This window comes from Suricata suricatta, chromosome 1 (genome assembly GCF_006229205.1).
Source record: "Suricata suricatta isolate VVHF042 chromosome 1, meerkat_22Aug2017_6uvM2_HiC, whole genome shotgun sequence".
NCBI classification, from domain to species: domain Eukaryota; kingdom Metazoa; phylum Chordata; class Mammalia; order Carnivora; family Herpestidae; genus Suricata; species Suricata suricatta.
Window position 1 is genome coordinate 33543483 of NC_043700.1, and position 136341 is coordinate 33679823.

Sequence of the window (136341 nt, forward strand, 5' to 3'; positions counted from 1 at the left end):
GGGGCCGGGGGCTCCGGGGTGGGCCTGGTGGGACGTTCCGCCCCGAGCCTCGGCCTGGGGGGCCCGGGGGTGCCCGGCACGACCCCACCGCGGCAAAATCGCGCCCAGGCGGGGCTGCTGCCCTGCGCCTGTCCACGCTGCGCGGGTAGAAGGGGACCCCGAGTTTTTCCGAACTCGTCCAGGCAGGAAAACACACGTGTCCTAAAGGGCTCTGAAATATTCGCGAGACAGCTATTTGCAGGGAAGTGTAGACATTAGAAAGGGGCTCGAGTCTCCGATAATTTGGCTCGTGTTGGCCTTTGGAGTGCAGGAATTTGGATGCAGTGCTTGCGGCTCATGAGAACTCCCTCTTGTTTGCTCCGAGGGCTTCATGATGATCTCAGAAAAAGGGCTGTATTGTAGCAGCAGCAATTAGGCTTTTGTTCTGGGACAACAACAATTAGGGACACCAAGTAACTGAAATGCAAGCTGCGAAGGAACACTTTTAGAGAACGTGATGAAGAGCAAATTAGTTGCACGGCTTGAAAGGTGGCCATGCTTCTCTCCAGAGAGGATGCATTGATAACTGCTTGAGAACCCAAACAATAGTTAACCTTTTAATTTAAAATTAATTTTGGAGCGTGTGTGTATCTTGGAGGTGAGGTAATGTCGAGGAACTCATACTGTATTTAAATTCAGCCAATGACAAAGCTCTTTCGTTTGAGAAGGATACGCTTGGCCTTGACATACAGCAGCCTGTGCCATGGGAGGGCTTTTGATCATCTTTGCTTTCTTTCTTTTTTTAGTGTTTATTTACTTTTGAGAGAGAGAGCGCGAGAGCGAGAGAGCGCGAGCGAGCAGGGGAGGGGCAGAGAGAGGGAGACGCAATCCGGAATCCAAAGCAGGCTCCAGGCTGGGAGCTGTCAGCACAGAGCCTGACTCCACGCTCAAACCCACAAGTAGTGAGATTATGACCTGGGCTGAAATCAGAGGCTTAAGGACTGAGCCACCCTGGCGCCCCTTGATCATCTTTTCAAGGCAAAGTAGCTTTCTGAATATCTAAGTAATAGGCATATTAGTTGTGGCTCCTGATGTTTATGTTTGAACACTAAATTTAGTTCAGGCAGCTTATTAATCATATGAATAGCGGAGAATTATCCAGCATGTAAAATGTGCAGAAACACTCTTTTAAGTACAAGCACGTAAAATGTGCAAAAAATCTTTTAAGTACTCTTTATTTAACCCCCAAGAACATTGAGTTCGTTTCTGTTATTGCCCTTGTTTTACTGATGAGAAAACTGAAGGACAGAGAGATTAAGTGACTTATCCAAGGTCACACAGCTAGGAGGAGGCGCCTCCCGTTGTCTGACTCCTGAGCTCAGCTGCAGCTGCCTCCCACCAGAGAGTAAGGGATTAGGAAGCAAACATTTGTTTCAGATGGCAGACCACATCCCAGTTTTTTTTTCTTTAATTCTTCTGCATAAGGGAGAAATCTGAATTAGCAATGCTTGGTACCTACTAAAAGGAAATTGCCAAAGTTGATTTAACCTTTTTCAAAAACAAACATGAGGCACGGTGTAACATTGAGATGAAGTTAAGAGTTTTGGAAGCACATAATCCTGGGTTTAATTCTAGGCTCTGCTCCTTAACAGCTGGAGATCTTTTATCTGTTCCTAAACCTCTCTGTGTCTGTTTCCTTATTTGTAAAATGGGAATGAAAACCATGTCCACTTCATAGGCTGTTCTGAAGGTGATATAAAGTCATGTATGTACTATATACAAGCTATAGTTCTTATCTTTGAGCAATGTATTGTTTTACCTAAGGATAAAAATCAACTAATCTTTGTGAACATGTGGCAGGGTTTACAGTAACAATATTTTGAAAGTAAATATTGGGATCATTCACTGGTAGCATGCTGAACTCAGGTCTTACCGTGTAAGGTTCAGTTGTTAGGGTGAGGAATTTGATTCTCAGTTGTTAGATTACCCAGTGGCTTGGCGATAGAGGATCTCTCTCTTCAATGAGGTTCTTACATGTACCTTAGATATTTAGCAAAACTTGACTATGATCAACATAGAAGCCCATCTTTAATCTTCACCTGGGAATATAGCCCAATTTAATACATTAAGAAGCACATAAAGGCACCTGGGTGGCTCAGTTGGTTCAGCCTCTGACTCCTGCTCAGATCATGATCTCACGGTTCATGGGTTCGAGCACTGTGTCTGGTTCTGTGCTGGAGCCTGCTTTGGGTTCTGTGTCTCCCGCTCTCTCTCTCTGCCCCTCTCCCACTTATGTGCGCGCTCTCTCTTTTCTCTCTCTCTCTCTCAAAAATAACATAAAAAGTTAAAAAAAAAAAGCAAATAAACTCATGTAGGCAGTGATAGGATATTTGGTCTCATCAGTGTGCAGTTAAGGAGTCCACTCCACAAACTACTTGGCATGCATCGGGTCAAAGACTAGAAATATGAGATTCCATGCCTGTAATATGAAAAGCTAAAAGTATGCCCTCTGTCCAAGCCCTGCCTTATTTAGATGTACAAGCCACAAATGTCTCCAGGGTCTGAGAAAATGGGGGATCCATTGTTAGTGTCACTCAGCGGCAGATTTCCTGCCGGACACATGGCTGTCGTGGATAAGGCTGACCTCAAGGACATTCTCCTACTCAAGCCTTTTCAGTTGCGTTTTCAAAATCTATTGTTCCTTTTTTTAAAAAAGTAAATGAATACTTGAAATCTCACAAGGAAAGCATTACTGCTGGCATTTGGCTTTTGAGGGAGAAATTATGTTTCAGGATGTTCACAATTTATGTTTCAGAATAACTTAACCAAGCGCTAAAATTAACCAGATAAATTTCTCGTGACCGAGCTGCATTGTGAAATATAAATAAGTATGGATGTACATGAAATGTTTGATTTTAAGATAATACTCATTTTTAATGTTTATTTATTTATTTTGAGAGAAAGAGTGAGTGGAGGAGAAGCAGAGAGAGAGAGAGGGAGAGAGAGTACCCCAGCCAGGCTCCATTCTCAGTGTGGAACCCCACTCAGGGCTTGATCCCATAACTGTGAGATCATGATCTGAGCTGAAATTAAGAATCGGATGCTCCCTTTTGCCTCGTTGCGTCCGAGAGAGCAAGATGGGTCACCAGCAGCTCTACTGGAGCCATCCGAGGAAATTTGGCCAGGGTTCTCGTTCTTGCCGTCTGCTCAAACCGGCCCGGCCTGATCCGGAAATATGGCCTCAACGTGTGCCACCAGTGTTTCCGTCAGTACGCGAAGGATATAGGTTTCATTAAGTTGGATTAAGTGAACTTCCTTGAATGGGTCATCCAAGATACCTACCCTAACTGCAGATATCCAAGAAAACCTATCTTAATGCCAATTCATTGTACATAAAATAAAAATACTTCAGTTAAAAAAAAAAAGAATCGGTTGCTCAACTGACAAAGCCACCCAGGCGCCCCAAGATAATACTCTTTATTATTTTTTTTTTAATGATTAAGAACATTTTGGGGGTGGCACCTGGGTGGCTCAGTCGGTTGAACTTGTGACTTCAGTTCTGGTCATGATCTCCTGGTTCATGAGTTCAAGCCCCACATCAGGCTCGCTGCTGTCCGCACCAGAGCCTGCTTCAGATCCTCTGTCCCTCTCTCTCTTGCCCCTCTTCTGCTTGCGCTCTCTCAAAAATAAATAAAAAATTAAAGTACATTTTTTAAAGCTTATTTATTTTGAGAGAGACAGAGATGGCCTGAGTGGGGGAGAGGCAGAGAGAGAGGGAGAGAGAGAGAATCTCAAGCAGGCTCTGAGCTGCTGGAGTGAGGAGCTTGAACCCATGAAGCTGAGAGATCATGACCTGAGTGGAAACCAAAAGTCAGACACTTAACTGAGCCCCCCAGGTGCCCTAATACTCATTATTATTGAAATTGTAGCTGTCTACCTTCCCCAAACCCAAGGAAACAAAATTGCTGGCTTTGGTAAAAGGTAGGGGAAATGTCACTTCATTTCTTCAGGGAGGCTGCACAATAGGGTGATTAGGAGCAGAAGCTGTGGAGTGAGGCCGACTCGGGTTGGGATTCCAGCTAGATTATTTACTTAGTTCAGGAAGCTAACTGCTTTTTTTTTTTTTTGAGAGGAAGGGGGGAGGGAGAGCGAGAGAAGGAGCGCGCAGGGGAGGGGCAGAGGAAGAAGGAAAGAGAATGTTAAGGCTACACACCCAGCATGGAACCCAGTGCCAGGCTTGATCCTGGAACAGTGAGATCATGACCTGAGCCGAAATCAAGAGTCGGATGCTTAACCAACAGAGCCACCCGGGCTCCCACATAACTACTTTTTGAAGTGGTGTGTATTATTAGTGCAGAGCCTGAGTTATTATAAGTACATTTACATGTACCTATAAACCAGATGCTATGCTAGGTTCTTTGGGATGTATATTTTTGAAAAAAGCAGGGTCTTTTCTGAAGGGAAGATTGACTTATGTCCTAATTCAGCAAGGCAATAACTTTTTCAAGTTAATTTTTTTCCCTCAGTTAAATTCCATTTTCCAGAAAGATGCACTATCAAGCAGATGGACATGTGTTTGGGAATGTGGTAGTTTGGAGGAGTGTTTGAAATCAGTGATTCCTTAGGTGGTTTTCTTTTCTTTTCTTTTCTTTTTTTTTTTTTTTATGTGTCCAGGGTGGGTTTTCTAAGAACAAGACGTAATTTGGTGAGAGACTTGAATGACCTAAACAAAGCCTCTTAGTCATTAGGGAACGTGGTGTGTAACGAACTCATCTGCTGCTTGTTGAGCTTGTCTGCCTGGAATGTAAGAAATGCACCTGCTGTCAATTTTTATTAGATTTCTAGACCAGTCTTCGTCCTCATTTGGAATATATTGTAATGGAATAGGACAGTGGCAAAGTCAGGACGAGTTTGAGGTTTTGAGTGTTTTTCCCATGCACCTTTCTGATCATGGGAATTAGATGCGGTTTCTACAGGTTCTAATGAACTGTGAAATCAGCGACAATTAAACTGAAGTGCCTCTTGACGGCCGAGTCACTGTGGGATGGATGCCCCTGACATGAAAAGGGAAGCACTGGCGCTGAAGCTTTAGACACCGGAAAACAGGACTCAAAATAAGTGGACCTTGAGAATTGTGTATCTGAAACCCAGTACAGTTTATATGGTCCCTAAAGACACTTAAGTTCCCATTTGCTATAGAAATTTTTTTAAATGCCCATGTTTGAATGGCTCCATCTCCAGTGAAGTGAGCACAAAAGGAAATGGTTTGACAGGGTGCCTGGGTGGCTCAGTCGGTTAAGTGTCTGACTTCAGCTCCCGTCCTGATTTCACAGGTTCGTGAGTTCCAGCCCTGTGTTGGGCTCTGTGCCGACAGCTCAGCGCCTGGAGCCTGCTTCAGATTCTATGTTTCCCTCTCTCTCTGCCCCTCTCCTGCTCATGCTTTGGCTTTCTCTGTCTCAAAAATAAACAAACAATAAAAAAATTAAAAAAAAAAGGAAATGGTTTGAATCGCATGACAAGGGGATTTGTACATGTGTGTGTTGAGCTTAGCTATCAACTTCTAGACCATGGGCAGTTCAAATAGTAAAAAGCTAATAAGGGAAGAAAAATCTCTCTCTGAAAGTCATTAAAAGGTAAGATAGTTGGTCTGTTAAGGACTGAAATTCTGAGGGGGCTCAGGTGTAGTTTTGTTCCACCATTTCTTCCCTGTTTTCCATTCCATGATCAACTGTGCCCTACCCCTCCATCCACGCCACAGCTTCTCCCAGCGGGTTCATGCTTCAGTATTAAAAATCAAGAAGAGGGGAACCTGGGTGCCTCAGTCCATTGAGCAGCTGACTCGATTTCAGATCAGGTCATGGTCTCACAGTGGTGAGCGTGTGTGGTGAGTGTGTGAGCGTCAGACTCGCACAGCATGGAGGCTGCTCGAGATTCTGCCTTCTCCCTCTCCCTTGCTTGCGTGCATGTTCTCTCTCACTCTCTAAAAAAACAAAAAATAATAAAAAATAAATTAAAAAAATTAAAAATCAAGAAGAGAAAAAGAAAACAGGGAAGGCTCAGTTACTGGTGTCCTGGGCTTGCAAGCAGATTATCTAATGTCTGAGCTGGCTCATAGGCAGAGTGGGCCACAGGGTGTATGAATTTGTTAGCCCAAGGTCAAGGAAATGAACTGGTTGCATCCCGAATGGCCATGGAACATGGAAGCCCATCTTCTGAGAAAGCTCACTCTGGCTATTGTGAGCTATGTTTCTTGTTTCTTGGTGATTTTTTGTTTGTTTGTGTTGTACATTTTTTAAATGGTAAAATATACATAACATAAAATTCACCATTTGAATCATTTATAAGCATACAACTCAGTGACATTAAGTACCTTCACAATGTTGTGTAACCATCACAACTATCCATTTCCAGGACTTTTTCATCATCCCAAGCAGAAACTCTGCTCCCATTAAACAGTAACTCGTCAACCTCCCCTCCCCTGACCCCTGGTAACCTTTATTCCGCTTTCTGTCTCTGTCTGCCTATTCTAGGTCCCTTCTGTAACTGGAAGCATACCATATTGTCCTTTGTCCTTTGGTGTCTCGCTTCCTTAGCACAATGCCTTCAAGGTTCATCTCTGTCATATGGTGGAGCAGAAGTTCATTCCTTTTTTATGGCTGAATAATATTCCCTGATATGTATACTCACATTCTCTTTATCCATTTGTCTGTTGTTGGGCACTTGGGTCACTTCCATCTTTTGACTGTTGTGAATAATTCTGCCATATATTTGAGGTTTTATTTCTGGGCTTTGATATGTCTGTCCTTATGCAAGGAGCACACTGTTTAGATTACTGTAACTTTGTAGTAAGTTTGAAACAGGAAGTAGGAGTCCTTCAACTTTTTTCTTTTTCAGGATTGTCTTGGCTGCTTGGGGTTTCTTTGAGGTGGTGTGTGTGTGTGTGTGTGTGTGTGTGTGTGTGTGTGTGTGTTTTAATCTCTTAATTTTTGGGGGGGGTTTATTTATTTTTGAGACTGAGACAAAGACAGAGCATGAGTGGGGGAGGGGCAGAGAGAGAGGGAGACAGAATCTGAAGCAGGCTCCAGGCTCTGAGCTCTCAGCACAGAACCCGATGCGGGGCTCAGACCCACAGACTGCGAGATCATGGCCTGAGCCAAAGTCAGACACTTAGCTGGCTCAGACACCCAGGCGCCCAAATCTCTCTTTTTCTCTCTCGCATGCTTTTTCTTCTTGGCTTGTGACAGCCAGCCTTACATGAGAGAATGCTAGACTGCCTTCCAGTGACAGTATGCTGCCCCAGAAATTCTCCTCCCCTACCTTCCCCATCTCCGGCCAGACTTTTCACCCCAAGATGTCTGCTGAGAACCTGCCCTGAGCCAGACACGCAGGCACCGAGTAGCCAAAGAGGACCTAGATGTGGACAGGAGCCCTAGAGAGGCAGGCAGGAAAGTGGAATCACCGTGAGGGTCAGACGTCTTGAGAGCTGAGCATCAGGGAACCCTGTCCTCAGAGAAGAAACTGGAAGGAGTCTTGCAGGACGAATGAGTCGCCAGGTGAGGGGGTCAGGGAGGAGCAGTCCAGGTGCGAGGAGAGCCCGTGTGCAGCATGGCCCGGTGGGGTGGGAGCTGCCGTGTCTGGGGCGTGGTGAGGATTTGGGCCCAAGGCGAATGTGGAATGGACCGGTGGGATTGGGAAGCGGTGAGTCTGGAGAAGTGGATGGAGTCTGGGTGTGGGGTCTTTGTGGCTCTCTGGGAGTTTGGACTTAATTTTAGGAGTCATAGACGGAAGTTTTCAGCTGAGGGCTTGGCCAAAGCACCGTGGCAGTCCTGGATGAAACCGCAGAGGGCCTCAACCCAACGGCGAGGGTTCCAGGAAACCGTAACTTCCTGTGACCCTCTCCTCGGCGCCTCACCGCCCACCCCAGGCAGCACATCCAGGGACCCTTTACCTTCTCTTCATTTTTGTTTACCTGTTCAGTAGCATATAAAAACATATCCATTTTTCTGATCTCTGTGAGCAGCATATATTCTTTTATAATCATAAAGTATATGTTTAAAAATCTGAAAATTTAGATAATACAGAAAACTATAAAGGAAAGAAATCACTCATAATCTCATTACTCAGAGATGACTGTTAATATCTTGGTATATTTTATTACTGTCTCTTTTTCTCCAGTAAATATATTTTCAAAAGTGGGGTTATACTGTGTTTTACGTTCTGTTTTTTTGACGTGATGTTCCTAACATTTCTCTATCGTTATACTGACATGGTACAGTATCTACCTGTACCCATAGTTTACTCAGTTTTTTCCTAAATGGTTGACATTTAGGTTGGTAACTATTCTTACTCATGTAAATAACATAGTTAATAAATATTCTTATAATTCTTTGTACATTTCTTTTTTTTAAATTTTTTTAAATGTTTTATTTATTTTTGATACAGAGAGACACAGAGCGTGAGCAGGGGAGGGGCAGAGAGAGAAGGAGACACAGAACCGGAAGCAGGCTCCAGGCTCTGAGCTAGCTGTCAGCACAGAGCCTGACACGGGGCTTGAACCCATGAACGTGAGATCTGACCTGAGCCGAAGTCGGAGGCTTAACCGACTGAGCCACCCAGGCGCCCCTCTTTGTACATTTCTGATTAATAACTTAGGATACATTCCTAGAAGTTTAACCCTAGGGTCAAAGAATGTGAACATTCTAAATGTTTTGTTATATATTACCACATAATGTCAAATTATTCCCCACAAAGTAGTACCAATTAGGGGCGCCTGGATGGTTCAGTTAGTTAAGCATCAGACTGTTGATTTCCACTCAGATCTTGATTTCACAGTTTGTGGGAGAAAGCTTTGCGTGCTCAAATCATGGAGCCTGCTTGGGATTCTGTCTCTCCCTCTCTCTCTGCCCCTCCCCTGCACATGCCCCCCTCCCTCAAAAATAAAGAAATTTTTAAAAATTAAAACAAACAGGGGCGCCTGGGTGGCTCAGTCTGTTAAGCCTCCGACTTCAGCTCAGGTTAGATCTCATGTTCGTGGGTTTGAGCCCCATGTCAGGCTCTGTGCTGACAGCTAGCTCAGAGCCTGGAGCCTGCTTCCGGTTCTGTGTCTCCTTCTCTCTCTTATCCTCCCCCTCTCATGCTCTGTCTCTCTCTGTATCAAAAATAAATAAGACATTAAAAAAAATTAAAACAAACAAGCCTAGCACTGACTATACTCCCCCCAGCAGTGTAGCATTCTTTCCAGTGCTGGGCACTGTCATTTTGAATCTTTGCCAGTTGGGTAAGAAAAAATATATAATTTTGATTTTTTTTGGGGTCCTTATCATTGAGAGTAAACTTTCCCTCCATATGTTACTAGCCATCTGTAATTTTTTTTATTTATTTCTATTTGCCAATTTTGTAATGAGATACTAATTGTTTTCATATTTATTTGTGAGTTTTCTTTAATTTTTTATGTTTTTTATTTATTTTTGAGAGACGGAGAGAGACAGCGCCAGCAGGGAAGGGTCAGAGAGAGAGGGAGATACAGAATCTGAAGACAGGTTCCAGGTTCTGAGCTGTCAGCACAGAGCCCGACGTGGGGCTTGAACCCACAAACTATGAGATCATGACCTGAGCCCAAGTCAGATGCTTAACCAACTGAGCCACCCAAGTGCCCCTTGTGAGTTTTCTTTATATGATGAGGCCAGCTAACATCTCTTGAGTGCTTGCTATGTGCTAGGAAAATGTTAATGTCTTACATGCGTTAACTTAAATGATTCTCAAAATAACCCTGTTAGGCAGGTATAATTTTAAATTCCTACTTTATACATGAGGAAATGGGTAGAGTGAGATTAAACAACATGCTAAAGGTCTCACAGCTAATGAGTGACAAAATTGTGTCACACAAATCTGATAACCCTTTCACACCATTTTTTTGTTTTGTTTTGGGGGAGAGGTGTGTTTTAAATTACCTTTTTATCTTAGAATAGTTTTAGGTTTACAGAAAAATTCAGCTGACTTACAATTCCTGTAGATGCCACTCTCAGTCTCCCCGATTATTGCCATCTCATATTCGTATGGTACATTTGTTACATTAATGAAACTGTTGCTGGCATATTGACTAAAGTCTATACTTCATTCAGATTTCCTTAGCTTTTATCTGCCATTCTTTTCCTATTACAGAATTCCATCCAGAATACCATATTACATTTCATGATCTTGTTATTGACTTTCTTTTTTAAGTAGGCTCCACATGCAGTGCAGAGCTCGATGTGGGGCTTGAACTCATGACCCTGAGATCAAGACCTGAGCTGAGAACAAGAGTTGGACACTTAACCATTTGAGACATTGACGCTTTATTATAAAATAGGGTTTGTGTTAGAGGATTTTTGCCACACTGTAGACTAGTGTAAGTGCACTTTGCATGTTCAAGGTTGGCTAGGTTAGCTATGGTGTTCAGTAGGTTAAACATATTAAATGAATTGTCTTCATTTTTTAAAATGTTTATTTTGTGAGAGAGAGCAGGGGAGGAGCAGAGAGAGAGGGAAAGAGAGAATCCCAAGCAGGTTCTGCACTTTACTTGGGCTTGATCCTTGATCATGACCTGAGCCAAAATTGAGAGTCCAATGCTTAACCCACTGAGCAGCCCAGGTGCTCCTAAATACATTTTCGACTTATGATATTTTCAATTTATAATGATGTTATCAGGATATAACCACATTGTAAGTTGAGGAGAGCCTGCATTAATCCTTTCTCCTCCTGCAGATTGTAATAGCATTTTAAAAATTGAGTGTTGGGGCGCCTGGGCGGCCCAATCAGTTAAGTATCTAACTTTTGATCTCGGCTCAGGTGTTGATCTCAGGATTGTGAGTTCAAGCCCTGCATTGGGCTCCACGCTGGCTAAATAAACAAATAAAATATTGAGTATTAGAATATAACCTCTCTTTCATTCTATTTAACACTTGATGCTTTTTCTCTTTTCATTTTTTTAATAGACGTTTATTTAAAAGTCCGATCCACCAACTTCGCGTTTTCCACCAACTGAAGGTGCAGAAAGCTTCACAGTCTTTACTCAGATGCTGCCTTCATGGGAGCCTCAGCAGCAGCCAGTGCTGCCTTTTTAGGTGCTTGCTTAGCCTTTTTTTGCTTCCTTGGCAGCCCTGATGGTCTGTTCTCATTGAGCCTTCCTGATTTCAGATTTCTGGTTCCTCTTGGCCATGTACCAGGGATGGCCTTCTGAAATTTGTGCAGTGAGTTCTTTTCTTTTGAGTTTCTCCCAGGTGTCCTTTTTCGTGCTTGTAGAACACAGCCCAGTGTATCTGTTGTGGAAAGGAATGCCGGCTCACATTTTGCATTAAGAAATTGGAAAACCTTCCCCTCAGTCTTGATGTGGTGCCTCCCGTGTCTGGGGTGAATCTTGCTCCTACTGAAACCTCATAGCTTGGTGTCTATGATGGCAGCAGCTGGGAAGAAGGAACAGTGGTCTTTCCATTCTTGTTTTAAATGTTTAAAAGCTGAGTATTCAGAGGGCAGGGCATTTGCCAAAGAATCAAACAGGCGGAGGTGACTTCAGGAATGGAGGGGAATGTGCGGAGGCTGGAAAAAAGAGAACATTCATACTAGAGCTCATCTCACAGATTTCACACTGTCACAGGTCAATCTAGGTCCACTTAAAGGTTTCGTTTTGAACAATTTAGCTTCCTGTATGGAAACTGTGGTGCTTTCAAGTACTCTCAGGTCATCTGCATGCTTTATAACACATACACGTTTCATGGACCGTCTACACCTTTTTTATGGTGCTATGATATAAAGCTCTTGTAGATTTCTATAAGGAGAGCAAGCGATTGACCATTATCCTCTACTTGCCCTTTGTCTGCCTGCTCCTCTATCTGTAGAGGCTTGGAAACTTTGGAGAGTTAAAGAATTCCTTACTCTGACACTTTTTCATTTTCATATTCACACTGTTAAGGATACTGTGGATATATATTTGGGGGGGGGCTGCACATAGTACAGTTTTGACTTGACCAACTTACAGTATGTCTGCTGCCAATGCTATTAATAACAGTGCAGGCAGAAGACATTATATTTGGCTTATTTAGATTTAGGACATGGAAACCTTAGAGTCATAGCTATTTTCTGAAAGCAGGCCAGTTCTGTTTCTAATATAACCCATACACTTGTGTCATACCGCATGTCCCCATAGAAGCCTGACAGCACGGTATGTCACTGGCAACGAAGGGAGCCCCAGGAATCTTATAAAGATGCTTTGCTTTGAGAGCAACAGCACTTAACACTCCTTTGGATCACAGATCCCTTGATTATATATGATCAAATGTTTGTAGACTTTTTCCAAATGAAAATACACACATATATATAATATATTAAACTTAGGAGGGTCAGAGATCCTGAAGCCAATGAAAATTATCTCATTTAGTCCTTTTCGAGGCACCATGAGGTAGATATTATTATCTCCATTTTACAAGTAGATACACTGAGGCCTGGAAAATGTTAAGAAACTAAGGCCACAGAGCTAGTAAATGGCAGAGCTGGGATGCACCTGGCTGACGCGGAAGAAACAAAATGACCGGTCGTTTCCAGAGTGGGTCTGGCCAGGTAGGCAATTCATTAACTAGCAGAGGCTTCTGTTTATCTGCTAGAAAATAAGTTTTATGGCTCTTTCCCTAGTGATAACATGGTTTCAGGAAAGTAAATGTTTGAGGAACATTGTCCAGCCTGTTCTGTAGATGAATACCCATATACTGTATTACATTTACACAGAGCAGATAGAATGCCTCTCCTGGGGTTTCTTAGCTGAATTATTTTTGTCTGTGAGTCTTGCTTTCTTTCCTAACAACTGCAAGATGTTATGTTTCTATGGCTACATCCAAACTGTTCTTAAATAGAGGTTTGAGAAAACAAGACTAGGAAGGCTTGGGCATGAAATAACGGTGGGAAGATGAATGACATTTTACCTTCCAGGCATCAGCTTATAAGCATTTCTCTGAGAACAGTCCCACCCCCCATTGCTTCCTTTGCCTCTGCAAACCTGTGCGTCCTCTGGTTCCCCAGGTGTGAAGCCATGGTGCCTAGTATGAGTCCAGTAGCCCGAAGTGATGACATTTGGGAACACAAGTCAAGTTCTGAAGAATACGGGCCACCTTAACAGTTGATACCTTAAGTGCTTGTTGGAAGTTTCCTTGAGGATAAGATTAGAACGAAGAGATGTGCCCAAATTTGAAAAGTAGCTGACAATAGCGGGGAGGAAAGAGATGGTAGGATGGTATGGAGTGGGCCCCTTTTACATGCTGCCTGCCAAGTAGAAGGTACTGTTTTCCAGTCCTCCCACCAGGGGGCGCCAGCCACTATGTGCTTAGTTCCTGGCTGAGGTTGGTCTGAGGTGAGACAGTGTCTTCTGTGGACTCCGTTGTTGGCTGGGCTAAAAGAGAGTCATCTGATACTAACTTAGAGCGCGTGTAGGAGAAAGGAAACTAGGGAACAAGAGGGAATGAAATTGAGTTTTTTTCTCTTCACTTCAAATCTCATGATTCAGAGCATACTTTTTGTGGCTGCTGAGAAGTTGGAAGTCTCCCGCCTCCTTCGTGTGCTGTTTGTTGGTATGCAATGGTTGAGTTGCAGAATAAACACCTGTGTTGGATGCATGGGGGGCTCGTGATGGCCTTTTGTATTTATAGAAATACAGATCTTGAAGAAATTCTCTTTAAAAATATTTGTTGATTGAATGTGTGACAGAACTTTCTGGTGCCCTCTGGTGGCTGCTGTAGCGCCTGGCTGGCAACTCTGTACAGTAGGTTTTATTCACACAGAGAAAGGGGGACACCGGTGTTTCCCCAACCCAACAGGATGCCATTTCTTCCTTAACAAGAGTGGGTTAGCCCAGCTTTTGAGGAATGCTCTTCAGAGACCAAAACCCAAACAAAACCAGATCCAGACTTGACCGGCTCTTCTAACATCTCTTTTTCTCAGTCTTTGATTCCCTAGGCTTACACATTTTAATTTCTCCTTGCGTTTCTCATTTGGCAGACCTTTCACATTTTTATGGCCTTTTTCTTTTAAGTAGAAGTTGTTTGTATACCCCTGACAATTGTTTGATTGATTCTGTACTCCTGTACGAATGGTCAGTGGGCTGGGGCTTGCGTTGGGACTGAAGTGTTTGAGGGGTGTGTATGACTGTGTGTGTGTGTGTGTGTGTGTGTGTGTGTGTGTGTGTTTGTGTGACTGTGGGGGGACGATGTGTATGTGTGTGACTTGTGTAGTGCACACGTGTGTGAGGTGTGTGTGTGTGGATTCTGTTGTGTATGGTGTGCGTGTGACTGTGTAGAGGTGTGGGCGGGTGTATGTGGGTCTCTGTGTGTGCTCTGCACACATGTGGGTGTGGTGTGTGTATGGGGGTGTGTGTATGTGTGTGAACATGCTCTGTGTTGCCAGCCCTGATTTTCCCACACATCCTTCCTCACAAAGCCATGACAGCTGCACACATAGAGATGTCAGAGGGCTATGCTTTCCCCTGCTGAGCTGAAGAGCTGTATTCAGAGGTGTCTGTGGGTCTTGAACAGAGTATGAATACTGTAGCTGACAGTATCACATCCCAGATTTCTCATGTTCTTTGCAAAGCAGAGAGATTTTTTGAGGCTACATTATTTATCAGCATGAAAATAGCTCTCCAGGAGCAGAACAGTCTCGAGAAGAGCATGGGCTTGGGCTCACATTTCTCTTTTGCAGTCGATAACGTCACCACTCCTGGGTTTCCCTCCCTCCCTCTTTTCTTCCTCTCCCCCATACTTTTTCCCTTTGCGCACTTGAAAACCCTCTGTGGAAGCTGAATCATGTTTCCTTTTTTGGTCATACTTGAGCTTTCCTCCACTTTCATCAGGCAGAGGCTGGGGACGTGTGAAACAAATCAGGTCCTTGCATTATGCTGTCTGTAATGTGCCTGTTTTGTTTTTCAAATTAAGAGAGGCCAAGTTCCCTTGGCTTCCCCTTGCCCGTACTGAGAGCCGCACAATAGATGTTTTTGAATAAGTGAATTAATGTGTGGGTGCTGAAGATAAAACAATTCTGCATATCTTATTTGAGGGCGAAAAAATCAATAACCAAAGGGAGAAAGAAAGACTCCAGCACAAGGACACTTCAATTGAAGTGTCTAAGACTCAGGGAATTTCTTTAAATTTGGCCGTTGGTGGTGTTGGCGAGGGAGAGTGAATTCTGGGAACATCTGAGGCCACTTTTTCCCAAACAGATGTATCAGGAGCCCTGGAATGAGGCTGAAGAATGTTACCACACAAACTCCGCAGACCCATTCCTGGCACCCACCAGCCTGGGAAATGTGTCTACCAGCTGTCATTACTTGAGGCTTACAGAGCTTCTTAAATAAAGGGATTATTGAACCAAGAGGCCAGTGACTAATGAAAATGCCCATCATGTTGGCTAATCCTAGTGCGGAGTCACATTTGTGCACATACTGTCCACTGACACCAGCCCGTGTCCTGGATGCCTGCTGAACACACTCTAGTTACCACGGGAGAGGCTGCTTCTCCTACGGGTGGCTCCTGTGGGCAGCTTTTAGCGTGTCTCACTCGCTTAGGAGCTGGATTTTCTTTGGAATCCTGTGAGAGGCCCAGGTCTGATACAGGGACTAGGGGAGGTGGTGGTGACAAGGTTTAGAGAGGTTGTCAGGAGACATAAGGTGGATGGGCTTGGGTCGGGTACCCTTTGCAGAACCAGGTGGGGGAGGGGTGGGGGCTGGTTGTGGAATGTGGTATTTAGTCAGGCCTGACTCACTCTCCCACCCCTGCATCTGGAGCCAGATACCCAAACCACAGGCCTGGAAGGTAGGAGTGGGTGTCTCCTCAAAAAAAAAAAAAAAAAAAAAAGTGGAGTTTTGCTCAGAGAAGGCGTGGAGAGGCCAGGCAATCACGGACAGGAAAGACTTCTTACAGCTGTCTTGGGGCCACTGTGAGTTAGGTGCTGGTGATACAGTGGGCCCATGAGTCCGGTTGAGGTCATTCAGAATACTTTGAATACAAGAAAATGGTAAATGAAATTCAGCCCACAGATGCCATTTTGAGGAGGAAATATTGAACTTGCTATTGATCAAAAGCTTTTTGTCTCAGGGCATCTGGGTGGCTTAGCCAGTTAAGCATCTGACTTCAGCTCATATCATGATCTTGTGGTTGGTAAGTTCGAGCCCCACATCTGCTGTCAGCACAGAGTCTCTTCAGATCCCCCCTCTCTCTTTCTCTCTCTCCCTCTCTCCCTCCCTCTCTCCTTCCCTCTCTCTCTCCCTCTCTCTCTCTCTCTGCCCCTCGCCTGCTTGCTCTCACTCTCTCTCAAAAATAAACATAAAAAAAAAAAGTTTTTTGTCTCTAGTTAGGAGGTTAGAGACACATTTCCTGTGTAGAGAAGGAGGGTCTCCCGGGTGGCCACTTCTCACTGGAGGGCACACAGATGCAGGGCCTGCCCCCAGAGGGTCTAATTCTGAGGTTCAGGGTGGGGCTTGAGAATTTCACTTCTTATTCTGAGACAATGCTGATGCTACTGGTCCAGGGACCACACAGAACTACTGGTTTAAAGCAAAGGACTTGCACTCTGTTTACCAGAGAAAGAAGGAAAGAAGGGAGGGTGGGAAGAAAAATCAGCCAGTAGTTCAATAAATACGTTCAAATAAATAAACACATTCAGAGGTGTGTGTTCAAATAAAACCACCTATTTGCCATAATTTAGAATAACTGAACTCCTTGTTGATTAAGGTTTAGGGAGAAGGCTGTCTCATATATTGTCACTTAAAAAGGTAAATTAGGGGCACCTGAGTGGTTCAGTCAGTTAAGCATCTGAGTTCAGCTCAGATCATGATCTCGAGGTTCACGAGTTTGATCTTCAGATCGGGCTCTGTGGTCAGAGCCTGGAGCTTGCTCTGGATTCTGTGTGACTTCCCCCCCCTCCGAAATAATAAATGTCTAAAAAATTTTTTTAGGGTGCCTGGGTGGCTCAGTCGGTTAAGCGTCCAACTTTGGCTCAGGTCATGATCTTGCAGTCCGTGAGTTCAAGACTCACATCAGGCTCAGTGCTGACAGCTCAGAGCCTGGAGCCTGCTTCAGATTCTGTGCCTCCCTCTCTCTGTTCCTCCCTTGCTTGTGCTCTCTCTCAAAAATAAATAAACACTTAAAAAAATTTTTTTAAACCTCAAAAAAAATTTTTAAAGACAAATTAGTACAATTTTTCTGGAGGGCAGTTTTGTTATATGCATCCAGATATTAAGATGTGGTTGTTACAATACTACAATCCCATTTCGAGTTTTAACTCTAAGAAATGATTGTATGTGTGTGAAAAGATGCATGCATTGGGTTATTCATTGCAGTTTCATTTATGAGTGACAATGAACCCCTAAATATCCCTCCATGGGGAACAAATCATGTGAATGTTGTAGACACAGAGAGGCTTATTACTGCAGCAAAGAGAGCAAGACACTTGACCTCTGCAAGGTCAGGAAGGGCATTGGTTTCACATCCTGGTTCCCCCGGCCCCGCCCCCACCTCCCGGGAGCAGAGAGCCTGATGAAAACAGGAGAAGCAGGGAAGAAGTCCTCACTTCTGTTACAGGGTACCGTCCAAAAGACCACCAAACGCCGAATAGAAGCGAGGCATGATTTTATTTACAGCTGGGCCAAACCTGATCTCCTGATCTTAAGGAGAAAAGTGCAGAGAATGGCCCCGAACAAAGGCAGCAGTGAGTTTTTATGGACGTTAGCAAAGCAGAATACATCATTATTTAGTTAACCAATTACAATTTATAGCATTTCAAGGTAGCCAACTATACTGTAATACACAGATGTTAGTTTTGGCGGGAACCTATCATTTTAAAGTTCTTTGTCCCTTTAAAATGACCAATCATAGTTAGACACCTAAGATACCTCGGGGCATTGACTAGGTGACTTTCACCTGCTGACCTTGCCTTTGATCAGGTCTTAGTATAAAGGGTGGGGGAGAGTTTTACAACCTAAGTTATCTATCTAGCAGGCACTCGTTACAGAAGCGCGAGATGAGGCAGGTAGTGATTAAGCCGAACTTATATACAGTAAGTTTTTTGATATCTTATAAGTTGACCTATCACACCTCTAGCAGAGGACGGCATGGTATTTAAATCCCATTTTTGTACAGAGTATCTGTCTGTCTGCCTATCTCTCCATGCTCACAAGTACATGCTTATATGTATTTACGAGGAGTGTTTGAAAGTTTTCGTAATATCAGCAGACAGAACAAGACAGACAGGGTGCTTTGTGATCATGGAGTCACTTCTAATTGGGAAAGACAGATAAGTAGAAAAATAGAAATAGTTTGATTTCAGTTGTAAAAAGTGCTTTCAAGAAGATAAAAACCGGGTATATTGGTCACCAACATTTTAACAGCAGCTGCTTATCAAAAGCACTGTAGGTGAATTTTCCTTTCTTTCTTCCTTTTGTGTGTGTGTGTGTGTGTGTGTGTGTGTGTGTGTGTGTGTGATCGAAAATGCTCCTTTTCAAGCACCATGATCCAGCAGGCCCCCTGGACAACCTGTGTGTGCCCTTTGATTCCTCCCTGTAACCTGGACAGCTCCGCCCCTTACTCACTTAGCTTTAGCCATAGTTGCTCCAGAGCTCCTGTTCCCTCTGCCAGGACGCTGTAGCCCCCACGCTTACCACAGTCATTCCTTAGGCCTCGGCATGTCACTTCCCTGATTTATCTCCACGAAGCTTCCCAACGCCCCCCGCCTTTGTCGTGGTCTCTGCGCTTTTCGGATACGGCATGCACAATGGTTTGTAAGTTACATAATTTTTTTTTTTTTGCTTCCTAAACTCACCAATGCGCAAGCTCCATGTGGACAAGATCTAGATCTGTTTTGCCATTTGTAAAATCTGTGGAATGATTGAATGAAAGAGTGAACATCTGTATTATTTTCCCTTAATAAAGGTATTTGAAATACTTTAAAAATAAAGTACAATGTTGTTTGTATTTTTTAAAGTACTTCATAAAATAGTTCAAGTTGCCTTTTAAAATAACGTAAATGTTGGGGGGGTGGGGAGTTGCATCCCTATGACACACATGAAGTGTGCATATGATTTAGGGCTGGGGAGAAAGCTTAGAATTCATACTTCTTGCCCAAAAAGTGTGAGCCCTAGTCATACAAACTTTGGTGCCTGCCTGCCCCTTCAAGGACTCACCTGATCATCCGAAAACAAGGATATTCAGCCCAAGGATCTTTGGCAAAGATTCTTTCCATCTAAAAATTCCTGTGGTTCTGTGAGATCTAGGGCAGATGCTTAGGTTTGGAGTCACTGACTTCTCATTTGTTCAGAAAACGATTTAAAGCAAATACATTTTACTCAGTAGTTATCTTTGTCTTGGTGAGAGGAAATAGAAAATCCATTCAGTATCACCATATCTTACATGATAAGGTACTAAGAACAGTTATGGATAACTTTGCTTATGGTGGTTCTGAAAGGTAACACAACAAAATAATGGACTAAGTCCATAAGAAAAGAGTTTCTAAAAAAATATTTTATGGGTGATTACTGGAAATTATTAACACCAGTTGGTATTAAAGCCAAAGAACAATGATGATTATTTATAGAATATGGGTCAGTTATTTTTAAAAAAAATTTTAAGTGTTTATTTATGTTGAGAGGGAGCAAGAGAGCAATCAGGGGAGGGGCTGAGAGAGGAGAGAGAGAATCTCAAGCAGGTTCCATGATGCCAGCACAGAGCTTGATGTGGGGCTCCCTCCCATGAACTTCAAGATCATGATCTGAGCTGAAACCAAGAGTTGGATGCTTTATGCTTAACCAGGTGTCCAGGGTCAATTATGATTTTAGCCTTTGAATTGGCAAAATACTCATATTTATTATATAGCATTTCTGGATTTGTAAAATCATACGATTTTCAAGAACACCTCCTCAAAGAAGATTATATCCTTCGTACAATATCTAAATCCATTCTGCCTGGAAGATGTGGCCTTTGCAGGAAACTAAGTATGACTCTGTCTTCCCTTCAGCTTTTTCATCTTCACCTGTCATCTTTAAAGATACTGCTGCCTAGGGCGCCTGGGTGGCCCTATTGTTTAAGTGTCTGACTTTGGCTCACGTCATGATCTCATGGTTCCTGAATTCAAGCCCCGCATCAGACTCTGCTGACAGCTCAGAGCCTGGAGCCTACTTCAGATCAGTGTCTCCCTCTTTCTCTCTGCCCCTCTCCCACTCGCTGTCTCTGTCTCTCAAAAAAATGAATAAATGTTAAAATTTTTGAAAAAAAAGATACCACTGCCTAATTTTGCAGAAAGGAAGTATTATGACTCAAGTCAGTAGGGTGAAATTTGGGCTCACGCCTGTTTCCAGGATAGGTAGGCCACCTCATCTACATGGCAGACTTGAGTCTCTCAGCGGGGGAATTTTCTGGCCTTAAGGAAAAGACACCACTGAAGGGGCACTTAGGTGACTCAGTCGGTTAAGCATCTGACTCTTGATCTCTGCTCAGGTCTTGATTCAGGGTCATGGATTCAGGCCCCATGTTCGGCTCTGTGCTGGGTGTGGAGCATACTTAAAAAAAAAAAAAGAAAAGAAAAAGATACAACTCTGATATAAGATGAATTTTTGAAAGAACCAAAATGTAGTCCTTTTCACAATGATGTGGAATGAAATTTAAGGCAGGTTCTTTCCATATAGCCACCTGAGGGAGTTTAAGTTGCTAAGATGCCCCCAAAAGAGGCTGTATTGTGCAGGGGGAGGAGAGGCTGCTAGCGCCAGGAGACTCTGTCCAGTAGCACAAAGAGGGACTTTTATTTCTCTCTTATGTAACAGTCCTCAGGTGTGTTAGTCTAGGGCAGCAGGCGGGCGTGCTTCAGAAGTCAGCCTGGGTGCCTCCTTCCGTCTCGTTCCACCGTCTCCCGAGTGCGGTCTGGTCCACACAGTGGAAGCTGGCTTAGCACCAGCCCACAACACCGGGCAAGGGCAAGCGCTTTTCTCTTTAAAGACATCGCCCCAAAGCTGTATCTGCCACCTGGCTCACATCCCACAGGCCAGAAAGGACTCACAAGACCACGCCTGGCTGCAGAAAAGACAGGGAAAGGTGGCCTCTACTGGGTGGCCGTGTGCCCCATGGAAACACAGGAGATTCTTTTACCAGAAGAAATAAGGAAATAATGGCTGGGAGGGTGGGGTGTTAGACCCTGCTACGGTAGTTGTGGAAGTTCGAAGGATAAGGGTACATGAGGGACACAACAGTAAAGAAGGATTACGTCTTCTTTTTTATTTTAATTAAATTTTTTTAATGTTTATTCATTTTTGAGAGAGAGAGAGAGAGAGAGAGAGAGAGGGAGGGAGGGAGGGAGGGAGGGAGAGGGAGAGAGGGAGCAGGGGAGGGGCAGAGAGAGAAAGGAAGACACAGAGTCCAAAGCAGTCTCCAGCCTCCACTGTCAGCACAGAGCTTGACAACAAGGCTTGAACCCAAAGTTGTGAGATCATGACCTGAGCCAAAGTCAGATGCTTAACCGACTGAGCCACCCAGGCATCCCTGCTTTTTTTACCTTAATTAAAATTATATATGTGTATATGTGTATATTTGTACAGAAGCAATAGAACCATGAGTTCTGTATCACACTTCTTCATATTCGTAGAGAACTTTTAAGAGCTTCCAACAGTTGCATTTCAGAAGATAGAGGAGGTCAGTGAGACCCCTTCCCTCAGTATATCATGTTTTCACTTTACTCAAGAGCCACAAGGATCACTTTTGCCCTCTGGGCAGGGCTGAATTTACCACGAAGCTAATGAAGCTTAAACTTCAGGACCCCTCACTTGGGTAGGCCCCCTCTGAGGTCTCCAGAGGGGCCCTAGCATTGTGTTCACAAGGCCTTTTTGTATTTTTCTTAAAGACAACTCCCCAGATTCTTAAGCTTCCTACTCCCCGTAACTGGACCTTGGAATTCTGCCCCATGCTTCCATCCCCCACTGAGCCCCACCACAGTTCCCAATTTTTCCCAGATGGGAAGAGGCTCCTACCTAGTACAGTTGGCCCCTTTTAATCATGGGGGATACGTTGGGTACCTAAACCACAGATAGTACCAAACCCCTATATACACTGTGTTTTTTCCTCTACATAACCTATAATTTCTTTTATCAGTCAGGTGCAATCAGAGATTAACAACAATAGCTAGCCATAAAATAGAACTATTATAACACCACACTGTAATAAAGTTATGTGAATGCTGTCTTTCTCTCAAATATCATACCACACTCACTGGACTTTTTGATGTGGGATGATAAAATGTCTACGTGAGGAGATGAAGCAAGGTGAATGACGTAGGCATTGAGATCTAGCGTTGGGCTGCTGTTGACCTTCTGACAGTGTGTAAGAAGACGACTCATCTGCTTCCAGACCTTGGTTGATTTTGGGTAACTGAAGTTACAAAAAGGGACATGGCAGATGAGGGAGTCCACTGGAGTCCAGTGTACCCCTGCAACATGGCTCTCGGAAGATACCACTCCACGGGAAGTATCCTGAAAGAGCACCCCAAAGACAGAAATGTTAAAAGTAATTCTTTTGCATCTCCCACAAAAAGTGCCCCTTTGATATCTGATCCAATTTTGTGTGTCCTTGAGGGCGCTGATACGTGTCAGTAGGAAGTCCTTGGGAAAATCCCCTTTTTGATGATGCCTTGGTTCCCCAGGGAAATGCCTCCTTGTAATGAGGGTGTCACTGAGACTGGACCCAGGGGCTGCCCACTGGTACCCACGGCTCCACGCCTCTGCATGTCATCCAAGCTTGCCTCTTGTATTAATCTCTGGCAGGTCTGGGTTCTCTGTGTAAGGGCTCTTTTGGTTTAGAATTTCCCTGTTTCTCTTGGAGGAAGAAAATTTTTGGTTCTACTTTCAGATTCGGAAATTTATTTTTAATCAGCCTAATGCATTGTTCCTGGAGTAGAGCTTGACTGGACACAGGGACGAGACAGGGAGAGATGGGTGTAAATACACACACACACACACACACACACACACACACACAATTTTGCATGTAATTTCAGGGAGATCACAATCTTCTGAAACCCTTCTTGGTAAGCTCAGATACAGAGCCCTTACTCTAGAAGTTAAAAGTATAGTCAACTTGGCCTGTTTTTTTAAAAAAGCCATACTAATATCTTCTTCATAAGAATATCCTCCAATACCGTGAGGCCAGAGGGCAGGGATTAGAGGAGGTAATTCACGTAGAGAGTGCTTAGCATGGTGTCTGACACATAGCAAGCAGTTGTAATTGCTCATTTCTCTGTTGAGGCTTAGATGATCATAATGACTTTCATGAGGTCCTTAGGTAATAACAATACTAGCTTTGGGTTGCTATTATTTTCCCCAGCCTGTCGTTTGCCTTTTAATTCAAAGGCAAACATTTAGAAGCATTATTCTTCTTATGTGGCCAAATCTGCAATCTTTATTTTGCGTGTGGTTTCATTAATTACTTGGAAGATGGGACAGTCATCCTTCCGACAGAGCTTTGACAGATTCTGTTGCTTCTGGGTTGTTTTCTCCCCATGGTTTGATTTTTATTATTTAGACATCTAATCCATCTGGAATTCATCTTGGTATATGCTCTGGGGTAAGGTTTTAACTTGATCTTTTTCCCCATTGCCAACCACTTATTCTCCAGCCACTAATTAAATAATCATTCTCCTCCCCACTGTATTATAATGTCTTCTTTATCACATAATACATCCCCCTGTTTTGTAGTCTCTCTTTCTGGGCTTTCCATTCTGTTTCACAGAAGAAGGATATGCCTGTTATGGCATAAATGTGTCTTACTATCGTGTAGACCTAATCCCCTGCTTGACTCTGGGTTGTTGTGTTTTTTGTTTGTTTTGTTTTTTAGGAACCTAAAATATGTTCACTTGTTTCTAAATAAACTTTTGGAAAACATTGACAAATCCTAAGGGAAAAAACTGTAAGAATTTTTATTGCAATTGCATTAGACCTATACGTTAATTGGGTAATGTTGCCATTTTTAAATAGTTTTACCAACTTGAGACATTATAACATCTTTCCATTTATTCAGGTAGTTGGTTAGCTTATACTTATTAGTGAAGAAAATGAGTGATGTGTTAACATTTGGAGTTTAGAAAATTGTAACATACACAAAAAGGACAGGTCTCCTTGCCACTTTGTGCTGTAACAGGACATATAAAAGGACATATTTTCCTTCAATTTTCACATACATACTGTTTCAGAACCCGGATACAGTAGTTAAAATTTTGCTTTAAAAAGATAAAGGTCAGGGGCACCTGGGTGGCTCAGTTGGTTAAGCAGCTGACTCTTGGTTTTGGCTCAGGTCATGATCTCTTGGTTCATGGGTTTGAGCCCTGCTTAGGGCTCTGTGCTGACAGCGTGGAGCCTGCTTGAGATTCTTTCTCTCCCTCTCTCTCTGCTCCTTCACACTTGTACGCACTCTCTCTCTCTCAAAATAAATAAATAAACAACAACAAAAAAAGATGAAGGTTGGAAGTAACACAAGGCAATATATCGTGTCATGGAGTTTTCCTCTTCCTTTCCTACCTTTTTCCCTTAGAAACACAGGAAGATTATCAGTCGCAAAGTTACTGTCATGAAATCCCCCCAAGTCCCAGAGTGAGGATTTACGTGGAGTGGGTATCCCAATTATTTTGGATACTCCCCCTTTGCCTCCCACCCCCCATGAATCTCTGTGGTCCTTTCCAGTTGTCCTCCTACTCTGTTACCTTTCAACTTCTTAGTGACAGTGTTTCATAAATTGAAAATGGGAACATGTATTTACAAGGAGAGCAGGTAGGATATTTGATATCAGGATGATCTCAGAAAACCCAGGTCATGTGATCAGTGTTCTAGTGTTCCAGGTATTTTATCTGGGAGATTTATTTTGGAGGTTGGGTAGAGGAGAGGGGAGGGAATAAATTGGCTGCAGGGGAAGGAATATTACTCTTTCAATTTCCTAAATTCCTTCAGCCTCTTTAACTCAAGCCTTAGATTTCAACCTCTGCCTAACCAAGGTAAATGAAGTAAAGTAGATCTCTCACATTGGGAGTAATGTTCATGATTAGGAACTTAAATTCATAAACAACTTAGAAAGGGTTTCAGATGGTTTTCTTGTCTGAGGCTTAACGTGTAGAGCTGCCTGACTCAGAGGGCCCACTTTTCTTTATGCCTAATCTGCCGGAAAGGAATAGAAGTTCAACAGAAGAACACAAAAAGTGCTAAATCAGTAACAGTACTTTGACAAGATTGCCTACCTGTTTAACAGACTCTGTAATTGCAGTAATGCTGTTTAGCAGGAAAAACCATCTTCTATCTCCGGGAATGGAAGATAGTTCTAAATGTAAAGATAGTTCACTGCTTTAATTGGATCTTTTGTGTTTATCTTTGGCTTGGTTTCAACTTTGGGTTTGTGGTAGTTGGTGGGAAGAATTTGGGATAATATTGGGGTTATTTTCCTCACTTGGAATGAACAGACTGACCTAATTCTGCCTTTGTGTTTCATACTCAACAACTGTTTCTCTAACACTCTTACATCCCAGGGCGGAGCTAAAGTGAACTTTCTCATAACGTCAATAAACATACGGTCATACTGTCTGATAGGGATGAGAGAGAACCTCATAGAACTGGCTCTTAAATGACACTAGTTCAGTGTAAACACTATAAAGTATATTTGTCCCCCTCCCTCCCTCCCCCCTACTTCCCACTGAGGGCTGTCACAGTATTTAACTCTGCTGTGTCGCAGTTCTGCCATTTGTCTGATTGACCTTGACCTAGGTTGAATGGCATACTTTCTGGGAAAATCAAACTTTACTTTTCTGATATGGAACAAAATAGGTCAGACAAGAGTTATTCACCAGTAGAAAGCCTGGACATGGGTCTCTGAGCAGGCCCTTGGTGGGGACCATGGCCAAGTATATAACAGATATAATTTAGATCCCTTTTAATCTTTGTAGAGCTCTGAAAAAGTATCAACTGTGGTCCTAAATCTGGCTTTTCTCTTAAAAAATTAGAAAGGAGGTTCTCTTGGGCCATCTGGGTGGCTCAGTCAGTTAAACATTGGACTTCAGCTCAGGTCATGATCTCATGGTTTGTGAATTCAAGTCCTGCATCAGGCTCTGTGCTGACAGCTCAGAGCCTAGAGCCTGCTTCAGATTCTGTGTTTCCCTCTCTCTCTGCCCCTGCCTCACTCATGTTATGTGTCTCTCTCTCTCTTTCAAAATGCATTAATAATGTTCAGTGGAAATATATAGTACGAATTCTGAGTTGGGAGTATTTGGATAGTGGAGGGAAGACTAATTCTACAGGTGATTATAGACTATAGGTAGGAAGAACATCTCATCTTGCAGGGTTGAGACTGTAACATTAACGTATGTGAATACGTCAGATGCCCTTATCCGCAACGTTGCCTCGTGCAGACATCAGCATGTTGTTGCCTGGTTAGACTGATGTGGGTCAGGAAAGCAGGCCTCCTGCTGGCAGTGGTACTTCTCTGTGGCAGAGCGAGGTGTTCTTAGCTGTGGCTTTCCTGCCAGGTAAGCAGGAAGCCAGGACTGCGGCCACAGTATATCAAGAGGAGTGTCTAGCTGGCAGAACGGCAAGCTGCCGAGCGGCTGCGAAGACCTCCTGCTTTCTTCCAGTCTGATACAGCGCCAAGAGTACTGACAGCTAGGAGACTGGTGTTCTAGATTCAGTTCTGGCACCAGTTAGCTGCATGACTTCAGGCAGGTGGTTGCCTTTTCTGCTTCAGTTACGTCATCTGCAAACTGAGAATAAGAAAACCTGCCCCGCCACCAGAGAGGATTGCAGGGATCAGATTGATCTAAGGTATCCTTAAGTCATTCTACCGTAGTAGAGGCCTCCTGAGGATGTTGAGCTTGGTGAGCGCGGGGAGAACATCCAGTGGTCGGGTTGGTGGAGCAGCCAGGTGCAGGGGAATTCCCCACCTCGTCTTGGAAACCTCATCCAGTGAACAGACAGCTCTTAAGAAGCAGGGCTGGGGAGTGGGAGACGTTCTCTGGAGGTTCCACCGAGGCATGTCAGCCTAGCTGCTGTTTGCCATTTCAGTTCCACCCAGGCTGGTGCTTTTCCTCAGTGCTTCAGAGCTGTCCGGCCACTTTGGTTACATCATCAGCCTGGCATCTAATCTTAGTTGCATGGGATGTGTCTCTTGCTCACTAGATTCCTAAATTGTGAGAAAATACAGATACGTTGATGGGTTTGTCTGCCTGTCTGCGCCTCCTTCATCCTGATTCCCTTGTGCCATCCTGGCCCTCCTGCCTTGCCTCCTCCACTCCCTCAACATCATCTCAGAACAGATGCTTTCTCATTTCACTGGCTGTCACAAGCTTGGTTTCCTTAGCAGTAGTTTCCTGGTCCTTCCACTGTAAAAGTGTTCACATCATGCTTGAGCTGCCTACAGCTCTGACGCTTCCTCAACAAGTGCAGTGACAGCTAAAGACACGAATTCCAGTTCTGCTTCTTTACCCTCTGGGGGAGAGGCTGCCCACCTTCTCTAGGTAGTTTGGGGCTGGGAAATGCAATTCTACGGTCTCCCAGTCTTGGCTCCTTCCCTCCCATCCCCCAGGTTGTTACCAGAATGATCTTCCTATAATTTTTTTTAAACATTTATTTATTTTTGAGAGACTGAACATGAGCAGGGGAGGGGTAGAGAGAGAGGGAGACACAGAATTGGAAGCAGGCTCCAGGCTCTGAGCTGTCAGCACAGAGCCTGATGCGGGGCTTGAACTCACGGACCATGAGATCATGACCTGAGCTGAAGTTGGACGCTTGACCAACTGAGCCACTCAGGCTCCCCCAGAATGATCTTTCTAAATGGAAATGTTATTTATTTGCTCAGAGCCTGGTGACTCCCCTCTGCCCATCTAGGCTCGGTGGGCTGCCTGGACACACAGATGGCTTTTTGTCCAGCACCATGTTGGCCTCCACAAGGTTTAAGACGATTTAAATTAGTAAGAACATTAAAGATCAGAAGGTGGGTTATAAATCCCATGATTTGGGTTTTTCTTGGAAGACTGGTAGATAGCAATGCTGGGCACCAGGAACTTGGTGACACTGCCCCTGAGCAACAGCAATGTTCTCCAGGTGACACAGCTGCCTCTCTGGCCTCATCACTCCCTTATGTTACCTAAGGAGGTTTTGGTGTTTGCTCCCCCTGCTGCAGGATCAAGTTCAACTTGAGTTAAGATCAACTCTTTACGAAGCATACAGGATCCATACCAATTACCTCCGGCCCCAACAACATCTGCCCCCACCTCCTGCCCCATCCCAGGCTTTTCCAGAATAGTTCTGCTGTGAAATGTGTGAAATGATTAGTTGTTTGCCTGTTTGAGTTTGCTTACTCATACATTTTATGTTATTATTTTTTTAAATGAAGAGGCCTATCTTGCAGATCCCTCTGGAGCATCCATTACAGGCAAGGGGTGTGCCTGGCTTGGCCACACCACAATTGTGGGGTGTTTCAAGGAAGTTACATTTTAGATTTTCATGGCCTATTGATCCAAAGCTTCACTGAAGGGCAAGAAGCAGAGGAAGGAACAGATGGGGCACTTTCTGTGGTTTTGGTCATTCCCAAAACAAATCTGTTGCATTAGGTTACTTGGTCATGTATTTGCAGACAGTTTGCTCTCTGAAGTTCAGGACATAGCAGCAAAATGGCTTACCTTGGTTGGGATACCTGTTTTCAAACATTGCCCACTCTTTCCAAGAATTACAGGAAAATTGATATGTCAGCCTCAATACTTGAACTTCTAGACAATAAGTTCACGCTATAGAGTAATTACTCAGTTACTCGCTGTTCCCATTAAGTCCAGGAGCTTGCAGCGGAGTGATGTTCAGAAAGCTGGGCATTTTCTTCTCCAGTTTCAAGAAATGGCTGTATGGGTTGGGCTTTATCTTACTGGGGCCATGACTTGCTCCAAGATCCATTCTGTGCTGGTTTCAAAACTTGATTTCCCCAGAGGAGTCAGGCTTTAAGAATTTATGTCATCCTAGTCAAACTCATAAGATCTATTTATAAATGACAATATTCCTTTTCTGTTTATTTACTGAACACCTACTGAGTGGAGGGCCCTGTCCCAATCTCTGGAGAAACAAAAATAAATCACAAATATGATGCGATCCCTGCCGTTTAGAAGCTTATGGTCTAGAAGTGGGACAGATAGGTAAACAAATACATTATATATCATATGCTATGTGTAGGGTGACCTTACATCCTGGGGACATCCTGGTTTGTGCTTGTTGTGTGGTGTAACTATTAACAGTGTCCCCTTTCAAAACCATCTAAAGGCCACAGTAAAAGTTTCTGCGAAAGGATGGGGTATAGAGATGGTAGAAGCAGGAGAAACCAGCCTGCTTTCTCAGAGTAAACTCTTGAGTTGGGTGATGAGGGAAGTTTGAGAAGTCAAGGTCTGGGAGCTCGAGGTGGTACGGGTAAGAGGGGAAATGTGCAGAACTTACAGGAAAAAGGGAAATTGTTCTAGGATCAGCGGTTAGTCCAAGCTAGTCATTATTTCCCAAATTTATCCTGTGAAGAAAATTCTGCAAGATACTTGGTAAAAATACAGATTTCCAGGCCCTGCTAGTGATTTGGGGTAGTATTTTTAAGGAAGCACCCCAGGATCCTAAAACATTGAAAGTTCAGAACCAGTTCTCTACTGATTATGGCTAGGTGTCCAGTGGGCTGGGAGTAAAGAGGAGCAGGTGCAGCAGGACTAGAGCACAAGTCATGTATCAGCCAGGTGGGATGACCCCAGGTGAGAAAACCCTAAGGCAGAACCAGTCGGAAGACATTTGCAGTAACGATATAAGAAATGGACAGTGTGGGAAGTATGCCTATGACAATGGGGATGCAGAATGATGATTCGAGAACTACTCAGGAGAAAGAATGAACAGGACCTAGGTGCCAGTTACTAATTTACATGGGGGGGGGGATAATATTATTTCCAGGAAACAAAACACTTGTGTCAAATCCAGGAAACTGGGAGACTTTATAACCTGAAGGTTTATATGGTGAGCCATACACCTAAAAATACAAAGAACTGGATAATGTTGGGGTATATTTCATGTGGATCTAAAAAAAAAAAAAAAATGACTCCTGCTTACTTCCCATCGAGGTAGTCTCCAGAACAGATAGTCCTGACAGTTGTGTTTCTCTCTGGGAAGGAGCTGGATGAATTCTAAAGCATCCTGACACTCTAATAACCCTTTTATCTAGACTTTAGGCAAACCTCTGCCTTTCTGTTATGGTAAGACTAAGTTATCTTATGGTGAGATAACTACCTTGCCTTATCTTACATTATTTTTGCTTTTGTTTTTACTATCGAATGTGTAAGACAGTCATGACTCAACATGGCTGGCTCTTGCAGTTTCAACATGACTTTGTTCCTAAATTCTGAAGCTGCTCTATGAGAGCCTGCAACCACCTCACAGATTCATGGCAACTCTGGGAAATTATAGTAGTACAAGAAATGCCTCATCAAGGCACGGAGATGGTGAAACGTGGTGTTTGTGGTTCGTGGCGCCGGCTTCCTTGGTGCATTGGAGATTCTGAGGCGAGCAGTCCCTGAACGGAAAATGAAGAAAACCGAGAGCTCTGCTATTTCCCTCTGCCTTCAAAGGCTGGTGAAGGCTGCCTTCACCAGGCCTGTTGGCATCCTTCTGAAGCAGTAAACGAAGTCGGAAATCAACGACTTAGACGAAGTTATGAAGAGAAAGCCTCAAAAAGGAGACTGGGAAACCGATCAGTCGGTAATTTCACAGGGTAATTTAGCACCCTTTACCAGAGACCTGGCCCCAGAGTGCGGTTTAGGGAGGTACAAAGCATCTACAATTCCAGTCCTTGGCTCCTCTTGCTTGTAACGTTGCTGAGGAATTTCCAAATCCTGGGAGTGATAGGGTCGGAGGTGAACAGGCTGAAATCTTCCACGCTGTAAATGTCGTGGGGGGTGGGGGGAGGCAGCGGCGAAGAACAGGCAACTGCTGCTTCAAAGTTTTTTTTTTTAATAAGGGGCTTCACTTCTATGCAATCTAATGTCACAACGCCATTAAGTCACAGTAGCAAGATGAAAAAATAAGAAGGGAAAGAGGAAAAGCCCAGCGTGCACGGACCCAGAAAATGGATCGTCCCAGCTCTTGCCGTGCACGGAGCTGTTGGGGGCGCCTGGGTGCTCTGCCGGCCGGAGTCGCAACGGGGCAGCCCCCAGCCCACAGTCCGGGCGCGACCAGCGTGGCACCGCGGCGGGGGGATCGGGCTGGCGCGCCGCGGACTTCAAAGGCTCGGCGCCGCCGACTTCAAAGGCTCGGCGCCGCCGCCGCCCCCGCCCGCGCGCACGAATAGTACAGTCCAAGGGGGCGGCTCCTGGGGCGCGGCTCCCGCGGCAGCTGATGCGCGTCCCGCCGGCCGGGAGGCGGGAGCCCGAGACCCCAAGACCTGAGTCGCCTGGCGCCGCAACCCGGGGCCCTGAGGAGGCCCCAGGAGAGGCATCTTCCCGGCGGGAGTCGCTCGGCTCGTGGGTGGCCGCGGCCGCACCGTTTGGGAAGGAGGACGAGGAGGAAGCGGCGCTGCCTGCCGGCCAAGAGGAAGCGCTCCACCCGGGCCCCCGACGGCCCTCGTTTAACCACATCCGCGCCTCCGCTGGAAACGCATACAGGCGCCTGTCACCCGTTCCCTCCATTTTGAAAGGGAAAAAAGGCTCTCCCCCTTCCCCTACTCTTAGGAGCTGGAGCCGGAGGAGCCGCGCTCATGGCGTTCAGCCCTTGGCAGATCCTGTCCCCAGTGCAGTGGGCGAAATGGACCTGGTCCGCGGTGCGCGGCGGGGGCGCCGGCGAGGACGAGGCCGGAGGGCCCGAGGGCGATCCCGAGGAGGAGGACTCGCAAGCCGAGACCAAATCCTTGAGTTTCAGGCAAGTACACGCATCCCTGCCGAGATGCAGACGTGCTGCCATCCATCCATCTGCGGCTCATTCTGTGTGCCTGTGTGTGGTCGCTCACCCGCGTAACCATTATCATGGCAATGCTGCGTCCCTGCCCGTAACCGAGTCCCCGCTGTGCCTTCGAAAGTTCAGGATGTTCTGTGCGGTATTACCTTTTCCCTGTTGCCGTGTGAGCTTTCAGAACCTAACCCGGAATCTGCAGTCTTCCCGCATCCCGGTCTGCTTCAGTCACTTTCTCTAAGCCTGGATTCGCCAGCCCCCGCCCCTACACACACGAGTGTCACTGATCACACCCGGTAGAACTTGAGGCCCTCCCTGTGGGGGAAGAAGTCGCTCCTAGGCCCTCCTGGTGTCCCCCTGTGGCCCGAAAATGCAGCCTTGGTAAAGAAGGTCGCGTGATGACAGGCCCCTGGCAGCTGGTGAGAAATGGTGGTCCTTGCTGAGCTGCCACCGAGTGATTGAGGAAGGCAGGTGACAGCATTCTCAGCCTCGGGCTGCGCGAGTTCCAAACAGGTAGAGGCCTGACAAATAAAAAGCCATCATGGCGAGAGCCGGCTTAATTTTGGGGGGGGGGGGCAATCTTATTTTTTAAGCCTCTGAGAAAGGATTCTTGTTAGAAAAGGAGTGTGTTGGAAAGTGCTTTCGGGGGAATGTCAGAAGAAACGATGACCTCAGAAATAAATGGTGATGAGAAAAGCTCCGGAGAATGGAGGAGATATTCAGGGAGACAGGATGCCAGACAGAAGGCGGAGGAGGGCCCGCGAGAAAACCCGCAGCAGCTCCCACAGGCCAGTCCCTGCTGAGGACAAGAGGGTTGTAAAGTTAGGCAAAAATGCTGGACTTTAGCCTTTAACGATCTGTAGGTTGTAAAAGGTGTCGGAAATACCGTTGAAAGTGGTAATTCCTCATTTTTCCCCCTTGGCAGCTCGGATTCTGAAGGTAATTTTGAGACCCCTGAAGCTGAAACACCAATCAGATCACCTTTCAAGGAATCCTGTGATTCATCACTAGGGTTGGCAGGACCGGGGGCCAAAACCCAAGGTAAAGAAAGATTTTCATTTTCTGCCTCTTTCGTTTTAAAGTTTTGAAAATGTAAATGAAAGAAAGGAAGAGTGTAAACTTAAGGCCATTTAAAAAGCTTTGGATTGAGTACTTACTAAGAAAGAGTTGTTTGAAGGCCCCTGGCTTATTTGAAATATTTTTGTGTTTTAGGAATGTGGTTTTCTTCCCAAGTGGTTTGTACATTTGCAGTATGAGATTATCATTATCAAACATTCCTGCTGGGCCCTCCCTCAGCCCCTAAATATCAAAAATGTGTGTAGTAATGCAGAGGTGGAGAGATATTTAGATTTGGCTTCAGGTATTTCTCAGTCCAAGTCATTTTCTTCAGGGGTTTGCCTGGCTGGAGACAAAAACTATACGTAAGAGTGGACCCTTTTAGATAAGAAGGAATCTTAAGCTGTTTCAAAATTGTTTACTTCTCCTTCATCTACACAGGAATGGTGGTGAGCCTATCAGTCTACCTAAGGAAACCTCACACAGAGATGGTCTCCTAGCCCCTCAGAGCTCAACCTTGAGCCTGCCCTTCATCTACAAGAGCTTCTGTTCCATTTAATTAGTAAAAACCTTTTTTGTCACACAGCCAGTTTTGAGTAAAATTTCACCTGTCCTGATAGAATCTGTTTATCCGTTCAACAGAGTGTGCTGTGATTCAGCAGTGAAACAGTCTTGCTCTTGCTGAGCTACTGTTATGGAGGGAAATGGGTCTTTTAAAGGTTAAGCAAGATACATATGTCAGCTTGTCTTAAGTATTATGGAAAAAAATAAAGCAGGGAAGGAGGTATAGGGTGTATGGGGCGGGGATAAGAGATGCTGGCGGGTAATTAGGCCCAGCCTTGCCAATAAGGGAACTTGAGCAGAGCCCTGAAAGAAGATTGAGGGAATAGCCTTGCAGATTCTTGGAGAGAGAACCCTTCCAGCAGAGGGAATGGCATCTGCAAAGGCCTGAAACAGGACCAGCCTGGGATGGGGTGAGGCTCCATCATGGGAAGATTTTGAGGACCAATGTAGAGGCCAGTGTGGCTGGAGTGGAGAGACTAGGGAGGGAACAGTAGGAGCTGAAGTTTGCCAGATAAAGGGAAGTCTGCAACATTTTGTAATGATGCTTGGGTTTTCTGAGAAAAGCCATTGGAGGATGTGTTATCTTCCCAGGGCTGCCTTGACAAAGTATAAACCCACAAACTGGGTGGGTTAAAACAACAGAAATGTATTCTCTCACAGATTTGGAGGGTAGAAGTCCGAAATCAAGGGGTCAGCAGAGCCACAGAGCCATACACTCTCCTGAGGTTCTAGGGAAAAATCCTTTCTTGTCTTCTCTAGCTTCTGGTGGTCGCTAATAATTCTCCGTGTTCCTTAGCTTGTGGCAGCATAACTCCAATCTCTGTCTCCATCATTACAAGAAGAGCATCTTCTTCCTGTGTGTCTCTGTGCCTTCACATGACATTCTTTTAAGGACACCAGTCATTAGATATAGGGACCCTCCTAATCCAGTATGACCACATCTTAACTTGATTACATCTGCAAAGGTATTATTTCCAAATAAGGTCACATTTACAGGTATGGAGAGTTAGAGCTTTAATATATCTTTTTGAGGGACACAATTTAACCCACAACAGAGGGCTTTGAGCAGAGAGATCATGTTTTGACATCCTTTTAAAAAAAGACATGGGGCGCCTGGGTAGCTTAGTCGCTTAATCATCCAACTCTTGATTTCAGCTCAGGTCATGATCTCACAGTTTGTGAGATTGAGCCCCATGTCGGGTTCTGCACTGAAAGCTTGGAGCCTGCTTTGGTTTCTCTCTGCTCGCCCCTCCTTGTGCTCTCTATCTCAAAACAAACAAACAAACATTAAAAAAAAAAGGGGGGCCGTTACTTAGCTGCTGTCTGGAGAAAGAGACTCTGGCCTGGATGGATGCAGTTTTTGCATACTTTCTCCTGCCCCGTGTCTGCCAGTGTCATCCTTCGATAGAGCCAGCTTTCAGTCGTTCTGTTAACTAGTTTTTGACCTGATTATGACTTTTTTCTCCTAACAGTTTGCTCCTAACTGTGCTTTATTGCTTGGTAACTTCCTCAGTGGTTGCTTAGGGGAAGTCCGGTTCTCTGTGCTAGACTCCATGATGGGATTATTGGTTCACCAATAATAATAATAATTAATAATAATAATTATTATTATTTTGTGGTTTGATTTTGCTTTGACTTGGGAGCTCTCTAATGCAATTCCTCTACTGAGAATTCAGCCATGCTCTCAACACACCCTGGGTAGCCCTACTTTTTTTTTTCTTTCACCCTGGGCTGTTAGGCCAAGACCACACAGGAACAGGCAAGTTTATATATTGGAGAGCTCATGTGTGGCACTTAGCTTTGCAGCACGGAAGATGCACTAGTTCTTCATAGCTTCCTTTTTCTTCTCTCAAGATTGACAGATCAGAAGGGAGATTTGAAAGCTAGAAAGAACTATTTTGAAGCTTCCCAATCAAATTTAAGTAATGCTCACAAGACAAGTTAAGTACCTATTTGAAAGTCTCTCTGAATGGTCCTCAGCTTGGGCTGCCCCCTTCCTCACCATTCTGTCAGCTTCTAGTCTGATTCATCTTGATATATTCTTTGCTAATTGCATAGAGGCCCTTGTGGCTCAGGCCCCCAGAGCCATAGAGACCCAATTGTTTGGTCCTTCCTGTGCCTCTGACTCTTTTTTACATGTTTTGGTAACTTCTAGCTCACCCTCTTTTTCTCTCTTTAGAAAGATTTGTTTTTAGAGAGTCGTGGACCAGGAACACTGTGTGGAGTAGATCATGATTGGAGACCATATTTGGTGAGGGAATGGGGGTAAGATGTACAATCTAGGAAACTACCACTACATATTATGAGATCTTTCAATATGGGTTTTGTTTTTTAATGTTTATTTGTTTTAGAGAAAGGAAGGTGGGGGATGGGCAGAGAGGGGAACAGAGGATCTAAAGCAGACTGCATGCGGATAGCAGAGAACCTGATGTGGGGCTCGAACTCACAAAATGTAAGATGATTACCTGAGCAGAAGTTAGACACTTAACTGACTGAGCCACCCAGGCGCCCCTGGAGTCTTTAAATAATAGGATGATTGCATATCAGGCTGGTAGTATTCTGCCTTTGAGAGCTCCTTTTGCCCAGTATGTAGAGTCTTGCTGATGATCTAAATAGAAAAATGCAACGAAACACAGGTCTGACCAGGAGAGGTATCAGTGGACCAAAATTCCTGGTGACACATTTCTTGTTGAGGTCTTAATTTCTGAACTTGGGTGGTCGTCTTTCTCCCAAAATTGTTGATTATTTGGCTACTGATAAATTTAGTCTTTCATATATCGGTGGTTCCAAGACATAGTGGGATAGCAGGTAGAAATTATATAGGACTATGTCATCTTGGGGGGTGATTTATGAATTAGTCCAGGGTTAGAGTTAACATAATAAAAGATTCTGGCTTCCTGGTATATTAAGGTCCCCCAGTGTATGGGCTGTATCCCACCCCAACCTCCATCTAATTCTTAGAACGCAGGAAACATCTATACCTGTTTGAAGTTAATTTTGTTCTTATTGGAAGTTTTGGGGGACTTACAGTATCTGAACTCTGTAGAATTGTATGCCATTCTAGGAGTGAAGCAATGGATGAGGTTGGGGGGATTTTTTTAAGCCACAAACAAGAAGCTGGCTTCGGACTAACTGGTAAAATAAAACTTGAGCCAAAGAGGTTCCTTGAAAAAACAGAGTGGTGTCTGTAATATTGGGGCTGGTAGTCCTATGTTTGCTATGTCTGCCTCCCCCAACAAAGAGTGTTTAAACTGCTGCTGTCACTGTTCTTTCTCTTTGCTGGGGGATGTGTCAGTGAGGAGACATCGCCTACTGAGGACTTCTGAAAGAGGTACAATCTCAAGTTCATCCCCCACCCCTTTTTTTTTGGTGCTTGTGGACTATGGTTTTGTCCATTGTTTCAGACTATAAAAGTTTCAGCGAGTGGATGTCCTGCACTACCAGAAGCCCCCCTGCCACACATACACCTTCATTTATAGATTGTTACCTTTCTTTCAAAAGAAAGAAAATCTTAATTCATGCTGAACCTCTCACGTTTGCCCTTGGAACAACTAGTTAAATCTACCCTGTTTGATATGTTAATTAGGTGCCTTTTCAAAGACAAACTGTAGTCCTCCCGGAATGGAAGGAAAGAGATAAACAGGATCAGTCCACAGATGTTTACTGCTGGAGGCCTGGTGGGGAATGCCGGTCATTTGTTGACCGGCTTTTTGATGGTCTGTAGTCTCGATAGGAATCTGCAGACTGTGGCTCATAGACCAAATGTGGCCTTGCACTTGCTCTGGCCGATTATTGTTTTGTCTGGGAGTTAAGAATTGTTTTTATATTTTTAAGTGCTTGAAAAAAAATTGTGATGTGTAAAAATTATATAAAATTCAAATTTTAGGGCCCATAAATAAGGTTTGTGGGAATACAGTCACGTTGTTGACTTAGGTGTTGTCTGTGGCTGCTTTCATACTAACACCGCAAGCTTGATTACTTGGAACAGAGACTGAATGGCGGGCAAAAGCCTACAATGTTTACTGTTTGGCTCTTTACAGAAAAGTTTACTGACCTAGATCCATACTTAGGACAATTTTGCTAAAAATATAAAACTCAAGTAATTTGACATAACCTTAAAGCAGCAAGGCTATATATATGAGGAATTAACAATGAACAGTGGCACCTGGTGCCAAGAGTGCAGGCCTGAATGGTTAGGGAAGACTCTAGGGAAGGCTGGTTTGGGCTATTTGTCTCCCTTACAAAACACAGATGTCATTGGTCTGTCAGGTTGCTTGATATTGACTGTGAGATCCAAGGAGTTATGAGAAATGGAAATTAGGAAAGAATGAAGAGAACTTTGGAATTATTTAATAATATAAGTACAAATATATAAACTTTTGACTTTTGCCCAATAAGTGTTTTTTCATAGTTTTAATTTAATTTAATGATTTTAATTGGGTGTTTTAGAATTTATTTGACAGTTGATATGGTATACTGTTGGTGTATGCTATGTGGTTGAAATGGTGTATTTATTGGATTGTTTTAGACTATGCATATATAAGATCTAGAATGCAGATATTGTTAAAATGTAAGCCTTAGGTTTTCAATTTTGAGGCTTTGGGTTACATGTACAAGAAAATATGCAGGGGCACCCGGTGGCTCAGTTGGTTAAGCATCCAGCTCCCGACTTGGGTGCAGGTCATGATCTCAAGGGTTCCTGGGTTTGAGCCCCATATCCGGCTCTGAGAGCGCTAGCCACGCAGCGCCTGCTTGGGATTCTTTCTGCCCTTCCCCCGCTCATGTGTGCCCACTCTCTCAAAATAAATACACTTAAAAGAAAAAAGAGAAAATGCTACATATTTTCATTAGGTATTTATTGAAGTGTTCCAGTCAAATTCATGAGTATGGTTCTCCTAAGGATTTAGTTTAACATCCTCTCCCTGCCCTTACCATAGGGATTGCTTTATTAGAATTTCCTAGAAATGATGGGGCTAATAAGGACCCTTAATGTTATCTAGCCCAATATCTAGCCCAATAATGACTCCTTTGACAATATCCCAAACCAATACTTTTATTTTTAAGTTTTTGATATAATTGGTTCTTTCATAGTTTAATTAAAATTTTTATGTTATATTATTAGATGTTTAAGGCTTGAAAACCTCAGCAGCATGATACAATTCTGGTTTTTTTCTAAATAATATTTTTAGCTCTCAACTTGGGAGATTCCTACCAGTTAGTAAATGGGATCAGAGCCCTGTTTCTTTGTTGCTTAATTTATAGCAGTGTAAATGAGCCTTATAGAGAGCTTCTGTATGGGGTTCCACTCAAAACAGAAAGTTTTCTTGGGGAAAAAGTATAGTGTTTCCAGCAGACACCTCAAGATCACAATATTTGAATAAAAAACTCAGGAGCAGGGGTAAAGTCTGCCTTCTGAAAGTAAACATTTTAGGGGGGCATCTGGGTGACTCAAGTTGGTTAAACGTCCGATTCTTGATTTTGGCTCAGGTTATAATCTTGCAGTTCATGAGTTTGAACTCCACATCAGGCTCTGTGCTGATGGTACAGAGCCTGATTGGGATCTCTCCCTCTCTCTCTCTGCACCTCCGCTGCTCATGCTTTCTCTCTCTCTCAAAATAAATGAATAAACATTAAAAAAAATTTTTTTAAAGGAAGTAAAGCTTTTTAATAACTGTAAATCAGTAAATACTAGTGGCCAAACTCACTTTAGACTCATTCGTACTTGCCAGTTTGGGGCTTACCTGTGTAGCAAATAAAGCGATACAGCTTACTGTGATAGTTTCTGGTGTGGTGGAGGCATTTGGTGCTGGGGGGTGGGGTGGGGGCAACCCTTCCAAAATTATGTTGCTGCCATTTAATGCTCCACTTAAAAAAAATGTATGTGGTCTAAAGCTATTTAAACATTTAGGTTAAAGGGTACTCGTAGTGTCTTTTTCAAGTGAGCAATAGCACTGTTTATAGGAAGTCCTGGCAGCATAAGCCATTTTGTCACAATCTCCTAAACTCCGGTTAGTGACCTGGAAGTTACTGGTTTATCTACCCAACACAAAACAGCCTGGCGGGGCTGTGATAAATGAGGGTTGCTGAATTGCCTGAAAACTGTTAGCATTGGGCCTACAAAGGGATTGCTGCTAATAAGTTCAAGATCTCACCCTCTCCTTTGCTTGTACACGAACCTTATTTTATGTGTTTCCACAAACATGATTGGATCCCAGGGGTTAGATTGATAATGGCTGAATGGATATTTCATTATCTCACAAACGAAAAACTGTAATTTAACAGTTCTGTTTGACAGATACTGATATTTTCCTAGCCACTCCAGGTACCCTCTTTCCCGTGTCCTTGCTGGAAATATAACAACAAATTCTTGATCTCCAGTTTTCCCACTGGAAGACTGCCACCTAGCAGACCATCGGCTTTCTGTTTCAGCTGAGTTTATATATTTATTTATTTTTAAAGTTTATTTATTTGAGAAGGAGAGAGAGCAAGAGTGGGGGAGGGGCAAAGAGAGAAGGAGAGAGCAAGCATCCCAAGCAGGCTATGCCCTGCCGGTGCAGAGCCCAATATAGAAGTAGAACCCATGAACCATGAGCAAGGTCATGACCTGAGCTGAAACCAAGATTCAGACACTTAACCGACAGAGCCACTCAGGTGTCCCTCAGTTAAGTTTATTAAATTTTTTGGGAGTAAATAGTTTTTTCTCTTCCTCTTTTCAAAACCTTACTATATTTTTAGAACAGTGATGCTAGAGATGGGACACATGTGATCTGCATTCCACAGATTGGGAAATCAAGGCCAGAGTTTTTACTACTACTAGTAGAGTGGGGTCTTAAATTTAACTTTTAAGATTGCACATCCAGAGCTTTTTGGAACCTAGTACATAGCTTCTCTCCCCAGGGAATCTGTGATTCTCTTCACTGATTGAAGAGAAAACTTTTCAGAGGAAATAAAGGTTCTTAAAATGTTTCCAGGACAGAGTGTGTGATGGGGGAAAGCATTCTTTAAGGTATCCTGTTAAGTGATTGAGATTTTAAGAAAAGCATCTATATGGGATATATTCCATATTTATTAACTTCACACATATGTGAAGTATAAAATGGACTTCAGGAATTTTGAATATTAGAAGTTTGCAGCACAATTTAGATAGAGAGCCAGAGGCAGGAAAGAAAAAAAGCTTTACTAGGTATTCAGCGTTGTTGAAAACATTTTACTTCCTTAATGCTTAGCTTCAGCTTATCAGTGAGAAATAAAGAGGGAGGGGACACTGAGTAGTAGGTTTTGCTTTCCCTCTCCACCTGTGAGTCATGTGTGGGGGAGGAGAGGCAGGTGCCTGGAGATGTGTGCAGCCTCCTGGGATTCTACCTATTTGGGGATAGAAAAAAGAGTTTCTAAGAGGCCTGTATTAGTTATCTATTACTGCATAACAAATTACTCCAAAACTTGTTAGCAGCTTAGAACAATAAACTGTTTCACATAGCTTTCATAGGCCTGGAATTTGGCAGGAGCTTAGCTGGTAGTTTGGCTTAGGGTTACTTGTGAGAATGCAGTCACAGTGTTGGCTGGGACTATAGTCATCTGAAAGCTTGACTGGGTCTTGAGGACCTTCTGGAGTAGCTCACTCCTGCCTGGCAAGTGCTGGCTGTTAGTAGGAGACCTCGGTTCTTTACTATCTGGATGGGCCTTTCTCTCTATTGGGTGGCCTGAGTGTTCTTCCAGCATGGCAGCTGAGTGGCCAGAGAGTGAGTGATCCAAGAACAAGATAGGAGTTATAATGTCTTTTGTGACTTAGCTTCAGAAGTTACACTGTTATTTTCATAATATCTTTTTGGTTACATGGATCGGTCCAGGGTCATGAATGCTGGGAGGTGGGATTCATCTCACCTGATAAATGACCCCCTCATTGGGTGCCATCCTGGATGCTGACTAGCACAAGACTGTTTGCTACTTTTTTAAAATAAACTTATACCAAGGGGTATCATTTCAAAGAGTTCAGCCTTTTTTATTACTGTCTTCCTCTGGGACCTCTTTACTGCTTTATCTACCCCTTCCGTTGGCCCCTCTTCTTAGAGTACAGGAGTAGAAGAGACAGGAGAAATAATGTGGTCTTCAGCCAGGTCCCTGTCCTGTTGAGGAAGCATCTCAGGTGCCTGGTGAAACGGTTGCTGTTGCTCTGGCTGGAGGCTCCTCTCTCTCTTCCTTAATCCTGCATCAGCTCCCAGCTCCTGTGTGGGCGGTTGCTACTTTGTGAGAGAGGCAGTTGGTATTTTGAATTCTCCAGTTATTATTTCTGAAGAGATGCACATTATGGTTGTTTGGCAGCAACGGAGTGAAGTTACACAATTTCACATCTCTGCAGAGGAGTCCCATCTGTTAGCACGTGCTCTTTCTCTCTGCGCCTCCTGCTGCAGTCGTTGGGGATGGAGGAAAAGTCCTATAGGGAGAGCCTTCTACAATTTCTGTCTATGGTGGAGGATTCCTAATGCATTGGAAATGTAACCTCAAATAAATCCAGATGGTTCTAAAACTCCGGGACATCTCATGAGTGACAAGACTTACTCATTGTTGGATGGGTTTCTGTGGAGAAGGTTTGGCTGCCTGGTGGGCAGACAGTCTTGATTAGTGGGCCCCTCCATCTTACTATACTGTGATCTTGGCCCTCAGAAGATAGGGCTTGGGTCTCTTTTTTAAATAAAATAGCATAACATGCTGGTTTGGAGATGTGAAATATTTTCTTCATCCTTAGTATAAGCTTTTTTGGCCTATCAAGTGGCTTTCCAGATTATTCTTTATCTGTGGAGCCTTATATTTTAGAGTGAGCCTCTGTCAGGAGTTAGAGGCTTATCTCAGGAGAACATGGCGCCCTGTCTCTTACAAAAAACAATTAAACTTGCCCCAGCCCCTACCAGCTCCTGAGTAGTGTTTTGTTTGTTTTTTTCTTTCTTTCTTTCTTTTTCTTTTGGAGAGCAGTGGGGAGAAGGTCTAGACTGTTTGTTGTTGTCTGGGTTTGGTCAGGGTGGGTATGTGAGGGGTGGTGTTGGGTGTTGATGTTTTTCTGCTTTAAGTAGTGATATCTTGAAATTCTGGCTACCTAAGAGGATGTTCTGCATGTTCCAGCCTTGACTCACCCACTTGGAATCCCTCCTTACTCTCCTGCTTCTGGATGACCTGGGGCCCCCTTGGTTGTCAGGGGAACGTGATCCCGGCAGCCTATTCCCTGAGGTTCTACCCAGCATTCCTGGAAGAGACCTGTTATCCTGCCCCTGGGCACCACTCCACGTCTACACCATTTTAAGGCTTGTGTCCTTGACAAAATGGCCCAGAATGTACATATTTAAAATATATTTCAACTTTGGGGTAATCAGAGGGACTGGGAATTCAGAGACATGAAACTGAAAAAAAAAAAAAAACCCTTGAATTTTGGACACTTGCCTAAATGCTAATCTGTACCTTATTAACAGTCTCCTCAGGTCAGACCACTTTAGCAGGAGGAGGTGGCACGAGTGCCAGAATCACACTTCCCTCCTAAAGCCCTTGATTCCAACACAGGAGGGTAGGGGGTGGGAGGCAAGACCAAGCCAGACATTTAAGGGAGGACAGCTCTTCAAAGGGAAAGGGTCAGATGCAGAACAAATGTTAATCCTTTATAGTTGTTGGTGTAGAGCTGAACAGCTTTCCCACTACTTCTATGCACTTTTTCTGCACATAAACGATAATCTCTTGAAAAAGAAGTCCTTTATGTGTCAGACGTCCGTTCGCTCAGCAGTGGGCGCTGGGTGAGGATCACCTCTGGTTTGGGTGCTCCGCTTCAGCTTTGGTGATACAGGGGGCCAGGGTACAAGGCCCCCACAGAACCCAGTCTGGAGGAAGTCTGCCGGCTTCTGTTACCAGCCTTTTTAGTCTCCTTGTCTTCTCTAGAAATTTTAGCAGCAGACAGTTATGAGGGAGGTCTTGGAAGAAGTCGAATGTTAAAAATCAGAATTGCAAAGAAACAACTCCCCCCCCCCAGCAAAACAACAACAACAACAACAACAACACACAAAAAAACAAAGCCAAAAGACCATTTTGAGCTTAACAATTGTTCCGTCTCTAGGATGGTTTCTATACTTGGCTACATCTGCTGTAGGAGAGAGGAGTGATATCATTTTTTCACCTTTTTCTGTAAATAGAATTTATCTAGCACACTGTAGGCTTCCTCAAGAGAAATTTTAAATCCCAAATTGATGTGCTGGAGAGACTTACTCTCTGAAGTGTGTGTCCCTACAGGTGATACACGTAAGAGACTATTTACAGCATTTTCCGAAATGTAAGTCTGTGGTGTACAGAACATTTTATTAGGAACTGCAGGAAACTCCTCCTGCTCGGCCTTTATGCTGTGTCCTTTTTTTCTTAACAGTTTTATTGAGGGGCGCCTGGGTGGCTCAGCTGGTTAAGTGTCCAACTTTTGATTTTGGCCCTGGTCATGGTCTTTTAGTTTGTGAGCTCAAGCCCCACACCAGGCTCTGTGCTGACAGTGGAGAGCCTGCTTGGGATACTCTTTCTCCCTCTCTCTCTCTCTCTGCCTGTCCCCCCCCCCCCAAAATAAATAAACACTTAAAAATATTTTTTTAAGTTTTATTAGATATAATTCATATACCTTACAGTTCACCTATTTTAAGGGCCTGTGATGCAGCAATTTTTAGTATATTAACAGAGTTGTGCAACTATTGCCTCCATCCAATTTTTAGAACATTTTATTTCCCTCCAAAAGAAACTATACGTATTCGGAGTCACCTCCCATTCCTTTCCCATTTCACCCCCTAGTCCTGGGCACCTGTGAATCTAAATTGTGTCTCGTTAGATTTGATTATTGTGAACATTTTATACAAATAGAGCTATACAGTCTGTAGTCTACGTCTGTTTGCATCCATGTTGTAGCATGTATCAGTACTTCACTCTGTTTTACTATTGATTGGCACTACACTACATGGATATGCTGTGTTTTGTTCAGTTGACGGATGTATGCATTAGTTCCACTTTGGGGCTATTATGGTCAATGCTGCTATGAACACTTCCTGTTCAGGTTTTTATGTGGATATGTTTTTTCATTTCTCTTGAGTGTATACCTAGTAGTAGAATTGCTGAGTGAAAGGTAACTATTTCTAACATTTTGAGGAACTGTCAAAATGTTTTCCAAAGAGGCTGCACCATTTTACATTCCTACGAAGCGTATGAAGGTTTCAGTTTCTCCACATCCTTGCCAGCACTTGCTGTCCATCTCTTTGTAGCCATCTTAGTAGGTATGAAGTGGCGTCTCCTAGTTCTAATTTTCATTTCCCTCATATCTAATGATATTGAGCATCTTTTCATGTACTTGTTGGCCGTTTGTGTATCTTCTTTAGCCAAATGTCTATTCAGATTCTTTGCCTACTTTTTAACTGGGTTATGTATCTTTTCATATTGAGTTGTAAGAGTACTTTGTTTTCTACATATAAGTCCCTTGTTCGAGATGTGATTGTAAATAGTTCTTCCCATTCTGGATGTTGTCTGTTTTTACTTTTTTGATGGCATCATTTGATGTGTAGAAGTTTTTGATTTTGATGAACTTCAGTTTCCTAATTTTTCTCTTGTCCCTTGTGTCATATCTAAGAAGGCTTTGCCCAGCCTACAGTCACAAAGATTTACTCCTAGGTTTTCTTGTAAGAGTTTCATAGTTTGAGCTCTTACCTTTAGGTCTGTGATTAATTTCAAGTTAATTTTTGTGTAGCTTGTGAGGAAGTGGTGCAACTTCTGTCTTGTGCATGTAGCTGTGCAGCTGTCCCAGCACCATTTGTTGAAAAGATTTTCCTTTTCTCTATTGAATTTTGTACCTTTGTCAAAATCAATTGATCCTAGATGTAAGGGTTCATTTCTGAACTTTTGTTTTTTTTAAAGTTTATTTATTTTGAGAGAGATAGGAAGCATGAGTGGGGAGGCACAGAGAGAGAGAGAGAGAGAGAGAGAGAGAGAGAGAGAGAGAGAGAGAGAATTCCAAGCAGGCTCCACACTGTCAGCACAGAGCCCGATGATGGGTTTGAACTCACAAACCATGAGATCATGACCTGAGCCGAAGCTGGATGCTTAGCCAACTGAGCCACTCAGGTGTCTCTAAACTTTTAGTTCTGTTTTATTAATCTGTATGCCTTTCCTTATGTTTGTCCTACACTGCTTGATTGTGGTAGCTTTGTAGTGGGTTTTGAAATCAGGAAATAGGAGTCTTCTGACTTTGTTTTTTTGGTTTAGCTATTCTGGGTTCTTCCTTTTGAACATTAGGATCAGCTTATTAATTTTTGCAAAGAAGCCATCTGGAATTTTGATACATGTTGTGTTCAATCTATGGATAAATTTGGAGAATACTGTCATGTTAACAATATTAAATCTTCCAATCCATGAATATAGGATGTCTTTTCCATTTATGTAGATTTTTAATTTCTTCAAACAGTTTTAGAGTATCTTGCCCTTTTGTTGGTTATTTTTAAGTATTTTTGATACAATGGTAAATGAAATTATTTTTTTAATTTCTTTTTTGGATTTTTCATTGCATGTGTATAGAAATACAATTGATTTTTGCACATTGATTTTATATTCTGCAAATTTACTGAATTCATTTATTAGTTACAATAGTTCTTTGGGTCTATTCCTTAGGACTTTCTATATACAGGATCATTTCATCTGTAAATAGAGGTAGTTTTACTTTTTCCTTTACAATTTAAATGTCTTTTTTTTCCCTTGCCTAATTGACTTGGTTGGGACTTCTAGTACAACCTTCTGAATAGAAGTAACAAAAGCTGATATTCTTGCTCTTGATTTTAGAGTAAAAACATCCGTCTTTTATCATTAAGTATGACATTAGCTGTGGGTTTTCATAGCTGTCCTACATCAAGTTGAAGAAGTTCCCTTCTGTGCCTAGTTTTTTAGTTTTTTGGTCATGAAAGGATGTTGAATTTTGTCAGATTCTTTTTCTGCATATACTGAGATGATCATGTGGGTTTTGTCTTCCGTTCTATTGAAATACACTGATTGATTTTCAGATGTTAAACCAATCTTGCATTCCTCAGATAAATCGCACTGTTCATGATGCATAAATTACCATTTTATGTGTTGGTGGATTCAGTTTGATAGTATTTGGTTGAGGATTTTTACTTCTATTTTCAATAGGAGATATTGGTCTGTAGTTTTTTCTTTCTGGCGATAACTTTAGATTTGTTATTAGGGTGATGTTGGCATGATAGAATGAGTTGGGAACTGTTTTCCTCATATTTTTTGTAAGAGTTTGTGAACAATTGATATTAATTCTTTAAATATTTGGTAGAATTCACCAGTCTGATCCAGGTTTTTTGGGGGGTAAGGGGAGTTTTTAATTTATCAATTCAGTTTCTATTTTTGTCTTAGATCTATTCAGATTTTCCATTTCTTCTTGAGTCAGATTAAACAGTTTGGGTCTTTCTAGGAATTTGTCTACTTTATCTAAGTTATCTAACTTATTAACATATAACGTCTCATTTTTAAATGTAATTAATAAGCCCAGTTTTGCCGTTTTCACAGGTTGATTTGAGGATCAAGTTAGGTAATGCTCCGAGGATCAAATAAGTGAAATATATTACTTGTTCTAAATTCTTAGTTCTAGAAAAGCATAACCATGTTTCACCACTGTCTGCAGTTTATACTATTTACCATTTCTGTGTTTGTCCTTTGTCAGTTACATTTCAGGGATGAGATTGTTGCCCTTGTCCCCAAAGGAATATGAACTAAGATTGGGTTCAGAGGGGAATTGAAGTGATTTTGGAGCCTATTTCTATTTCCCGAAGACTAGCAGAACTTATAGATCCTATGCTGTTAGGGTCAGAGGACATCGGTGCCCAATTAGGAAATCAACTGTGGGCTCGGATTCATTCTGCTCTCAGCTAGCACTGAGAAAAGTTGTTTGCTTTCCTCTCTGAGCAAATGCTGAGCTTGATCCAGTCACTGATTTCTTTCTCTCCTGTAATCCATACCTGAGATGCCCTATATTCATTCATCCCACCTCCACCCAGCTTGCGTCCAAATCAATAATAAAGGTTCTCTTAAAATACAGCTTAGCTGGGCCATCTGGGTGGCTCAGTCAGTTAAGTGTCCAACGCTTGATTTCAGCTCAGGTCATGAACTCATGGTTCATGAGATTGGGCCTCACCTCGGGCTCTGCTGCTGACAGCTCAGAGCTTGCTTGGGATTCTCTTACTCCCTCTCTCTCCCCACTCCTCCCCACCTTGTGCTCTGTCTATCACAATAAAAAAACATTAAAAAAATAATTATTTCACATAATGCTCTAGAAATTCTCTTCATCTACTGACTATGAAGGCAGATTCAAAGAAGGAATCACTCTTTTAGAAAGGGAAGAGAAGTTGGTGACATGAGAAACGTAAAATCAGAAGTCCATTAGCGCTGGTGTTTTCTGTGTAAAAACATGGCACTCATATGATAAGGTGGTAGTTTTTCCCCTCACTGTTGCATTTGGTTGTTCTCTGAAGGGGCTTTGAGTGTGGCTCTTGTTTCCTTAACTGCATTGTAAGTTCCATGCACTTATTTTGTGGTCTCTTCATGCCTTGTACAGTGTATGCTACAGGTAATAAGGGCCTGTGCCTGGCTGGTTAGATGATGATTTTAGAAATTACTTTGTGATTTGATTTTAGGGCTTCCAGTCCTGATGAAGCTAACAGTTTAAATTAATTAGGGAGTGTTGACATATTGCACATCTGGTTTGGATCCTTACTTAGTTCTCTGGCTCATAGTTCATTGCAGTTACACATTTATAAAGCCTCACTGTCGGGGTGCCTGGGTGGCTTGATTGGTTGAGCTTCCAACTTGATTTCAGCTCAGGTCATCATCCCAGAATCATAGACTCAAGCCCCATATCGGCTTCCATGCTCAACAAGGAGCCTGCTTGAGATCTCTTTCTCTCTCTCTCTCTCTCTCCCTGCCCCTCTCCTCCCCTTGCGCTCACTCACTCTTTCTCTCCCTCTTCCTCTCTCTCTCAAGTAAAATAAAAATAAACATAAAACTTCACTGTGTTTACTGGGCCTTCCAAGTTTGTGTTATTCTCTCTGCATATCTTTTATGTGGCCCTGAATAACAAACACCCACAATTTGGGCCTGAGTTCAGAAGTGCAGGCCAGTGTCTTGGTAACTAGGGATCCTATTCTATAGTTGTATAGATTGAGGTTGCCTGATGATAAGATATATCGCAACGTGGGGATTGTACAACTGTAGGGTTATCCCCACCAGTGGGGACAAAGAGAGCAGTAGATAGGAATAATTCCATCTGTTTGAGATGTGTAGCCCATTCATGGTCATATGGTTTATCATCTTACTTCTGAGCATTCAGAAATATGGTACTGGAGTTTTGTACCTAGAGACTGTCCTTCTGCTTCCTGTCTCTCAGAGGCCCACCCCTCAGTGGATGTGACCGTGTAGATCAGAATATTTGTGTCGTACCATAGCACTGAACCCCTACTCCGGACCCCTTCTTCCTTGGCTTGTGATCACACTTGGGGTTTTCCCATGAATGAAGAGAAATTAGATGAATGAAGATAAGTCTGGAATTAACTGGGGGACTGTCTAGCATGGTTGAGCCGTCGCCTGCCTGTGCCCCAAACTAGACTCCCAACTGCCTTTTTACCTCTCTCTCGTCCTCCCCCCATCGTGTGTGTGTCTGTGTTTGTTAACCATTCTGAGCCATGGTTTCTTCATCTGTGAAATGGAGTTAAAAAAAAAAAATACCTGACAGGGTTGTTTTGAGGGTTGAATAAGTGTCTAGAGTGTCAAGCAGTTAGAACAATATTGTAATGAAAAAAAATTTTTCAGGAGACACGTCAAAAATAGCCTTTTACAATGAATCCCACCCCTCTGTCTTGGGAGGAGAAGACAGGTTGGTTAGCTGGGCTGGGGATGGAAATAGGAATCCTGTGGTGGAGTGGAGACAAAAGAGAAATCAGTAAAAGGGAAGTAAGTTTGGGTAAGAAGAGAGGTTTGTGCTTAATAAGGAGGATTTTGGACCTCAGAATATGTTATATGTCTTTATAGGTTTCAATTGATTAACCCTTGCTTTTTCCATGTAACGTGTCTTAGGAGATCCTGCCCTGTTAGCATATAGAGATCTAGGTTATGGCTTACCCTTATAGTGTGATGTTGCACATTCAGTGATCTTTCAGCGCCCTGTGATACTTTCTAATTGCCCAAAATCAGCATGTAAGAACCAGCCCTTCAGTAAACGTCCTCATCATTGTACATAGTGTGTATGGCCCTCTTTATGAGCATAATTAAAATAAGTTCCTAGCAGTGGCATTGATGAATTAAAGAATCTGTTCTTTTTTTTTTTTGCAGTTTATTTATATTGAAAGAGTGAGTGAATGAGCATATGCATGCGTGAGCAGGGGAGGGACAGAGAGAGAGGGAGAGAGAGAATCTCAAGCAGTCTCGAGCCCACAAAGTGTGAGATCATGACCTGAGACAAAATCAAGACTTGGATGTTTAATCAAGTGAGGCACCAGGCATCCCTGGCCATTAAAAACAAAGAAACAAACAAAACCAACTTTCTTGTTTGCTTTTCCCCTTTAACGTATAGAATGTATTCTTAATTTCAGCTGTTCAGTAGAAAGTACCAGGGATGGCTTTGTGTGTGTGTGTGTGTGTGTGTGTGTGTGTGTGTGTGTGTGTGTGTCTATGGGAAATGGGGAAGAGGATTTACGGTCTGGTTGCTCACTAAAATTACTTGCTGCCTCTGATTCTAGGTTCCTTAAAATGGAGTTTCTGTCTGTGTGTTCTCTTTAATCCTCCTTTTGATTGTATGAATTTTTGTTTGTAAAATGCTCAGTCACCTTGCCTGACTCTGTAGTCAGTGCTACTTCCTCCCTCTTCTTCCCTTTCATTGTTCTCTGACTTTACCCCAGGCCTTGTGGGTGGCAGCTTATCTGGCCCGAATTGGGGCCAGCCTAAAGCCAAGGTCACCAGGCAGGCCAGCAGTTTGCAACCCCCTTCAAATCAATGTTCTTTAAATATCCAGCAATTATTAGAGAAAAGCTCCATGTAAGGAGCTTGGGCAGAAAGGCCTGCAGACCCAGGCCAAATTTTGGCTGTCCCTGGACCTTATGCTGTGCTCTGCACAATGAAACCGGAACCACTGTCCAGAAAAGGAAACTATTTACTGTAGTTTGAGTCGCTCCCCAGGGTGGTCTGTCTAGTGTCCCGTCCTGCCATACCCGGGTGCTGGCTCATTTCCCCCACCCACTCCCACTGGGTGTTCAGTGTCCCTTCAGTCCAGTCTGGAGGTCAGCAGGAATGACATAAGGAGACGGACCTGTGTTTAAATGAAACCTGCTTGAATTTATGTTTAGTGAATGCTTCCTCTCAGAGCTTTAGTCCACACTTTAAAAAGTGCTTAGAACTTGCAACACTTTTTTTTTTGAGCATTCTCGGAGGTGATAAGCTTTATTCTTAGATGTTAAGATTTTTTTTTTCCACTGTAGCTAAAGAGTTTTTAAACTTCAGTGAGTGTAGTGATCGAAGGGGGATTGAGGTTATAACTACAAAGTAGTGAAAGGAGCCCTTTTGAGAATACTAAAACGTGGTCCAGAAAGGCAGTCTTCAAGAACAGCGATTCCTAAATGCCAGGCTTATATAAAGAAGGCCTTTGGATTTTCTCTGTTGGGGAAACGTTTTCTTTGAGTTTCAGGGGCTTTGTAGACCCTCTGAAAATTTATCTGCAAGTCCTTCCTGAATTACTATAAAGGTCATTCATTGTCTTTTTTTTTTAATGTTTTATTTATTTTTGATACAGAGAGAGATACAGCATGAGTGGGAAGGGGTAGAGAGAAGGAGACACAGAACCGGAAGCAGACTCCAGGCTCTGAGCTAGCTGTCAGCACAGAGCCTGACGTGGGGCTTGAACCCACAAACCTGAGATCTGACCTGAGCTGAAGTTGGAGGCTTAACCGACTGAGCCACCCAGGTGCCCCAAGGTCATTCATTTTCATGTGTTGGTTCTCAGATTCTGTTTTAAGGCCTTTGAGTCAGACCTGTGTCTTCAACTTGGATCTGAAAGACTGGACTTGAGGTTAGGAAAAGGCCAGTGTGTGTGTGTCTGTGTGATATGGGAGGCCTGTTCAAACTTTGGCAGCTTTCTCACTTTACATGTCAGGTGCTTAGGGACCCATAAAGAAAACTTCTGGAGCTAGAGGAGAGGAGCCGATGGACCGATCTAAAAGGAGCTTCTAGACAGTGTTCCACCAAAAAATTAAAATCTGAGGGGGAGAAGACAAGCATGTTTGTGAGTAATACTAAATCTGAAGTGTTAATATACGCTGTGTTACAAGTGGTTCTGTCTTGTCTCCTCTTAAATGAGAGTGTACATATGAAAGCAGCTAGCCAGGCAGGTTCTCTGTGTGTTTTAGAATATGTTGCTCAGCCTCAAAGATACTGTGTTAATAGCATTCCCCCTCCCCCCTCCCCACCTCCTGTCTGAGGCTTTTAAGCATTTTTATAAACTTGTCTTCCAACTTAATATACCTTCACCGTACTAGAGTGTGTTGAAGGTGTATTACATATACACATACACAATGTTAGGCTGCTTCCCCAGTCTTCAGAATGTTGGTATTCTGTGCTTTTTCTTTTGAAAATATGATATAGTGGAGGGAAAACCCTTTTACATGAGAATAGCCTTTATCCTGAGTAAGCATAAAAAGCATCCATGTTTTAAAGCACCCCTGGGCGATTCACACAACCTTTGAGATTTAGGGGAGGCTGATAACTGAAAGGAAGAGTTTCATTAACAGCAATAAATGTGGCAGAAGTGGAAATGTTGGTCTATTTTTGGATTTCCTCTGTGTTTGCTTTGAATTCATCTACTGATCTAATCTCTTAAAGTGTCTGTGTTCACGAAGCCGCCAGGCAGTGTAGTGCTTGTCAGATTCGTCCAAACTCATCAAACTCCTTTCAGGGAGAAAGCATCTCAGCACAGCGTAGAGGAAGGTTTTTAGAGGAATACAGGAATTTTGTAAAAATAGAAGGATGAATAGAGGTAGGGCAGTTACATGACAGTGTTTGCAGATGAAAAGCAAGCACTGACTGCTGGCCCTAGAACCCTTAACTGATGGAAGATTGAGAAGCAGAGCCCGCCAGGAAGGGCCGGGAGCGTTTGCTCTTTGGTACCTGAGGTCTACGTTCTCCCTTAGGGCCTGGCTATGCGGGCTCAGCGGGCACTGGGAGACTTTGCTGATTCAGAGGGAAAATGCAAATCACATCTTACCCAAACCTCTGTTTTGAGTTTTGTGGTTTGTTTTCTTGTTTCACATTCTGACAACTCCCAGAACTGGTTTAAGTGCAAGAGTAGTTCCTCTCCCACCGCTGGGCCCCACCCGGTAGTAGTCTCCAGTGGTGACTGAAGATACCGGACCGGGTGGGGTCCTGGTGGGGTCCTCAGGACGAGGTGCACCCCTGGGCATGTTGATTTACCTGCACCGGGGTGGGGCTCCTTCAGCTGTCTCTCAGGCTAAAGTCAGTGAGGGGCGGTGGTTTTCCTTCCCCATTCCACCAGTGGGTGGCTGGCTTCAGGATGCAGCTGATAAAAGTCCTTAATCCTTAAGAGCTATGGTGCTGGGATGGGCAGCCTGAGAACTTCTGTGTGAACACTGAGATCCTGCCCCTTTGTTCTTCCCTCCCGGCTTCAGGCTGCCGGCCCGGTTGTGCGCACTGTGAGGTGCTATCCCTCATCCCAGTTCTCAGCTTGGGGAAAGCAGCTAATGGAGATGGGGGGCGGGGTGGTGGGAGGATCTAAAAGGAGTGCACGGTTGTGGGGGAGGGGAGGGAAGGCCCTGCCTGCCCTTTTCTCACAGAGAAGATTAGGGCAGAAACCAAAAGCAAAGAGAGCGGTCAAGGTGACTCTCATAGCTTTCACCTTGGCCTTTGGGAGGTGTGGGGTTGATGGTGAAGGCGGCTGCGAAACAGTGAGAAGAGGTTCCTGTAAGATTTAATAGATGGAGGCAGAGATGAGAGGAAAGAAAGAGACCAAGTTATGGAGCCAAGAAAGCCTTTATTGGGATCTGCGATTCCCGGGCGAGGTTCGGGGACTCCGGGACTGGGGAGTCAGGGAAGTCGCGCCTGGTAGGAAGGGGCGAGGTAATTTATGGGCAAAAGACTTCCAGTCAGGTCCTGGGAGGGCAGACCACCAAATAAGGACACTTTAGGGATGTGGCAGGATGGGATAGGTTGCCTCCTCTGTCAGGGTGATGGGAAGCTGGGGCTTCATGATTGGCTGTTTTCAAACTGGCGCGGAACATTCCAGGTCTGTAAGTGAGGGGTGGGGGTCGTCGGTGCACGGTGTTTTTCCAACCCACAGCAAAATGGCCACCAGTCACCATGCCAAGGTGACTCTTAAAGTTCCAAGAAGTGGGTAGGTGGGGGTCACACTGTACTCTCCTGTATAAGCCTTGCCCTCCCCTCACACTCTCTCAAGTTTGTAGGAAAGGACAGAGGACTGGGGCGTGGGGCCCAGGGATCGCATGAGGGAGACCGGCAGTGGATGTTAAGTCAGCAGAGAGGAGAAGAAATTGGGAAATTAGGTAACACATTTTTACTGTGATCCGCTCCCAAATTCACACAGCAAAGTAGAACTTCCATATGCCTACTTCTGAGATTAAACAGTTATCAAGATTTTCTCAGACTTACTTCCAACATCCTGTTATGCCCAGATTTTAATATCGCCCCCCAAAACCAGAGACCGCTAGGGAGGCCGAAGCACGTATGCAAAAGCAAAGGGCTTTATTAGGGGTTTAGGCTCGCCGGGGCCTAAACTCGGGCTCACAGACTTTACAGGTGTGGTGGATCCGTGCTGAGAGCCCCGAACAAGGGGCGGGGTAGGGCTTTTATGAGTTTTGGGAAGGGGGAGTTACAGGAAATTGTGACATAGGTGCAGTGATCCTATTATACAATATTATTGACAGCAGGTTTATCCAATTACAACATTTAGAGTGTTAACCAATCACAGAGTAGACCCAGGACCCAGGATCCTCACATAGGGTGTAACTAGCCTTAGGCAATAACTGATTACCTATAGCTTCTATTTCTAGGCCTGCCCTTAGGAATGTTAAGGGTATTACAAGGGTGGTCTCTCTTGCCTTGGGCAATGTGTAACTACCTAATAGTTCTGGAGGGACTGACCTTTAGACCTAGTTTAGAGGGGAAACTTAAAGCCTATCATGGCGTCTGTTAGGTTCAGACTCGTGTTCTTACAATCCCCCCCTCTCTTTTTTCCTTTTCCTTTTGTTTTGTTGCTTAAATAAAGCAAATTCCAGGTATCATATAATAAATGTGTCGATATGCATCCCTAATATATTTGGACACATAGATAACTATGATGTCATTATTAATAATATCTCATTTACAAAGATGGTTAAAATTCAAGTTTCTTTTAATTGAGGTATAACTGATACATAAGCTTCAGGTGTATAATGTAATGATTCAGTATTTGTATATTTTGCAAAATGGTCACCACAGTAAGTCCAGTTAACATCTATCACCACACATAGTTTTAAATTTTGATGTTGTTGCTTTTGGGGTGTTTGGGGGGTTTTGTTTGTTTTTGACAGAAAGAGAGAGTGTGTGAGCAGGAGAGAGGAAGAGGGGCAGAGAGAGAATCCCAGGCAGGCTCCACGCTCAGCTCACAGCCTGACGCAGGGCTCAACCCCATGACCCTGGAATCATAAACTGAGCTGAAATCAGGTGTTGGACGCCCAACCAACTGAACCACCCAGGCGCCCCTCAGTTTTTTTTTCTTATGATGAGAACTTTTAAGATCTCTCTCAGCAACTTTCAAATATGCAATACCATATTATTAACCGTCGTCACCATGCTGTTCATTACAACCTCATGAGTTAGTATTTTGTAACTGGAAGCTTGTACCTTTTGACCCATTTCACTCACCCCATCCATTTCTGGCAACCACCTATCTGCTCTATCTACGAGCTTGGTTTTTTCTTTTTCTTGAAGTTTTATTTAAAGTTGGATTAATCATTTTTAGGTATGCTTTTTTTAAGTAAAAGATACCAACTCTAAAAAATTTAGGAGCACTTGGGCACCTCAGTCGATTAAACATCTGGCTCTTGATTTTTGCTCAGGTGGGGAGCTCATGGTTGTGAGATCCAGTTGAGCCCGGTGACAGGCTCAGCTCACGCGCAAGGTGTGGAGCCTCTTAAGATTCTCCCTCTGCCCCTCTGTCTATACCTCCCGCATGCACATGCTCTCTCTCTCAAAAGAAAATTTAGACTTAAAATATGCTGAGCCTCAACGATGAAAGTGTAAAACAGATAACTTATGTAGTATTCATGTGACTTTTTTTTTTTTTTTTTTTTTTTTTTTAGTATTCATGTGACTTTTAAGGGAATCACATTTCCATCTGTGGCTTCAATTACAGCCAATATTATTTGCAACCCAGGTCTCTCTGAGCTTACTGCCTACTCAGCATCTCTACTTGAGAGGCACAAACGGCTCTCAGCATGTCCAAGCCAAAGTCATGGCCCCACTTGGACAGCCCCCAAGCTCTTTTGCTAGTATTTCTGAATGTCAGCGAATGGTAATACATCTTGTCTTTTCATAAGTTAAAAACTTACGAGGAGCACCTGGGTGGCTCAGTCGGTTGAGCATCTGCCTTCGACTCAGGTCATGATCTCACAGTTTGTGGGTTTGAGCCCCGTGTCGGGCTCTCTGCTGACAGCTCAGAGCCTGGAGCCCGTCTTTGGATTCTGTGTCTCCCTCTCTCTCTGACCCTCCCCTGCTCATGCTGTCTCTCTCTGTCTTTCAAAAAATAAATAAAACAACAACAACAAAAAAAACCTTACGAATCATCTTGGATAGCTCCTTTTACTTCAGTCCTATATAGCCTGCCAACACTAAGCCTTATCAATTTTACCTCATTTTCTTTCTCAAATATTCTATATTCCTCCTCCTATTCATTACCCTAGCCAAAGCCTTTACAAGAATATACTAACAATTCTATTTGTTCCATTTTGACGCCCTTGAATTTCTTCTCCATATTGCATTTGCTCATGCCCAGTTATGTATGCCACAGTGGGTTACACTGAGACGAGATAATCTATTATTTGTATCACTTGTTTAATACAAATGCAGCCATTTATTAAACAGTTAACTAGATCATGGGAAGTGATTTATTATAGTTGTAAAGATTTGAAACATTAGTTTTTAAAACAGTGGGATTTATGAAATGGAAACATACAAAATAAATTGGAGTCTAACTCACTGTGTTTCAGTAGTGTCTGAGTTATATGTTATTGAGGAAACTTTGATTTACGCAAGTCAGTAGTGACAAATGATAATTTGGAATACTTAGTACCTGAAAATATACTTTAGTTAAACTGTCACAGAAGCCAGAAAGAGGAGCAGGAGGAAATTTGTGCTTCAAAGTTGAGTTACTAACAACGTCTGTTTGTCTAACTTCTTAATTTTGCAGATGTAAAATTTAGAGAGTATGTGAAGTGGTTCCTTGTGAGTTTAAATTTTCTTGGTGGAAAATATATTGCAGTGTGTAACAATATTTTAAAAACTCTCAGATGCCTTTGTGTCTGTCTCTATTGAATATTCACTGTTTCAAGGCAAATTTCTTGTATCATGTGTTCTCATTCTCTCACACCAACTTGGCATCAGTAATTCAGTTAATTCTGACACTATCCATAGTCTCTGCAGACCCCACAAATTAAGTGCTCATTCCCCTAAGACTGCCCCTCCCCTTCATTCGGATGCCACCTGCAAGTATAGTTTCACTACTGCTAACCACCTGGCTCTAATTTTGGGGGCTCCCACAGCCCTCCTTCAGGCTTGCTAATTTGCCTTAGCAACTCACAGAACTCAGGGTACGAAGGACGAAGTGAAGTGAAGGGGAGGAGAGTCCATGCCCTCTTCTCCCTGAGTATACACCTTTCCAGCACTTTGAGAAGGTCATCAACCTGTACGCTCCCTGAACCCCATAGTTTAGGGGGTTTTTAACCCATATGTTGGCATGATTGATTAAATCACTGGCTATTGGTGATTAGACTTCACTTCCCACTTCCCTCCTCTCCTGATGTGAGGGAGGGGTGGGGCCGAAAATTCCAACTTTGTCCACCACTTGGCCTTTCTGCTGACCAGCCCCCATCCTGAAGCTACGTAGGGGCCACCAGTCAGCTCAGGATCATACAAAAGACACTTACCACTCCCAAGATTCCAAGAGTTTTAGACCTGTGTTAGGAACCAAGGACAAATAACAAATGCTTATTTTTATTGTACCATACATGTTGAATCTAAAAAGCTCATGGTAAGCACCAAAACTTAAGTGATAACTCTCTATACTTAGATATAGTCAAGACTCCATATTCCGTAACTGACTGGATGCTGGGTGTAAGCAGGGGTGCTCAGACCTGGCCTGGCTTCTCCCTGAGCCAGAGCATCTGGGCTCATGTAAATCTCTGCAGCCTGGGTTTCTGGTGGTGTTTTCATTGTTGCTTGTCTACCTCTTTCTTCATCAGCACAGAATTCCTAACAGTTCAGATATATAAATAGAAAAATTTGTACGTGCACACATACGTTACATTTTTGGTACGCTTTAAAACATTCTTGTTAAAATTTTGTGTATAATGCAGTTGAGTTTAAAATATTTTTATTTTGAAACTTTTCACGACTGTACAGCTGAGAACATCGCACAGTGGAAACTCCCTTATACCCATCCCCAGATTCAGCAGCTCTCAAGATTTTGCTACATTTGCTATTTTTTAAAAAAAATTCTTTTGAAGTATGTTAAAACAAATCCCAGATACCATATGTTGAGAGCTTTTTTAAATTACAGTATTAGTAATAGTTAAATGTGTACTTCAAACAAAACTTACATTGGACGTTGGTAGAATATCTGAAGCATCTGGGCACAGTACAGTTTGTAAGCCACTGCCTACCTAATTCTAGTCATAAAAGAGTCGTGGGAAAATATGTGTGAGTGCTTGCTGTTTTGATCCTGGATTAGAATTAGGGTTAGGAAGTAGGATGAGAGGATCACCTCTGAGTTTCCTTTGTTTGTTTTGAGAGAGCAACCTTGAGAGGTCTAGCAGAGGTGGGGCAGAGAGAGGGGGGAGAGAGAATCCCAAGCAGGTTCCACACTGTCAATGGGGAGCCCACGGTGGGGCTTGAACTCACGAACCCATGAAATCATGACCTGCGCGGAGGTTGTTTAACCATCTTATACCAGCTGAACCAACCTGGTGCCCCTCTGAGTTTTCTTTAAAATCACCATGATACCATGATAATACCAATTTATTTGTTTTTTGCTGCTGCTATTTGATTGCTATTTCAGGTAACTAGTCAGGAAAGTACTATCTTAGTTTGTGCTTTAAAGAAATACCCTCACTTTACACCTTCCTAATTGCAGCACTTCTTCAATTAAGACCCAAATGAGAAAGAATCTTTATTTTTCACAGGTAACTTTGAGAGACTACCTGGCCCCGCTTAGAGACAGACCTTCTAAAGAAAAAATACCTTTATTATTGTATGACTTCTGTCTTAGTAAACTAAGGACTGCTTGGTGGTTGTTGCTTTTAAATAACATCGATTTTTTTTAAGTTTTATTAAATCCAGTTGGTTTTTCTTTTTCAAGTAATCTTTATATCCACCGTGGGGCTTGATCTCATGACCCCAAGATCAGTATCTGCATGCTTTACGGATTGAACCAGCCAGGCACCCCAGAGCTGTTTGATTTAAAGCCATTTCCATATCTGCTTGCTTCTTCCCTCCCTTCCTTCCTTCCATTAATGTTTATATATTTTTGAGAGAGATTGAGAGCATGAGCCTGGGAGGTGCAGAGAGAGAGAGACAGACAGAGACAGAGGACCTGAAGCAGGTTCTGAGCTGTCAGCACAGAGCCCGTTATGGGTCTCAAACTCACAGACCGTGAGATCATGACCTGAGCCGTGGTCGGACACTCAATTGACTGAGCCACCTGTACAGGTGCCCAGGTATCTGCTTTGTCAAATTAGGTTTTTAATTTGGTTCTTTCAGTTTTTTAAGTCTACAGAGAAGTTACTCTGAGCAGGCCATGAGGGGATTTTCATTTAATTTTGAACCAGTTCAAGTATTTAAACTGTAATCTGAGGAAGAAAGAATACTTGCTTTTACATCCAAGGATTAAAACCTGCAAACTGTGTAGCATTTGGACCCTCAAGCTGTCGGGCAGGCCCTGGGAACTGTCGGAGCCGGATCTGACCCCACTGTCTGAGCTGGCAGTGTCTCAAGCTTTTTCCAGACCAGTTACTTTAACCTGTGGAATGTTAACATCATATTAATACGCTTTACAATAGTCTCACAATCTATTTAGCCTTTTCCTCAATAGCTCTACTTGGTATAATTATGTGTATAACTTGGACAAAACACATGCACATTTTGGGGTAGGAAGATGGATTTTAGAGTGTAGTACCAACTGTTTCTTTCCAGGCTGCTCTGCCAACCTTGCGGAACCTTCGAGATGCTTAATAGGAGCTCATAAAGAGGGAGGAATTTGCTGCTTGTCTGGGTAGATTCAGCTAGTAGAGAGTATTTACTAATGCTGAAAAGATAAGTCTTTAATAGATGGCTTTTGTGTTTTGTTTTAGAATCACAAGAACTTGATGAACAGCTGGTAGCAGAAGTGGTTGAAAAATGTTCATCTGAGACTTGTTCTAGACCCTCAGAAAATGAGATATCAAAGCAGGCTATTGCTTCTTACTCAGTCAGGGATTTCAAAGAAGAACCTGAACGTGATAGTAGCAAAATTTCAGTAGTGAGACCATTTTCAATAGAAACCAAGAATTCCACGGATGCCCCAGCACCTCTAGGAACAAAGGCAGCTTATGGGTGTCTAACTATGGGCTCAGGCGAGGCTTTGCCCTCCAGCACAGCAGAAGCCATCCCGGACAAGGCAATGACAGAAGGCGCCATGGGGGTGACCCTGGAGGCCTCCACGGAAGCTGACCTGAAGGCTGGCAGCTCCTGTCTGGAGCCTGTTCCCAGCAGAAGCAAGCTACGAAAGCCCAAACCCATCTCTCTGAGGAAGAAGACAATTGGTGAATTCTTAGAAGCCGATACTGCCCTGGAGGGCTCGCCTCTCTCCCAGGCTTCCTATCAGTTCTGTGCTGATAAGATGGATGGGAACGCAAATCCTTTGCTAGGAGGCTCCGGGATCCAGAAACCTCCTGCTGACACTAAGGAGACCTCGAGCGCTCCAGGCAGTGACACCAATGACTCAGGAGTTGAGCTGCTGGAGGAGTCCAGGAACTCACCTCTGAAACTCGAGTTTGATTTCACAGAAGATGTGGAAAATGTAGAGTCCAGGAAAGGCCTTCCGAGGAAACTCGGCAGGAAACTGGGTAGCAAACTGCCTCCAAAGGTACAGAAAGATAGCGTCTGTAAGCCAGTAGGCGCCAAAGGTGGGGACCAGCCTGCAGACCCGGCTGCAGACAGCACTCCTCCCTCCCAGACATCCGCTAAGCTGGCCCCCAGCCAGTGGGATAACCCCAACATCAGTCCCTTTGGGGGCCACTCCACTCTACAGAACACCCCCCCTCCCTCCTCTAAGGGCTCCTACCACCTTGATGAATCCATGGATCCCTTTAAACCAACTACAGCTTTAGCAAGCAGTGACTTTTGTTCTCCCGCCGGTAATCATATTAATGAAATCTTAGAATCACCCAAGAAGGCAAAGTCGCGTTTAATAACGTGAGTGACGAAGGGTGTGGGTGTTGTGCTCTGTGTACTCTCTGAGTTTGGCAGCCGGCTGCTTTTGGTTTTGGTGAACTGAAGTGATCTTTGAGGTGCATCGGGGGCAGACACACAGCTTATGTATAGCCTTATGTTGTAGACCTCACTGTTTTGCTTAACTCTGGGGTGCAATTAGAAGTGCTAGAGTTTTCTCTCTGCAGGTGTCTGCTTTGTTTCTGAATCCTCAGCTTATTCAGCCGACCTCTCCCACCTCCACACCTTGGGTACCTTTTTCTTATTAAAAGAAAATTAGTGTGCGACACATAGAGATTTGATGGTTTTCAGAAATCTTATCCAGATTGTCAGGAAATGTTTTATATACCGAATTCAAGTGTAGCCACCATCTTCAGATTCTCTGTGGATAAAAGGAAAATGAAGTCTTTCACTTAAAACAGAAAGCTGTGACTTTTGTTGGAAACAAACCTGCCACGAAAAGTTGCTAAGAATTCTTATGTCTCCATGTTTAGCTTCTGGCTCCCATCAGTAAGGAAGTAAATTTCCAGTACGAAGCAAGAATATTTTAAGCATTCTTGTAAATCTGACTAAATTAGTCTTTGGTTGTGCGTTGTCTCCCTCTCTTCCCCTCCCCCCTTTTCTGGGAACTCCATAACCACTTTTGCAAGGTCCTTGGAGTTCCCAGAGTGATCAAGCCATATTCCATGTAAAGTTTCAATTTAAATTTGTTACAGGGTTACCTTTTCACAGAACTTGAGTTGATGACAATATATCCTTTTGTGACCCTGTGACATTTTACCAATAATAAAGTAGGACCAATGACATGGAGAATGAAATGTGAAAAGGGAGGATGAGAGGCAGTACTGTTATTTCCAGCTGTCACTGTAGATGAGTCAGGGAAATACTGTTCAGCATTACTGTGACCTAAAGGAGTATGCTAATGTGGTGTGATGAATTCTACTAGAGAGACCATTTTAAAGAGCAGAAAGCATGAGGACCAAGAATCTCGAACCATGAGAAATCCTTTCCTCAGCCCTAGAATGCCTAAGGTGAATGAAATGTCGTTAGTAGCTCTTATTTGTTCTCTGTTTATATACGAGCAGTTAAATGGTTCCTGAAACATACTGTTGGTTGGGGGTCCTCCAAGTGCTTTCTGTGGCTGAGGTTAGTTACCTGTCTAGACAGATTTCGGGGTATGCGTTGGCCACACCAATGCCTTGGTGCTTCCTATGGGGTGCTTCTGGCTAGCAAAATAAGTAAGGGGTCCCTGGGAGCCTCCCTCTCAGTTGCATGGTGAAGCTGTGTAGCCAGTGTATCCATGTTAGATGAGGCTAACTATGGACCAGAGGGAGGGAAGTTTATCATACACCTAATTTTCAGTAGCAGGAAGTACCCTCTCAGTCCTTCTGCCTTCACCCGGTAGCATTTTCCTCCTGTTCTGTTCTTGGTGAGTGAGTTTCTTGATTTACTATACCTTGTAGATTTTTTTTTTATTTAACTCTTACACAGTCAAACCTCTTGTATCCTTGTTCTTTCCAAAAGAGAGGGTGCGTGACCTCTTCTGTAACTTGGGCTTTGTTTAAAAATGCCTTCTTTGATAGGAAAGACAGGCAGTATGCATGTGGAAGTAGAAGCGAGTGAGGATTAGAAGTTCTGTTAACAGGTCCCTTTGTGTGATTTTTTAAAGGATGCATGTAATTGGCATCTCAGATTCTCCTCTTCTGAAGTGGAAACATCATACTATCTACAGTTGGTATTTTGGTGGATCAAATAAGTTAACATAAAACCGTTTTAAGCTTCTTGGTGATACACACCTACAGCAGTTACGAGCGGATACGTTGTCCACTATTGTAATATTCCTGTATTGCCTTTAATCTGGGTGACGAGACATTTAAATGTTCTCAGAAGTGAAATGTTGGCTTTATATATTCACAAATATTTGGAAGTTTACTCTTCCTCTATAAATTTCTGAGTGTTTCCACCACTCTTACTGCGTTAGAGAGAGGTTCCTGATAATCATTCACTCACCATTAGTAACATTCATGAATATGACATTTTTATTTGTGTCTCACCTCATAGAAAGAATTTTACAGCCTTTACACCTGTCAGACTACAGATAAATATTCCAGGCTTTACATGATTTTTTTCTCCATCTGTCTGTCTCTTTCCTGTCTCTAATTTTGTTGGTGCATCAGGACTACTGAACAAGTGAAATTTCTCTGTTTTCTGTTGTAAGTACCCCTGCTGTTTCTGTTCGTCTCTGGAACCGTTGGCACGTCCTCTCCCTGGACCATCTCTCCATAGCATGTTGGCTTCTGTTTCTGAGTTTGACCTTCTGATGATTTTTTTTTTTTTTTTTTTTTGCATTTCATTTGCCACTTCATGAGTCAGCTTAGCCTTGCAATCGTCTGTACCTAACGGAGTGGAGACCAGCCTTCCACCTTAGGTGCGAGAGCTTGCGCTCCCGGCTCGGCACGCCTCGCGTGGCACTTTGGTAATGCGTGCTGGCTTGGCCCCCACGTGATCCCGACGGTGATCGGAGGGACTCACTGCTCTGCTGTTGGAAGTAACGGACTTCTTTGCTAGGATAAGGTTGCTGGCTTGGAGCAGGGGATAAATTTCAGAGGCAACTCAAGTTTGGTGGTTTGGTGGCAGGGGGTGGCGTTTTAGTAAGAGCATTAGGAAAGAAAACCAGAAACTAGATAGTGGTTGTGCACATTCTGGGAACTTTATATGCTCGTCTTCCCCTCCCTGCTCCCAAGCCCTGTCCCCCTTGCAGAAGAAGAAAAACTTGTAAATTTATTTTGTCAGAGTGACGTTTTTACTGGAAATTTGAAGTTCATTAAAACAACAGAATCTGAACTAATCTTCGGATCATAAATTATGTGCTAGTTCAAAAATAACAGGTGGTTTGAGTTTTCCCCAGTTTCAGTCTTGGCACAAATACTTGACATTTGCTTTCCCTCTTACTGCTTAATAAGAATGGTAACAATATACACAAATAGTTTTATTTTTGTACTTTCTGTTGACCACAGTTCTTCTCTGTCAGCACACAGGTCTGGAACTGTCCTGTCAGACTTATGTGGCTTCTAGTGCAATAAAGAACTTTTTTAAAGAATCTGGTCCAGTGTGGTAATTTTTCTAATGAATGTCAAAGCCAAGTGAGTAGGGATCAGATGAACTGAATGTGTCTAGGTGCTAAGGCTACCTCCAAAAGGCTTGGTGGCATGTGATCAGAACCGGTAGGGGTCAGAGTACTGGTGTTTAACATCCCACAGAAGCAGGTGAGGAGGTCTTTTCAGAGAGTGAGCTGAGCTATACATCATTGCTTGCCTTGTCTCTTGGAAGAAGATTCAGAGACATAAAAGGGGTCCCCCTCTCAAATGTGTAGATGTAGAACTTGTGTGGTGCTGTATGCTTTCGCTTCTCTCTGCACACATTGCTGTCTTTGCTCCATCTCATAGCCTGGAAGTTGCCAATGTGATTCCAAAATGGCCTGTTTTTGTTTTTTGTTTTTGTTTTTCCTTTCCAGGAGTGGCTGTAAGGTGAAGAAATATGAAACACAGTCTCTTGCTTTGGATGGGTGTTCTCAGGTGAGTCAGTGCCCATCATCAGGATGTCTCTTAGACCAGTGGTCCCCAAAGTGGTGTTTGTATCCTCCTAAGGGAGTGGGGGGTAGATTAATGAAGAGTTTCCAGTGGGTGTCTGAGTATCTAGCTTTGAGGAAACCAATTTCCAGATCCTTAACTTCCCACAGTGACCTGAGAAGGCTCCTGAGAAAGGAGGAACCCCTCATATTACCCTTTCCCCACTTTTTTGGGGTAAAGTATTCTCTCATTCTCAACCTTACTAATGTGCATCTTCACTGGGTATGAAACATCTGGGCAGATTTGAAATATTGGTGTATATTTTAAGAAACTGAAGGACTATAATAACTTCTTTTAAAAGAAGTCAGATGGTTTTCCAATTCGTTGCTTTCAACAAGGTCGGAGAACCCGAGATGTTATTGGAAAATTACCTTTGACACCATGTTATATGTCACTTATATCTCAATTTAAAAAATAATTTTTGATGATAGATTTTTTTGGCATATAGCTTGGAAAGTTTCAAAGATTTAAGAGACATTTCTATTACAAGACTTTTTTCGGTTTCACTCAGATAGGCTTAAATATATGTCTCCTTTTTGATTTATAATTAAAACATTTTTTTAATGTTTGATTTATTTTTGAGAGTGAGAGAGACACTGTGAACAGGGGAGGGTCAGAGAGAGAGGGAGACACAGAATCTGAAGACAGGCTCCAGGCTCTGAGCTGTCAGCACAGAGCCCAATGCAGGGCTCAAACCCACGAACCATGAGATCATGACCTGAGCCAAAGCTGGATGCCAACCCAGGCGCCCCTTGATTTATAATTTAAAAATGAAAAAACAGGAATAAAATTCTTGCAGACCCTATTTCCTTCTAGCAATAAATATTTGTGCATGACCATATGAATTGAGAAACACAGAAAACCAAGCCTCCAGACCCATCTGGTTGTGATGAGATCCTTTTTAAAACCGATTCAGCATAACCATGATTACAGAAACACACATTCATTGTTTCACAGAATGCATTTTAAGTTTAACTTATTTTACACAGTTTGGACCAAAAACTTGGGTACATGGCTTAACACTAAAAACAATCAAAAAATGATTTGTCTTCTGATTTATTGTTTCATCTCTTACAAGTGTGTAAATTATCCACTTTCGAGTGCTGCTAAAGCAGGCAACAAGAACTGTGAGAAATTTACCTTTGATTTGATTCAGAAAAATTGCATGCACTGCAAAAGTTTTAAATAATTGATTCAGCAAAATGTAATCAATACAAAAGTAAAAACTTGTATTTGATAGTACTTATCAAAAGTTGTAATATTTTTGGGGCAAATTGTGCATTAGTTAATTACAATTATTAGCTCTCCAGAAGCAAACGTGTTAATACTTTAAGACTTAATGGTCATAGAATTTTTTTTATTTTTTATCTTTTTTTAATTGAGAAAATGGTAGGGAGAACTTTAAGACTTTCAAGCCTACAGATGCATTTTAAAGGATGGCTTCTTGGTGGAAGTGAAGTGGAAGTACACATTTAGAGGACAGGAGGGATGCAGATTTCTGACAGTGAACACTACTGAGTGTGTTCATGCTTGATTTTAAATAGACGATAGAGTATCGTCAAATCACTAGGGTAACTAGTTTGAATTAGGCAAGGCCAGCTTTTCTTTTTCTTTTTTTTTTTTTTTTGGTGCAAAAAGATGATTTTATTAAAGCAAAGGGCCAGGACCCTGGGCAGGAAGGGCTGCCAGCAAGGCCAGCTTTTGAAGTGTCCCAGATAGTGTATCCTTTGCAGTTTTTTATATTTATGCTGAGATGCTTTTGTATGTCACCTGAAAATACATTGGGGTATCTAGGTTTTCCAAAAGAATTCAGAGTGTAGATGAGCAAAATATTTGAAAACCATTGCCTTGGACAACTTCAACTTCATGCTTATAAACCTAGGCTACCAAAGGTTAATTTTTCAAACCTCACATGTGAAAGCAGGTTCTAGAAAACATAACATTCCCTGATGGAGAGACCCCAGCTTCCTCCTTGATTGGGACCAAACTTTGTGGCTGAGTCTGGTCGGATATCCGAGTGGAATGGTGGCTGTTTGCCCCGTTCCTGAGATGTCGCTTTCCCCACTCGGTCTTCCTAAACGATAGCATCTGATGTGTTGCATTTCCCAGGATGAAGGAGCAGTGATCTCCCAAATTTCAGACATTTCTAATAGGGATGGCCACGCTACTGATGAGGAGAAACTGGCGTCCACTTCGTCTGGTCAGAAATCGGCTGGGGCCGAGGTGAAAGGTGAGCCAGAGGAAGACCTGGAGTACTTTGAGTGTTCCAATGTTCCCGTGTCTGCCATAAATCATGCGTTTTCATCCTCAGAAGCAGGTATGGAAGCATATGTTCATCTTTATAATGTACATAAGCCTAGAAATGCCTGAAAGCCTAATGCAGGAGGCGCTTTTAAGAGATTTTAAGAGACAATTGGGTTACTTGGAGGATAGATGTAGGATGCTGATCTATGCTTTGCTTCTCTGCCTAGAAAAGAGGCACAGAAGGGAGTCTTTCAAAGAACCAGAGACATAGGGAGGAGTGTGGCACAAGGCACAGGAGACACATTTTAGATGACCTGACTTCTGTAATAATTTATTTTAAGGTGGCCACATCTCAAAATACAGTGGCCTGTAGCCATGTTGTGATTGTTTAGCGTACAGAAATAATATTTAACACACATAGTGCCTTACCCCATGCAGACATACTTCTAAGTGCTTTATGTGGATTAGCCAATTACTCCTTGGTGGGTATTATTTTTCCCCCCCAATTTTCAGAGAAGGAAGGTGAGACAGAAGTTAAGTCAGCCAAGGTCACTTGACTAGCAAATGGTAGAGAAGTAGGGTTTGAACCTTGGCAATCTGGTTCATAGTATTTTAGCCACAGTATTGATGTGGGAGAGATTGCTTTGATTACTAGATTATGGATTTTCCTGTTCAGGGATATGGTAGATTGAAATTGGCCAATATCCTTAAAAATCCTTCATGTTCTAATAAGAACTAACTAGACTAACCTCTGCTGAAGCTTCTTACTGTTGAAGGCATTAGAACACACTAGAGCTGAGGCCCCTTTCCAGACCCCAAGTTATATCTGTGGCCTTAAACCTGACTTGTGAAATGTTTGGGGCCATGTCCCTGACCATTTTACACTATGAACATCTCAGATTTTCAGCAGTGTAATTGATTTGGAGACTTTTATACTTAGTCTTAAAAGTCACAGTCTGTCATCCAACCAGGGAAGGAGGTGGAAGTCCAGACTGCGAGAGTTACCGCCATGGCCTCTCACGCTGCCCAGGTTGCAGCTTGCCATCCGTAGTGTACATATGCCAGGCACTGTTCCAGCTTTCTTCGCAGGCCGCTTTCCCATCTGTACCCCTTCACCCACTCATGCAGGATAACCCTGAGTACTCCTGAACCTGCACTTATTTCTTACATTTGAAATACCTTTCTTTGCCATCTCCTGTAAAAATTCTGCCCATTCTTTCCGGTTTCTCTCAAAACTGTCTCTTGGCTTCCACCACGTTTTATGTTCCCATCACATTTCTTCTTACTGTTACTGTCCCTCATGTATTTATTATAAAAGTTGTCTTCGATGAACTTGTTGAGGTTAAGGACAGTGAGTGATTCCTCTTTGAACTTCCTCCCGTGGAGGAGCATGTAGATATTTGAATTATATTCTTCCTGACTAGGAGGAAATTCCTTCAACAGAAATTTCTAGAGTAGGGGTTCTGTTAGCTACAGTGCTGTCCTCAGAGGTAGTGAAGAGCTAGTGCTGTGCTGTATGTAACTGATCAGCCATGTCTGGAGCTGGCAGAGGATGGTAGGCGTATGGAGGTGGGAGAGGACTATGGGCTCTGTCAGATGAATCAGGCAGTCCGTTTCCTGGGGAAAGTTACCCTTGCTTTGATAGAGACATACATAGATGTGCGCCAGGGCACAAGGCTCTCTCGCAGGGATGGGAAGGAACTTGCCGTGTTGAATGCCCAGTAATGCTCTGTGAGTCTAGGACAAGTGGGAAAACGAGGTTGTACTGAGGAATCTGGACCTGGTCTTATGGGTATAGGGGAGCCATGAAGGTTTGTAAACAGAACAGTGATGTCACATTTGTGTTTTCAGTACTCCACTATTAGCAGACAGTGCACTAAGATGGTAATTTGTTTTTGCTACATGGAGGATTGTAGCTTGAAAATTGTGTGCTGTTTCATATTTAAAAATTTTTCTTCAATGAGTACACATTCCTTTAATTCGAAAAAGCATAGTACTCTTTATTTTAATGTTGCCCTTGGTGGTAGGGTGGAAGGTAGACTGAAGACAAGTTTGAAGGGTGTGGGGAGGAGAATGAATTTAGATTTTCAGACATTGACATTTAGTTTATTGTTTTATCTGCTCTGTTAATTAGTCTGAGGACACCCTTCTGGGCTGGAACTTAAGTGGACTCAGATTTGGTAATAAAAGAGCATTCTTGTCGCTTCCTCTTTCTGAAATAGTCCCATAGTTCGTACAACTTACAGAACTTTGCGTGGACACAAGGTGGCAGCCTTGCTATTCTTCCCACCTGAAGCCGGTGATCCTGTGTCTGCCTGGCTAACCATATGCTCCCTTTTCTTCTGAATATTTTGGATGTTTAACACAGACAGCACAGCCATCAACAAAATGCCAGTGAGCACAGCCATCAACAAAATGCCAGTGTTCCTTTGAAAATCTTGAAATGCTGTTCATGTGTTCCTAGACATCAGTCTGGGCCTGCGCTGAGGTTTCCAGAGTCTTTCACTAGGAAAGAAAGGGACTGACTTCTTGGGATAACTATAAAAATGACTCTCTGTGTTTTAGGCATAGAAAAAGAGGTGTGTCAGAAGATGGAAAAAGATGGATCTACCATGACTGTAAGTTCCTAAATTTTGGGGTGGGGGGAGTGTGTGTGTAGAGAAGTGCAGCTCCGGTTTTTATTTTTTTTTTCTTCCAGTATTTATTGTATTTATTTATTTATTTATTTATAAATGTTTGTTTATTTTTGAGAGACAGACCACAAGTGGGGAAGGGGCAGACAAAGAGGGAGACACAGAATTCGAAGCAGGCTCCAGGCTCTGAGCTGTTAGCACAGAGCCTGACAAGGGGCTTGAACTCATGAACTGTAAGATCATGACCTGAGCTGAAGTTGGACACTCAACTGAGCTACCCAGGTGCCCCTCAGTATTTATTTTAAAGCCCATGTTAATGTTAATTTATTAAATAAACTCTGGGGATGAAATGTAAATACAAGTTTCTTCACTTGAGGAGCTCAGTGTCTATCCTGAGATCTCCTATCTAGTGGCCACTGAGCGCCTGACCTCTAGCTAGTCTGAATTGAGATGTCTTGTTAAGTGTAAAATACAATTAGTCTTTGAAGACTTAGTACAAAAAAAAGAGAAAATGTCTCAAACTATTTATATTAATTACATGTTGAGATGATCATATTTTAGATATATTGGGTTAACTGAACTATATTAAAATTAATTTCACTGATATCTTTTTACTTTTTAAATGGCTACTGAAAAATTTTAAGTTATGTATGCCTTGCATTGTATTTTCTTTTTTTTTTTTGGAACAGTACTGGTAGTAGACAGAAAATGGAAACTAATGTTATGTGACTGTTGTAGTAGAGTATGTTCCAGGGCCTGTGGGAGCCAGGGCTGACTGCCTGCAGAGCAGGTACCTGGAAGGTTGAATTTGAGCTCATTAAAAGAAAATTATTTAAAACTTTTTAGACTTACAAAAATAGTTCAAAGAATTCCTGTAAATCTTTCACCCATACTCCTTGAATGTTAATGTTTTATCTTTGCTGACCTTGACACTTGTGAAGACTACAAGTCAGTTTTGTAGGGTATCTTTCAATTTGGATTTGTCCAGTGTTTCTTTGTGATTAAATACAGTTTATGCATTTTGGGCATGAATCCATGCCCAAAGGTGGTGGTGGTGGTTAAGGTGGTGTTGTCTGAGGTTCCTCCATTTGAACTTAGTTGTAAAGAAAGGATAGGGTTTGCGAGGCCGATAAGGTAGTTAAGGGTATTCTGGGCAGCAGAGTCGGCCTGCACAAAAGCAGGGAATGAGAAGCATGGCCTTTATAAGCAAGTGGAAGTATTAGTAATCTCAGGTGATTACAGGGTACTCTGCATAGGTAGGTGAGGGCCAGGTCACCAGGGGCCATCGACATGGTGCCAGGAGGCTTGGGATTCATGGTCGAAGCAGTTGGGAACTATTGTGGGGTTATAAGTAAGGAACACCATGATCAGTAATAGGCTGAGAGATTTATCAGGTGGAACCATGACTGCTTGGTGAGGTGACTTGGAAGACATGCATTGCAGCTAGGGTGGGAGTGGCGGTGAGGGAAAGCTGGTAAAAGCCACCCAGGGTTTCCCCCTTGAACATCCACTTGGTCAATGTTACTGATAACCCGCCCCACAAACCTGAGATCACCTTGGACTCCTCCCTCCCTCTTATTCCCACAAGCAAGATCTGTGGTTTCTATGTCCAGAAACCATATATTGCAAATTCATCTGGTCTTCTCCAGTGCCTGGCCACCACCAGTGGTAAGGGGCACCTGGGTGGTTTAGTCAGTTGAGCCTCTGACTCTTGATTTTGGTTCAGGTCATGATCCCAGGGTTGTGAGATCCGGCACCATGTTGGGTTACATACTGAACACAGAGCCTTCTTAAGATTCTCTCTCTCTCTCTCTTTCTCTCTCCCCTGTTCACACGCTCTCTTTGTCTCTTTAAAAGTAAAAAAATATATATATACATATATATATATATATATATATATATGTATATATATATATAAATGGAGGGAGGGAGGAAGGAAAGGAAGGAGTAATTTTCTAACCAATCTCCCTATTCCTAGGCTCATTCTCTTATCCCTCTATGAAGCCACGGTGATGTTTTAAACACAGAACTGATCTTTGCTTAAACCTCTTGGTTGGCTTCCCTTGTCTTTAGAATAAGTTCAGACTTTTCCTATGGCTGATGTGGCGTTCTGCTGTGGGACTCGGCCTCTCTCTCTCCAGCATCTGCTGTCACCTCTTTCCCACGCACATCTTACTCTTGTCTTAACACATGGAATTTCTTTTAGTTCTGTGAACCTACCCCTTGGAGTCACTTCCTGTTTTCCGTTCTTTCCTTCTAACACTTTAAACTTGGTGCACGTAGGAACCATGACTGTTTGCTGGTACCTTAGCACCTACCACAATAAATACTGCTAAACACAGAAATCAGTAAATTAAGAATACAGCTGGCACCTGCCTGGCCCGGTTCATCAAGCACACAACTCTTGATCTTGGGGTTGTAAGTTTGGGTCCCCTGTTGGGGGTAGAGATTACTTTAAAAAAAAAAAAAAGAATACAGAAAGAAAAGCAGAATTGTAGGAATTGCTTTTTAGATCTGTGGCTCTGAGACATCTGTGGGATCGGTTGCTAAGTCCATATTTCCAGGAAACAGTTCTAATGTTCATAGCACGAGTTTGAGAAAAGCCTGGGCTGGCTTGAATAGATTGAGGGCCTTTGGGACATACGATAGTTGAAAAAAAAGTTTTGCATCTTGACTAAAATATTTATGTGGATGATACATTACAATATAAGCAACTGTATATTTATAAGACGAATTGTACAGGGGGCACCTGGGTGGCTCAGTGGTTAAGCACCTGATTTCAGCTCAGTTCTTGATCTCATGGTTTGTGAATTTGAGCCCCACACAGGCTGTCTGCTGTCAGCACAGAGACTGCTTTGGATCCTCTGTAACTTTCCGCAGCCTATCTCTGCTCATGCTCTCTCTCTCGCTTGCTCTCTCTCTCTCTCTCTCTCAAAAATAAGTTTCCACCGTAGCCTCTGTGCACATCTGTGACTAGGACTGTTGGGTTCTATTTGTAGACAGATGTTTCTTGGCCCTCAACTGTAAATGCTCTGGGGACAGGGAAAAGGATTAGGGGACATGAAAAAGGACCCTTTTGAAAGGCCACGATTGATCTATTTGGTCAGCATCTTTGTTAAACATACTAGATTGCTTAGGCTAGGGAGAGATCCACATCAGTTCTTTGTGAAGGTAGATTCTGTAGGTTTTCTATGCTGTTTGGTAAGCAGTATAAAGGACTGAAGAATGTGAAAAGCCAAATCCTAGGGTTCTTGAAAAGGCAGTTAAAATAGGCCATGGCCATAAATTCCTAAGAGCTGTTGCGGTTTGAGCTGTGATCCGAGAGGCATGCGGCCCAGCGGAGGGGAGTGGCCAGGGGAGGGCAGGCTGCAGGCCCCAGAGCCCAGTCATGTGGATATTTCTGCCACCATCTGAGGTCTGCTCTCCCACCTCCAACAGAACACTGCCTCTTCCAGACACATTAAGCTGTTGCACGAGTGGGTAGACAGCTCATTCATCCCCTCAGCAAATGATTGAGATGCTGAACTCGAGGATAGATGTTGATATTTTCCTTACGAGGAAAACTCTTTTGGCTTATTTCCCAAATTCTTGGTAATTTATGGGTCAGGAGAGGCACAGGGAAGCTGTTTTCTATAATGAGCTTGGGATTCTGGCTTCAAATAATAAAAACACAAAAGACTGATTTTAAAATGTATTAATCTAGAATCAAATCCAGCAACAAAGTGAACTAAATGTGTAGGCTTGACCTAGGGTGTTCTCTCCCTGTAGGCAAGTTACATGGGAAGTCAGATTCTGAGAACGTCTCTGGAGGAGAAGCATGACACAGGAAGTTAATGGGATGACTCAGAGGTCCAGAGGTTTATTCATGATCCACAAGAAACACTTATAATTTCTGGCTCTGGAGTCTTGGGGCGGCTTTGCTGGGTGCCTCTGACCTCTCCCAGGCTGCGATCTAGGTATTGACCAGACCTGTGTTCACGTCTAGACTCAGTCAGGGGAGGATGCACTTCCAAGCTCACTCACATGGCTGTTGGCACGTCTCAGGTCTTCACTGGCTAGCTGTTGGCAGAGACCTTGTTTCTTGCCATGTGGGCCTCTCCATAGAGAGTTTCTCACAATGCAGAAGCGAGTCTTTTTGTAAATCAATATCAAAAGTGACATGCCATGCCTTTTACCCCGGTCTCTTTAGACATGAGTCACCAGGGCCAGCCTGCACCCAAAGGGAAATTACACGAGAGGATTCATACCAGGAGGATAGGGTCACTGGGGGCCATTTTTGAGTCTGCCCACCATGAGTGGCTTCTGGCTCTAGTGATAGATCTATCCTAAGATAGTGTTTCTAGGGGGACCTCAGACTCCTGTCAGCATGGTGGGGGCCCTCTCCCAGATGCTGCTTGCAGTGGGCCCTGCCAGCTTGTGGACTTTGCATTTCCCTTTTCTGTGGCCTCAACCAGGGCTTTCTGTATCAGGCCCTTCTGTGTGAAGCTAAATGCAAAAATTATGTATGTGTTATTGAGCATTTTTTAGAAAAAGAGCAAGTTGTAATGACCATGAAAAGTTTAAAAACCACTGGTCTAAGTTGACTTTGGACTTTCTCTTCAGTCTTGGAGAACTTATTGATTATGATCACTAACTGATTGATTATACAGATACTTAAGATTGTTAAGATTATTGCCTTATCACTTGGGCAGGCATTTGGGATGTTATTAGACCAGCTTTTTTTCCTATTTACACAAAAAAGTTTACTTACATACAGTGGGAGGAAATAGTCCCCCAAATGCCTTTTAGGAAGGAGAATAGGATGGAGTTCATGTTCTTGTGAAAAAATACTAACCACTGTGGCTTTCTGGAACCTGAGTTTCTGATAAAAGCGTAAGTTTCGTCACATCAGAAGAGAACTGAAAACTTAATAGCAAGGAAGCAGCAAGAAAATGAAAGTACAGGCATAGACCTTGACTTTACATGTGGCTGCCTTGTACAGGGACCATTAGTGCTGTACACCCGACACACCACCGGGCAGGGCCCGGGCGCCGCTGCAGAGCAGCTCAAGCCCCTGATGACCCTGACTCGTTCTGGGGGCAGGAGTCTGCGATGTGTTCGCCATCGCTGCCTCCTCAGGCTTGCAAGCTAGTAGTCCGTTTTGGAAACATTTCCACCCAAAGTGGCTAAAGTGGTACACAAAGTATCACTGTGTTAAAGAGTCGATAGCTTTTTTTGGGAAGTTTTATGGAACAAACATATCATTCCCCAAAACGAGAAACCCCCTGAAAGATGAAACATTTTCCATTTTATGTAAAGACACTCTTCAGTGCATATGATCTTTGGTCACAGGTCACTGGTCACTGATTATCATCAGACTTTCTCCTTTTTGGATAAGAAAACTTCACTAGGCTCTCTGTTAAATGGAAACCAACCCCCCCCCCCATTCGGTTTTTTCTTTTTTTTTTTTAATTTTTAAAAATAATTATTTTTGAGAGAGACTGGAAGAGGGGTAGAGAGAGAGGGAGATACGGAATCCAAAGTAGGCTCCAGGCTCTGATCTGTCAGCACAGAGCCTGACCTGGGGCTCGAATTCATGAACCGTGAAATCATGACCTGAACTGAAGTCAGACATTTAACCGACTGAGCCACTCAGGTGCCCCATTTTCCTTTAAATAACTACTTTAGGGGCGTCTGGTGGCTCAGTCAGTTGGGCGTCCAGCTTCAGCTCAGGTCATGGTCTCACGGTTTGTGGGTTCGAGCCCCACATCAGGCTCTGTGCTGAGGGCTAACTCAGAGCCTGGAGCCTGTCTTCAGATTCTGTGTCTCCCTCTCTCTCTGACCCTCCCCTGCTCACTCTCTCTCTCAAAAATAGATAAAACATTAAAAAAAATTTTTTAAATAACTACTATAACTAGATTTGATTTTTATTTTTGTTTCCCCTGCCATGTTTTTTTTTCCTCCTTCAAATGTGTTTTTAAAGATTGTAATCAATTTAGTAATGAGGATGTTATTGAACGGTATTTGGGGTTAAGAAGCCTAAGCCTGAACGTATTAAATGTAACTTCTTTTCCCCTCAGGGACTATTGGAGTCGTCTGTGGAGAAAGCCCCCGTGTCTGTGGCCTGTGGCGGGGAGAGCCCCTTGGATGGCATCTGCCTCAGCGAATCTGATAAGACAGCCGTGCTCACCCTCATAAGAGAAGAGGTAAAGGCCCTCGTGTTCTGTCCACTTATCACTCCCACGTCTTTGTGAAGCCCAAGTGCCGGCAGGTAGATTCCATCTCTCTTTGGCTAGAGTTATCCCTGGCTGGAAGTTCCTATTTCCTGCAGCTTGTTGAGCTCACATAAAGGGCTCCCTGTAAAACTCTGCGCTGGTGCTGGAGTCCCGACCTCCTGGTGTCCTGGGGACAAAGCTGACCACACTGCTTTATCTTCCAGCCTTCAAGTTTTTTAAATATTGAATTCTGCCAACCCTACCCACATATGTAACTGAATCAGTGCCTTCCTTTAACAGAAGATATGTTCATGCTTAAAAATTTCTTAAATTTTAGACTTGTAATAATATAAAATTGTTTCTTTCTTTTATCCCTTCTTTAACTAAACAGTTCAAGTCTTAAATCCCTCTGCTGTGTCTCTTGAACAGCCACTGTTTAAAATAGGTCCCTCTGCTAGGCCTTTCCTTGGTGGTCTGAAAAATATGAAAGATGCTATTACCCAGTGGTACTGTTACCCAGTGGTACCCGGTGGTACTGTTACCCAGTCACCACTATCTCCCATTATGTTTCTAGGCTGTATTTTATGTGTTTGGTTTGTGTGTCTCTTGATGAATCCACCTTTTTTTTTTTTAAGAAGGGACTTCCCTTCATGTAGGGAATTTTCATAATATAATGAGAGTAGTTAAGAATCTCTGATATCAAGGTCATTTAAAGCTTCAAAATATAGCATTAAGTTGATAATGAGGGATGCCAGCTGGTCCCGTTGTTAGAACTCAGGAGCAGTGGTGAGGAGCCCTGCCAAAGTCTTGTCAATGAGAAAAATGACCTCATCTTCCTCCTGAGAGCGAAACGGTGAGGCAAAGCCCTAGTGGAGAAGAACAGGAATGTGCCTTGTCACCTCAGGCAGATGGGCTGGCTGCAGGGTTCTTGAGATCCTGATTAAAGGCACCAAATTAAAGACACCAAATAGAAAGAGAGAAGCCTAGAGAAGTATAATGAAAGGAGGACAGTGATGCCCTTCTGAGTTCTGCCCAGACACACAGAATTTGAGGTAATGAGTTTAGAGTATTTCTTCCCAGTTAGCAAGGGCACCCCACATAGGGATATGGGTTCCGCTCTGACAAGCAAAACCCTGCCTTTGGTGAGACGGGTGCATCTGGCTAGAGGATTGGAGCTTCCGAACCCCAAGTTGTGAGTCCATTCTTATCAAGCAGAGACCTCTATAGGAAGAGGGTGTACTGATCAGGCGAATGCTGTGATTTTTCTTATCCTAAGTACAATTAGTACTTTGGTTAAGATCTCTCTGCTAGGCGTCTCTGCCAGGCAGATGCCTCTTTTGGTGTCCTATGCCAATCATGGTTCTGGGACTATAGAGCTGAGAGCCAGACCCGGGACCAGGGTAAAATTCACAGAGACTGTGATTATCACTTGGAATCTTTCCCAGAGGATGTTCTCTTCACCGCTACCTTGGTGGCTACATTTCTGCCATCCTGTGTGGCAGAGAGGACGTTTTCCCAGATGCTCATGAGCATTATAAACAGACATTGAGGCCTTTATAGTCCTCTTTTGGCTCAAATGTCTTGGGGTACACCTGGTTGTGTCTCGTTTTCAGTTTCCAGTCTTAAATTCAAACCGTAATAGATGCAATAGGTAAAACCAAGCTCTATCTCTATTATAATTTAGATAATCACTAAGGAAATCGAAGCAAATGAATGGAAGAAAAAATACGAAGAAACGCGACAAGAAGTGTTGGAGATGAGGTCAGACTGGCGGTTTGGGGGAGGGACTGGAGACCTTTGTGCACTGTTACTAGAGTTCATATAAGTGAAGTGATGAGACTGTTTGCTTATCACAGAACCTACTGCTGAGAACTTGAGGGCATTGGTACTTGCACCTTAATTTCTGACTATGACAGCATCTTTTTGTGAGGATTGCTGACCTGTTATTCATATACAGTAGCTTCTTGTGGGATGCTGAGAACATTACAAGTAAGCAGAGCCCACGTGATTCTTGTCTTTTGACAAGACATCAATTTGTGCAAAAATATCCAGTTCAACTAAAGAGTAAGATTTATTGACATATTCAATCCTGGAGGCATTATAATCCATAATACTTTCCTAAAATTAATTTTGCATGATGGCTTCAACTTTCATACCCATCAAGTAGATTATAAAAAGCATGTTAACAGGAAACAAAATTGATTGACCTTAAATTGAAATCTTTTTTATCTTTGCTGCTCATTCCCTAGAACAGAGAGTTAGAGGCTGTGAAATAACTGAAGATAGGATCAAAGAAGAAGAAAAAAAGCATAATTTATGCACTTGTGCAGTCAGCACTTGAGTACTTAAGACATATTTTAAATATGTACACTCTAGCTCGCAGCTCTTGTATTACTTGTGTTTTGGCCATTTCCTGGGTGTGGGGTCCCGAGCCAGGTGCGGCAGAGAGGAACGGACAGCCCTGCCTGCAGAGAGCTTACGGCAGCCATGATAAGACGCTTGGATGCAGGGTCGCCGTGATGGGCACCGCCAGTGACGGCAGGGAGGCGCACAGGGAAGCCCGTCCCTGGACAGGGTCGGCGGAGTCAGGGAAACTTATGGCACTTTCCTGAAAAGAAAGATTAACATGACAGGGTGATCTTTAAAGTCTTCGAATAACTGAACTGCTTTTGGAGCTAGGACAGTAAAATAAAACTTATAACTGAATTGGAGGGGACAGACTGCCCAAAAGGGTAGATATGCTCGCTTGAACATCATTCAAATATTTATTTGTTCAAATGTTCACTTATTAATGTGTTTAATTGTTTAGGGCAGCATTTCTGCAATGTCTATTAAAAAACCTCTGCTGATAATAATTTTTTTTTTCCCAAGGAAAATTGTGGCTGAATATGAGAAGACCATTGCCCAAATGATCGGTAAGGACTTTTTTTTCTGGTGTGAGCTGTAGGTTCCATGGATGGTTTTCAAATCCCAACACAAGTCCGCATTTGTCCGTCACCTAGATCCAGTCGATTCTCACTGTTGGCAGTGGTTGTGTTCTACAGGGTTGCCACAAACACAGCAAATGCCGAATACTGAATACCGAACCATTGCTTTAGGGAAAGTACAGGGTGAGGTTGCTGCGGGCCTCTGGTCACAACATTTTTGTCAGTACGTAACCTTGTCCTTTGTGTATGTCTGTTTAAAGACGCCTCATTTAACGTTGACTCACTACTGTAGAACTCAGGGCCCACAGTACTATTTTCATGCCGGAGTGAAGATTATCAGATGGAGGTGTTTTCTCCGTAAGGCACACGACAGCCTAGGAAGCCCTAGACAGCACTTCAGCTCTCCACCTGGGGCCATTTTCAACAGCAAAAATCCCCGACAGAAAGCACAAAAATGCAAGAAAGATCATGGTACTAAATAGACCGAAAAGGACACTTGTTTACAGCAGGAAACAAGCAGGCAGAGTGTCGCCCTGATCAGCCTCAGCTGGGAATGTACACGTCAGGTGACTCAAATTTTCCTGCCACTCTGCGCATGACCAGGAATACGCCACAAGTAACGATTTTGAGGTTGCAAATAAATTCTAGCAAGTGGATGAATTCTCAAATACACAGTCCACAAATAATGAAGATCAGCTGTCGCTAGGTTCATTTTAGAGGCCACCAAACGCTCAGGTTGTGTGAACAGCCCTCCACTGGCCCCCAGAGCATTGATGGCCTAGCCACATCATTAGTGCCCCTGGGTGGGGATCTGTGTTTCAGTGCAGTGTCCTTAACTCTGCTGCAAGTCATATTTCCCGCTATTAGACCCACTGGTAACTTTTACAAAATGACAGTGATTGGTTCTCTTGCACTGAATTTGGAATTTTCGTCAGGACTGACTGCCTAAGTCTTTCTCTGCTTAAAGCCCTTCTTAAGCACTAAAATCTTACTTTTTATGGTCCACATCACCTCCTGCCTTCCCAGCGTAGGACCTTTGCCATCGCTGTTCCTCTGCTGGAATATTCTCCTGGGTAGCTGCATGGCTCATGCCCTCCCTCAGCAATTTTGAGTCCCTGTCAAATCTCTCCTCTGAGAGAAGTCACTCACTCTACATGAAAACAGAACCCCAACCCCTCTTGTTCTGCTTTGTTTTTCCCTCATCGCTTGTCAGCAGCTGTCGCCCCCACTAACGTAAGTCCTTGAGAGGAACTTTGCCATGTCCGCTGCTGGGGCCCCACCAAGAATACCGCTTAGCTGACAGAGGGCAGCTGCTAACTACCTGTTGAGTAAATGTGCCATTACTTTTGATTGTGGTTGACAGAGGATGAACAGAGGACAAATATGACCTCTCAGAAAAGCTTCCAGCAACTGACCATGGAGAAGGAGCAGGCTCTGGCCGACCTTAATTCTGTGGAGCGGTCCCTTTCTGATCTCTTCAGGAGATACGAGAACCTGAAAGGTGTTCTGGAAGGGTTCAAGAAGGTAGCATGTCCTTTTCCTTTTGTCTCCGGAGTAGCGTAATTCCTTGGTAATGTATCTTTATAAACACATATACCAGAGGTGTGGGTAGCCTTCTCAACAGGGGTCCGGGGCCCATATATCATTGGTCTTGTATCTTCTGTTTCAGTGAAGGTGGAGATTTTCTTTCCCCTTTTTTTCTTTCTGTGGTGGTTCAGGCATCTGGCCCACTGGCTGGTATGTCTTGGTCATTCCTCTGCTGGGTCAGGCCACAGCCAGACTGCGGCATGGAGTAGAAGAAGTGTCGACTCTTCAGACCTTAGGAGAATTCCAGAAGTTCTTTTTGATAATTCCCCAATTTGATATTAGTAAAAGGAAAATTTAGCATTGAAAAATTCAGGCTACATATACTAGAAGAAAATAAGTATAATGTTTCAGATTTAGATGGTAAATGGGCGTATTGATTCAACTTAGTTGCAGATCATCAATAAGATACATTTATAGCAGTGAACATTCTTTTTTGTTTCCATAGTAAAATAAAAATGAGACTGGCCCATTTCCCTACAATGAGACTCACAATGCCATTCACTTTTGAAGGACAGCCTCCCTAAACTAGGTTTATTGGCGTCACTGAACCTTGTGGTGTTTTGAAAATTTATACACGAAGAAAGTATCCAGAATTTCTTCAGTGAGAATTACTTGTGCCTATTTTGACTTATCACAGAGTAGAATTTAAAGGCATCTGAAGTAATGAGGTTTTCTCATTTTTTTAAACAAATGAAAATTCTGATACATGGGATGTCACTAGTTGAAGAAAAATGAAATGACGAAGGTTTTTTGGTTTGTTTTTTTAATTGTCATTTTGGAACAGAATGAAGAAGCCTTGAAAAAGTGTGCTCAGGATTATTTAGCCAGAGTTAAACAAGAGGAACAGCGATATCAGGCCCTGAAAATCCACGCGGAAGAAAAACTAGACAAGTGAGTGCTCACAATAAGATCTGTTTTGTGTTTCATGATGTTGTGGGGAGATTGAGAAAGGCCAAAAAAACAACCAAAGTTGTTTTGCAACCCTGGGTTGCATTGGTGTGTGTGTTTATTATTTAATTTTTTAAATAGGTGGTATCTTCACATTAAACAGTAAAAAGAATAGAAAGATCTACAGGGTCTCTCTCCCGGCCTTTCCCTGGAGTTAGCTCCTCGCTTTCCTCAGCTGTTGGTTTCTTGTGTCCCGGCAGATCGACTTTTTCCCTCCCCCGTCCAGACTAATGGCTCCCTCGCACCACAGCATCACCCATTTTTTTTTTTTAAATGTGATGAGAATCTCCTTTTTTATACAGATAACACAACACTTTGTGTTGTTCATTTAGTGCTGTATTTTGGAGACCTTTCCATGTCAATGCATGAAGAGCATCCATGTTTTTCTTAGCCTCCATATGGTGTTCCAGTGTCGCAATGTGCCACAAATGTAAGCAGCCCCTCCTCCCGGCCACTCGGGCACTGTGAACAGTGCGGCGGCAGATGACGGCAGTCGGTTCTCCTTTGGCGCGTGTGAGTTATCTGTGTGCTAGAGAAAGGATTACTGGGCCAGCAAACACACTGGCTTGTAATTCTGACACATATGTCAGATTGCCCTCACCCGACTTTCATCAGTTTATCCCTCCACAAGGTGTGCGAGCGCCTCTTCTCCCTGCGGCTTTGACCATAGATCAAATTTCTGGTTTTCTGTAAACCCAGTAGATATAAGATGGTATTTTAGTTTCGTTGGAGTTTTCTTTTTTTGACAAGCAAATAGGGCATTTATTTTTTTCAACGTAGTTTTGATGGTGTTTACCTCATGGAGTTACACCTGTTAGCAGCTGCTTGTACACATACTTTCTATACCAAGCGACTCTTCTTCACCTGGTTTTCTATTGTCAGTTTATATATTATACATATAGAAATACATTATTATGTTTATGTACTAAGGATGGCAGCCTTTTGTGATCTGTCATGTATAATTTTTCTAGTTTCTCTTATGGCTTCTAGTGTTTTTTGATATGCAGAAATTTGTTGTAGTGAAATTTATCAGTCCTTTGTTTGATGGTTTCAGGATTTTCTGTCATGGTAACAAAAATCTTCTCTGCGCTGAATATAAAGTATTCTCCTATGTTTTCATTCTAGTACTTTTAATAACTTTATTTTTTTAATCCTTAAATCCAACACATATGGAATTTATCCTGGGGAATGGTCTGGAGAATGCATCCAACTTTATTTTTATTTAAAAAAATTTTTTAATGTTTTTATTTATTTTTGAGAAAGAGAGAGAGAGACAGCGTGAGCAAGGGAGGATCACAGAGAGAGGGAGACACAGAATCCGAAGACAGGCTCCAAGCTCTGAGCTAGTTGTTAGCACAGAGCCTGACGCGGGGCTTGTACCCATGAACCACAAGATCATGACCTGAGCCGAAGTCGGATGCTTAACTGACTGAGCCACCCAGGCACCCCACAACTTTATTTTTTAGCTAAAAAGTAATACTTGTACATTTTGCTGTCTATCTTCATATTTGTAAAACGTTTTAGGTTTCTCTCTCTCATTCCCACCTCCAGAAGTACTACTATTAAAGGTTTATTAACAGGGGCACCTGGGTGGCTTGGTTGAGTATCTAACTCTTGATTTTGACTCAGGTCATGATCCCAGGGTTCTTAGGTTCAAGTCCCATGTCAGGCTCTGCGCTGGCAGCACAGAGCCTTCTTAGGATTGTCTTATCTCCCTCTCTCTCTCTCTCTGCCCCTTTCCCGCTTGGCTCTTTCTGTGTCTCTCAAATAATTTAAAGATTCTCTATCTGCCCCCCTCAACAGCTGGTGCATGTGTGGATGCTCTCTCAGAAAAAAGAAAAAGTTTTATTGTGTATCTTTCCATTTTTTCTTGACACTTTTATAAATAACTACCCAAAATGACTTTGGACTTTTTCTTAAGAAAATGATACTGGAGTCATAGAGTATAAATTTCCTTTTTCACTTACTAGTATATCATGGCCCTTCTCCATGTCAGAGCATACGGCTCAGTCTACTTATTTGTATTGGGTTGTAGGACTATTCCATTCCTTTACTGAGGGGCATTTAGATAGTTTCACAGGTTTTCAGTTGTAAACACTGTGGCAGTGAACAGCCTTGTACACAGTCCTTGTGCAACGTGGAAGTATTGCTGTGGATACTTACGGGAGTTGCTGAGTCAGAAGATGTATGCATTTTATTTTATTTGTTTATTTTTAAAATGTTTATTCTAAGAATGAATCCCAAACAGACGCTATACTATCAGTGCAAACCCCAGTGTGGGTCTCAAACTCAGAAACTGTGAGATCATGACCTGAGCCAAAATCAGGAGTTGAATGCTCAACTGACTAAGCCCCCCAGGCACCTCAGGTTTAGGCACTTTAAATCCTGATAGTTACAACCCTATCGCCCTCCATGAAGATGCTGCCAGCTGTCACTTCCGCCCGTCCACTTGTGAGCCTATTTCCTTGCATCTCGATCATAATGGTATAGTATCGTCCTGGTTATATTTGCCAAACTCATAAAGTTTTAAAATTTATGATTTAAATTTGCATGCCTCTGACTACTGAGTTTTTAGCATCTTTTCATCAATTGTCCATTTACAATTGACATTTATAGTTTTAAAATTGCCTTTTGTATCCCATTAATAAAGTAACTTTTAGGTCTAGTGTCGTAGATGTCAGTGGTTAGCACCCTAACTCTTTAGCTGTGATAATCCCACAGATGTCCCTGCCTTCAACTGTATTGGATTAAAAAAAAAAACCCTGAGATTGCTGTAGAAAATGTTGCATGATTCCATTTTCTAGTGACATATGAATTTTGAAGTCACTGTGGCCTGTGAGATTAATTCTACCCCTAGCTTGCACCTTGGAAATTTCCTTAGCAGTTGTGAATCCACTGAGGTTTTATAAATCTAAATCAAATGATTTGGGTCACCAGTTTTCCTCTTATCATGAAGTCAGTCCTGTTACCTGTGTCTCACGGATGTCAGCAGTTAGTATCTTGACTCCTTAGCTATGACCTGTAACTAACCATGTGCTTTTTGTCCCTTTGCTCCTCAAACAAAACACCACAAACAGAGCCAACGAAGAGATTGCTCAGGTTCGAACAAAAGCGAAGGCCGAGAGCGCAGCTCTCCACGCTGGACTCCGGAAGGAGCAGATGAAGGTGGAGTCCCTGGAAAGAGCCCTTCAGCAGAAGGTACATGAGGGGTGTGGGCTGACGCCCTGCAGGACGTGTGATTTCCTCTGTGGCCGTGGCTGGCTCGTCAGGGATTGGGGTGAAGGAGGAGTGTCCAGTGTTTGCCTGGACACTTGGTTCCGGCTGCCCTGGGAAGTGATTCAGGGGGACACAAACAAGGGAGACCACGAACCCCTGAGCCTCTGAGTAGGAGCCATCCGCAGGCAGGATGCAGAAAGGAAGCTGCATTAACTAAAGTTCAGGGGACCAGACCCTTCTTAGGCTCTGAGGATACCTTTTTTCCTTTCTTTTTGTTTTTTATGTAATATATGAAGCCATCTTCCCCCTTGATTGCAGCTTTACCCTCCCGAGGACTTGGCAACATCTGGAGGTGCATTTAGTTGTCACGACAGGGAGATGCTCCTGGCAGAGGCCAGTAGTGCCACTGAACACCTAACAGTACACAGGACAGTCCCTACAGCAAAGACCGACCCGGCCCAAAATGCCATGCTTGAGAAATTCTGCTGTAGGTATATAGAAATCAGGCCCCTATTTCTCACTCCCCAGTGATTCTTAGACTTCATTTTTGTGTGCACCTCTAGTGTTTTTCTTCGTGTGTCTCCAACTATGTGCTCACGCCTGTGGCATCCCTTCAGCTAGGGCAAGGGCTTCTAGCTCGAGGTCTGCTAACCCCTCGACAGTGTTCCCCAGGGTACTCAGACTGTGGAATACTTGTGTTTTTAACAAGTGTCGCAGGTCATTCCCGTGATTGCGAGAGAATTTGGGAACTGAGACTTCCATGGACAAGCTGCAGAGGGCCGGTGGTCACCCTCATCCCCTACTCAACTGAAGTATGACTTTATGAATGCAGGAACATTTTTCAGGGGACAAGGTGCCCTTTCTTTAAAGGGTCTCTGACATAGAAAAGTTACGAACCACTGAGTCAGGACGTCTAGGCAGAGTGTGGCCAGTCTCAGGACTATTTGAGTTTAATTGCCTTGGTCTCAGGATGCAGAGTGGCCTATATCACCATGTCATTTGTCTTTCAGAACCAAGAAATCGAAGAACTAACGAAAATCTGCGATGAGCTGATTGCGAAGCTGGGAAAGACTGACTGAGTCTCCCCCTCGTTAGCTCAGCAGGTCTGCAATTGGCTGCTTCTCTCTTAACCACAGTTATCTTGCCTTATCCAGGAAAAATTGCCCCTTTGCAGAGAAGAAGAAAAAAGACTTTAAAAAAGCACATGCCTACTGCTGCCTGTCCTGCTTTGCTGCCGACACACAGCCCTGGAAGGATCCCTGAAGTATGGCACGGGCCGGAAGGAGAGGCGTCGGCCCGCCGTCTGCTGACCGGTCCGGGCAGACAGGCTGCTATGTTTGGGGTCATGATTTCTCAATCTTTAGTCCACTTAGAAGTCTTCTTTTCTTTTCCAAGCACGTTAAATTTGGGATTTTGTGCCTAGTATTTGGGCTCATCTCTGTCCACCACCTGAGTTTTTTGGTGATTTATTTCATCTTTTAAATTTAGTGTTCAACATTAGTGGTTTTATTTGGGGGAAATAATTTGGCCTATTGTTACTTCTGGTTTATAAACAAAAGGAGGGACTCCGAGTACCCGTTTATACACACACACACACACACACACACACACACACACACACATTAATATATGCTGCTGTTTTTTCTCTAAAGCATAGTCAAAGAAGAGCTTCTCCACAGAAGACCATATTTCCATAAGTGTATAACCCTATCCGGAAATAGAATTGTGACTCAGAATGCTAACCTCAGAATTTAGGGAATAGAAAGCATGAAGACCCCAGACTCAGGTGTTACATCTGGGGGAGACTTTTGCCACATGTTTTATTGTCTTGGTATGGGGACCCTCCTCAGCCTCGACAGGTGTGGCCCCCTTGCGGTCAGTTCTCAGACCACATGGCGAGCGGCCGGTGGGACTCCCTCAAAGCCAGGGTTCTGTGAGTCGGTCCAAAGCAGTTCAGTCTCCTCTGCTTCTGCTGCTACAAAATCACCATTTACTCTTATTTATCATCTTGCTATTTGCAATATGCACAGAAAATGTGTGTGTACGAGGCTTCGGCGGCCTCCCTTAGTGGAAGACGGCTGTAGCCCTGGTAGCAGGCAGAGGAGAGGAAGCAGGTTTTTACAAGTGTGCCGTGTTGTTCTTAAAAAACTGTAAGGCAAAAAAATCCTTTCAAACGTAGATGGTAGAAGTTTTAACAAAACAGGCTGTAAAAATCATGTGAACCACTCCAAAAATGAGCGTACTTGGAATATTGCTGAACGAAGAGTGTCGAGCCCCGGAGCAGAGGAGCGCGGGAGCAGAGCCACACGCAAGGCCGGGCTCCTCACGCTCGTCCTGCGCTTGGGCCACGGAGTGGGGGCCTCGAACCCCAAGATGGAAATTTTCCCCGTAATGCCAGTGGACTCCCTCCATGTGGTAGGCAAGACCAAATCCGCGCGGTGTTTCAGACACTCTCGTCTTAATCTTACACCCTCTTCACGGTGATACGCACTCTATTCCGTACAAGTAAGTTTTTGTACCTTTCTTGTAAACTCTTGCATGATCCAACTTCCGCAATGAATCGTGCCTCGTGGAGAACCTCTATAGATCTTTAAACGTGCGTTTGTTTTCTTTAGCCGTGTGCTGTTCACATGGGTGCAATCTTCAGCCCCGGGAGGTCAGTGGTGTCCTTTAGAGCTAGAAGTCACGTCTTACCTATACGCATTTATCGTAATTGGTGCTTAGGCTCTATTTTAAAGCCTATTGTCTTAATATTTTGTACAAAAAAAGGACAGCAGAAATATCTGTGGTTGGAGAAGTGACTTGACAATTATGTGGGTTTTGAAAGCAGTCGTTGTGGTTCCGTGTGGTTGCTGCACACAGTCATGGCGCCCGTGGACCACATGTGTCTCCAGGTGGTGGAATGGGTTTCTGCTGCCAGTGCTCCGCTCCTAGGGAGACTGACTGTGCATTTTGCAGAAAGAAACATTGCTAACCTTTCTGCTGCTGTTTTTGGTGAGATATCCATGTTTGTTTTACATTGATCTGTTTTAAGCACGAAAGGCTTATAGTGATCTCCATTCTAAATCCACGGCCCTCCATTCAGGCTTCACGTGTATATTAAAAAAGTAGCTGTGTGTTAAAAGCAAGGTGACAACAGTCCTCCTCTAGCAGGCTGGTGGGAGAGGCCCCCTAAGGAAACCCCAGTGAGTGAAGTTGTTGCACAAGGATTACAAAGGGCCCTGGTCTGCTACAAGGGACTGTTCTCCCTCCTCATTTAATAGATGGATGTTCTCCAACGAGAATAAAAATGGAGCATGTTCAACTGGCACATCAAGAGAATATCCTGGGCAGAAAGAAGTTACATTTGTTTCTCTTTATCAACAAGCAAAAGTAAAAACAAACAAAAAAAACCTTTCAAAATTTTGGAGAGTAGGAGTTTAGCCTGTAGCTTTGCTTCAAAGCCTGTGAGGGCTGCTACTTGTTGGGTAGGAAGCAGTGAATCCTGTCACCAGAGCCGGGGCAGAGGTGAAGGGAAGCCGCAGTCCCAGATGGCTTTGGGAGTAGTAGGTGATCAACCTCGTTGAGACTGTGGACCCAGAGCCATTTCTTAAGTTTTTAACTTTGCCAAGATGTGTCCTTTATCTGGAAGTATTTTGATGGAAAGATTTAGTGTAAAACAGACTGAACACTTTGTCACTTGGTCAGCTCATCAGTTACAGTCAGACCTCCTGAGATTTACTTTATTTGGAGAAGCTCCTAGTAGCCAGTGACCTGCCCAAACCTTTTGTTCTGTAAAAGTTGTTCTGGAAATATTGAGAAGCCCAGTTTTCTTACGTGGTTTCTAGCTTCTTCAGACCCAGCCCAAATTAGGAAGTGCAGAGGCACATGATGGTGAAAACCTCTGAGGATCTGGCCTTCCAGAATTATACGGAACCCAAGGGGAGATTCGCGGTGCGTCTTGGAGGCTAGCTCGATTTGCATTCTCTGTCCAGCCGGTCACCCTTTCTCCCTGTCCCGCACTGTGTGTCCTCACACAGGTAGCTTAGATATTCAAGAGACAGCCCCGAATTAGCACTGTTTATAAAGAGGGAGCATAAAGTGCCCCGGATGTTCCTGGGCTGACTGAGCAGCCAGAGCAAAGCACTCATTTTCAATAAAGGTGACAGGAGGCCCATTGGTATCTCTCCAAGCTCAGAAAGGAGTTTTAAAGGGCAAGCATCAGTAAGTCTTGTGTGCTGTGGTCGGAGGTGATTCTGCACATCCTTTTTTAGTGGATAAAAGCTCTAATACTCCCTTTTAATTTCCTTTGGCTCCTCCCTGCGACTGGCGGCCGTGTCCTGACCTGTACGTGACTGTGTCCCTGTCTTCTTGTGACTGTGTGAGCTTGCTCTCAGACTTGCGTTTCTTACTTTAGCCTCTTGTTGGGAAGAGAGAAACTAAGTGTTGAAAGATTAAATGCTCCAGGCAAAGGATTTTAAAGTAAAGATGTATATATTCTGAAGAATTTAAAGGATAGCAGATTATTCTTTGCTTATTAAAGAATAAATATAGTCTGGGAATCCCAGAATGCCAAGCCAAAGGTCTAAGAAGTCATTTTCTTTAAAGATTTTAATAAAGTAGTATTGTAAGGAGACTTCTGTCCAAAAAGGTTTGACTGGCCTCCAGATTCCAGTGGCTTTGGAAAAGCAGTGTGTCACTGAAACCTTGAGTCTCCCATTAGTAAACCTAAAAAAGAACTGATACACTAGGCAACTTCTCTCTGAGGGTCTCCTCTGGAAGGTACTGTGAACAGCAGCATTTCCAGGGGAGACCCGCTCCCTCATGCCCAGAGAGCACTCTGGGGACTAAAGATTGCACTTTCTGTAGTTCTTCGTCCAAATGCAATCCCATTTCCGTGCCTCTTTGCATGCAGTTAGATTTGGACAAACAAGATTCCTAAGGAATGACTTTATTAACTATAATATGGTTATAGTTATTACCTATAGATATATAGATCCTGGTTATAGTTCTAATATGGAGATGGCACGCGTGACGCCAGCCTGTGGCAGTCTGAATAATGCTTTAACCGTCTGGAGGAGGCCCAGCACAGCGCTGAAGTGTGGCTTGAACCTTCCCTGTATCCATTCTTCACTCTAGAGCCATGAAGGTGTCACTTTGTCCCCCTCTGCCTTCTAGTGGTATCTGAAGTACACAAAAGTCTGCCCCAGTCACATTGTTCAACCAATGCTCTGTGAAGAACTTCCGCGTGGACATGTGAAAATTTGAACCCCTGACCCCACCCTCCGTCCGGATACAGGGCAGCCTGCAAGTTCCCAGCCACAGCCGCAGCCTCTGCCCGGCCCCCTCTCGCGCTGGGGGACAGGATCCAGGCGTTCCTTTTAAACCTCACAGGTAGCAGTAGGCTTGTCGGTGTTGCCATTAGCAAGCGTGTGTTTGCCAGTAGATGCCCATTTGTACTCACGTGCCAACAAGTAAACGCCAGCTGCCCATCTGCTTCCACTGCGTCCCCACGGGTGCCGGGAAGTGTGTGAGGAACCTCTCGTTGGGAGGCGTGAACACGGCACTGACGACCGCTGTCAGGATCATGTTGTGTGGAATAATCATCTACATAAATTTTATATGCACAGTACTTCCCCTTTTATATGTCAGGTAAATATTTGTAAAAGTTATACTCACACAAATGAAATGATTATAATGATTACTAATATATTTTTTCCATGTTTCATTGCCTGAATAAAAACCTGTTTACCACTGTTAGAGCTGGGCGTGTGAATGTTTTTCCCCTGGTCGTAAGTCATCTGCTCCCTGAGTGTGAAAATTTCTGACAGCCTTGCTTTTTTAAGAACTCCATATTTCAGTCTAAAAATAGAGAAGATGACATTTTCACTACACTCATTTCATGAAATTTTATGTCTTTAGTTGGGTGTGTAATTAAAACAAACACTTTGGAATTCAGACCTCGCCGTATAAATTTCCATGTCTTCGCATCTGTGCAAACAAAGTTTTTAATTGAGTGCTTCTTGGTTTTGCTCAGAGACTGCCTGTCAGCCCTGGCATTTTTCAAGTCCTACGAACCTAAGTCAACTCCAGCTCTGACTCCTCGGAGGACACAGGATAAAGCCAGAACCGTGCAGACATTGCAGGAGAGCCCACAGAAAATAGGGGACAATCCAGGTTTCTTCTAGGTTAACACCAGGAAAGACTGTTTCTGTCCTGGCCGGGCCGACTCTGCTTTACTGGGGTAGGGAACTGGGCAGGACGTTTTGTGAGTTTGATTGCAGGAAAAGATCAATGAAAAGGCTGCTTAGGGCTCCACCTCACAACCTGGTGGGGAACCACTGAGGGGTCCGAGCACTGTCCCCTTCTTACCGCAGGCCGCCTCGCACCGCACCGCAGCCTATGAAGTTCCTAAAAGGCAGATTTCTCATTAGTGTGCTCCTGAGCTGGAGGGAGGGGACATGGCCTTTCACTTAAGTCTGGCGACAGTAGAAATCTCATCGTTTTCTAAGAATTCTTGAGAAGAAGAAGATGGAAATTACGTTTCTACTATTACAGAATTTTTATTCTTAGATAATGAGACCAAAAGTGATTTTCACACTTTTGCGAATAGGGGATCATGGGATCATTTTAATGAGTGGCAATCTATTTTCCTAAGAAAACCCATGACAGGAAATAAAGTATCGCACAAGGATAAGCAGTGTTTCATGAAATCTGTTTTTAGATAGAAGTGTGTATGTACTAGGTCATGATGGAAAACTGATTTCTTGCTACGGCTGGTGGTCAAAGTATAAAAAAACAGTCTACCAACCTAAGTCCTTTTGCATTTATAGGAACAGGCCTGGGGAGAAGGGTGGCCAAGACTGCGGCAGCACCGAATGGGCAACGGAATTGTCACTTCGTCCCTTTCAAGCTCTCCAAACACCTCTCGTGTTTGGTAATGTTGTAAGGCATTTTCTAGGTTTGTAGGCATTTGAGGACCAAACAAAATGCCTTTTTTTTTTCCTGCATGCATTTGTTCATTTATCAAATAAATACTTCCTCCTCCTGCAGAGTTCAAAGTGAACCATTCAAGGTTTCCAAGGCTGGTTAGCAAAAAAGTCGTTTTCCCATTTGACTGAAATTTCATTGAAATATAAGTGATATGCTAATTAGTTTCTTTCCCAGCAGAAAGCCATTCCTAATCTACATTTCTTTGCCCAGTTGTGATTTGTAGCTTATTTTATCTAAATTATTGTGCCTGAGGGTGGGGACACAGTAGTGCTTACAGATAAATCTAACCCCCCACAACAGGACAAGAGGGCATGGAACTGTTCTGCGGTGGCAGGCGCCAAGTGCTGAAGGAGTCTGCGAGGAAAGACAGTGTGTTGGGAAGGACACACAAATCGAGTAGAGCACCAGGCTGTGTAGATGAACACTTGGCTCAGACTGGCTTTGGATCCAGCCTCTGCATTATCACTTGCCTGAGCTTCAGTTTTCCTAACTAGGGATGATAGTTCCTACCTCCTGAAGAGGAGGTGAGGGCTTTGCAGGAATGCACGCATAGTGCCTGGCCCTTGGGTCCTAACACTTGGAGTTGAAAGTTTCAAATGGAGACTCCTTACAGCGAAGTGACTTTGCTATGAGACATGTCCTGTAGACTTCAGAAACTTCAGAATTACCTAACTCTGTTCTTTTATTAGAGATTAATAGGAAGTGGAAGTGTGGAGGATTTGGCGAAGACACGTCCCAGAGTTAGGGTGATTGAGCAATTAAATGGAAACGGGAGCCCCCGTTTGTGCCACAGGCCGTTCCAAGCCCCTCTCCCCCCGACCTGTGCCAGCTGTGAAACCATAGCTCTCTGATCTCTAGTTTTCCTTCACCAGAATATGTAGGTCTCTGTGGGAATATATATTATGCAAGAACAGACCAAAGATATAATTCAGTTAACATCACTTCACTTCTTAGCTAATTTAAAGGAAAAGGTAAATGAGTCCTCTGTGCACCAGATAGGTGCCTTTACAAATACGGCACATCGATAATTCCATGCAGGTAGAATTTTTTTTTTTTTTAACCAATGGGGAAAATGGGGTTGGAAAACACGGACTATGGAGGGGTTAACTGGAAGGTGGAGCTGGCATGGAACCCAGGTCTCTGATCTCAAGTCCCATCCTCCTTAAGGCCAGCTCCATGTTGAGGGACCCTTTGGAACATACTCCTCAAGAATGTGGAGGATGACTTTTTATTCACCAAATGAATTTTCTCGCTCTTTCCTCATCCCCAGTGGGATCATTTCAGTGGATATCAGAGAAGCCGTTGCAGCATGTCCCCATAATTGAGGAGTGTCAGACCACGAAGCCTACTCAGAGATGTGTAATCAGCTCCTGTACTGGACAGGCGCAGTTAGGGGAGAACAGAACTCCAGGCCCACCTTTCCCGCATCCTGGCTTTGCAGAGGGAGCTTGGCACGGGGGACGGAGCCGTGGGTCCTAGTCCTAGTTTTTGTCAACTGCGTTTAGTCAGGCCTCAACCCCCTCCTTGGACTGAGAATGCTAGCAGGCCCCATCCTCTGATTTCTGATTTCACAGGTCTGCGCAAAGTGCTGGCCGTAAGGCAAGAGGGCTCCCGGTTTCTCTTTCAGAACCGTTCTGGAAAGGCTTATCTTCAGCTGTACTGATACTAGCGGACTTGCCACAGGGTGGTGGGTCCCAGGGGCTGTTTGCAGCGTCCGCTGTGTTCAGAGAGGTGAGCGCTGGCCCAGGCCACACAGGGAGGGAAGAGGCCTGGGCCCACCCCCCGAGCCAGCATCCAGGTTTGTGTGCATTTTCTCGGGCCAACTGCTGCGATCTAGGCCTCGGTTTTGTCCGCAGGATGAAGTCAGGCTTTATCCTCCAAGCATCTCCCAAGAGTGTCATTACAGCCACTGACCCCAACACACCCATGACTCAAGCGGACCCGCACCGAACAGTTCCCGGGCACTATACCCACAGACTCAGGCATTCATTTGCGCACCCTGTGGAGATGGCCAGCCTGTATCATCTTGCCTTTCTGGAAATAAAGTCCATTGCCAAAATGTGTTGAATTCTCAAGATGTACACATTCTTAATCACAAGTATTCAACTGTAGACACTATGAACTTAGGAAATTTTTGTCCCAGACATCAAAAATGACAGTGCAGTTGGCTAATTTCGTGCATTCAGGCATAATCACCATGTTTTACTAAAATCTTAGAGTCCAGACGGACCCATTGAGACCGTGCAGTGAGGAACGTACCTGAGATTCCACCGAAAAGGGTGGTGTTTACTGTAATTTGTCATTTATGAAGTTCTGGTTTTTCCAGACATTTTTTTTTCTGTGCCCTTTCAATTGATCCTGTAACATTGCCAATTTTCAAAAAAAAAAAAAAAAAGTCTGAAATAGTAATTTTCTGCAGCAGCTTTGAGTGCAAATGTGTGTGAATGGTCACTGGGGGGCTCCACTCAGACTGTCAAAACCCATTTGGGAGGATGTGAAATAGAAACCAGAAAAGAATGTTCGCTGTGAGAATGAACAGTGAAGGGAAGCACGGAGCTGTGGAACGTGTGTTTCACCTACACACAGGTTTGTGTACTGGGTTGCAATTTTAAATGATTTACTTTGACGGTCTGAAAAGTCAAAACAAAACAAAACAAAAAACAAAGACAACTTGAAATTTTGAAAGCCACTAACTGCAGGTTAGAGCGGAGGGGGCTGTGGAATCAGTCATGTGTTTTGTGGGAGCAAAAAAGAACTTACAGTTGCAACGTCCGTCTCTTAAAAGCAAGCTACAGGGTTTAGAGCACCTAGTAACCAACAACCATGGTTTATAGTAACTTGAAGAAATCAAAACTTCCGAACAGGAACATGAAGCTGTGTTCAGAAAAGAGGACATAATAAAAATTCCTTCCTAATGCTCGGTTGAGAGGGAATGAAAAGAGGAAGTTGGGTAGAGCATATACAGAATAAAAGCCTGCGAGCCCAAAGTGCTCTAAAAATACAACCTATTTAGAAAAGAATGAAAGCCAAATTCTCTCCTCTCCCGGATCCCCTCCATCCTGAACGCTTCCTCCTCTGTGGCAGCAGAGGGCGGGCTCCTTAGGTTCAGAGACCCATTTCTATTTTGCTACCAGTACGAAAAGCTAACCTGACTCACGTCCAGAAAAATGAAACCTCCTCTGTTAGAAGCAAGACCTCTCCCCGACTACAAGTTCTTATCCTAAACTCCATCTGCACAGTTCAATTCTAAATTATATTTTTAAAAAATTTTTAATGTTTATTTATTTTTGAAAGAGACAGAGTGGGAGTGGGGGAAAGGGCAGAGAGAGAGGGAGACACAGAATCTCAAGCAGGCTCCAAGATCCAAGCTGTCACAGAGCCCAATGTGGGGCTCGAACTCGAGAACCATGAGATCATGACCTGAGTTGCTTAACTGACTGAGCCACCCAGGCGCCCGTAATTCTACATTATAAATTTGTGCATGCTCAGTAAATTAGTACTAAAATCTTACCCAAATTTGGGCGATTTTCTGTTACCATGAACTCTATTCTTCAAGTGAGTAACACAAGCAATTAGGATGCTTGTGTTAAACGAGTAAGTAACTAACTCATGAGGTTACCACATGTTTTTTTAGAAGTGTGATAAAACTTGAAGTTGAATCCGGGAGCTTGAGTTAGTGAAATAGACCTAAGGAAAAACCCAAGAAGTTTCAGCACAATATCGCACAGGTGGAAATTAGAGGATTCCAGAGGTCTGGTGAAATAATGGGTCAAATGGAATATTTATTGAAATAACCACCGGCGGGGCACCTGGGTGGCTCAGTTGGTTAAGCATCCAACTTCAGCTCAGGTCATGATCTCACAGTTCGTGGGTTCAAGCCCCACATCAGGCTCTGTGCTGACAGCTCTGAGCCTGGAGCCTGCTTCAGATTCTGTGTCTCCCTCTCTCTCTGCCCCTCCCCCACTCATGCTCTGTTTCTCTCTGTCTCAATAATAAATAAAAACATTTTTTAAAAAAGGAAATAACCACCAAGTTCTCTAAACATTTTAAACCCAGTTTGGAATAATTTTAGATTCACTGGCAAGTTGCAAGGATTCTCTAGATGTTTCTTCTCTTGTGGTCTCTCTACGTCTACCCTTCCCTATTTCTTATCCCACTGTTACAGTGTTCCAAGAGGGTCTGAGTGTTTCCTGAGCATTTATTAGGTGCTAAGTTCTGGGTAGGGGCAGATGGAGGAAGCTTTATCCATTTCTTTCTCCCTTTTCTTCCCCAGAGTTTCCCCCCTTCTTGTTTCACGCAGTATTGTACTTCTGTGGTGCGTTCCACAAAAGGACAAGGAAGGACTATGAGTCTTCACCCCTCTTCCAAACAAGCATTACTGTGGTGATAGCTGAGTGGCGGTATCCTGGGCCACCTCTTTTCCAACACGATACATTACTTTAATATATTTTTTTAAAGCTACAGATCGATGTATGATGATTTGTCATAGATGAAAGAAAGGCCACTTTCCTCTTCTTCCCTGTGGCTTCTTTGCAAAGCACTCGAGTCTGGTTGAGAAGAGAGCTAGGGGTCACACCTGGCCCCCGTGCTGGGGCTCTGATGCACCCCTTTCTCACCCATAAGACACCAGGACTTCGGATTTACTCTGTGACACTGTGTTCTTTTTAAAACTGCGTATATGTGTAGGTATACTAACACTTTATATGTGCCGTTTAACTTCAGCTTTTTCCCAATTTCTGTTCAGATTTCCTTCCTATTCCAGATCTGTTTTCCTGACACAGCGCTTCTCTTAATTCATTTGGTCACAGTTCTGCATTGAAAAATGCTTTTTATGGAATTCTCGTTTGAAAGTCCACCGTCCAAATTAACATTTGCCTGAGCCCTAGATGAAATCAAATCACAAACAAATACAGCTGTACCTAAGTGCGTGTACCTTTAGTACCTCGGTGTTCACGGGCTCATGGTCTTCGGGGAGCGCAGGGCTCACTTGGCTGGAGGCAACTGCTTTTGTTCTGCATGGGAGACAATACGAGTGAGGGGGAGGGAGGCATGAACACCGGGAGGCAAACCAGGCAGCTTGTGTAGATTCCAGCTGGGTCCGTCTCAGTTCTGTAGGTGGATCAAATTCTGGGCCTATCTGTGCTTTTGGGCCTCGATCTGCCATTTTCCTTATTCTGGAAAATTCCTAATTTGGTCTATGAAATTGATCATTGCCAGTATAAGATCGTCTGACAGTTTTTCTAGCTTCTCCAGAGAAGGCATCCTGTAATGTGATTCTGGTCTCATTTTTTTTTTAATCAGTAGATATTGTTTAGACTTATTTCTATCTCTATTTTGTTCTAAAGAAGGATTTAAGGCATTTCACAGGCAGAGTATAAAACCATTGACGTCACTTAAAATTTCAGTTAAGAAATTATGATAAAGGACTTGGTTGGTGCAGTTGGGTCCAGTCACTGCCACCCCACCCACAGGACAGGCCTGGCCAAGACAGCCCTCAGCCTGTCATCACTACAGATTGAATGTTTCTGAAATGATTTAGCAAGTTACTCTCCTAAAAATGTCTCCCTTTCGCCTGTAACCATTTGCTACTTAATTCAACATTTTTTGAACATCTATTACATGAGAAGGACCAGATTAAAGGCAATATGAGGGGCGCCTGGGTGGCTCAGTCAGTTAAGCATCTGACTTCAGCTCAGGTCATGATCTCACTGCTCGTGAGTTCAAGCCCCAGGCCAGGCCCTGTGCTGACAGCTCAGAGCCTGGATCCTGTTTCGGATTCTGTGTCTCTCTCTCCCCCTCTCCCCCTCACACTCTGTCTCTTTATCTCAAAAATAAATAAGTGTTAAAAATTTTTCAAAAAAGTGATATGAATAAGGCATAATTCCTGCCCTTCATGTACCTATTATCTAATTCAGGGGTCAGCAAACGATGGCCTGAGACCAAATCTCACCCCCTGCCTGCTTTCCTATGGCTCTCAAGCTAAGATTGTTTTTTACATTTTTAGGTGGTCAAAAAAAAAAATCAGAAGAATACTTCATGTCATGTGAAAATTATATTAAAACCAAATTTCACTGTCTGTGGGTAAAGTCTGATTGTGACACAGCCACACTCTATGGTGCTTTCACATCACAACAGCAGAGCTGAGTAGGCATAAGGGAGACTGTTTGACCTGTAGAGTCCACGATATTAACATCTAGTCCTTTACCAAAAAAAAAAAATTGCCAGCCCTTGTTACATTCAACTCATCTACTGACAGTCTACTGTGTTCTTTCTTTTTTTTTTTTTAAATGTTTCATGTTTATTTATTTTTGAGAGAGAAAGAGAGACAGAGCATGAGGCAGCGGGGAGGGGTGCAGAGATAGGAGACAGAGAATCTGAAGCAGGCTCCAGGCTCTGAGGTGTCAGCACAGAGCCTGATGCGGGACTCAAACTCACTAATCTCAAAATCACAACCTAAGCCAAGTCGGATGCTTAACCAATAGAGCCACCCAGGTACCCCTACTCTGTTCTTTCTTGGTGTTTGGTTCTGCTGTTCTCTGTGCTGGAGTTACAAAGGTCCTGTACTAATGGGCCTCACACTGTAGACAGAAAGACCTTAATAGTGACATCACAGTGAACTGTGTGCATATTATAGATAATAACAATCCTCATGAACACTTCATGCTTCTGCATGCCAGGCACTGGCTCTCAAGATTATACATGCATTAACCCAGTTGGTCTTTGTGGAAGCCCTATGAAGGGTTAAGAAAAGTTTCAGAGGAGGGTATAATCGTGACTTTTGTTCAGATATAGAAAATGAACACACAGAGATTTTATTAAACTCATGAATTAATGAGGGAACCTATAAAATGTTTTAAGTGGCTCAGAAGGGAACCCAAAGAGCCTAAACAGATAGAGACAATAGGGAATTCTGAAATAAATTTATAGATACAAAAAGGGGTCTATCCTCAAGGCAATAATCAATTGCATTCTATCTGACACAGTTCATTTGCATTTCTATGGACAAAAATTGTTTTCATTGGTATCAGTTTCCTATAGTTTATAGAGCTGAAAAGAAGCTCAAGGACGAAAGATGGACGTAACACAGTGAGTGAGCTAATCCCTAAGTTTTTCACTGTCTATTTCAAAGTCGTGATTTTCTCTGACAATTCAGTGTTACAGTGTCCATAAAATATATTTTTTATAGATGGAAGATGTCCATGATGTTGTGTATATTTCCTGTTTCCAGATTCCATGGACTCCTTGCACTATTATCCCCATTTTGTAGATGAGGAATCTAGAGCAAGTAAACTTGTCCAATGACCCAAGGTAGCATGTGGCAGAATCAGTCAAAATTCAGACAGGTCAACTTAGCCTGTCTACACTCTATGCATGTCCTGAGTGATGTTCACCTGCACATACACTCCCTTGGGCAGGATGCCTAGAGTCTGCACAGTCCCTACCGGGCACTCACTTTCTTCCATGAAACAGATTGAATGGGATGACTTTATGAGTGACTTAGTTATTACCTAGGGGTCTCCTTGGTGATTGGTAGGATAGACTTGAATCTGCATTCCTTACCTTATGTCAAAAGTCCAATGCTCTCCCCCAACTTACTGAGAATTCTAGAGGCTTACCTTATGCTGAGCTTTGGATCTAGCTTCCTTCCTCCAGTGAATTCTTATTCTTCATCCTGAATCTAATGGCTATTTCTATACCTTTATACTTGCATTGGCTCAAAAATGTACCTTAGCATCTTATTTTTAATGTTCTTTTTTTTTTGAGAGAGAGAGAGAGAGAGAAAAGAAAGTGTAAGTGGGGAGGGGCAGAGAGAGGGAAAGAGAGGATCTGAAGCCGACTCGGAATTGACAGCGATCAGCACAATACGGAGTGCCTATCCACCAACTGCAAGATAATGACCTGAGCTGAAGTGAGACACTTAACCAACCGAGACCCCCAGGGCCCCCCCCACTTAGCGTCTTTTTTAATCTTCACCAAAGTAAAAACAACAATGATAATAAAGAACTCTTGTGGACGTAGGACTACTGCAGAACAACAAGTTAACATCACAGGATGGTATCAACTTTCATTTTTATTAGACATGCCCAGTAGTATCTAGTACTTATGGGGTGCTTGTTATGTGCTGGGTGTACCTATATGTTTAGATACACAGTAAACCCCACATAAGAAATACTTGGGGCCCGAATTTTGCAATCCCAAAAAGGCAGGACTGCATTATTGGGAGGTTTAATCATATGACTGGGCTAAGCTTGTGCTAGTTGCTAGCCTGGCATTCCAGAGGTCCAGCTGTGCTCTCAGATTCCATCCTGTAGGCTTCCCCCAGCCACCCAGTGGTGACTGACCACTCTGGGTTAAATATCGGTAGGGTCAGTCTCTGGTCCTGTGGTTAGCTGGACTTCCAGAACGGCAATTTCAGGAATGTCCTGGTTGGATGGTGCCAGGGAGGTGGGCTGGGAGAACACCAGGGATGCCAAACATTCCTTCTGTCTTTTGAGGTGGGTCACCCTTCCTTCACACACTCCCCTCCCCCAGAGAAAATAGGACCGAGGCCACCACAAACATGTGAATGTTCTCAGTGCTACTGAACTGTGCACTTAAAATGGATTAAAGTAGTAAATTCTGTGTTATGTGTATTTTACCACAATTAAAAAAAAAAAAACTTTAACCCATTCCTGGCTGAGAATGGGAGATGGGCAGGGGGCGGAAGCCCGTCTTCTCTCTCAGTCTGTTTTGTTGCAAGATGCATCACGGTGGGTCTTCTAGATGCGAACCTAAGTGGCCTGACTCTGGAGTCCCCACTTCCAGGCACATTATCTAGGCCACACTACTATTCCCCCTCTTGGTTTACCTATTTTCAACAACATCAGGAAGAGAAAAAAAATAGATGCCATCCTCCTTATTATGCAGAACAATTCAATAATTCCTCCACTGGATCTGTCCGGGCTCTGTTCTGTATCCCATCTTTTTTTTTTTTTTTTTAATGTTTATTTATTTATTTTGAAAGAGAGAGAGAAAGAGAATCCCAAGCAGGTTCTGCACTCTCATCACAGAGCCTGATGCGAGGCTCAGTCTCCCCAGCCATGAGATCACGACCAGAACCGAAATCAAGTGTGTGACACTTCACTGATTGAGACTCTCAGACACCCTGTCCCATCTTTTAAAATCTAAACGTCTGAGGGGGGCACTTTTTGGGATAAGCACTGGGTGTTGTATGTAAGCCAATTTGACAATAAATTATATTCGTTAAATAAATAAAGAAAATCTAAATGTCCCTACAGGGTATTTTCCTCTAAACAAAAATAATTCTCTCTTTCAGAGGGGAATTAGTCCTGCAGAGGACTTTTTTAAAGAAGTGCAATATTGAAAGATGACTTTGAATCCTCTCGATATTTTCAAAACAATCACTTTCAAACTTCAGTGGCCTACGTATTAAGAGTGAATTACTTGCAACATAGTCCCGAGTGACTGAGAAGCGCTGCTCTCATTTTCTAATTTTTCACAAGTGTTAGATTACAAATTGATTTCAAGGTTCAGGAGTACTGTTTCCACTCTTGTCTCCTCACAGCCAGAGCCCCTGACAAAGCCTCGTTGGATACGGTCAACTGAAAAGAGCCTTCTCCTCCGAACCTCCTTTCTGGGACCTGCATCGCAGAACTACTCCAGGATTGGCTGAGTGTTTCTCCACTGTTCTCCATGGCACTGGGTTACAACCTTTGCCAGAAAATGTTGGCCAAGCTGTGATTTGTTAGGAAACAAAACCCAGGAGGAGCTGTGATTCAGCCCCCGCAGTGAAAAACTTAGAATGGAATGCTTTGTTTCCTAAACTTCCGAAGTTATCTGGTCAACCTTCTTGCCTCTTTTGTTTTGAGTTCTTTGCAAAAGTGAGACCCTGAAGGGCCACAGCTGCTATATGACCTCAAGTGACCACCTCAGTTAATTCCCCAAATTAGTGCCTCTGGTTTTAATGGTGCAGAAAAGATCCAAGCTCAGAAAATCAAGGAAGGGGATTGGCCCAGTGAGTCCACATTCATTGGACTTCAGACTCCGAGGCATTGCAAGGAGAGAGTAATGTCAGTGCCGGACTGAGCAACTTGAAATGTCAGAGTGGCAACACAGGAAAATGATGCTTCCAAAGCTCCCCGTCCTGTACCTTACTGATCAGAGCAATGTCATTTTCTGCTGATCAGAAGAGATTATTACCCGAGGGCAAGGCCTTAGAGATGATCCAGCCCCCTCGGTTATTTTGCAGCTGAGAGGTGTGGGTAGCACGGTGACCTGTCCAAGGCCACACAGTAACTTCGTGGCACTGGTAGGACTACTTAGGTATTCCTTCCACGCAACCACTTCACCTTTCTTAATGTATAGAAGAAAAATAAAAGACGTCTCTAAGCTTTAAAGAGGAGAAGTGGCTTGTTCTTTTGAAAATTATATTGTCGTCTCTGTAACTGGTGTTCCCTGGAGTCGTGACAGCCCAGGTGGCTGTCCCCCATGATGAGGGGACGTGTTTTAAAACTGAGAGATGGGGCACTTGGGAGGCTCAGTCGGCTAAGCATCTGACTTCGACTCAGGTCATGATCTCACTGTCTGTGAATCCGAGCCCCATGTTGGGCTCTGTGCTGACAGCTCAGAGCCTGGAGCCTGCTTCGGATTCTGTGTCTCCCTCTCTCTCTGCCCCTCTCCCACTCATTCTCTCTCTCCTCTCTCTCAAAAATAAATACACTTTAAAAAAATAAAATAAAAACAGAGAGGACGAGTGGATATAAGGAAAACTGCACCAAATTAGACAAAACTTTCAACGGCAATGTAAGAAGAAAAGGCATGAAGAGAAGATACTCTTGTAGGCCTGTTACCAGGAGCAGCTGGGCTCTCAACAGAAGAGGATGCACTTTGCCTGCTTTTCTGTTTCTGAATGCCAGGCTGTCCTAAGTGTCACAACTAGCTGCTCCTCCACTTGCGTGGCCTCAGTGCTCCACGCCGTTCGAAGCCTGTCTTGTTGGTCCTGCGTGGCCTTGGCAGGGCAGCTCTGGCCTCCTGCTGACCACCTGTGGGCAGAACAATGATGGCCGCCCTTCCCACCCCATGCTGCCTCCGTCTGTCTCGGTGGGTCTGGCCTTGGCTGCAGCCCAGGGGAGATAACCTTGAGAAATGGAAATTCCAGAAAGTTGGGGAGATACTTTGATGAACGGTAGAACTGGTTTGAGTTTGAGTTGTTGAGAAAGGGGGAAGTTGGTGAGTGAGAGAGTTGAGTTGAGGGTAGTGAAGGGAACAGAGTAGGAATCAGTCTGACTGGACACTTGAAAGAAGTTGCCTTAAAATGTGAAAATAATTTGCAGAGGAATGTTTACACAATAACTGATCTAAAGAAAAAACAACTTACACACCGGAATCTAAATGTCACTTGGTTCCCAGAGGGAATGAGCTCAGAAGTTAAAAGGAGAAGGGAGCCTCTCCAACTATTAAATGTATTTTTTAAAGTCTCTGTTGGGTTTAAATTGGTTCCAGGAAGAACATAGGCTCTGATCCCAAGGGAGGTATCTGTGCAGATGCTAATAGAAGGGCTGAGGAGCTCAGTGTTCAGAATGGGGGTGGCTGGCGCAGAGGGCAGAAAGGTCAGCCAGAAGTATTCTGTCAATGGCGGTTTCAGCTGATAAATTCCACCAGATTTTGAGATCAAACATTTGGAACTTGAGAAAGTCCCTCCGGGGTTGCTTTTGTTTATCATACTTCCCTGGCCATCGGGGTTCACAAAGAGTAATGTCGCTGGGAGAACTTGGAAAGTGGGTCCAAGTTTTCTAAGGCACAATCTTAGGAACGGAAAACGGCTACGTGGTCAGCCCGAAAGCGTCGTAAATAAACCCGAGTGGGCAGTCTCGGCGAGCACCGCCTGGCAGTCAGGGAACCTGCAAATACAACTGCCCGAACGCAGGCAGCCAGCTGGCCACCAGAGAAGGAGGACCCAGGCTTCCTGGTTCCCGGTCTGCCTCTTTTATTATAGTTGTGATCCGAGGATACGTAAGCCAGCCTTCTGAGGGTAACCACTGCTTCAAAAATGGAGTTGATTGATACGCTCAGTGCACTAAGAGAAGCCTAATGTCCTCAGAAGCCACATAGAATCCGGACCTAACTAAACGGGATGAGAAAGATGCTACCCCCCCAGCCTGAGAGAAGGGGGAGCTCAGGGAGGTAAGGGCCTGGTGGGTAGGCCCCTCTCACCAGCCACTGTAATTTCAGGAGGCTCCTACTTCCCTTTCTGCAAAACCTCCAACTTCCTCCTTCTGGCCAGTGCCTACAGTTCTACCTCTAAAACTTCATTTGTCTGCTTCTGAACGCACCTCCATCACTGTGCTTTAGGAAAGCAAAGGCTGGAGGAGTTCACCTTACTGTGGGTGACTTACAGGGAAGGCTGGTAATTGCGCCCACCCCTCTCCCCATTCCCTCCCCTCCTCTTTACCTGCAAACACCCCCCACCCAACATTGTATCAGAAAGTGTCCCAGGTAAAAGTGATTACCTGTCCAATGTGTGGTCTGCTGCTGCTGGGTCCTCAGCAATTTCCATTCATTCAACAAACCTGCTGCAAACTTCTTCTGCGATGCCGGGCTGTATGCTCAACGTTAGGGATTCAAAGGCCAGTCCCAGGCCCTCCATAGCCTGGTGGGGCGAGTCAGAGAGCAGAACACTGTGATGGCAGCTCTGGCCACGAGGGTCCTGTAAGGAGGGTGCCTACGCAGGAAGCGAGAACAACGGAGGTGTGCTTCGCTTGGAGGCCTCGCAGGGGTGAGCCCTGTGGGTAGTTGGATGCAGCTGAGAGGAGATGGGGAAGCCCAGGGGAAAGCTTGTGCAGAGGAGAGGGGTGTGAGAGGCAGTCGGGGAAGAGATAGGCACGGGTCAAATCATGAAAGGTTTGCCAACCAGGCTGAGCCACCTCTGAGCTTGGACTTTTTTGCTGGAGGAATTAGGGAGCCGTTGAAAGCTTTCAAGCAGGAGACAGAGATGATCATTTCCTGATTTGGAAAAATCACCGGGGCTGGAGGGAGGAGAACAGATTGGGGGAGAGGTCAGCCTGGAGGCAAGTTCCACTGGGATCCTCAAGTGGTTTCTCGTCAACCTCTTGTCCCACGTTGGCAATTTCTAAAGTCTAGAGAATACTGTGCTGAGAAATCTGCAGAGGCCTCTCCACAGTTCTCTCCACAGACTCCTAGGACTTTTCTTAAATCTTCAAGCTCCAGGTAAGAGAACCTGAAACATTTCTTATGCACCCTGATGGCAGTATTTCTCAAAGTGTGCTCCCCACATCAGCAGCACCAGCACGTGAGAATTGCGGAATGTGCGTCCCGGAGCTCCACCCCATAGCTACCGAATCAGAAAGCCTGGGGCCCGGCTTCCAGGTGGCATAAGCTCTCCCGGTAGCTCTGAGGCAAGGCTAACGCTGGACAGCCACAACCATATGGTATCACACCCTTCAAGGGGCTATGTGGGAGACCCGGCCACCAGACTCAGCAAATTTTCTGTGTGTTTGTATTTTAGTGTTTATTTATTTATTTTGAGAGAGAGAGAGAGCAAGAGAGGAAGCATGTATGTGCACACACACGGGAGGGACAGAGAGAGAGAGAGAGAGAGAGAGAGAGAGAGAGAGAGAGAGAGAGAGAGAGAATCCCAAGCATGCTCTATGCTGTGAGCATAGAGCCGGATGTGGGCTCGAACCATGAACTGTGAGATCATGACCCCAGCCAGAATCCAGAGTCAGACGTTTAACTGACTGAGCCACCCAGGTGCCCCCGTTTGGTTTTTTTAAGAGAGAAATGCTTCAAGCCTAGTTCACTCACCACCAAGCAGGTTAGAAGTTCTAGGTGACAGACATAGAACTATTATAATCATCATTTATTAATAAAAAAATTTAGCAAATGGTTTTGAAAGCCTACTATGCGCATTGTACTCTCTGGGCAGAGGGAAGGGAGAAAGAGAAAAGGTGCAGCAGGGTCCTGCCCACAGAAGAATGCTGCCATCCTCATCCTCATTGTCCAAAAACCCTTTCTGAGGGGCGCCGGGTGGCTCACCAGGTAAGTGTCCAACTCCTACTCTTAGCTCAGGTCTTGATCTCAGGGTTGTGAGTTGAGGCCCCACATTTGGCTCCCTAAAAACAACAGCAATAACAACAACCACTTTCTTAGTGCTGATCAGAGTCACTTATTAGAGTCGATGTATGAGAACCCACAAGGCTTACTGACCACTAGTTTTGCTCTGTGCCCTAAGATTCCTGCCCTCAAGTGCTTTACTGTCCAGTTGAGTCAGAACTGGAACACAAGGAGCCATCACAGCCAGCCACGGCAGCATACAATCACACGCTAAATGGGGGTGAGGCTAGGGAGGCCTTGCCTGTTTATTCAGGTGGTCTTCATTCTTACTCTTTTCCCAGAGTCCTGGTTTTCCTCATTTTCCTTAATCCACATAGAAGCCATTCCGCCCCGCCAAAGTCAGTCCCTTTGTGTCTTCTCTCTTACTCTAACAGCAACTTCCCAGCCTGCTCCTCAAAGACCCCAAAGGGATTGGCAGGCCTACCGGCCCTCCAATACCATGATTATGAGACTGGAGGTTTGCAGGAATTTTGACTCACACTCCCTGAGGCCCTGGGTCAGGTGGCCCAGCCAGGAGCATCTGACTGCCCCCGTCTGGGGCTGTGAGAAAGTTATAACGCTCAGTGGTCAACCGTTCCCAGGAACTCGGGCCTCCCTGGGTTTGTCCCATGGAGGTGGGGGGAAGCGGCCCTTAGGCACTGACTCCAAGAACTCTGGCCGCCACCTGGGCGCGGGCCTCCATCACCTGTCTTCTGGAGAGAGTTTTTTAGGCTGTGTCAACAGCTGCCTTTGCAGACAATTCAAAGAGGGAAAGGAAAAGGACTGTTCTATAAATAAACACCACTCCTGGATGATGCACTGCCCTCCTCCCCACTCCCACCCCCAATCACCCTTGTGACTGTCAGAGCAGGGCAGCCTCAAGCCAAAGGATTAGTGCAATCACAAGGTCACAATAGATACCCTGGTCCATAAATACTCCTGGAGAGCTTTAGTCATTGAATAAGGGCCAGGAGGGGAAGAAAGAAGAGGGAGGAGAGAGAGAGAGCTGGAAACCTGCTAGGGCTAGCTTGAAAATCTACGGTTTAAAAAAAGCCTGGCTTTCCTCCAGAATATGAGAATCTATAGAGGGAGTAGAGCAGGGAGGGGAAAAGGGCAGTTCCCACAAAGTACTCGTGCTTAGGATGGTGAGCCTGCACCTCGGAACACAGATCTGTCCCCCAAGTATTGTAAAAAGAACCCCCAGAGCTGGTGCTACCAGAGGTTTCGGAATCTCTATTAATAGAGTCAGCATCAGAATTACTGAAAGTTCAAAGAAAATCATTTTTTGGCACCTTTGCTGTGGAGGATCTCAGAGACACAGGAAGAGAGAACAAGACTCCTACACTGATAAAGCTGGGAAATAGGTTAGGATCTAGTCTCCGTGGATATGCAGCCATCGCGCAAAGCTGAGGGTTCCGAGGACCCTAGGGATCTGTAGGCTCTTCCCCTCTTTTAGGGCTCGGGTGGTTCTGGGTGGCACAGGCAGATGGGAACCATGGGGAAATGCGATGGGGAGACGGAGAGCTCCGTGTGGGATCGAGTTGCCTAAATGCACCATATCTAAATAAAGAAGGGCCACAGAGCGCTGATGGCAGTGCCACCGACCGACGTTCTGCGTTTTCACCGGATAGAGGGGAGGGTAGAGGGTGGGCCAGCCTCACTGTCACCAGCAGAGACAACTTCCAGAGCAGCTTGGATGAATCATCTGGCACACACGCACACTCAACATTTTTAAATATGGACGATGGGGGTGGGGAGATGCTAGCGAACAAGGGCTGAAATTTGGGTACATGATTTTTATACCAGGTGTGTCGAATTCTGTCTTATCAAGTGAACCTTTCGAGTGACTGACCTAAAGAGAGACTACTGCTAAGCTTACGATAGAAGGCAAAGACCCAAGTTACACAGGGTGACGTGGTTAATATAAGCAGCTAATCAAAAGACAGATTAGCTCACTGGGACGTGGTCACACATTTTATCAACATCAAATGCTACGCACTTTTTTGTTTTCCTTTTTAAACCAAGCTTCGGGGCCTTAGTCCCAGAGTGAGTTTGCATTTAAAGCTGATTTTCAGAGGAGAGATTTGGAACATGGCGTGCCCTTCCCGGCACTGCACTTGGAGCCTGTGGGGAGACGGGGTCTTGACCTGAGTGCACAAGTTTTACACATTGTGCCCGTTCTTCTCTGCAGGGGAGAGAGAGAAAGGGTTAAATTTCCCCTCTGAGGACGCAGGGTCTACCTGTGCAGAAAATAAAGATTATGATCAAGCAAATGGGAATACAAAAACACTCTTGTCTTAAGAGGTTCAGAGGGTAAAAGCTAGCTAACAATAGCTGTCAAGGGCCTTTTGTGCACCATGAAGTTTTGTGAATGAGGACTCGATGTTAGGTGATATTTAGCCAATATGAAATGTCTTGCAGTGATCTAAAAAGTGAAGACTCAGTATGTCAGCCAAGCAATAGATATTCAGTATCAGTTTCTTATGTGCAAATGAACTGCCCAGAGCCTGGGCCCCTGCTGTGAAGACACCATGTCTTCTTATGTATCCCATTAGATTGGTGAGTTAAGAAATAAATGGATGGAAAGCTAAAAAGAATTGTTTTAGGTCAACTGAAATTTTGTATCAATAAGTGAGGAGACAACTGGCTTAATTCACCAAGAAGCTGCATGTTGCTTTGGTGGCTCAGTTGCTCAAGCGTCCCACTTCGGCTCAGGGCATGATCTCACAGTTCGTGGGTTCAAGCCCCACGTCGGGCTCTATGCTGACAGCTAGCTCAGAGCCTGGATCCTGCTTCGGATTCTGTGTCTCCCTCTCTCTCTGTCTCTCCCCTGCTCATGTTCTGTCTTTCCGTCCCTCTCAAAAATAAATAATAAATATTAAAAAAAAAAGGAAGTCACCACAATTAGGATTTATGGAAGGATGAGCCATTGTAATTTGTAGTTGGATTTAAGTTTTCAAATCTGTCTTCAGAAATTGGTAATGGTTGCATCTCGTCTGAGCCCCAGCCAGCTGCTCGCTCCCAAGTATGTCTACTTGTGATCCCGGCGCAGGGATGATGTCTTCTTGGCGAAGCCTCTGGATAAGCCGCCACAGCTGCCGCCGTTTGGGGAACAAGAGAATTTACTACCATTGATCGTCCTCACAAGGAGCACATTTGCCTTTGGGGTCCAGTTACGACTTTTTTCAGTGAGAACTCATAAAGAAAAGACCAGTGACACCAGCTCTCCTAGCCCCGGGCAGCGGCATGCGCAGACCACACTCGGCTCCGCAAACCGTACCGCCTCGTCAGTCCTCCGGGTCGATTTTGAGTCACCTTCTGAGGTGCAGCTGCTGCAAAGGCAGGACAGGCATTCGTCCCGGACGTGCTTCTCAGTACACAGCAAGGACTCTGAATCGGCAGCAGAGAAGCTGCTCCGAGCCCTTGGCAGAGTCATTTCCGGATTCTCTTTGTGGCCACGCCTGTGAGAAGCAGACAAGCTGGGAGAAGCTACCTACTGGCCTTCAACATCAAGGTCAAGAGACCCTGGAGCAATCTGCAGCAGTTACCACCTAGAACACTTCATCCAGCTCTTGGTGACGCAGTTCTAAGTTATTTTCTGGTTACATCTCTAACGCATCAACTGACGAATATCAATTAATGTTTTCTATAGATAGAGCCATGTTCTCCCTTCCCTAAATATAGGGAACAAGTTATTTGCCTCTATTTTCTGCAGCCCACACTCCGCAGTGCTGACCACATAGCAGGGAAGTATGAAACGATGAGCTTAGTCTCCAGTCCCACACCCACCAGCTAACGGATCCTTCATGCCACCTGTTCCTGAGTGAGCGCTTCCTATAAGTCCGATGACGCAGCTGCTGCAGGGCACCGGGAGGTGCCTGACAAGGAAATATGTTTCAAAACCTAGATATTTTAACCTGCTCAAACCTCTTCCCAGGTCCATCCTTGCCAACGAGGATCAACGTGCTGATGCAGCTAATGGTGGGGACACTCACAGCTCAAAGACAGGTAGATCTGCTATAAGTCTCATCTGACATTATCATTAAAATTCTTACTGAGCCCCATGCAGCTGGGCTCTTCCTACGTTGGCAGAACTGTCATGTGTACTCTAAATATGCACAACGGAGGGAAATTCATTCTCTTTCTACAATAAAGTATTCCAAGATCTAGGCTAAGTGGTAGGAAATGAACAGGAGTAAAAGAGGCTCATGTGTAAACAGTGAAAGATGAATACAAACTAAGAAGTGCCATTAAGTGATACAGGGCTTATGTGAGAAGTTTGTCTAGGGCACACTGAGGCCCTGGAGGAGGGAGTGGTGCCTTCTGCTGAGACGTGGTAATCAGGAGAGAGTACACAAATAAGGTGGCATTTGATCTTTGTCTTAAAAGATGAGCAGATGATGGGGGTAAGAAACACTGTGCTCAGAAGAGATGAATCATGAGTGAAGACACAGCGGTGAAATAGCAGAACCCGTCAGGGGCTCTGGCAGGCACACTGCTCGGCCAAAGCAAAGGCGAGAAGGGGGCACAGGGAGAAATAAGAATGGGAGAAGCGTGAGCAAGACCCCAGAAGGGCGTGTGGGCCAGGCTTGGAAGTTTGAACTGTACACTAATGAAAGCCTTTGAAAGCTTTAAAGTTCGTTTTCTTTTTAAAAAGTTTATTATTTATTTCTGAAAGAGAGAGAGAGGAAGAGAGCACTTGCATTGTGGGGGAGAGGCAGAGAGAGAGAATCCCAAGCCCCAAGACTGGGGGCTTGAACTCACAAAACGTGAGATCATGATCTGAGTCAAAATCAAGAATCCGACACTTAACCAACTGAGCCACCCAGGCATCCCAAGCCAGTGAAAGATTTAAAACCACAGAGACTCACAGAGTTTTGTTACAGAAAGAGCAGCTTGGAAGCCACATTGAAGAAGAATTAGAGAAGTAGACCCAGGAAGACATCTCTCTCTCCTGCTTAAAACTTTCCGAAAGATTAAAAGGCCAGACTTCTCCTTAAGGCCCAGAAGGGCCTGTCTACTTCTCCATGCTGTCCTGAAGCACTTCCTTCTCAAGGAAGCTACAGCCTCAGGCCTTTTGTCCAAAGTGGCAAGGTCTTTCTATCTCAGGACCTTTGCATTTATTCCCGGTTTCTCTTGCCTAACGTGCTTGTCCTTGGATCTCCCCTAATGCTATCTTCTCAACCATGAAGCCTCAGTTTTAATCTGACCTTCTTTTACTTTATGTGATTCTTTTTGATTTTTTAATTATTGTCTTTTACCCTCTCAAATATCCTTCACGAGGAAAGGAGTCCTTGTCCTGTTCATGAACATGTCCTAGATCCTGAATGAGTGAATGACATGTCAAACAGACGATAAGGACCTGAGCCGTGGCGAGGTCTAGCGAAGGGCAGTGGAATAAAGAGCTGTGAAGCCGTGAGAACTGATACAGCTTGGTGACTAAATGGATGTGGGTGGAGAGAGGGAGGAGGGGTAAGAATGATATGGAGATCTCTGGCTTGTGTCATCCTTGATAGACAGGGAATGTAGAAGAGAAATATTTATGAGGCAATCTGTGAGCTCAGTCTTAGGTGTATTAACTTTGGGACATTCACGGGTAGGAGACCAGGAAGCAATTGATATAGGAATCTTGAGTTAAGGAGAAAAGTCCAAACCAGAGATACATATTTAAGAGTTGGCAACTCATAGGGTACTTGAAGTCAAAGGAAAGACATCAGTTAAACTGGGGAGGGAAAGACTCTGGTTGTGAATGGGAGAAATAGGAGATGATGGCTGGCTCTTTCTGATAACATGTCCCCACTGTGATACAAGGGAAAGGCCTTCCCCAAACCTTTATGGGATGGTTTCCCCACTGCTGGCTAGGAGGTGCCCATGATGCCAGAACTCAAGGAGGAGCTTGCAAAGGGCCACCTGAGAGGCATCTTTCCATGCTTGGCCTCTCTAACAGCAAAGGATCCAGTCACCCAGCGGGCCAGCCAAGGAATGAAGGACAGAATGGTGTTTAACCTGTTGTTTTGGACATTTGAGCAGGAATTTTACCAATACAGTATGTGCAGTTGAGATGAAGAATCAAATCCTCAGTCTAAACACCATACCTTCCTTTCTGAATTCTCTGCAGGGGTACATTCTTGAGAGCGTATAGGCCCACTTACCTCATTCCCTATTTTATTGTTTATTTGAATAAGGTATATTTCAAAGAATTGTAATTAAAATTTTTTAATGTTTATTTTGTTTTAAGAGAGAGAGAAAGAGAGAGACGGAGCATGAGTGAAGGAGGGGCAGAGAGAAAAGGAGACACAGAATCTGAAGCAGACTCCAGGCTCTGAGCTGTCAGCACAGAGACCGATGTAGGGCTCAAACCCATGAACTGTGAGATCATGACCTGAGCTGAAGTGAGACACTCAACCAACTGACCACTCAGGCGCCCCTCAAATAACCATAGTTTAAACGCATTAACAAAGAAAGGAAAATATAAATTATAATCTTCTAAAAGTTATGCCACGATTAGCTTTTCTTTTCTATTTTTTTTTCTCCATAGGCTTTACAAAGCATATTTAAAATATATGTATTTATCATGTATGTGTGTGTGTATGTATGTACTCACTTCCTTCAGAGAAAGATATAGATGTATGTATGTATCTGTAATTGTATCTTGCTTTTGCTTTTTCTTTTAATGTTTTTTAATGCTTACTTTTGAGAGAGAAAGAGAGAGAGCAGGGGAAGGGCAGAGAGAAAGAGGGGAACAGAGGATCCAAAGTGGGCTCTGTGCTCACAGCAGAGAGCCTGATGTGGGACTTGAACCTATGGACTGTGAAATCATGACCTGAAACGAAACCTAGAGTCTGATGCTTAACTGACTGAGCCACCCAAGGGCCCCTATAGGGGCTTCTTTTGTGACTGAAGGAGAAGTCTAGAGGCAGCTCCATGATACCATCAATGTCCTGGACACTTTCTTTGTTTCTGCTCTTCCGTCCTCTCCTGTCTTTGGCACGCAGCTCTCACATCTGTGGCCTCTGTTCTTACTGTCCTGTCTGCCTCTTACCCCAAATCTCCCATGCGGGCTCCTTCATTCCCTTCGGATTCTTATTCCAGTATCACCTTCTCAACCCGACATTGGCTGGACACTCTTCTCTAAACTCCCCTCTACTTCCCTGCCTTGTTTTGCTTTATTTTTCTTTCTTAGCACTTGGTATTATTTAATATACTACATATTTCAATTATTTATGTTGTTTTCTTTTTCATACACTAGAATATAAACTCCCTAAGGGCATGGAGTTTGTCTCTTTTGTTCTTTACACACACACCACATGCACACATAGTTCTATCCTCCAGGAAAGACTTAGCCCAAACCAACACTCTTTCTTCTTTCCTTCTTTCCTTCCTCTCTCTCTTCCTCCTTCCCTTCCTTTTTTCAACTTCTGTAGTGGCTTACCGAAGGTCATGTGGGAAGTTGGCGATGGAGCCAACTGAGCCCTAGTTTCTCGGGTTTTCTGCCCTTTCCATCATCCTTCGACAAGAATGTCATTGACTCTGAACAATATGACTGATAGGTTAATACATATGGATTGCTGGTTGACTTTAGATTTTACAAAGCTGTTGAAACAGAACATGGCTGACTAGGCCATCTCTTAATGTTAGAAGTATAGTATTTCTAAACCCTTTAGTATATTTTCTGACATTTCTGGAGAGATAGAAGGGAGAGACTGAAGTGTGTGTTTGTTCTGCCACCTTTATTCAAATCCTGACTAATCCTGAGCCAACTTTCCTAAAACTCCTTATAAGGTAAAGGATGATATGCATAGTATGTTAACACTGATGTAACCACAGGAGGTTTAAAAAAACATATTGGAATGTTCTTGCAGATGTGCAACATATCCCTAGAAGGACACACAAGATATTAAGGGCGATGGTAGGGACGGGAAATAGGGGCTGGAGGCAGAGGTGGGAGAGGTGACTAGCCACCATGAAACCCAATTATACTTTTGAAAGTGGTTGCAAAACAGATAAAATCAATAGAAAAAACAAACTCTTGATGTCGATGCATCACTCTGAGTATGAAGTACTCGTTGTTTCAGATGTGCAGTGTGCCAGTCCTACAGCCTACCACGGGCCCCACATGCTGTGGCCCCGCCCATCTGTCTGACCTTGTCTCCTACACATCTGGCCCGTGCACTGCAGAATTCAGTGCTCCACAGGGCCTTTGACTTGTGTTCCCTTGACCTGGATGCCTCTCTCCCAGATCTTTGCGTGGCTCACACCTCCGCCTCACTCAGGTGTTTGCTCAAACATCACCTCCTATATTTTAAATGCACCTCGGATCTTTCTTACTCTCTGCTCCTCTGATTGGGTTTTTACTCAGAGCGCTTGTCATGCTTATGTCACGTATTTGTTTCTGTGTTCATATAAACTCCCCCAAATCAGTCCCTGCTTTCATTACCACTGTGTCCTGAACACCTAGAACAGGGCTTGCCACAAAAAACCACAACACAATACAACACAGCACTAAGTGAATATTTTCTGAGTGAATTAATAAGTACATGAGTGAATTCCATTGAGGAGCTTAATGCAAGCTAGTATTGAAGCTTCCTACTTCAGGAAAGGCAAATGGGTTTCATTCATTTACCACCTCTGGTCAACTTGTGGAGATGCTTGGAAAGCTGTATTGAGACAACTTGGAGACTCCAGTGTAGGTAATGAGAGCCCTGTGGTTCATTTGCAGTATCCACCATGGGCACAGGAGGGATAGAATGGCACATATGTCATAAAACAGCAACCTGGGTTATCCGGCAGGCGTGGCTAGAGAAACAGTCAGGATGGCTGGATCAGTAAAATGTCTGACTCTTGATTTTGGCTCAGGTCATAATCCTATGGTTTGTGGGTTCAGGCTCCCATGTCACCCTACTTGGGATTCACTCTCTCTCTCTCTCTCTGGCCCCCCCCCACTCTTTATTCTCTTAAAAATAAATAAAATATTTAAAAAACCCAGCAGCCATAGCAAAAGCATTCAGAGTCAAGTGTTCATTTTGAAGAATGAACTTGAAAAACACGACTGTGTCACAAATAGCAAGATAATGCCTTTGTTTCACATTTGTCTGACTGCGTTATTTTATCACTGGAAGGTTCATTGTTGAAGAGTCTAGATCAAATGTTCATTAAGGTGAGCACCATGTTTTTACCCCACCAACTGCTTATTTAAAAAAATTAAAATATTAATTTATTTTTAAGCAAAATTATTTGATTGGCTCCAAAATTGGTAGAAATTGTATCTCAGATCATGAGTTTTTTTTTTTTTTACCAACTCTAGGAACTGATTCAAAATTGAAAATTGTTCAATACATGAGCTCTCTGGCTTTTTAAATATTCAATTAGATTTGGAGCATTAGGTGGACTCTTGGTTCAAAGTAGTAGAAACAAGTCAACATGGCGTAAGGAAAGGGGAAATCCATGCAAGTCTTCCAAAACCTCAAATGGGGGCTTTCCTTTTTCATATGTCACCTCCCCTAGGGCTACAGGGAGCCAATTGCTCAGTAGCTCCTAGAACACTTAATTTTCTGTTTTTCCTGCCTGAAAGCTTCATTCCCTCAGAGAAACTTTCTCCACCAGCCATAGTTTGGCTCATACCAAGCTTTGACACACCCAAAAGGGCCTAGATTTTGTTTTACCCAGCTGCAACTTGAAATATCCCAATTAAATTGACTAATTGGCCAGACTTGGGTCACAGATTTATTCCCTGGTCCAATCAACTGAGCCAGGTGGGTGGAACACCATGATGGGTTCAAGGGAGAGTAAGTATCCATTGGCAACCAAATAACCACACCTGGGAGACAGAGTTGTGGAAGAACATGGGAACTCCCTTTGGACACCAGAGTTGGGAAGAAGGGAGAAGGAACCTTTCTCAGAGGGCTGTGGTGTGGGGAGGGGGCCTTCTCCAAAGGTGAGGTGTGTACACGTGTGCTGGGCAGACAGCACTGTAACTAGTTCTCCAGGACTGGTGATTATACAGCTGCTTTCCAGACCTCCCCTCCCCCCACCTCAGTCCCTCCCAACCTGCACAGGAAACCTCCCTGGCTTTTTCCCCCCACATAGTTAGCAGTGAGCCTCTTGAAACTCAGTGACTTTGATGGAAATAATATCACCACTATTTTCTGGAATTACTGAGCTCCACCGTGGGCACAGACTGTACACATAAATGGCACCTTCTTTCCAAAGTCACCTAAAGTGAAATGGGTGGAGATGCTCTTCTCTTCATGAATTTTTCCACCTGCAGTTTACTCACCGCACAGCATTTTATTTCCCTTTTCACATCTGTCACCTGGCTCAGCCCTCTGCCACCTGGTGCTATTATTCCTTCTTTTCTATTTATTCAACAATGCCATTGTTATTCAGGCCATTCTCTTTCTGCAGGGCATCATGGGGCCCCCTTCAGTGTGTCCACTTATTTGTAAATAGTCATGATTTCTACAATGTTAGCATGAGAAGGGCCTGTAGCATCTGGTCCAATCCTTTTATCCTATGGAAAAAGAAATGAGGCCGAATGACCATATCTGACTTTCCAAGGTCACCCAGTATATTAGTGGCAAAGCATTGCTAAAGTTTTGGTGTTTTCTGGTTCCTAACCCAGTGACGCAGCCAGGAATTAGACAAAGCAACCAGCAAGAAATAGAACCAGGGGTAGTCCAGAAAACCGCGCAAGCAGGGTTCAGGCTCTTTGACCACAACCCCCCACCATCGTCCTGCTCTTCTTACTCTTTTAAAATAAATACGTCCGTCTACAGTCTTGTGGACTGCAGGACGTCTCACCAAGACGGGACAGGCCTCCCCTGCTTGCTCAGCAGATAGTTATCAAACCACTATCATGTTCAGTGTGAAATTTGAAAACAAAAAGCAGAAAACAAACCCCAACCAACCAAACAAACCATTAATTATGGTCCCTACCATCTCAAAGTTTTCAACTGGTTTGGGGAGAAAGGCCAAAAGTATATTTTTTATTAAAAAAACTTTATAAATGTTTATTTATTTTTGAAGAGGGAGAGAGACAGAGTGTGAGTAGGGGAGGGGCAGAGAGAGAAGGAGACACAGAATCCGAAGCAGGCTCCAGGCTCTACACTGTAGGCACAGAGCCCAACATGGGGCTCGAACTCATGAACTGTCAGAGAAAAGAGGCAAGGCTCCCAATACCGCCCTTACTCTTTGCATCCAACAATCATCTTATGTAAAAGAAAATGTATTAAAACTTCCTTCAAGCTCCATAAAGATGCCCCCAAATCTCCAGTTTACTCTAGCGGGTGAGTAATTATTATAATTATTGTGAAAAAGGGATGGACATCAAGTGCCAAGAGTTCAGACGAGAAGAGTGTTTGGGGAGACTCCACTGACTGGGCTCTGATTACTCCCCCATTTTGAGAGAGGAGGAGGAAGACATCATCAGCCCCTCATTTAACATACAAGACACTGAGATCCTATAGCATCCAGAACTCAGAATGCCTCTTTTGTCAGCTTTCAAATCCCCAGGATGGAAGCAAGAGATATCACCTTCTAAAAAATCAAATAGTACTATAAGGCTTATAACAAAAAATAGCTCCTTCCTTCACGTTTTGCTCTTTCCTGGGAGGCAATCACTTAAACTTTTAGCCATTTCTTATGTTTTTTTACCACCTTAGTTTCATTTATCATGCTTAAGTGGCTAGTTCTTGATTGTTCCTTCTATGGCCATCTTACTATGGAATATGAGATTTTAGCTTCCTGATGCCTCTCTCTTCTAGTCATATAACAATTTTTATCAAATCAATATTAATGTTTCCATTAGTATGTATTTCAACTTTGTTCAAAGAAGAGCCACATAGTACATTATGATTACTTTGTCTTTCCTGTATAAGTTTTTGTTTTTCATGGAATTAATAATTGCCTTTTCACTGTTGTTTAATTATTTTTCTATGTATCTGTCATTAATTCATCTTCTAATTTTCTGCTAGAATTATAAAACTCTTCCAAATACATTCACACACATCAGATGCTATCCCAGTTTCTTTTCTTTCGCCCTTCCTTCCTTCCCTCCTTCCTTCCTTCCTTTCTTCCTTCCTTCCTTCCCTCCTTCCTCCCTTCCTTCCTTCCTTCCTTCCTTCCTTCCTTCCTTCCTTCCTTCCTTCCTTCCTTCCTCTCTCCCACCGTCTTTCCCTCTCTCTTCCACTCTCTCTTTTCCTTCCTTCCTTCCTTCCTTCCCTCCTTCCTCCCTTCCTTCCTTCCTTCCTCCCTCCCTCCCTCCCTCCCTCCCTCCCTTTCTTCCTTCCTTCCTTCCTTCCTTCCTTCCTTCCTTCCTTCCTTCCTTCCTTCCTTCCTTCCTTCCTTCCTCTCTCCCACCGTCTTTCCCTCTCTCACTTCCACTCTTTTCCTTCCTTCCTTCCTTCCTTCCTTTATTTCTTTCTTCCCTTCTTTCCTTCTTTCTTTCTTTCTATTTGGATGTCTCCAATATCCAGAATCTTGCATTTCTTTATCTGCCAGCTCTGATATGGTCTGTGTTTTCCTTAGGATTGATGCAGAATGATTATTCTGAAACTTCTCTTCATTCTCATCCTGGGAATTATCTCTACCTCTCTCATGTGTTAGGCCTTCCTTTGTCCAGGGATCTTAGTTTGTGTCTCCTAGAGAATTGGTGAATGGGAAGTGAATTTTTGAAACAGTATATGCCTGAAAAACACCTTTATTCTATTCTCATGATTAGTTTATACTTTGGTTGAATATAGAAATCACAGTCATAAATCATTTTTCCTTTCTAAGGCCTTTTGAAGGCCCTGATGCCTTTGTCCCTTACTGTTCATTATTGCGATTCAGAAGACTGGTCCCATTCTGATCCTTTGACTTTTCTGAGTATGACCTGTTTCTTTCTCTCTGGAAGTTTTTGGGATCTTTATCCCTGAAGTTCTGAGATTTCACAGTGATGTGTCTTGGTGTTGGTCTGTTTTCATTCACTGTGTTGAGTACCCATTGGTTCTTTTAATTTGGAAACTAATGTATTTATTTCACTTCTGGAATTGTATCATGAATTCATTTCTCTGTTTTTTCTTTTTTGTAACTCTTAATAAGCAGATATTGAAACTCCTGGATTTGTATCTGTTTTCATCTTTCCTACTTCCTAATTTGTCTTTCTATTTTACTTTCCTCAGTAGATTTCCTCAACTTTATCTTTCAACTCTCCTATTGAATTTTTTTCTGTCATATTTGTAATCTCCATGAGTGTTTCTTATTCTCCAAATGCCCTTTCTCTCTTTAAAAACCATCCCAGTATTTTAAGATAAGTGTCATTATTTTAAGAATGAAAACAATATCTCCTTTTACTTCAATACGGAAGTATTTTTTTCTCTCCCAGTATTGTCTCTGTTTCTTCCAAGTTTCCCTCCATTTCCCCCCATGTGTTTATTTTGGTCTATCTTTGATGTTGGAGGATTCTCTCAAATGTATGATGGTCCTTGATGATTGGTTCACAGTTATAAGTGAAAAAAATCTGTTTGAAAGAATTGAACACTCATAGGAGGGTGGAAGACAGGGGGAGGGGGGCTGCACCAAAACCATTGCACTGGGAGACAACGGATCAGTTTTTCTCTTGAGCTGGACAGTTTCCCAATGAGATGATTCCTCCACACTTCTGCCTGGGGGTGGGGCTGGCAATTGAGGAGGTGAAAGCCTTTTTCAGCATTCTTCCGGCTAGGTTGGGTAAGGGCGATGGGGCACGAATGATGGCATTACCATTCAGTACAAGCTTTCAATGAACCCACCTCCATTAGTAAATTGTCTTATTTTTGTCCTTGGTGGATCCTAGCTCCTAAACTTTGAGTCTATCTTGTTCAACCTCTCAGTCTTCTTCTTCCTCATACAAGCTTTCAACCAACCTTCCTGTGGTCAGCTCCACCCAAACCTACCTGGCCACCCTCTTCAGAGGTTGCTGGTCCTCCAGTTTCCCTCAGCTTCTCTAGGACCTGGACATATCAAAGATCTGGTTTCTCATTGGCTTCCAACTCTTGCAGGTCTAGGTTTTCCTGGTATGGTAGCTGAGTTTCCACTTATTGTGGCCTTTGTGCTTCTGTAAATTGTAAAATTTATAGTTGGTTGTGGATGCTTTCACGTTCTCTTTGTCCTTGAGGGTTTATGTCCCTTTCCTCCATTTATTGTCATTTTAGTGAAAGTTTAATGAAGTGATGTGTTCAGTTGACCATGCTTAATGTAATTTTCATGTGCCTCCTTTTATTTATTATTATTTATTTATTTTTATCTTTATTAAAAATTTTTAATGTTTTTAATTTATATTTGAGAGACAGAGAGAGACAGCGTGAGCAGGGTAGGGTCAGAGAGAGAAGGAGATACAGAATCCGAAGACAGGCTCCAGGCTCTGAGCTGGCAGCACAGAGCCCAATGTGGGGCTAGAACCGACAAACCATGAAATCATGACCTGAGCCAAAGCTGAACACTTAACTGACTGAGCCACCCAGGTGCCCCATTATTATTTTTTTAATGTTTATTTATTTTTGAGAGACAGAGTGTGAGTGAGGGAGGGTCAGAGAGAGAGGGGACACAGAATCCGAAGCAAGATCCAGGCTCTGAACTGTCAGCACAGATCCCGATGTGGGATTTGAACTCAGAAAGTGTGAGATCATGGCCTGAGCCAAAGTCAGATGCTTATCCGATTCAGCCACCCAGATGACCCTTATGTGCCTATGTTTAAATCCACTCTTCAGCTTTCTTCTCTCCCTGTTCCATTTTCTCTCCCTCCTCCTCTTCCCCTCTCTTCCTCCCACCCTCCCTTTCTTTCCCTCCCTTCCCTTTTACTCCCCTCTCTCCCTCTCTCCCTTTCTCTCTCTCCTTCCTTCATTCCTACCTTTATTCCTCTCTGTATTTCTTTTAGAATGCTGGCCTTCCCTCCTTGAAGGGCCTTGGGCAATCTCATGTTTTCTGCTCTTTGAAATACTTTGACTATAAATATCACCCTGGACTCTGGCTTTAATTTGAACACATCACATTTCTGCAACGGGCTTAGGAATAACAACATCCCACAGACTTTGTGCTTCATAATCTCTTCCTTTCTGGGTGCTTACTGAGAAAACTCCCTCTGGTATTTCTAGGAAGTGGAGAACGATCATTTCATCCATTTCAAGTCTGGCCATTTTTATTCATAGTTTGAGTTCTAGAACCTTGTCCAGGGAACAGAGGAGAGGGCAAAGAGCATACTCTTGACTAGCAAGGAAAATGGAGCCAGGATGAGGGTGGAAATAGGTATGAACTATTTGATTAGGCACATTAAAAAGTATGTTTTGGGTGTCTATTTTATTACAGGCACTGTTGCAGATAGAGGGGATAGACCCGTGAGTGAGTCATTCAGAGTCTGGTGGTGAGACAGACAGGTGAGCACACAGAACACAATGTGATAAGTGCACTTCCTGCTCAGCAAACGTTAGTTTTGTGTCTGCTCCATGTCAGGTACTCTATGAGCACTTTCATTTTATTAATTTCTCCCCATATCATTGTGTGTTAGGCATTATTATGCCTATTTTACTATAAGGAAACTGTTAAAATAGAGGAATATACAAATATTATGAAAACAGAGATGTGAGACTGCTCTTTGGTGCCTCTCGGGCCAGGCATCCAGGGGCATGCTGTTCCTGGGCTCTGCAGCCCACTGTCCCCAGCCCTGTGGTAAGCACAGAACATCTGCCTGAAGTTGGCTCTCCAGTCCTGGGCATCACCTCTTCATCTCCTCCCTTCTCACTCCAGATCTAAGGAGAACGTCTCCTCTAGGACCCGAGGAAGAAAACGAGGTCCACAGGTCGGCAGCAGGGTTTCTGAGCACTGTCTTCAGTGTGGAAACAAAGAGGGGAAAATAAGTCATGAAAGCCTTGAAATAAAACTGTCCCAAACCACAGGAAATTCTTAGATGTGCAGTCTTTTTGTTTTTCTCATTTTTTTCCCCTTTTCTTTTTTTGTTAATAACGAAAATGTACCAGAGTATTGAGACACCAGCTAAGGAATGGCTATGGGGACAGCCCGTGGGGAAGGGGGAGGAGGAGGGGAGATTAGGTCTGGACACACACACACACACACACACACACACACACACACACACACACCCCCCCCTCTCTGAACTTAATCAGTTTTTAATACTTCGTCTTTGAAACAGGAACTTGCCTTGGGTCTTCTGAAACTGAAAAGCACAGCTCTTGCCTTACTCCTGGAAGTCACCTTGTCCTTTGGAGCCTTCGCCTGCTGGAGGTAGCTTCCTCTGGCTGGTGAGAAGCTGGCTCCTTTGTGCAGAGAGTTCATGTTCTTCCAAAACCAGGGGCGGGGTAAGTGGAGGCTGCAGACCCCTGGGGCCCCCCTGGGGGGCTCCTCTCAGTTTGGTTACTTAAGGATTAGATAAAGGAGGTTCTTTGTGGGGTGGGGGTACCCGGACTCCTATGTATTAAGAAAAGGAAGTGGGGGTGTGGTGCAGACAGATTTTGCCAAAATACAGATGGAGCCGACTAGATCCAGAACAATTCCCAAAGGAGGTCCTCCCACACCCACAGGAAGGCCAAAGGAAAAAAAAAAGGCTGAAATTCAAATTATTTTTGGTGCTTGGGAGATGAGAGGGGAGTGAGAGAAGGCAATGGTAGTAAATAGGAACAGAATGGGGCAGAAAAAACGGGAAGTTCTTGTTGGTATCTTTCCTAAGAAACAGCTCAGGAGAGCACCAAATATTAGAGGAAATGTAGCTGTGCTTGAGTAATTTTTTAATTATTTTTAAAATTATTTTTAGACTGTAAAGGAGAATAGGCACAAATTTGATACATGTGGTTTCTGCCCTGAAAGAAACGGCTGCTCCCGCCTCTCCTTTTTTTAGCCTCTGTTTTTGAGATGACAGGACAGAGATGTTTTGCCCACACTGTACCCACACGCGCTCTGTTCCTCTCAAATGCGCTTCACTGCCCCGATTTCCTCCAAAAGCTTCCCTTCTCTCATGAATGTTGTCGTGCTCTGGTTGTTTCTTCCTACCTTCTTGCTTTGGGTTAGAAGCGTGGAAACAGTGTTGAGGGAGAAAGACGGACACCATAATGAGAAGTGAGAAAACAGAAATTGCATTTGAGAATTAGGCAGGGGGAGAAATAAAAGACCCTACTTCCTGGTCGAGGACTTGAGTCTTGCCTGGTCTTGGGTTTTGCCATTTCTTAAAGAGAATGAGAAATGGACGAGACAGGGTTGCCAGAGAGATAGGTAGAGGACACCCAGTGAAATTTGCATTTCAGATAGCCAGCAGATAAATGCCCCCAAAAGCTGACTTTACAGTTCTATGTATTTGAAGAAGTTCTTAAACCACCTGACTCCAGTGGTGTTTAAATGGTGGGTGCCCCCAGGTAGAAAGAAGGTCTTAAGGGAATCAGTTTCCGGATCCGAGTGAGGGGAAGTAGAGTGGGGCGCCACCCTGGGTCTTCTTTGCTCCCGCCCCTCTGGAACACTAGCCCTTCCTCACTTCTGAAAAAGGAAAGAAAGGCATTTGTCCTAGATTGTAAAAACCTCCAGGGCCCAGACAAGGAACAATTAGAAATATTTGTGTTTGTGTTGAGAAAGCAAAAGCCTTTATGACTGAGGTCCCAATAATTTCACAAATTAGGTGGTTTCCAATTTATTGTTTTCCATAAAACTTGGAGAAAAACCTAATAGAGTTGACCACTGATAGATCATTAGAATAATTTTTTAAAAACTGTCTTTAATTTTATAGGAGGTTTTTTGTTCACAGCAAAATTAAACAGAAAGGACAGAGTTCCCACATACCTCTTGCCCCACACAGGCACAACCTCCCCCCATAGGATAATTCTTGAATGAAGGCCTCTAAGTAATAACTGACCTATAATATGAAGGAGTCCAAAGAATTGAATGACATTGCCAGATTTGTCCCTGCTGGAAAACAAATCTCAAGTTCTCTGGCAAAGGTGAACTGGCCACAATTCTTCATATAGGGTTTGTGTTCATGAGCAAGTGACATACACATGTAAAATATATACAAATGCATATATGTAAAAATCCATCCTTATCCATTAGGAGAGATAATTCTCACTAGGAGAATAATTTTCAATATTTTGCTTTATGTTTAATGAACAATAAGGTACATATTTCTCATATTACTAATAATTGTAACAATGACTTAGTCTCAGGAAATGTTTTAATACCTTATGGTCACAGGATATTTTTTGAAGTTGTAAAATCAATTTACACATGCATATTTGTTTCAAAAAAGATGACAGGGTTATCAGTAAAAGATGTCCAAAGGATAGATGTTCAAGTAATAAAAGATGTCATAAAAAGACATGACATTTGGATGCAAATCTTTAAGGGAAGTGGAATAAAGATACAGTTCGTGGAGGAAAGGGAATGATTTAACATTTCTGTTAAAGAACTTTGTGTTCATGTTGAAAAAAGAATGATGGTGTCAAATACTATAGTACTTAGGTTCTATTGGGTGCATTAAAAAGAGTGATATAACAGTTTTATTTTAAAACATTCGATGAAAACAATCTACAGACTACATCCTCTGCCAGCACTCAAACCTACCATGAAATGCTATAAATATCAACTTAAAATGTGTGAAGGGCTACGTAGTTTTCAGCATTTTTTAGGGGATGTAGGGAAGAAAAATTTGAGGACGTCTGCTTTATATCATTCTGTTACTAACACTTCCGCTCAAAATGTAGTAGTTACATTTCCAGACCCTTTACAACTTGGAACAACAAAAATCATAGGCACCGTTCTACCTGCTGTTTCAGGGGCGCCCTTGTCCAACGTTCTGTGTAGCTGACCATGCTGCTCATCTAACTCCAAACGGAGCGGTAGTCACAGGGTCATGCACAAGAGCTTAAATTGGAGAAACTAGAAATAAATCAGCCCCTCGACCTCACGGCTGAACTATTTCAAGAATATGCAGTTACATTTCAGTGGCCATGATTTGACTCATGGTGTACTCAGTAACATATAATTACAAGCCGCCTTCCACAGACTTCTGCACTGCTTGCTTCTCACCTTCTGAATATAGGGGAGCCACAGCAGCATTTTCGGGTGACTAATTGAAATGATCTAACCAACCCTTCTGTGCGCTGTGTCATAGGAGAGTGACTTTCTCGAACACGAGTTGAGGTCCTGGAGTTTCTCCACGTACCAAAACCTTGCCTTTTAAAAGGAAGGCAGAAAACTGAATGGAGCAGCCATGTGCCCCGATGGCAGAGGAAATGCACACGTGGGAAGCTATATGATAGGAATGGTAGCAGTTGAGGTAGGAGGGCAATGGAACCCCACTTTTCATAACAGAACTAAAAGCTAAACGTTACTTCGCCAAAATGAAGTACCGCCAGCCACGATACGTGAAGGTGCACTTACCAGCGTGTGGGCTCCATGAACAGTGGCGCCTCTGTCATCTAGGGTCAAGACGGATGTGCTGCATCCCAAGTGATTTTTAAAAATAGATCATATCTATTTAAGCACAAAACTCTCATTTTTTAGCTTATAATTTCTCTCTTTTAACTAAACGTTTTATTTTGAGATACTTGTAGATTCACATACAGTTGTAAGAAATAGTTAAGAGAGGTCCTATGTGTCATTTATCCAGTTTCCCCCAGTGGTGGTATCTTGTAGACCATGTACAGTACGATACAACAAGAATACTGACCGTGATACAGCCAGAGAAAGAACATTTCCGACTGCACAGGAGGCCCCCTGTTGCCCTTTTATAGCCCTACCCGCTTCCTCCTACTCCACGCCTTTCTTGACCTTGCAATCATTTGTCTGTTTCCCATTTCTATCGTGTCATTTTAAAAATGTTATATAAATGGAATAATATATAGTACGTAACCTTTGGGGGACTAGGTTTTCCTCACTCAGCATACTTTTCTGAGTATTCATACTTTTTGTTGTGTAGGTCAGTAGCTGGTTCCCTTTTATTGCTGAATAGTATTCCACTGTAGGGATCTACCACAGTTTAACTCTTCACTGGTTGAAGGACATCCAGGTTGCTTTCAGGTTTGAGCTATATTATTAATAAAGTGGCTATAATCATTCATGTACAGATTCTTGTATAAACAGGTCTTCACTTCTCTAGGGCGAATGCCCAGGAGTGCAATTGCTGGGTCATATGATAGTTGCATGTTCACTATTTTAAGAAACTGCCAGACTATTTTCCAGAGGATCTGTACCATTTTACTTTCCTACCAGCAATGTATCGTGATCCAGTTTCTCTTCATCCTCACTAGCATGTGACGTTGCCACTACTTTTTATTTTAGCCATTAGGGTAGGTGTGTACTTGTGGTTCAGTTTTTTTGTATCTTTTGAAATTGTTTCCATTTTATTGAGATGTGATTGACATATAACATGATACTAAAGTATACAAAATAATGATTTGGTATATATCAAAATGGTCACCACAATAAATTTAGTTAACATCCATCACCTCATATAGCTATAAATTTTTCTATGATGAGAACTTTTAAAATCTACTCTTCTGGCAAGTTTCACATATACAATACAGTGTTGTTAGTTACCTCTAGTCACCATGCTGTACATTATATTCCCACAACTTATTTATTTTAATTCTGGAAGTTTGTATACCTTTTGACCATCTTCACCTATTTCTTCCCACTCCAACTACTCTGCCTCTGGCAACCACCAAATGCGTGTGTGTGTGTGTGTGTGTGTATGTATTACAATATATATGTGTGTGTGTATATATATATATATATATATATATATACATATCACCTTTTTTTCATCTATTTATCCACCATTGGAAACTCAGGTTATTTCCACGTCTTGGCTATTGTGAACAATGTTACAATGAACATGGGATAGCTCATGCAGATAGCTCTCTGAGGTAGTGATTTGGCTTCCTTTAGATATATACCCAGAAATGGAATTACTGGATCATGTGGTATTTCTATTTTTAATTTTTTGAGGAACCTCCACACTGTTTTACATAGTGGCTGCCCTAATTTACATTTCCACTAAGAGTGCACTAAGTTTCCTTTTCTCCACATCCTTGCCAACAATTGTTATCTTTTGTGTTTTTGATAATAGCCATTCTGACAGATGTGAGGTGATGTCTCATTGTGGTTTTGATCTGCATTTCCCTGCTGACAAATGATGTTGAGCATCTTTTCATATACCTCTTGGTTTTTGGTATGTCGTTTTTATAAAACTGTCTAATTTTTAAAAATATTCATTTAGTTTTGAGAGAGTGCAAGTGTGGAAGGGGCAGAGAAAGGGGGAGCAGGCTCTGCACTGACAGCCTGACAGCAGAGAGCTCAAAGTGGGGCTTGAACTCATGAACTGCCAAATCATGGCCTAAGTTGAAGTCAGATACTCAACCAACTGAGCCACCCAGGGATGCCAAAAATGTCTAATTTTTAATCAGACTTTTGGTTTTGCTATTGAGTTGTGTGAGTTCTTTTTATATTTTGGATATTAACTCTTTATCAAACACATGATTAGTTGTGGCACCTGGGTAGCTTAATTGGGTAAGAGTCTTCTGATTCTTGATTTTGGGTCAGGTTCTTGGTATTGAACTCTGAATTGGGCCCTGGCCTGACAACGTGGAGCCTGCTTAGGATTCTCACTCTCCTTCTTTCTCCCTCTGCCCCTCCCCTGCTCATGCTCACTCATGCCCACATTCTCTCTCTCTCTCTCTCAAAAATAAATACACATTTAAAAAATACATGATTAGCAAATGTTTTCTCACACTCAGTAGGGGCTTTTTATTTTGTTGATTGTTTTGCTGTGCAGAAAGTTTTAGTTTGATGTAGCCCAACTTTTTTTTTTCTTTTGGTGTCAAATCTAAAAACATCATTGCCAAGAGTAGTGCCTATTATGTTTTCTTCTAGGAGTTTTATTATTTAAAGTCTTTAATATTTTTAATTTTTGCAATTTTATTTTCACCAACTTTTTATTTGTAAAGTCTTTTGTATGGGCATTAAATATTTTTAAAACTTTTGTATTATGAAGCAAAAGACACATAATGCACATGATACATTTTAAAAAAGTAAACGAGGGGCGCCTGGGTGGCTCAGTCGGTTAGGCCTCTGACTTCCGCTCAGGTCAGATCTCACGTTCGTGGGTTCGAGCCCCGCGTCAGGCTCTGTGCTGACAGCTAGCTCAGAGCCTGGAGCCTGCTTCCGGTTCTGTGTCTCCTTCTCTCTCTGCCCCTCCCCCTCTCATGCTCTGTCTCTCTCTGTATCAAAAATAAATAAAATAGTAAAATAAAATAAAATAAAATAAAATAAAAAAGTAAACGAGCATGAGTGAATCGTGGCTTTCTCTTAACCACCTCCCTCAGAGGTGGTCTGCTCCCCACAGGCCACCACTCCTAAATGCAAAACTATATGGAACTTTCCACCTAAAATAAAGGCACTGATCACAGTCAACCACCTTTTCCAACCCCAAGGTCGTCACTAGGAATGGCAAAGATTGTCTTGAGCACATATAATGTCTGGGAATTCTTTTTTTTTTTCATGTCTATTTATTTTTGTGTGTGTGAGGGGGGAGAGAGAGAGAGAGAGCACACAAGCACGGGAGGGGCAGAGAGAGAGGGAGACACAGAAACGGAAGCAAGCTCCAGGCTCTGAACTGCCACGAGGGACTCAAACCCATGAATTGTGAAGTTATGACCTGAGCTGAAGTCAAACGCTTAACTGACTGGGCCACCCAGGCACCCCAACTTCTGGAAATTCTTAACTTTTCTTTCCAGTCCTTTGTTGTCAGCTAATCTATTTACAGACATAGGAATGAACCGAATAAAATAATTTCCTCTCCATCCTGCCCCTCCTCCATCTCTAATATCATCTCCATTCTTCTGCTGTTTCTAATCTTCTAAGGACTGTGAAACCACATAACTGGACCTTTAGTAAGCAAGGCTAAGAAAGGCTCTCCTTAATGCAGGGACTTTGGCTACAAAGACACCCTTTCCCTCTTGTTTTCTGTGTTTAAAATTCCATTCTGGAGACTCAAGTTGCCTGAAGGGTGACCTCCAGATCAGTGCCACATTCCCAATATGTCTTTTCAGCAAAACTGTGACATCTTTTGACATCAGATGCTAGAGGGTGCATTTGGCTATTTATCCAATTAGAACATTCACAGCATCATTAAATATTAGGTGTTAAGGATAAATTTAGCTTGTTATTGTTTAATTACTAAATAAAGAAGTTAGGCTGGACTGCGCTTAATTCTCCAGCCTAGTGTTATACTTAGTTTTAATATAGTTTGATAGACATGTGGAGTCATCATAGAAACTATGATGAAGTTTGAAAGAATATCCCTGAGCAAATTACCTGTTTCCAGTAAATCATAATGAGTTTCATTAGATCTCAGGGTTCGGATTGGTACATCAGGTTCTGTATATCTTTCCAAGTGGCAGGAATTTTAATGTGAATGGAACAAAATTGGCTAGAAGTTTTTGAAAAATGTATCCACAGACTAACAAGTATTTTTAATTTAAAGATAAAGTTAGTTCTATGGTTTTTATTTTTTAATTTATTTTTCTTAAGTTTATTTGTTTATTTTGAAAGAGAGAGAGAGAGAGAGAGAGAGAGAGAGAAAGTGTGTGAGGAGGGGAGAGGCAGAGAAAGAGGGAGAGAGAGACTCCCAAGCAGGCTCTCCACTCTCAGTGTGGAGCTGGCCTCAGGGCTCCATCTCCCCAACAGTGAGATCATGATCTGATCTGAAATCTAGAGTCAGATGCTCAACCAAATAAGCCACCCAGGCACCTCAATTATATGGTTTTCAAATCACAAGCAGCTATGAGATCTCTGAAGTACTTTTCTTTCTTTATCTTTTTAAAAATGTTTATTTATTTTGAGAGAGAGAGTGAGAGAGAGATATGAAGTAGGCTCTGTGCTGTTAGCGCAGAGCCTGATGCAGGGCTTGAACTCACGAACCATGAGATCATGACCTGAGCCAAAATCAAGAGATGGACACTTAACCAAGTGAGCCACCCAGGTGCCCCTGTAAGGTACTTTTAAATTAAAATCCATTTATTTACTTTTAAAACTAATAATTTTTTCTAATAACAAAATACTATGGGTTTATTAAAGAATACTTGGAAAATTCACAAATACAAAAATTTTAAAAAAGCACTTGTACACCTAAATCAGATAATTACTTTTATCACTTTTAGTATATCCTCACAAAACTTTATTATTATTTTTTCTATTAAACACACACATTAGTTATCTCTGGAAAGGAGAGCAGTGTTTGGGGGACACTCTTTTCTTTTGCATCTTCTGAACTTTGTATTGTGTATGTATTTCCTATTAAAATAAAGGAAGGACATAAATCCATGTGAACATGGATTTTGGTTGTGTTGTAATAGTCAGCTTGTGCTTGTGTTAAGAACCACTGATAAAAAAGGCCACCTACTTCACTACCATAGGCATCTCTTGGAATAAACTGGACAGAGTTTATTCCAGTTAACGACTTTGACTGTATTTACCCATAAGAATTTGCTAATAGCAGCCCCTCTGTAGGCTCATTGTCAAGGAAATGTCAAGGAATAACTAGTCTAAGCAAATATAAAGTTAACTGTAGTGCTAATATATGGTCATGGATACAAAGCTAACATGTCTATTCATTCTCTCTCTGGTTCTACGGGCCCAGTTCTTCCCATATAATCACAGGGCATTGCTGGGGATGCAGGAATCCTAGCAGGGCACTGCACTTATTCAAACTGACGGGAAAACAATGCCATCAGCATGAATCAATAGGAATGGTGCATTTGGCCAGCAGACTGTTATTTCTGGGGAGAGGATGTGCACTCAGTTTTGAGGTTTATTAGTGTCAAGTTTAGCTATACAGCAATATTTTCCATACTTTGTTACTAGGAAGTAACCCTTTTGGCATGTGTATGTATGCATTGCATGTGTGTGTGTGTGTGTGTACATATGTAAATCAAAAACACTACAGTCCGGGTGGCTTCAACAACAGAAATGTTATTTTCTCCCAGTTCTGGAGGCTTAAGTCTGAATTCAGTTGGCCAGCATGTTTGGGTTCTGGGGAGAGCTCTCCTCCTGGCTTGCAGATGGTGGTTTTCATGCTGTGTGTTCACATGGCCTTTCTTTGGTGCACATGGGGAGAGAGAGAGAGAGAGAGATCTCTTCCTCTTCTTATAAAGTGACCAATCCTATCAGATTCAGGCCTCGCCCTTACGACCTCATTTAACCTTAATTACCTCCTAGAAGCTCTGTCTCCAAATGAAGTCACATTGTCAGGTCTTCAACATATGATTTTTTTGGTGGGGGGCACATAATCCAGGATTTATATATTTGTATTTTACAAGTTTAATTTTATATACTAACTGTCAAGTGTCCCACCAAGTTTTATCTTTTTTGAATTTACTTTATTACTGCCCTTCACTGCTGTTTCCCTTAACCTATAAACAGAAGTTGCCAAAGTTTCTTCCATCCCCCATTTTTCCTATTCTCCAGGTTCTGTGAGTTTGAGCTGAGAAATAACCCTGGGTGCTGGGCAGGGCCATTTCATCTCTCTCCTTAAAACCTAAATTCTTCCATCTGTAAAATGAGTTTAATAATCTCTAATCCTCTAATAATCTCTAATCCCTGTGAAAGGGAAAAGAAGGAATAGTTAATAATTCACCATGTAATGTTAGCTCTTTGTAATAAAAGCTTCAAAATGAAATGCAAAGATCTTAATCCAAAGGTACCATAACGATTTATTTTAAGTTTAACAGACAAACTTAGGGCTTGCCATGTGCCTTAGAAACATTAACTCAGTCTTAACAATGGTATGAGATAGGTTATCTATTATGACCACCTTCCCCATTTTATGGAAACACAGAGAAGTAAAATAACTGGCCCAGGCCTTTGCAGCTAATTAGTGACAGTCAGGAGGCAAATCCTGGCGCTAGAGTCCAGTGACTATGCGGTCACTATGAAATTGCTGCGTATTCGCTGCTAATTGTGTCACTTCCTGGCTCAAAAACCTTCAGGGGCTCCTGAAGCATAAAATAATAAATACAACTCACTAGTTTAGCAATAAGGACCCTCCAGATACCTTTCTTTCTCATTTTGTTCCCCAGGAAAATCCTTCATCTCCCTACTGTGCTGCAGCTGAACTAGACTGCGCATATTTCCCTGAATGGATCCCATGCATTCCTGCCTCTGTGTCTTGCCTTTGGTGCATTCTTTATCCAGGGTCCATCTGTTCTCACCCGCTCTCCGTCTTCTACATCCTGCTTTTCCTTCAAGTCCTTCCATAATGCCATATCCTGCCCCTCTCAACCCTAGCTAGTCGTGATTTTTCCCACAGAATTTTCTCTTTCCTCATCAATCTGTGCCTATGAGTTTCTGGCTTTTATAATAGTTCTTTCTGTATATGTTATACTGCTCCCTGTATATTCCCTCCTTATTTCTGTATATTTCTGTACACTTCCTCCCAACCAAGGAAGGGTTTGGCTATAGTATGCTTTCTCAAAGAGCTTAAAAAATTTTTTTTTGTTAAAAACTTAAATCATTATTTGGTTGTTTATTTGGCAACCAAATGTACGCATGCTTATTGCAAAAAAAGTAACCATTACAGAAATATATCTCTTAGAAAGCGAAATACAGTATTATAATTCCCCTCCCCCCATCCTAAGAGAACTGTGGTTAACAGTTTGGAATGTAGTCTTCTACACTTTCTTCATAAAATAAACACACGTAATTTTATTTACAGAAATAGGACTATACCATACAGACAGTTCTGTACTTTTTTCCACTTAAAATATTTAGTATTTTTCATTTTTGTAATAAAGAGGTATATCTCATTCTTTTTAAACAAAATTTTTTACTGTTTCTATTATTGAGAGACAGAGAGAGATAGAACATGAGCAGGGGAGGGGCAGAGAGAGGGAGAGACACAGAATCAGAAGCAGGCTCCAGGCTCTGAGCTGCCAGCACAGAGCCAAATGCAGGGATCGAACACACAAACCGTGAGATCATGACCTGAGCCAAAGTTGGACACTCAACTGACTAAGCTACCCAGGCACCTCACATCTCATTTTTTTATTTTAACAGTTACATATAGCATAGGATCGTATGGATGCACAATCTGTGTTGATGAGCATGAGGGTGATTTCCAATTTTCAACATTATGAACGATACTGCAGTGAGTATGTATATATTTCATATGTACACACACACACGTACTCCATATATACTGTGTATGTCTCCAGGTGACTTTCTGTAGCACTTATCCTTGAATCTGAAATTGCTAGGTGATATGGAATGGAGGTTCTAAACGATGAGAGTCATAGACAAGGTGGATGGGAAAGAGTCTGGTGTTATGTCTTTCTGTACCCTTCACAAACTCCGTGGCTAGGAAGGCATGTTCTGGATTCAGGCTGCACAGGTTTGTATCTAGGCTGGGTCTCTATGCCTTAGTTATTTTATCTATGAGAACATAATAGGACCTTGCTCCCAGTTAAGACTTAAGTGAGATAATCCAGGTAAAACAATTAGCATTTAGCAAGTACTTGGATAGTTAGTAAATGCAATATACATGGTAGGAGGAAAAGTGGTAATGGGTTCAGATAATTGTTTGTTGAATGAATAGGACTGAATAGAACAACAGTTAGTTTTTGAGTAATCTTTCCAGAAATGGGTGATACTTCTCTATGAAAATGAATAGTAACTATTTATGAAATGACCAGCCAGCATTAGAGGTGTTATGGCCTTGGAGAAATGTATCTCTGCGCAAAGTTAACTAGCCTGAACCAGGATCAACCAATGACCTTGGCTTTTTGAGTCTTACACTTTCCACAAAGGTACTAATGGGCTCTGGCTGCAGTCTGGTACCTTATATAATGCATATCTTTAAGGACAGAGAACAATGTATTTGCCCAAAGGATGTGCAGGCTCACCACTGAAGGCTGTTAGGCCATCTAGGTCATCAACATTAGGCCCAGTCATTAATATTGAAAATAAGCAGACAATGCATAAATAAATGGCTAGAGTACAAGGGTACTATTTACAGATTCTTGGGTTCTGGGCAAGAAGTCTCCATCTTCATGGAAAGGTTCCTATACCTATAATAGAAGATTCTGGGGGTAGTCAACCCTGGGTCCTAGAACCAACTCTGCCACTAAGTAGCTGCAAATCCTTGAGCAAATTGCTGAACCTTGTCTTATAGACACAATGAGGGGACTGAAACAGCTGATGTGAAGGGTCCTTTTTTGACATTCCTTTCCCCACAGGCAGTTACATTTTAGACATCAGGACTATTTATTGCACTGAAAAAAATGAACAAAATCAGATAATGGAAGTATTTTTTAACTGTCCAGGTTAAGAGATGACAAAGGGTCAACACCAGGACACAGATTCAACTGACACCTGCTTTGTGGTGCTCAATACAGGAGGAGGCGGAGGGAGTCCACTGAGGAAGCACCCAGAATTCTAGGAATAAGGGAATGGAATTGGGGCAGAAATTGTAGCCTAACTGGGGCTAGGTCCTGGCCAGGGGCAAATGTGGTGGTAAATGGGGCTCCCAGTGAAATATGAGCATCACCCAAAATGCAGCGCTGACCCTCGTTCTGGCCCAACAATTCTTGCTTCCACCCAGGAAAATTGTACCCGTCTCCCCAGGTTCATTTCAAAGTCCATCTCCTTCCTGATACAAGTTCCCTTCTTACCTCTCCTTCCAGGTGCCTTGTTCCTACAGACACTGTGCTTATTCTCTGCCATTTTCACAGCATTTCCAGGAGGGATACAAGGCTGCCTCAGCCTTCCAGTGACACTTGTATCCTCCTAATGAGACCCAAGGCCTTTGGCTCCCTTTGCTTCCCAGGCATCCAGTACAGTAGTGCACAGAAAATACTTGTGGCTCTGTGATTGAGTGACTCAGGCAGGCCCCATGGGGAGTAGAGTTTTATGGGTTTTAATATGAACCATACCATGGAATCTGAGACTTTTACCTCATTGCTCATACTGGAAACTGTCAGCTCCAGTTAGATTTGCTTGGAGCTGGGTGGGACTTTATTCCTTTTCACAACGAAAACCATAATTTAATTTTTAAATAAAAAACATTTACATAGCACCTACTTCACGCACCACAGTAATCTAAACAGTACAAAAGTTAACTCTGTTTACTTTTCATAACGACTCAGATAGGAACTGAGGCACAGAAATGTCATTTGCCCAGAGATCAAAGCTAATAAGTGGCAGGCAGAGCTGGGATTCAAACCCAGTCCATCTGGTTCCAGAGAACATGCTCCTTAACACATTATGCTGCCTGAAGCTTATAAGTAGCAAAAACCTTCTCTGCAGAAAAAAATGGACGTTGATGTATTTATTTCAAAGGAAATGTTTTTTTTTCTTGTGTCCCCCTTTCCTTCCTCATTCGAAGCAAAATGGTCTACAGCAAAAAGCCTTTTTTTTTTTTTTTTTCACACCTGAGAGAGCGGGGTGGCTCATTTTTGCTTTGGCAATCAAAATGGAAGAGGAAACTTGTGTGGTTTCATCACTGGTGCTTTCGGGGTGTGTGCTGCTACCGCCCTCCGGCTCCAGGTCCCCTGCTCCCAGGCTTTGTTGCTTCAGCTCCTGGAGACCTTCTAGCATGCCTTTCCCCCAAAATCGGGGGATGTGGACCAGCCTTTCCACCCCTCCCGCACAGCCAAGTCCCTGCGCCCGAGCCTCTGGACGCTTCCGTTGTCCGCTTCTCCCTCAAAGCCTCAACAAGCCTGCATCTGAATCCCCAGAAACAGCATCTCTCCGTCCTCCATCCCAAGGGTGAATCCACTAGGTGTCCGTGTTTTCGACGTTTTGCGCCTCACTTTCTGTGTATGTAAATGACCTCCTCACGTGGGAGGCCGGCGTCAGAACCTGACAGACCTGCCATTGATTAACTGTGGGACCCAGGGCAGATTACTTAACGTCTCTGAGTCTCGGTTTCCTCATCGTGAACGGGATTGCTATCCATAGGGTGGCCGTGTGGATCAAATGAGATAATGCAGGGGCTGCACCCGCACACAGTAATTTTCTTAGGTTCTCCTTGGCATTGTTTACTTAATGCATGCTGGTCTGTTTCCCATTTTTTTTTTCTCTCCCAGAGCACCCTCCTGCTCTGAGGGCAGGAAAGGCGTCTTTGCGTCGTCACACTCAGAGAAAGTCCCCATACCCCTCGTTAAAACGTCCGGTGCCAGTGGGCTCTTCTGGCACATTCATGACAACTCAGGAGAATCGCTGCCTCTCCTGACTCCAGCCATAAACTTTCACCCCGAGGCCCAGAAAGGCTAAGGGCTCCCGATCCGAGGGAGGCCCGGCTGAAGTCTCGGGGTGGGGCTCTGGGAAGAAGAAATGGGGTTTAAGTGAGAGCCGGCGCTCCGGCTCGCCTCCCTCCTTCAAGGATGCCCTCAGCTCCGGGGCCCCTTTCCGGCTCCGGACACCTGCTGCCCGGGGCTCGGCTTCGGAGTCAGGCCTCCTCGGCGCGGCAGTCTCCGCGGCCCGGGTCCCACCTGCGCGGCAACCGACCCCGGCGAGGTGGTCCCG

At 43.5% G+C, this 136341-nt stretch overlaps 1 protein-coding gene and 1 pseudogene across 4 annotated transcripts; both read left to right on the plus strand.

Moving 5' to 3' along the window:
* Window positions 1–3116: 3116 nt before the first annotated feature.
* Window positions 3117–3390, plus strand: LOC115289044 (annotated as a pseudogene).
* A 27970-nt stretch (window positions 3391–31360) lies between these two features.
* On the plus strand, window positions 31361–90465 carry TACC1 (transforming acidic coiled-coil containing protein 1). 4 transcript variants are annotated; one of them, XM_029936235.1, is made up of 13 exons: window positions 31361–31915; window positions 32871–32986; window positions 60232–61333; window positions 64863–64923; window positions 67087–67294; window positions 69787–69839; window positions 75914–76039; window positions 77733–77809; window positions 78920–78963; window positions 80339–80499; window positions 81347–81453; window positions 84588–84708; window positions 85737–90465. In XM_029936235.1, exons 1-13 carry the CDS (start codon window positions 31755–31757, stop codon window positions 85803–85805), a joined length of 2406 nt encoding a protein of 801 aa, XP_029792095.1. In that variant the 5' UTR covers window positions 31361–31754; the 3' UTR covers window positions 85806–90465. The 4 variants fall into 4 exon arrangements, with proteins under 4 accessions (XP_029792095.1, XP_029792100.1, XP_029792109.1 ...); XM_029936240.1 differs by having other exon boundaries at window positions 67087–67207; XM_029936249.1 differs by lacking the exons at window positions 32871–32986; window positions 60232–61333 and having other exon boundaries at window positions 31362–31915.
* Window positions 90466–136341: the final 45876 nt, after the last annotated feature.

Excerpts from the sequence above, each read along its gene's own strand:
- TACC1 (XM_029936235.1), top strand. The coding sequence starts at position 31,755 with ATGGCGTTCAGCCCTTGGCAGATCCTGTCCCCAGTGCAGTGGGCGAAA. Across the intron at positions 61,334-64,862 it reads GCAAAGTCGCGTTTAATAAC|GAGTGGCTGTAAGGTGAAGA; the intron begins GTGAGTGACGAA and ends TTTCCTTTCCAG. Across the intron at positions 69,840-75,913 it reads AAGATGGATCTACCATGACT|GGACTATTGGAGTCGTCTGT; the intron begins GTAAGTTCCTAA and ends TTTTCCCCTCAG.